A 144,179-nucleotide genomic window follows, 5' to 3' on the forward strand; every position below is an offset into this window, starting at 1 on the left:
GACGCCAAGGCTCTGGAGCTGAAAGGTGGGACAGGGACTGGAATTGTCATTGCATATTGTAAAACTACCAGATTTGGTTAAAGTTGACTTCGCACAATAAGCAAGTGAGCGAACTAATGTTGCATTATTTCCACGGTCCCGGGAATAAATGGGCTGACTCGAAAAAAATTTCAGTCAAACTTATTATTTTTGCTTTAACCCATGCCCCATCTCTAAGGGAGAGGCCAGACACACTACAGACACTTTATTCAAAGCAGTTCAGTTTATTTATGTTGCACCAACTTACAACAAGGCTCTTTACAAGATTAACTGTAGAGATGGCTCAAAAAAGACAGAAAGCAGAGATGGAGGCGTGCTCCAGGCAGCGTAGTTTTCAGATCTTGGTTCAGATCCTTGTTTGGGTTTAGGTCTGGACTTTGACTGGACCATTCTAACATATGAATATATTTTGTTTTAAACCATTCCATTGTATGTCTGGCTTTATGTTTAGGACTGTTGTCCTGCTGGTAGGTATCTCAAGTCTTCTGCAGACTCTAACAGGTTTTTATCCAATATGCCGCTGTATTTGGCTCCATCCACCTTACTCCTGCTGAAGAGGAGCAACCCCAGAGTATGATGCTGCCATCACCATATTCTTCCACATGTTTGCTGTGTCCCCAACATGGCTTCCGGCAAACAGCAAACGGGACTTCTTATGGATTTCTTTCAACAATGGCTTTCTTCTTGCCACTCTTTCATAAAGACCACATTTGTGTAGTGCATGACTAATAGTTGTCCTGTGGAGAGATTTCCCCACCTGAGCTTTGGATCTCTGCTGTTCGTCCAGAGTCACCATGGGCCTCGTGGCTGCCTCTCTGATCAGTACCTGCCTTTTTCAGCCTGTAAGTTTAGGTGGACGACCTTGTCTTGGTAGGTTTATAGTTGTGTCATCTTTTAATTTTTGGATGATGGATTGAACAATGGAACGTGAGATGTTCAAAGCTTGGGAAATATTTTATAGCTTAAGCCAGCCTTAAATTTCACCACAACTTGACCACAACCCTGGTGTGTTCCTTGGACTTCATGATGTTGTTTGCTCCCCAGTATTCTCTTACCAAACCTGTGAGGCCATCACAGAGCAGCTGTATTTGTCCTGAGACTAGATTACACACAGGTGGACTCTACTCAGTCATTAGCAATCGTAAGGCAATTTCTGAAGGCAGTCGGTTGCACTTAGAGAAAATCGGGCTGAATACTTTTGCACACCGAAATTTTCGGGTATTTTTGTTAAAAATGTTTTAAATCATGTAATTTAATTTCAACTTGACAATAGTATATCACTGTCTTGGTCTTTCACATAAAATTCCAATAAAGCATATTTGTTTTTGGTAGTAATGTGGAAGAGTTCAAGGGATAGGGATACTTTTGCAAGCCACTGTACATTTAACATTTAATCAAATCATATTTATAGTAATTGCATTTGGACATTCTCAAGAGCAAGTCTTTGGAATGAAAAGAAGATTTACTGCAAATAAAAGCATTTTAAGCAGTATACTCATTCTTATATGGAGGACCAAGTCTTCCATATCTAAAAATAAATACATAAATAAATAAATGCTCGATAAATAAATAAGCATACAATTAATTGCCACCAAATTAATAAATGTAGGTAGAAATTAAATTATACAGTGAGACATAAATGTATATATCTCTTTTAATTAGCTTATTTATTTATTCGCCTTTGTAATAATTACCTTATTTATTTATTTATTGTCCGTTATAATCTTCAACTTTATTTATTAATTACTTATTTTTTTAAGTATTTATTTATGTGCATGTTATAATATTTTTGTCTGTTTTATTCTTCCTTTGTATTTTTTTACCCTATATATTTCTGTGATGCTATTTATTTCTGCCTGTCGTTTTTACATTTCTGCCTGTCTTTTTTACATTTCTGTATGCATTTCTGCCTCATTATGCAAATGAGGAGGGCTGTGTTTTAAGGGCTCAACTTCTTCCCATTGGTTGGTTAGGATTTTACTGTGTCGGTCAAATCTACATGGCTTTTCCCCGACATGAAGCATTGTTTAGTAATGTCAAACTCAGCAGGCAGACGTTCAGTGGCCGACCTCTTAAGGGAAGCTGCTAATAGACTGGAAGAGTTAGAACGCTGTACATTTGGGATCTGAATGTTTTTCTGTGGTTTCAGATTCGGCTTTTCCAGATCAATAACTCATCGGCGGATGATTTATTATACAAAACAGACACCTCTCTGCAACCACAGCAAGGCAGACAGTGAACTGCAACCTTAGTTTCCTCAAAACGAGTCTCCCACCGCGCTGCGAGAATTACATTGGGCCCTATGCAGAGCTCGCTTGATAAGAAAATATTGTAGTTGATTATAAAAGGCACAATATGAATTATCAGATTCACATCCAGGCAATGAAAAAACACTACAGATTATCGTTAATCTATCCACGTTGGTCTAATTTGTGAATGAGGCGGAGTTTCATCAAGCCGATCCAACATTTTCCCCTCAGCTGCAACACTTTGGGTTCACGCATGATCCAGCACCGCGGTGAAGTTGGTTTGAAGTTGGATATTGGACATTCAAGCTCCGCGGAGTCAGCGGGATCTAGCTCACGGTTGAACCGATTGAGGGACTCCGATTTCAGCCAGCGTCTCTCAGCTGCTCCCTCCTCCCACACACGGTGGTGCAGTTAGGGACCATCAAAAAACTTTTGAACCAAGCACTCTTGAGAAACAAAAATCAATAAATTCCAGTTGAGAGACGCTGGCCGAAATTGGAGTCCCTCAACCGGATCAACCATGAGCTAGATCCCGTTGACTCCGTGGAGCTTGAATGTCCAATATCCAACTTCAAACCAACTTCACCGCGGTCACAAAGATTTGCTCGCCATGTGGCAGCTAGCCCTCTGAAATCCACTCGCCAAACGGGAAATTTACTCGCATTTGCTGTCTGGCGAGTGTTAATTTCGGACCCTGCGTACAGCATTCTAATTCTTCCAGTCTATTAGCAGCTTCCCTTAAGAGGTCGGACACTGAACGTCTGCCTGCTGAGTTTGACATTACTAAACAATGCTTCATGTCGGGGGAAAGCCATGTAGATTTGACCGACACAGTAAAATCCTAACCAACCAATGGGAAGAAGTTGAGCCCTTAAGACACAGCCCTCCTCATTTGCATAATGAGGCAGAAATGCATACAGAAATGTAAAAAGGACAGGCAGAAATGTAAAAACGACAGGCAGAAATGTAAAAACGACAGGCAGAAATAAATAGCATCACAGAAATGTATAGGGTAAAAAAATACAAAGGAAGAATAAAACAGACAAAAATATTATAACATGCACATAAATAAATACTTAAAAAAAAGGTAATTAATAAATAAAGTTGAAGATTATAACGGACAATAAATAAATAAGGTAATTATTACAAAGGCGAATAAATAAATAACTAATTAAAAGAGATATATACATTTATGTCTCACTGTATAATTTAATTTCTACCTACATTTATTAATTTGGTGGCAATTAATTGTATGCCTATTTATTTATCGAGCATTTATTTATTTATGTATTTATTTTTAGATATGGAAGACTTGGTCCTCCATAATTCTTATGAGTAAATAAATGAGTAAATAAATAAATATGTTTGTTCAAGGTCAGTTTTTGTGCATTTGTACAGTGATCAAACAACCATCGGTCTGATTTTGGTTACTGTCTGGTATTACATGTGTACCTGAGAGGTCCTTCGGGAAACAGCCTTACTGACTGGATCCAAACTTAATTAAACCAAGTCTTTATTTGATGGTCATTTATTGAGTTGCCATGGTAATAAAGTCCTCCAACAAAAGCCAAATCCTAGTCCATTTAATTTTTAGGCTTATGTTCATGGGCATCCTTGATGGTTTGCCAATCCGTCACAGGACAGCGCAGAAGCACACTGAACAAGCAACTGTACAGTGTGCTTTTCATGGACACGTCGATGTGGGCCGGGGAAGATAGACTGCAACTTACAAGTTAGCAATTTTGTGACAGCTGAGCCTCAGTCAAAAGTTGCTATGTTAGAGTTCTGTATTGACTGCCTCATGCACTTTCTCAGATTATCACAATTAAATCACAGCCATCTGCACTGTGGTTTAGCCCCATGGTCATGGTAGTGCAGAATATTTTTATATTTGGAGCATTTATTTCATTAAGTACAAACCTAGAATGTAAAAGTGGACCCTAACTGACCCCAGACTGTTTGTGTGGCCTAGGTGAGCAGCCCAAAGAGACCTTCGACACCTCTGATGTTCCTGGAAAACACAGTAAGTTTCTCCTGGGATTGTTCTGCTACTTCTCATATCAGTTCACTAAAAAAGAAAGGAAAAAAAGAACACCTGGCCTCTTCTGGGTAGCTGTGCAATTTCTTAGATTTCTTCTAATAAAAAAGGGGGAATTGTGACCTAGTGGTTAGAGCAGCGTGCTTGTGTTCTGAGAAGGTTGCAAGTACCCGGTTGAAACGCCCCAGACTGCCACTATGGGTCACTGAGTAAGACCCTTAGCCCCAGATTGCTCCCTGGGAGCTGTAAGCTGCCCACTGCTCCCTAATGGATGGGTTAAATGCAGAAGACAAGTTTTGTTGGAATGTAAACAATTGCAATAACAAAGATTTCTTATTCTTTAGTGATTTTTCGTTGTAAAATTGTTAAAAACATGGAAGAATTCTCTGTTTTAGTGTTTAATAAATATGAGCTGTTTTTTTAAATTATTATTTAAGGTTATAAAACCGTAGCTGGTTGGATGAAAAAGTTAAAAGGCCCAAGAACCCTAAAATCCAAATACAGTGTTTTTTTCGCCCCCAACATGGCTGTATCTACTTGTGCACCTTCATGATAAGCCTCCATATTAGAGGATGTTAGTGCGATGGAGTTTCCATCAAGCACAGTACCTGCAAACAGTCTGCAGAGTATTGAAAGCAGCAGAGGAAGTGTGGGGAAGCTGCTTTGTGGCTTCAGCGCTGCTAAGCTATTTTTTCAGCTGTTTGTTTTCTAGCAGGTGCCACGCCACCAGGTGAGGATGATGGACGACAAGGGGCTCTCAAGAGGTTTAGTGTTATGTGGCCCGCCTTTCTCAAGAGCAGAAAGGACAGTGAGTATTATATCAAGTGGATGTTTATCTGGTTTGTTACTTTTCCAAAAGGTGTTTTTTATTTTACCTATATTTAGTTTTATTTCCTCCCTTTGATGCCATTAGTGCAGGAAGTCAGATTTACCCTGTTTCTCTGTGCATGGAGTAGATGGTATTGTAAAAGCAAAGGTTGAATCAGCTCAATGAGCCTAACGTGCATGGAGGTGGGTTAGAGGTACAGCTCCATGGCAGTCTGCAGCAAATACAATGCTCCATTCATGGACAAGAGCCAGAAGTACAAGCAGCATTGTCACTGTGGCAATCACATTCCACAATATGATTTATCACAAAGCAAACTTTCATTAGAAAGCTTAACTTTTCTACAGAGTGGGCAGGAACCAGTATGAGGGTCTCACCATTTGAAAACCTTAAGTACTATGGTTTCATCTCATAACCGTGTTTAAACCCAACAGAAAAATGTGTGGTTCTCGTGGCAACTCTGACCCATGTGTACGCACCTTCTTAAAAACAGGAAATTGCCGAGGCAGGTGGTAATGTTCTGAACTGCAGCCACACTGCGTCCATGATTCCTCTCAGACGTTCAATTTCACTCCATATCAGACTTTTACCATACATCGATCTTATCAAAAGCATCCAAAACTGTGGTGTTAATCATGCTTGCGCTGGTGAGCCATAAATAACTGTGCTCTTTACCATCTAGGGGGGAAACCCTCATCTCTCCAGGCCTCCTCTTGTCTTGAAGGAGGTTGTGTGTGTCCGACTAGCCTCCTACAAGACCAGAGGAATTTCAACATGGAGCACGTGTTGAAATGTTATCTGACGTTTGAGACAGTAATAAGATTCACTTTTACAAGTTATTTTAATGTGAACCACATATGTGCTTTTACCTCTAATCTATACATTTAAAGGAGAAGTCCGGTCAAAATCAGAAATCAAACTGCTGAAAGTATTTTAAATATAAAACTACTACATACTGTGCAATAAATTATACGTTTTTTTTAATTAAGAATAATTTTCATTTAATCATGTTTATGTGGAGGAACCCATCTCGTTCAAGAATAGTACTGTCACCTCCCATTTTGTGACGTCACTCAGCGGACCCGCTGTTGAGCAAGTCCAAACGCTCTGTCACGACGCACTATTTTCCAACATGGTGACGACTGGTGCTCTGTACGAAGCAGAGAGTGATGAAGTACTTGGTGACATTGATGGGAGTTCTGTGGAGCTATCATCTGATAGCGATATGGATTTTTTTAGAAGAGTTTCTTGACAGAAACCAGACTTATTTCCAGTGCAAACTCAGTCGGGCCCCCCAAGATATATATATGCGTGCGTGTGTGTGTGTGTGTGCTGCGGCGGTCGCTCCGCCGCAGCACGGCTTTACCAGCGCCGCAGCGGAGGAGAGATCGCGCTGAAGTGACTTGAGTTATATTTGCCCCCTAGTAAATAGGGCAGGTGGTCATTATTGTATAAATATTAAAATATAAAAGCGTTCCAGCACATGTTGGGGCGGAGGGATACCACATGTGATGTGGTATCCCTCCTCTCTGGTCGGTAACCATCCCCGCAAATTCTAAATTAAAAATTCTAAATCAAAAAATAACTTACCGAAAATCCTCGCTCTCATGTCATGTTCAAAACATTTTTCTTCGAAATGGTTGCTGCATATGACTTGTTTTCTCTCTGGCCAGAAGTTAGATGGCAAATCCGCTCTCTTCAAGTTGGCAATCCAGCAACGAGCCCGGTGGCTCATGAATCGGAAAGTTGAAATAAGCAATGTTTTTCTTTTTTTACCAGTTGTGTTGGAACATCCAATGGCCATGCACGTGAGCATTGTTGCTGTAACAATAGCTCTTGCGAATGTCAGTGGTGAAGTCCTCTGGAAATCCGAAAAAAATTGTTGATGATCGCAGCTGTGTAGAACGCCTCCTATTGACTTTGCAAGGAAAGCGGGGAAAAATGCTGTCGTCGCTCCGCTTTTCACGTCACAGGATGTGATGTCAGATGGCCCTTACTGCCCAAATATAGGCAGTAATGGCCACCCCCATACATAGTGATCCAGATGACAATTTATGTTTTTATTTTCTTATTGATTAAAGATAAGTTCATTAAATAACCACAAACGTATTAGTTTTAGTTATAGCTAATGGTCCCCTGATTTTTCCTTGTTGACCGGACTTCCCCTTTAACAAAGGCCATTCTCAGATTATTATTTTTTCTTCATAGTGTGTTAGTTCTTTTCTCTGTGGTTACCACTGGTAACCATGATATAACAATGATCACCTGGCTCATTTAAATACAAATTGCCATTCACGAGGTGCTTTGCACTGACCACTATGGTTGAATCTGGACAGGTACACAAACGTTCAGTGCAGCTGTGACTTATAAAGCAAAATTGCTTGCTGGTGTGCGTGTGCATGGTTTTATAAATCAGGATTATTATTTATTTTTCTCGGTGTGGCATTTTCGTTTTTTTGGTGTGCACACACTTTCAGCATAGATTCTGTGCAATGTTTTGTAATTGAGGTCCCTGCTCTTTATTGAGCAACACTGTCAACATAACTGTCATGTTGTGGTTGAAGAAGGGCCCAAGCACAGAACGTGGTAGTGGCAAAAAAAAAAGGGGAAAAAAAGGAAGTTTCAATAATAAAGAGGCATGAACTAGAAGTCTAGAGATCCTAACCCATAAACAGGAAAGAAACAGAAACATAAAGAAACCCATAAACTCACACCTGTGAATTGACGACAACAAGCTGATATTAGCTAACCAAATACCGTAGTCAGAGTTGGATTGAGCCTATGGTCGGCTGCCTTACACATATGCTGCTCCAACTGTATATGGCCTGCTGTAAACATTTACTTTAGTTTTCAGAAGAATTTTCAACTTAATTTCTTTTTATAGCACCAATTCACATTTATTTCCACTCAAGACAATACAACATAAAGTCGAGTCAACTCGGTCATACAGACAAATTCCAGGAGCTACATACATTTCAATTTGATCCTAGTTTTCAACCACTGAAGTTTTCTATCAAAGAAAACCCAGGCGAATGCATTGACTTTGCAGCAATCCCTTATGCTGGGCATGCATATAGTGACAGTAGAAAGGAAAACTCCCCTACAACAAGAAAAAACCTCCAGCAGAACCAGGCTCAGTAGTCGCTCCTTTAGTGCCTTCATGAGGTTAGTCAACTGAAATGGTTTTCCAACTGTCTTGAAGGAGTTCCCAGAGGAAGTAATAAAAATAAAGACAAACCCATGAATGAGAAAGTGAGTCCACCTTTTTACTGCTGGTGTACCTTTTGAAGCCTGTGGTACATATCCATTTACTATGGATAGACTAATCATATCTAATGGCGTTCCGCGAGCGAGCTATTTTTAGAACGTGACGTCATATCAAGTGGTACAGGTAGGGCAAATATGCATTGTACTCCACTCTTTCGCTGTACGTTACCCTTGGTTTTACTCGGTAAAACCACTGCTTTTTCTAAGTCTAACACGTCTCCTAACCATGGTTTTTAAACATTGTTGTTATAGAACGTGCAACAGCGACTCGAAGTACGCTGATAGGCCGCATATAAAGGATGTCAAAGCCGCAAGCGGCATCGATCAGCCCTCGCAGCCAAGCGCCGCTCCGGCCTATTGGCCACCACTGCGGTGCCGGCCGGCCGGCGGGGTTCGCGCACCGCCGGCTGCCCGCCACTGCAGATGCTGTCACGCATTTTCCCCGCCTGTCCACTGGGCGATTCCCACAAACGCGTTCGGCAGCGCTCCCGCATGACTCACAAAAAATCTGGTGCAGATCGGTCGATGCAGCGAGGAGATACAGCCGTTGGATAATGATAATGCATTTGGCCACCGGACCGGACTAAATTGTTCGGCGGGCCGGACAATTTATACCGATTCCTGGACGGTGACTAAAAACAGAAAAAAACGGCCGATGACGCCATGAACGCCAAGCAGGAGAAAAACATTGACTTACCGTTCTATCAACTCGGCGCGTTTTCCAGTCTTTCTAAGCCCTCGACACTCAAGCCATCGTTTGAGCTGAACGTTGGTATGTTCTTCGACAGTTCTACCAGTAAACTGGGCGCCTGGACATCCTCTTGTGATAGTTTAACAGCTGAAAAGTCGGTCATATCGTTGTATCTATTGCACGTGTAATGGCTGGTTGCTACTTGCGCTCTCACACCGTTTGTCCTACCTTAGCGGCAAGGGGCATTGCTCATGAGATGGTGACGTCATGTGCGCGGTACGCCATTAGGGGGCAGTGATAAAAGCTAACACCATACCATATACCATATTTATTTATAAAGCACTTTACAAGTGCTGTACACATACAACTGACAATAACTGGAAAATTAAAATAGATCAATAAAAACACAGACAAGTTAAAATAGACAATGATAGTTGAAAACAGTAATAATAGTAATTAGAAATAGAGTCAACCTCTCAGGATGTGCAAAAGGCTTCAGCAAACAGTTGAACTCTGAAAGAGAGGAGGCCTGCCTGACATCAAGTGCCAGATTGTTCCACAGTTTTGGAGCTGCTACAGAGAAGGCACGATCTCCTCTTAGTTTCTGTTTTTATTTAGGGACAGTAAGTTGCTGTTGATTGGCAGACCTAAGGGAGCGGGTAGGTGAATTAGAGTGCAGCAGCTCAGAATGGTGGTTTGGGGGAGGGGTTGGGTAAAGGAACTTTAAAATGGAACCTAAAACGAACAGGCAACCGATGAAGGGAGTTTAAGATGGGGATAATGTGCTCAGACCTTTTTGTTCCACTTCCTTAAATAATTTGGTTGGGATTGGATCTAACATGCAAGTTAAAGGTTTCAAATAAGATGATCATTTTGATAACTCAGAAAGTTAAACTGGATGAAAACAGGCCAAGCACAGATCAGGTTTTAGAGTTACCTCCAAAACTACCTAGTAATCACATTAGGGAGGATACCAGCAATTTTATGTTAATAGAATACATTTTTATTTTTGAAGATTGCCATAATGTTAGTACTGCTGAAGGAACAGGTGGTTTTCACAGAGCTATGACTCATGTGCATGTTTGGCACATTGAATTTTTGTCCTCTATTATGAAAAATGCTCTGTTCTAGCTTGGTGCAGGTTTTTTTTTTTATTAAACAGTGAACTATTTTTCCAGATTAAGTAGGATCATTTTACATGTGTAGAGCACAGTTTTCTCTCCAATTTCCAAGCAATGTGCTTTTAAAGACACATCTCTGATTTAAACCAGGGAGCCAGCCTCATCTGACTAATGACCTTTGTGAAAAGGGTTACGTTGTTTAATGCAACACACAATGATAAAGTTACACACTAACAATTAATTGGTGATTATTTGGCCTCTCATTCAAAACCCTTTAATCCTTAAAAGGATTATAATGTAGAATTCAGTGGTTTTGAAGCTGTAATTTTTAAACTTTGGTATGTTTTAATTACATAATATCTGTAATCATGCTGTTATAACATTCAGAAATAACAAGCAGTTCAATACAATTCACAATAAAGTGTTTTATTTACTCAAATCTTTGGAGTTAAATTAGCATGTCAGTAATGAATATGTAGGAATTAAACTCACTTCAAAGCCTATATAACAGAAATAAGCTATAAATTGCAGGAAAGTGGAATAAACATCTGCTGCCTGGTGTAAGAAGTATGTCAAGTTGTGCATAATTTTCTTGTAGTCGTTGAGGAGTAAATGGTTCATCACTTTCATTGTGACCGCTGGACAGAATGCGGAACAGTGTAATCATCCTGTACAAACCTGAAATGAGATGTCGTCAGATAAGCTGCACAATAAATCACAAATATATCGCCATCGCTATCAGAGTCTGCAATATTCATATTGCAGTCCTACAGCAGCAGGTGCTCATACCGGACACAAAACATTCCCAAACAATGTTAACCTATGACGAGAGATAAACTCACCTTGTTTGTGCCTTCCCAGCTCTTAGTTTCAAAATATGAGCTTTTTGAATTGGAAGGCAATTCACACTGGAGCATAATATCTGAGTTCAGCTGTGCCATCTCACCACATTCTTTATATCTATCAGAGGGTGTTCTGTGCAGCCAAGCCTTCTGGTTCACCCGTCTATAATAGGTGCGCTCTTGTGTTGACCAAATGAGGGGGCACTGTTAGCATTTACTGTAAACAGCAGCTGTCCTGGAACTTGGTTTTTTAGTCTGTGAAACGCTGATCTCCGTTAGTAGCTTTGCAGCCCATTTTACAGTATAGACACTGCTTTGTTTTTAAATAGTTAATTTTTTTCTTCTGTTTCGATTTGTGTGTCATGTGTTGTTAAGGGATCTTAAGTAGTCTTTGAAGATGGAAATTTGAAGTTTACCCTAATAAAGAAAGTGTATTCCTGTTTTGGCAGGCCAAGCTTAGGGTCTGTTTTACATGTTAACATACCTTACCAATTAGGGCAGTCTGCCTGCGCTGCAAAGCATCCTGCTTCACTCTGAATATTAGATGATGCTAATAAGTTGTTTCTTGGTTCTGTTCTGCTCTTCCACAACCCCATTAGCCATGCAGGGGTTGTTGAGGGGCAGACCGCAAAAGGGCATTTTTGAGGTCAGAGACACTATCCTCTCCCCCTGGCATGTTAGAAGACATTTTCTGCAAGTGAAGGGTAGAGATACATTTCTTACTGAATGAAGTGCTAAGCAACATGGATATATATAAGATCAGTGTACAGACGAAAACCTCATACTGAGTTTTTCTATAAAAGATGTTTAACATAAACATTTATTCATGAGTAGACTGACTGAAATGAATATGTCCAGCTTCTTATAATGTAAATATTCAGAATCAGAATATTTATTGCCAAGTAGTATTTTACACACAAAAGGAATTAGCTTTAGTGATAAGGTGCTACACATAGACAACCATACAGTTGACATTAGTAAATGTTATCTCTTCATCTCATGTTTATGTGCCCTAGGTTTTTATATTAAATGTTAATAGTTATGCTCCTTCCTCCATTAATAATCAGTTAGTGTAAGCTCCTCTTCTCTATACTGTCCTCCTGATTTTAGCCATCATTAGCTTAGGGACCAGGTGGTAACATTAGCCTGCCTCCCTATCTGCACACTAACTCATATTTGTGTTTCTGTGTAGAAGTCAAAGACCCTGAGCCTGCAGAGACGGGACAGAACCTGCCAGTTGTTGACGTGTCCATGCAGCCCCGACGTGTCAGTGGGCAGTACTTCTTTGAGTATCTAGTGGTGGTCAGCTTAAAGAAGAACAATGATGGCAGCAGCTATGAGCCTCAAATTACCTACCAGTTTCCTAAGGTTAGTCGTGCAGTTAAACCCAAGTGTTTTCTCAATAATGCATTCCTGTGGTAAGTAATGTGGGACTAGATGTTGAATCAGCGTTAGTTGAACAGGTTGATGGTAAAAGTTATTATACCTTAATAACCTCATGAATGTATTCTGTAATACCAACTGTCCATGATGACAGAGATTTACTTTCAGTTTATTTTAAGGATTTACTGATCAAGCAAATATATGGCTTTGATTATAAAATTTTGTTTAATTCAAATATATTTATTTTATTTAAATGTATTTTTGTCATTGATATTAAGTGTGCAAATATACATTGTAAAAGTATGCTTGTGTTTGACTATGAATCTGTACTTAATAGATGAACTCATTAATCGATAACTTGCATCCCTTGTACTTAATATACTATGCTATCACATTATGCAGATTGGTATCAGGACAAAAAGGTCTTCATAGAGACATTCCCTCTGTATTTGATACCGTTAACCACAATGTCTCATTGCTGATACAAGGTACAGCTCTTGAACTCTGAAAGATAGTAATTTCTGTAATTTCTTTAAGAACTCATTCTTTCTCTGTGTCCGCTTTGTTGTGAGGTACTTCAATGCTTGATTTCAAACACTTGGGTTCAATTTAAATAATAAAAAACATTAATTCTGCCTCTTAGAATTTTTCTGATAACCTTCTGGTTAATTGATACCTATGCTTTTAGTTCACACCCTGATTTAGAAAAAAAAAAAACATGACTAACTCTAAGACTCTAACCTCCTTATTAGGTATTTCAGTTACGTTGGCATAAATACTCCTAATTTTTTGGGCTACAATAACAAAAACATGTTAAAGCTAAGGCATACATTTAGTTTAATGTGTTTAAAGCAGTTGTCCATATCTTTAATTATTCTAAGTTTTTGTTGATCTTAATCAGTTACTTTGTAACTAGCAGATGTTCTACTAATAAAGCATTACATGATGCCATCAAACTTGGATTTGATGGCATCATTGGATTTCTATCGATTTTATGTGCAGTTTAAAGTTGGTGCTTTTTAAAGAGGTTTTAAGGGTATGGCATTAAAGTGCTGAGGAACTTCTAGCCAACTTCCTTCAGGATGTCCCAATTAATAGGATGTGTCAATGACAACATGGTTTATTAATTAGTGAAATCTGAGAGAAGTGGATGATAATTTAAACGATAAAATCCTGCCTGTAAAGCAAAAGTAAGGCGTTTTATCACTTTATTGTAATGTTGATATTCAGATGCTTGGTCTGAAGACGACCTGTTGTATAAAGTGTGAAAAAATTGACAGGGAGTATGGTATCTCTGATAGAACATGTTTCTGACACCATCTGGGTTTCTTCAGAGAGATGTAATGGCCAAATCTCAGAAGGAGGAGGAGGAGAAGACCCTAAAGGCAATCTCTCTATTCTGTTTCCCAGAGGGCATTAACTGGGCTCCTTTAACAGAGTACCACAGGTACAGAATAGAATTCCCCTTCACTTCATGTTTTTTTTTTTCTAGTTGACCAAAGATTACAGTTGTTTTGTCTTATCTTGCAGTGAGACCTTCTCTTTTGTTTTGACTGATATTGATGGCAGTAGAAGAAATGGATACTGCAGGAGGTTACTGGTCAGTCTGAGAATTAAACGACTTAAATAGTTTGAAAATGTTTTCAGTACAGATTTAAATTCATACCATTGAATGTTTCCAACTTTCAGCCAAGAGGAAAAGGAGCTCGGCCTCCAGAGGCTTACTGTATTATCAGTTCACTGGCTTGCTTTGGCCTCTTCTCTAAGGTAAGGTGGAACATGAAATGAAAAAGTCTTCTGCTTGTATCTTAGTGTATACACTTTGTAGAGTCCTGGCAACATGTATGAGAGGAGAAAATGCAAACAGGATCCTAGCAACAGTGTCACAAGTATGTAAACATGGGGTGTAACAACATCTTGTGTGCAGATATTCGATGAGGTGGAGAAGCGGCGGCAGATCTCCATGGCCTTGATCTACCCATTCATGCAGAAGTTGAGAGAGGCTTCGTTCCCTGCTCCCGGACAAACAGTGGAGATTAAGAGCTTCATTCCGGAGTCGGGCACCGAGGTCAGACCCAAAAAAAAAAAACACCCCTCCCCCACTTGCTCTGAACTCAGCTCATCACCTCTGGTGATAAATATCTCAAAAGTCTGTTTCTATCTTGTATTCCTGTCATGACTTGCCAGGATGGTCAGATCAGAACAGCTCACATATTTCACATAATTCCAGTCTGGTTACAAAAAACCAGTAGTTCATGTTTAACAGCTGATTTCCTTTTTGCTTATTCAGTAAGATAAGGCTGTCCTCAGTTATTTTAAAGGAATCTATCTATCTAACTAACTATCAGGTTTAGAGACACCAGGCTCTGAACATGACTTCCCTTATCAGCCTGTTATAACATTGTTCTGTCAAAATTATAGCTGAGATCCGGAAACAAGTCAACATCCATCGGTCACATGAGGCTGAGCTGCCTCATTATCAGGCAGCTTGGAAACCAACTCAAACTCATCTGGAACAGAAACTGAAAGCTAGTCCTAAATCACCACCCCATCTGCTGAGAACACTAATCACAGCTTTGACCCTGAAATCCCCCAGCTCTGCAGTGCACTTTTCTTTTGTCCTAACTTGATTCATTACAGATAAAATCATTGGTATGGATACTTCCTTGCAGAACTATTAAAACCAAATCAGTTTATTTATATAGCGGCAATTTAGAACAGATCAGGGTGCTGTACAGAAACTCAGCAGATTAGATTGAGTCATTGACTTGCAATAGGACACTGCCAAGGAAAACCGTCTGACCAGACTGAATTCTACCCCACTGGACTGGGTCGTACACTCTCCCCTCCTCTACTCTTTCAATGTTGAGGTTAGGAAAGGGAACGTTAACCTTGCCTGTAAGCTGAATTCTTGTGGTATTAGTGCGTTCGCAAACACACAACAATCCATCTTATCGCTCTCCTGTCTCAATCGTTTGATACAATAGCAAAAAGCGTTCTGGCCAATCATGTTACAGTATTGTGGTTTAAGGCGGGACATACAGCTGTGACGAAAGCAAGAGCTGCTGAGCCCACAGCTGAACCAACATAAACATTACAGCTCAGGAGCATACACACGCAGATGCTGCTATCACATCTGTTTGGTCACAATCCACCATTTCATCTTTGAAAGAAAAACAGCAAGAAGCACTTTGTGCATTTTTAGATGGCAAAGATGTTTGTGCCTCCTTATGACATTTTCATTTGATACTGTGATTGGCTAAAACCAACTCTGGTGACTAGGTGTTGCATCGCCCAATCATTTCAGAAAGTTCTGCTGAATGTCCCTCCTTTCCCCAAACTGTTTCAATGGGAGCAGACCCAGATTGATAATGTGCAGAAGGTAGAGGGCTACACATTATAAATCTGGCTGGCCAGGTTAGGGAACACAGAAGTAGTGTAAATAATAACAAAAGCTAGACTTTAAGGTTTGTAGTATTTAGGTTGTAGCTTAAGATTTGAAAGTATTAAAAAAGCTTAAACCCTAGATCTTGCTGTTAAAGGATAAAAATCAAGATATCGTTATGTAAGGTGTGGTACACCTAGAGCAGCATAACTACAGAGATGTCTCAGTAACCTAAGCCATGCTAACTAGAAGCTTTGTCAGAAAGGAAAGTTTTAACCCTGCTCTTAAAAGTAGACACGGTGTCTGCCTCACTGACTAAAACTGGGAGTTGGTTCCACAGAAGATGAGCCTGATAACTAAAAGATCTGCCTCCCATTCTACTTTTAGAGAGTTTAGGTACCACCAGTAGAGCTGCAGTCTGAGAGAGAAGAGCTCTACTAGGGAAGGGAAGCTAAAATAGGAGAAATATGATCTCTCGTTTTAATTTTCATCAAAACTCTTGCTGCAGCGTTTTGGATCAGCTGATGGCTTTGGACTGCATTTTGTGGACTGACTGATAGTAAAGAATTACAATAGTCCAGCCTTGAAGTAACAAATGCTTAGACTAGTTTTTCAGTGTCACTCCTGGAAAGTATATTTCTAATTTTAGCAATATTCTTGAAATGAAAAAAGGAAACCCTAGAAATCCATTTCATATGGGATTTAAAAGTCATGGCCCGGTCAAAAATAACACCACGGTTTTCTATATTGTTGTCAGAGGCCAAGTTAAAGGTAGAATGGACAATTTTTTCCTGGAAATGTAGGTAAGAAAGCCCCTTTCTGAATATCTGCTCTTGATCATACTACCTGCTCTTCAGCTCCTCAGAGGGATTGTGTGAAAAAAATCTCCCACATCAACTCTGATCTTATTTCTTCTCACTGAGGCCTTCCTCTTCTTCTCAAAAAGTTGTACATGGTTTGCTTCTTGTGACTCTCAGCCATGTTCAAAATATACGGTGAGAGCAGCGGAGCTACAATGAACGGATAACACTGAAGTTAATCGCTAAGCTAACCAGATACATAAACACTAGAAGCATGCATGCACAGCCAAGAAGCAGAAACTAATAAGGAGTGAACACGCACATTAGCGTTACGTCATGTGAGCCCGTCACAATGATTACCATGTGGGACAACCAATAGATAAGGTGATACCCCCGGAATTCAAAGCCGAAAAAAGATTGTCCACTATACCTGTAATGCCATCCAGATTAAGTGGCTGACTAAGCAGTTTCTTTTTCAAAGACTTCATTCCAAAGATGAATAACTTCTATCTTGTCTGAATTTATAGCTTATTTCACACTGCAGGTCTTAATGCTCAATTCAGATTTTTTGCTGAAATCAGATTTTTTTAGGTGGCCGTTCATACTATAATTAAATGCGACCGCCATCATTCTGCTGTCTGAACGGTTCGAGACCACAAAGCAACCCGCACTTGCAGACAACAGCAGGAGACGTCACACACCAGAGCTCTGTTTGCGGAAGTAATGGTGAATGTAATTGTTTCTTGAAGGGTTCAATAAAGTTTTGACAATATTAATACCATGTCATAGCAAGACGAAGTAAGGTACGAAGAAAGCAGCACAGCTATTAACAGTGGTCTTTTATGGAGCACTAACTGTTACTACTGTGTGTGGATGTTTAGTGAGAGACAGGAGAGTGACGTGAAAGACTCATAAAATGCAACATGACCGTTCAGACAGCGGATACATGATTAGAATTAGCCCGTTCACACTGTTGTGAAGGAGACAGATATGGGTCGCATATGGTCAAAAAGATCGGGTTGCATTTCCCTGCTGTGTGAACGTAGCCTAACTGTCCACCACCCTTGGCATTTTTCATGTTTTGTTGCCTCACAACCTGGAATTCAAATGGATTGTTTAAGAGTTGGCACCATTTAATTTACAGAACATGAAGATACTACTTTGAAGATTATTGTGAAGCTAACAACAAATTGGACAAAATGACAGAAAACTTCAGTGTGCGTAACTGTTCTTCCTCCCTTAAATCAGTGCTTTGAAGAGCCACCTTTTGCAACAATTACAGCATCAAATGCCTTTGGGTCAGTATCTATGAGCTCGCCTCATCTGGCCTCTGGGATTTTTGTCCATTCCTGAACGCTCAACTGCTCCAACTCCTTCTGGATTGATGGTTTTCACTTGTAAACTGCAATCTTCACATGTAACAACAGATTCTAAACTGGATTGAGGTCTGAACTTTGACTAGGCCAATCTAGCACATTTACTAAGTGGTGTTGCAGTCTCCTAGGCATTTCAGAAAAGGTGTGTTTATACTGACAGATCATGTGACTCTTAGATTACAAACAGGCAGACTTTATTTCATGTGAGTTCTGAAAGTAATTGGTTGCACCAGAACCTTTTATGGGTTTCATAGAAACCAGGGTGGATACATAAGCACATGCTCGTTTTCAGTTTTTTTTTTTTGTTTTTTTTTTATGTCTAATTTTTATTTTTTATTTCATTTCCCAACTTTAAATAATTTGTGCAGATGCATTACAGAAAATCTAAATTGAAATACATTTAAATTACAAGACTGTAACATAATAAGTAAAAAGCAAAGGGGGTGAATACTTTTACAAGGCACTGTATAGGCTTGAAAACATAGTAGGTTTAATGTGTGATAGATGTAAATAATACTGTACATTTATTAGTAATATCATGGTGTACGTTAGTGTTGTGATCGCAGCACTTAACTCACTAACACCACTGTTATCCCTGTCTGTTCTCGACAGGGAAAGCTATTCTTCCTCCTTCTGGAGTTAATGCAGGACTGTTTATGTGCTGCTCCAGCTGTGCCTAAAACACATGGAGCTCAAACTAGATATTAACATACCCTCTATAAAATGACTCCGGCCTATTTCGACATTTTATTAATATAAATAATTTAGGTAGCGGACCTAAAATAGGCAAAGTTGTATTTTTATACAGTATATGTAAGTATCTGGTTTTAACTACAGCCATCTCATTATTTTCTAAGGATACATTTCAACATGTAGCATTTCAAGTATTTCAAAGGGCCTAAAATATTTAGAGCTTGAGGAAACTCCCTCCACAATACCTACTTGTGTTTAACCAGTTCAGAAAGCTTGAAAAAAACCTGACAAGATTTAGTTAGAAATATGGTAAACATTAAGCAAACCAGGCAGGAGATAAAAAGGCTGGGATGGTTTTATGGTGAAATTCTGCAGAACTGTTTTTATCAAACATGATAACAGTAGGATTATGAAATAAGATCCTCTGAGCGGCTGTGTTCATTTAGAGCTTTGTCTGAACCTGTCCTGTTATCCAACCACCACTTCAGCAGAAGCTTAGCCCTTTTCTGCATCAGCTCACATACCATGCTTCAACAGCTCACAGCCATTTCCAGTATTTACTGATGCTGTCCATTATTTGTGTTCCTTTCTGTGACCAGCCCTCACAATGAAAGGAAGACAAGCACATGCTCCTGTGGCTCTGTAGAGACTTGCATCAATTGTGGCTCTAACCAAAGGTCCATATGTCTAAAATCCAAATGTGTTGCCTTTAAGGCATTTTGTTAAACAAATAAGTTCATGGGTTAAATAAATAATATTAAAAACGTTCATATGCTGCCAAAAGTGATTAGAAGTTGATCAGATGTATAATTCATAGTTTATGTACGTTTTTATTACAAAATGTTATCGGTAAAATCTACTTCTGGTTTGCGGTTACGTATTTCCGGTTCCGGGATTGGCTGGTAAACAAAGAGGTCCATGTGCGGAGAACAGTATGGAAACTTGAAATCTGATGCCATCCACGGTGAATTATCAGGCAGGAATGCCGTACGTTGCATTACATTGTTGATTATACTGAAAAGTCTAGATATCAGTGTTTATTTTGCTGAAATGTCACTTTATTCAATTTGATGCACTTTTATTTTGTATGCAATGACTCTATGTATAGAGATTGAGTTTATTTTGTGTTATTACAGTTTTCACCCATTTTGATGAAGACAATTAAAACGCTTGAACTGCACCTGGGTCTTCATTCGCGGTTTAACTCGGTTTCACCAACATCTTCTACGTTGAAAACACTAGACCAAAAGCAATATATACAACCCTTAACCAAACAGTGCAATATTTGTAGTATTTTTTCAGATTTTCATTGATCTTTCTAGATTGGACCCGGTCTAAAAGGGCTCTGAGTCAACCTGTGCGGAGTTCTCATTGACTGCGGCGTTTTCTCCCGCAGATCATCTACCTGACCCGACCATTGGATTCTTGGCTGGAACACGTCAACTTTTGCACTTTGTTTGATTGCCTAACAGACGAGGAGGTGATGCAGGTGTTTGCTGCTGCCGTTCTGGAGAGACGGATCATTTTCATTGCAGAGGAATTAGGGTACACCACGTTCTGTATTTACACATATAAAGTTTAAAATTGGTTCACACAGTAAAATAGTTCAGTGTTTGTTTATGAGGAGAAATTGATCCTGATGCTTCAGTAAATGTTAACTTCTCATTGTTCTTGGAGCTATTCTCGTTCAAATACTACTTGATGTAGACAACTTCTAACATCTGGGAAAGATGCATGAAAGATGCAACTTTGCATAATCTCCGGTTTAAAGCATCAGATCGGATGTTGATTTTTATTTCTTTTTTTCTAGAGTTAAAATAAACAAGAACTATAGTAGTCCTTAGAAATGTCTTTTTTACAAGCCTCCCTGTGAAAACATTTTAAAAGCTTGGTGGAATCATTGACAGCAAATGCAATTGTTTATTTTTACATTAACTAAGTCTTCTTGAAGGGCAGCGTTGAGTGGCCGAGCGTACATTGTCCAGTGTGGAGACTGTGCAGGTCTGATCTCCAGCTCAGTCACTTTCTATGTGAAAAAGAGCACTGAAAACCCTTGTACAGAAGGAACTTTAGAGTATGTAGAAAACTAGAGAGAAGAAGATTAGGAGTGGTCTACAAGTATACTGGGAGTCGGTCAAGGTAGTTCAGGCAACTAATCAGGATTTCTCCTGATTGTCTCTTAAACATGCTGGTAATTAATTTTTTTCTAGTGTTGATTAAGTTTAAATATCAATTATTTTGACAATTCTATTTTGGCCATTCAGGGGCACCAAAAGGTGGTTGTAGCTAGATCTAACAAGTCCAGCAGGGACATTTTGAAGATAGCAGTTCTTGTCAGTGAAAAGCCCAACCCGATGTTATTGTGCACTTCAGCCTTCATCCCTTCAAGACTGTGTGAAAACAATGGTCGCAAACTAGAAAATCAAGTTCTGCTAAATCTGTGTTTGATTTGAACTCTTTTCTGCTTATGTTGATGCATTCATTGTTGAATTTTTTAATTAATGCCATCAGATTTGTTGATTAATATGAGTTCTGATGTCCGTCTGTCTGCAGCACATTATCTCAGGTCCTTCATGCAGTTGCAGCCCTCCTTTATCCTTTCACCTGGCAGCACACTTTCATCTCCATCGTTCCAGAGATCCTGATTGATGTGGTGATGGCACCCACCCCCTACCTACTGGGAGTCCAGAAGCGCCTGCTGGACGTGGTCACCGACCAGAGTGATGTGAGTCCTTATGCAGGTTAAAGCATTATTTACCCTGATGGTGTGCTCAATCCTAACATGCTTCGGATGTAGCTCACTGCATAAAGGATTATTGTCTGATAATATTGCAACAATTAGGATCAGCTCAAACGTTTATTACCTTCATTAAAATTTGGTTTTCATCATTAGTATGAGAATGAAAATTGTTAAAGCAAATTATCCAAACTAATGTACATTTTCCTTTCTCGTTTATAAAAAAGGAAGTAAAAACCATAAAAGTAGATGAATAAGTGAACAATTTGTTTTACACAGTTAATAGAAAACTAAAAAGCATTTTTTTAGGGTTTTGTACTCATGAACACTTGAAAAGAAGCTTGCTCTCAAGGGTAACCTACTCTGTTTTAACGATTTTTATATAAGTTACTTTATTGTGACCTTCACTTTGTGCTAAACAGTTACTGCTGGTTGACTTGTCGAAGGATAAGGAGAAAACTTTCCTAGTGACTGTAAGTGTTGTAATGAATGCAATAATTTGCCTTCAAATATCCATAAAATATAAATTAAAGGCAAAAACTATTTTTCAAACTCAGTTTCAGCATTTTGTGAAATCTTCCTGTGCAGATTGGTGATGAGGATTCAGTTCTTCCCCCAAAGCTTCAGGCAGAAATACTGAATGCGCTGAGTCAGAGGAAAAAAGTTTCAAGTGAGTAAACTCAAGTCAAACAGGTGTGTCAGCTAGAGAGATCTTTGCATCCCCTCTGTTCTTTTCTTTCAGACGTGGAGGGCGTGAAGAAGGTGGAGGAGGTGAACCGGGTGGTGTCTGAGGCCTTCCTCCACTTCTTTGTCAGAACGGTTGGCCATTACGCCTCCTACGTCAAATATGCAAAAGAAAGCCCTGCTGTGTTTGACAAGAGACGCTTCTACAAGGCCATCGAGTCAAAGACGACCCGACACTTTGTCAAGAAGTTCATCCAGACGCAGATGTTTGACCTGTTTATTCAGGAGGTGGAACAACAGCAGCCGTCGGGCCTGCAGCAAGGTGAGAGCAAAGCACCCAGGGGCACCTTAAATCACTACAGGTCCACCTTTACAGAACTACAGTCAAACACTGAACTCTCAAGCCCACACTGTCTCTTTGCTTGTTGCCACTTAAAAAGCTAGTATTTTGTGATTCTGTAGAACCCAACTAAAGAAACGGTGTGTAAAAAAGGCCATCCCTTAATTCAGCAGTGTCTTTTACTCACCATCTCTGCAATGGGACTTTTTTATTCAGGAAATAGTAAATTCAATTGTTTGCCATTTGAGGTGGGATTTCAGTAAATATAGGAGTTGATAAAAGTCAGTTGTTATTTTTTTTAATATGTCATCATCCATTAAACCTTAACATGTGGAGTGGAACAACTTTATATATATATGTCTGCTTTGCCTACACAATACCAACAGGGCAAGGTTAGGGTTTTTGCCATCTCCACCCAAAGGAAACTGATTTTTTTTCTAGTTCTAACATCTAGAACCCTGTGCCTTCCAGCTGTACACTAACCAAAACTCTTCTCTTTTGTGTTTCAGGGATATTTCACAGAAAGATTGCTGAATATCAGAAGAACAAAAATGAGAAAACAAAGAAACACTAGCTGACACTTTGGGCCTCTGGGTGTAAATATATTGTGTGTGTGTGTGTGTATATATATATATATATATATATATATATATATATATATATATATATATATATATATATATATATATATATATATATATATATATATATATATATATAACCGTATATAGGAAAAGATGTGAATATTGCACTGTGTTTTTTAAATGACTTTTAAGTTTGGTTTTAAATGATTCTGTACCAACGTCTGAATTGCTGTATGACTGTGTTGCTGCTACTCACAGTGTCAAACACTGGTGTATGGGAGACTTCTGACCGTGAGGTGATTCTCAGCCTGTGGCCTCCATCATGATGCTGATGAACCGGAAAATCGTTTCTAATAAAGATTAGTTTCTTAAGTCAATGTACCTTCCTGCTATGATTTAAGGCTTGGGGAGTTTATTCTAATGATGCATTTAATGTGTACTTTCTCATTGCAAGCGAGCACAGTGTCAGGTTTGATGTAAACTGACTTCTTTAATGTGTATAAACTGACACGTTTCCAAGATTCCCTCCAATACAAAAGTATTTTTGGCAGTTTGTGTCCCACAAACATCTCCACATGAACCACACGAAGGAATGGAAGCATGTTGTTGGCTTCAGTTTTGGTATAAAATGGTATCATTTCCCCTGCTGATGTAAAAGCAGCCCATGTCTAAGAGGGTAAACTAGTTAACAAAATTAATTAACAGCTAAACCAGAAATACCAGGATTCAAAGGTTATTTATTTTTCAAATGATCAAGGTTGATATTTTTCTTCGAGAAAGTTGTTTGAATATATTTCATACAATTTATACATTTACCACTTTATAAGAAAATACAAGTACATGTTAGGTCATTTAAAACCACTAACAGTGCCACAGCTGCATTAATTAAATAATTTAACTTCAAGACTTGACTTTGACTTTTGTTAGTTGTTGAACAAATGTAAATATGGCTTCCATAAATAAAATGTTCATTTGTTTCACAGTTTATACAGTTACCTGTTTCTAAATAAGAGAAAACATGTTTAAGAACATTTTAAACGCCTAAAGGTATCCCAGTTCTTTAACTGAATAATTAAATCAGAACGTTAGTTTTCTTTTATTAAAGAGAAAAGCGTCAAAGCGTTAAACCTTGACTACAGAAGTGCTCAATCTGTAATACACACGCGCCCTCTAGTGGTATGCAGTAAAATCGACTTCCAATCTTTTTTATTGTTTATTAGAGCTTTAGTTTTATCACATGTTGAAAATGGTTAGGGTTAGGGGTGACAACTTTGGTGTAAAGTGCGAAAAACTGGAAATTTAGGAATACACACACGCAGCAATGCATAGATCCTCAAAGGGTAGAAGACTTCAAGACTGATCCAGAACTATTCAATAACACTCAGACAAAAGCTGCTCACAATGCAACGCGTATCCCAAGCCCTTATAGGGCTTGGGATCCGCGTTGCATTGTGGGACGTGGCGGCCATGTTGATGGCAACGCAACGTTAAAGTACCTCTGACATAACGTTGAACGAAGAGACGTAGAAGTAGAGTTGAGAAAGAATAGATAGAAAAAATTTTAAAATCCCGAAAAGGATCTGAAATTTACCGGGACACATTAAATAGAGAAGCCAGGGACCGGTATGTTGACAAAATCATCATTGTGGAGCGCCGACGACCACTTGTTGCCACTGTTTTGCATATCGGACGTCTTCGGCTACCTTGTTTGTGGTGTGAGTGCCTATACTTCAGAACAGTTCCAAAGCTACAAGTCCTTGGAGTCTCAAGTGCAGTTCACGAATGGATGGGTTCAGGAGCTGCAGCTCATAAAGCCAGCAAACAGTGGGAACACAGTTATTCGCAAAGGTAGGCTGTGCTCAGACGGGCTCTGGCACCTGCTAACCGTTAGTGCTAACAACCACTCACGCATGTAATGTACTTTTAACTAGCTGCTATGTGTTTCAAAGGTGTAGTTAGTAACGTTAACTGCCAACCCTTCCTAAACCCTCCCGGTTTCTCACGTATTTGAGCCTTTTCCCGCTGCCGTTTTAGTATTTATGTGCATGTATGTGGTGTCGCGGTTGAAGGAAAGAAACAATGTAGGCTATAAAATAAAACCGTGCATCTTTAACTTACCAGAATGAAAATGCTGGGAACACACTCTCATTGACATCGGGATACTGTGGAAAGTTATGATCGATCGTCTTAAAGCCGCGATCCAAGCGAGCTGACGACTCTTTTTATCTCTGACACTTGTTCTCCATGGTTGCGCCTCCAGGCTAGCCTCGTGAGACCATCCTGATCTCCCGAGCTTTCAAGGTTTCACTCGCAGATCAGTCTGGCTACTCTCCGTTAAAGAAAATTTGGAGCCGTTCACCAAACGAACGTCCAATCAGCGTTGGCTTTGAGGCGGGTAGAGGTGTGACGCAACAAGAAGCGCGACAGTTCAGTCTAAAGAACATGGCGGCTTCAGCCGATGAAACTAGCGTTAGCGTGGCTATCGAGCAAGTTTTATCGGAATTACAGAGTATTTCTCTGCTGAGTTAACGAGCCTTTACCTGCAGCAGCAAGAGTAGCTTGGCTTGTGGTTGTGTTTTCGTCGTCGCTCTGTTACGAGCGACGACGAAGCATGTTGACGAGTACGTCATATCAGACCTCTCAACTTTTATCAAAAGTTAAGAGTGAGATTATGCTAGGGCTTGTTTGGGGGCGTGGCTAACCTGACCCTGGAAGAGCCGTGGAGTCATCTCCATCTCATTTTTATCCCACCAGACAATGAAGTAGACATGTATTACTTTTGTTAAAAAGAGAAAGAGACGTATTAATACTTTATTGTTCAGTTAATGGATTAAGACATAAAAAAAATACACAATTGTTCAAATAATACTGAATAAAATTAATAAAATACTGAATTATTACACTGTTACACATTCATCTATGGGTTGTTTATCATTGTAAATCTATAACCTGATTGGTGAATCAGGCTGAGTTTCATCAAGCCTTTATGGTCAACAATTTCCCCTCAGCAGCAACACTGAAGCACACAGAGGTTCCCTCTGCGTCTTTACGCACGATCCAGCTGCTGATGTCTCCCTCTTTTCAGCTCAATGCACTTCTAGACTGTTACAGTTTATAACATTCTCATCACCTTTCACAGCAACAGGTTTCTCAGTCAGTCGCCCCGCTGATCAGACGAATTTCTATTGCTCTCGTCAGTACGCTGTGGGCGGTGAGGTGGGGGGATTTTACCCCCGTGCGCTGCGTGCGATGGATAAAGAATGGGGAAATGCATAATTACTGTAAAGGGCTCCTATAAAGGGAACAGGGGTACTGACAGGTCCGAGATGATGCCCCTGATGTTACAAGTTCTTTAAAATGACCCTTAAAAGTGCGCACCCGAATTAAAGCGCGAGGCAGCACGCCCACCGAAGCGCCACTGATTCTATGTTGTTAAAAAAAATAACATGAAATACAGCTACAGCTCTTCTATTGACTTTAACTGGCACACGTTGCTACCGATGTGAGGGAATTAAACGTAGTGATTCACGTTGTGAATGGTTAATGGTGATAAAAGCACCTGCTCCGAGGGAAAGGAGGGGGGAGAGGAGCAAGCGCTGAGGCACAGAAATACGGTGCATGTAGTTAAAAAATGCAGAATTAATAAAAACGAAACTTATAAACAGACTAAGTGGCTTTTTAAACTGCATCTGGTTAGCAGAACTGTTTTATTATCCAGCGTGCAGCCATGGCTGGTTCTGAATGAACTGGTAATCTGGCAGCAGCTCTCCCCCCGCCTGTGTACGCGGTACAGGACCGTACCGGCTCACTTTCACCACTGTTAAGACTAAAATTATTCATAACTCTGATCACTCTTCCTGCTGCTCTGTTAACACGAACTGCAGCCACAATGGCCACAAGCTGTGAAAGAAGCCGAAACAGCTCAGCAGAAGGCGGAGTTTTGTGGTCCGCAGCCCAGATGGGCTTTGTGATTTTTATGCGTGAGAAATTCCATGTTTGCGTGTGAAATGTCATGTGTTGCGTGTGAAGTTAGTGAAATGCGTATGTCACACAGTCAATGCGTGAGAGTTGAGAGCTATGGTCATATGCTTTGTTGATCTGATTGGTTTATTTGGCCCGTCTATCACCAACATAGCCCAATCAGCTAACCAGTATTTTCGCCCCTTCCCAAAATTACTTCAACAGAAGGTTTCCAGATGGATATGCAAAGCAAATCTATCTGGCGGCGTCAGGTTACCTCCAGGCAGGAAAGCGGTGGAAAGTTAACCCATTTTCTATGTTTTTCCCATGGCGATCATGTGTTGCGCTGTTACAGCCCACAATACAGCAACAATTTACCATGGTTGAAATCAAGTTAAGGTGAAATTAATCAAATTAAATCATGGCTGAGCGAGGGAGTACAGTACGCGGTAGTCATAGGCAGTAGTCTGAGTAGCGGCGGCGGAGGCAGTCAACTTGGCGGCCACCGAAAGTAATACGTCATGACGCCCAAGCCCCCAGTTCTAGTCAAATTGTACTGCTAATTGTAGACAGAATATTTACTTAAAGCAACTACATGTTGTGTTTTTTTATATATAAAAGATTCATACATTTTATGTAAATGCATTTCTTTAGATTGATAGTGTAATAAAGATCATCTACTATATGCCCCTGTAAATCAGGTAAACTAGATCTGCAGGTAAAACAGGTTGTGGTTACAGCCATCATTTCAGGAAACCATGGAAACTTTCTCAATTCAACTAATATTTTGCACCTAAAATCCTTAAATAAGTGTTATATCAAGTTAATAAGCAGTGCTTTGATTTCTGAACAGGCCGTATTCGGGTAGAGACAGTGACGGCACCAGAGAATTAGGGGTGGGGGCAAAGGGGGGTCCAGAGTTTTTATAGGAGGGTCCAATGAAATTTGAAGCAGGAAATAATAGTAATACAAATAAAGGATTTACTGGTCTCAGGATATAGCGTGTAAAAAATGTGAAATGCATGTTACTTACTGACTGCTTTTAATGATTCAACAAATATCAAACTAACTCAAGCAAATCACAGAAAACCTTTTTACCAGAGTGGAAAATGTATCATCCTGGACCTAAATTCTTGCTGGGTGAATATAAGAAGAGTTTTCATTGTCACTATGTAACCATATTGAATTTTTAAATAGTTTTTATAAGTGATTAGCGATAACTTACAATCAGTCTATTTTGGGTCAGCATCCAGGTTGTACTGCTAACTTCATCCAGTTATGCCACCTCTTGCTGAGCGCACACACAAACCAGGCTCCCCTCTTGCCTCTGCAGCTGCTCTGAAATGAGCTGTGTCCCTTTATTGTTTGGAGCTGCAGGCCCATGGGAATGCTTTTTTTCTAACAAACATGTGGCACAGATCCAGGGCCAGTTTGATAGACATGAGACCACACAGAGCAGCCATGAAAGCCGTGATTTGATCTATGGATCAGGTGAATAATCAACCACAAAATATCTATAATCATCAATGATGCTGGTTTCGGAGTGGGGGATCAGCCATTTTCAGGAGGATCTTAAGACCCCCTCATGCAACCCCTTTCGCCACCTCTGTGTAGAGCAGGGATCACCAACTTTTAGAAACTGATAATTACTTCATTAGTACAGTCATATGAAGGGCTACCAGTACTGAGTTTTGAACTAAAAAGAATCAGGGTTCACTTTAACTTTATGTAAAATAAACACATTTTTCATGCTTTGTTATATTGTCATTTTTAAATCTATATAAAAGCATAATGGAGAATGAAATAACATTTTAGATGCAACTTACTGGTGGAAAGTGCTGTTCTTTTTTAGAACAGGCTTGTGGGTCAACATGTGGTGACCCCAGGTGTAGAGTAATGATGACTACATACATTTTTGGAAGCTACCATTGCTACGGCAGTAAGACAGTGTTTACACGCTATTTAGTAGCAATGCAGTCTGCTGATTAGATTAATGCACTGATACATCTTCTTTCACAGCTTCATTTGTGATTTTGCTAGGACTTTGTGCAAGTCCACGCTGTAATCGGACATTCCTCAAGGACTATTATATTATTTAAAAATTACGTGACTACAGTCCAAAAACATGATTGTTAGGTTAATTGGCCTCTCTAAATTTCCATTAGGTGTGTGTGTGAATGGTTGTTTGTCCTGTCTGTCTCTGAGTTGCCCTGCGATGGACTGGCGACCTGTCCAGGGTGTACCCCGCCTCTCGGCCATCGACAGCTGGAGATAGGCACCAGCACCCCTCGCGACCCCACAAGGGATAAGAGTGTTAGAAAATGGATGGATGGATTTTCATTATTTACTGAATAACCCAAAATATTGCTGTAAATGTTGGACTGTGTAACTTTACAAACGGCCCATTCCACCGGATGGGTTCCATTTCTTTGTAGTAAGTCTCGAAAATTAATTTCTTTATTTACGGGTTTTTTTTTAATATGAATTTAGTAACTAACATATGTAACTATTCAAAATGAGCATTGGTCAATCTCAGGGCATTTTATTTACGTATTTTATAAAGCTTTTAAGCCAAAGAGGCTTGAATTGTTTTTCAGTCCTGTTACCAAAACTCATGGGACCAAAAAGCTTTTCTCAAAGCTTATCAACTAATTTGATTATCGTCTTGAATGAAAACAAACTTGTGCTGCCTTTTCTAGGTGGCTTGGTTGGTGATCTGCTGCTTGCTCTGATGATAGCTGGGGGGTGAAGGGTAACAAGGTGCTGTCGCAGTTCTTTTCTATCCTTGATGTTATGGTAAATCTCCACGAGGCAAATCTGGGCTGCAGCCTTCCAAAAATGAACTACAAAGTGTACGCTCTCTTCTCTCCGGAGATCTTCGTTGATTTCCGTGAGGGAGCTGCGCTGATACGTCACACAAATGATTGTGGGATGCCTAAAGGCTTCTTAGCGCCGGTAAGAGACGATGATGTTCCGATGACTTTCAGAGGATCAAAGTGATAAAACGTCCTGTTGAGCATGTGACTTCTGGAAATTCTGAACTTTACTGAATGGGCTAATACGTTTAGGTAACAGGACTGAGTGAAAAGCCAAGGACACAACCAAAATGTGTATTTTAACAAAATTATAATAGCTTTCTTTTTAAAGAAAGAAATGCAAATCATAGATATAACCAGTTACACAAAAATGCCAAAAAAAGAAAACCAAATTTCTTTAGGATTTAATTTATTATGTTTTATAGTAAAGTGCAACGCCATAGAGTGATGACAGGTGACAATGCTGTTTTTTTTCCCCCAGCATTTATTTTAGTTTTTATTGCTCCTCTTGATCACATATCCCAAATTTCCCATTAGATCACATACAGGACATTTTTTTTAATAAAGTATATTCTAAAACTAATTGTCATATATATTTATTAATATAATTCCCTGTGGACGGAAATGGCACCCATACGGTGGAATGACCCCCATCCCAGGCCGGGTGGACTTGCATGATGTATGATGACGTGAGAGTAGAGGTTGGGGCCACTACGGGTGCTATTGAGTTCAAAGACAGGGACGATCACCGCCCTCCTGATTAGTAGAACAAGAGAGAAAGAGGCCGTTTCTCAATTCACGAGAACGCGAGTACGGACTCGCGTTCTCGTCAAGTCTGTTCTCGGTAAGAACACAGGAAGATCGGACTTGACGAGAACGCGAGCACGCAGCACGTATTGTGTATTGGAACAGAAGCGTACTCGTGACGTCATCACACCCGCAGCTCTTGAGCATTTCTTTAATGTTCAAAACTATTTATACACTACACCATCATATCTTATTGAAAACGTTTTTTTTTTATTAATTTCTAAATAGTCTAATAAAATGTCAAAAAAAATTACAGAACTGTGGGTATAAAACCAGCAATAGCGGGAATTTCTGGGGAGTTGTAATAGGGCTTGGGCGTCATGACGTATTACTTTGTGTGGCCGCCATATTGAATGCCCCGCCGCCGCTACTCAGACTACTGCCTATGACTACCGCGTACTGTACTCCCTCTCTCACCCGTCTTTTAATTTGATTAATTTTACCTTAACTTGATTTCAACCATGGTAAACCGTTGCTGTGTTGTGGGCTGTAACAGCGCAACACATGATCGCCATGGGAAAAACATAGAAAATGGGTTAACTTTCCACCGCTTTCCTACCTGGAGGCGGAACCATGGAGAACAAGTGTCAGAGATAACAAAGAGTCGTCGGCTCGCTTGGATCGCGGCTTTAAGGCTACCGATCATAACTTTCCACAGTATCCCGATGTCAATGAGAGTGTGTTCCCTCCATGAGGTCCCAAGATGGCGGAGTGAGAGGTGGTGTTTTTGCAGGCTCTAGCATACAGTCGTTTTTTTAGCCAAAATTGAACCTTGTTTTGTGCTTTAGCCCCTGTCTTAGAGCGCCTTGGGGTTTTTGTCCTTAGTTTTTTTTTTTTTTATGCCTTTTTAAAAAAAAAAAAAAAATTTAAATTTTTTTTTATATATTTTTTTTCTTTTATACCATATATACAAAGAACAGAACATTACAGCCCAAAAACAAAACAGTCCGAGCATCTAGTGTAAACAAAGGACACTACATCAGAAAGAAAACTACAGAGTACAGGCCAGTAAAGAACTGAGTAAATGAGAGCGACAAACACATGGTAAGTGTTAAATTACAATATATTCCGTTTTAGATAAAGATCCCATTTTGCCCAGTATTTCTTACACTTCTCGACAGCCAGTCTTAATGAGAAAGTCAGTCTTTCCATAATGCATATTTCCTTGATAATATCCCTCCAGTCCAGGATCGAAGGGGGGTCCGCACATAACCATTTGCGGGTTATGGCTTTTTTCGCACCTGCCAATAATATTAATAGGAGGTATTTGTCTGATTTCCTCAGTCCTTGAGGTAGATTACATAGGTAAGATACAGTCAAATTGTACGTCAAGTTCAGGTCCATGACATTGTTAATTTCTCTTGTGACTTCTGTCCAGTAGGGTGTGATCCTAGTGCAGTCCCAAAAAATATGGAAATGTCCCGCTGACATATTCCCACAGTTCCTCCAGCACTGAGCCCTGTCAGGGTCCTTACATTGTTTGCTCTTAATACTAGGTGTAATGAAAAATCGTACCAAGTTCTTCCATGAAAATTCTCGCCATAAATCTGAGCTGGAAGTAACTGTGACAGTATTGCATATATTTAACCAGTCTTCGTCAGTTATTAATATTTTCGCTTCTTTTTCCCATCTAGCCTTAATATATGTTGTATGAAGATTTCTTCCCATTTGTAAACATAAGTATAGTCTGGATATCTGTTTCTTTGGAGCATTTCCTTTACATGAATCCAAAAGGATATTAACTAGGCCCATGTCTTCCTCTCCTACAAACTTTATATTTCTGTCATAGTGGTGTCTTAACTGGAGGTACCTGAAAAAGTCCTGTTTTTCCAAATTATAAATTCCCACAAGTTGCTGGTAATCTTTCAGTACATTACTGTCTGAAATCTTCCAGTAACCCGTTAGGCCCTTATGTGTCCATTGTGTGAATCTCTTATCTATTTTTGCAGGTAGGAAATTTGTGTCATATGCTGGCCACCTCAAAATGCGGGCGCTTCTTTCGATTTTATCGTCTTTAAGTAATTTATACCATGTGTCTAATGGTACTTTTTGCCACGTAGGGATTTGGTCTGCATCTAAAAGTTTTTTAATTTGAGATAGGTCTCCAAGCAGTGATTGAAGGGGTATCTCACAGTAGGACTGATCTATCTCTTTCCATTTAGCCTCACAAGCAGGATCACACCACCCAATCAGAACCCGCATCTGAGCTGCTCGATAATAATCTTCCAAGCATGGTAGACCCAGTCCACCCTTGTCCTTTCTCAATTGTAATGTCTGAAATTTTACTCTCGGTTTTTGTTTACCCCATATAAACTTCTAAATTATCCTGTTCCAATCATTGAATTGCTTGGGGGGTACATAAACAGGGAGTGCCTGAAATACGTAAAGAAACCTAGGTAAAAGATTAATTTTTATTATATCTATCCAATTGTACATATTCATAGGCAATAATGACCAGCGTTGCAAATCAGCCTTAATTTCTGATGTTAATGAGACATAATTGTATTCGTATAGGGTAGATAAATCTTTGGGTATTTGAACGCCTAAATGGTTTTTGTCCTTAGTTTAACAACTTTTTGAAACAAATTCAGCCTTCCTGTTGCTTTTTTCACCGTCTGTGAATTTGTATACGGAGGCAAGCATGTCTGACCACGACTACAGCCGGTCGGCTCTTCAAGAGGCTTGCGATGATGATGTTATTGAAGAAATGGAGTTGGCCGGGGCCGCGACTGATCCTTCTTGTAAAGATCAAAAGGTAAACCGGGAGCATACACCCATTAAGAACAAAACTAAAAAGAAAATGAAGCTACAGGAGACTGAATGTAAGGAAGACACAGCGAACGCTATTCTTCGAGCGATAGGAGAGCTTAATACAAAGATGGATAATCAGACTGAAATTTTGAGAAGTATTGAAAAACGTATTGAAGCTAATACTGTCGCCATTGATGTAAATAAGAAAGCCATAACAGAGCTTCAAGCTACGGTGAACCTTCTCAAAAAAGAAAACACAGCGCTGAGGATCTCCTGTGAGGACCATGCTCGTTACAAGAGACGCTGGAACCTGAGGGTGACCGGACTGCCTGAGAAAGATGATGAAAACATACGGAATTCCATCATCGGGATCCTCACGAGGATCATTCCTGTCTCCGTGGATCGGCTGCAGGATACGGTCGACACCGTTCACAGATTGGGGAAAAAAGCTGACGCCGCTTCGGCTAACAACCGTCCCAGAGCCGTCATCGTTCAGTTCGGGTTGCGAACCATGCGAGATGAGGTCTGGAAAAAATCCAAAGATGCTAACGTTTGTAAAGAAATGCACATCAGCTTCAGAGAGGACTTTTCCAAGGAGGACAGGATCGCCCGGGCTAAACTGTGGCCCCTGGTTCAGGAAGCCAGGAGCCGTGGCAAACGTGCTTATTTGAAGGAAGGTTTTGCCCTGATCGATAATCGAAGAGTGGACCCTGACTAAGTACTCCACCGTGCCTCTTTATTGCCACTGGTATGGCATAATATGTTCGTATTTGTTTAATGGGCTATTGCACTTTTCGTTATAATTGTTATTGGCTGTTATCTCATTCCTGCTCATCGTTCCTGAGCTTAGTTTTTGCACAACTACTGTGTTTATTTCATGTTGTCTTTACTTTCACTTAATGCTAGGGGGTTGAAAAATAATGTCAAACGTAAGGCTACTTTTCTTTATTGCAAAGAGCAAAAGGCAAATTGTTTTTTTCTGCAGGAAACTCATTCATCCAATGAGGAGGCTAAATTTTGGAAACTTCAATGGGGTGACCATATTTATTTCAGTCATGGTACTTCACATTCTGCTGGGGTTTATGATTATGTTTCGTAAATTCCCAGGTTCTTTGATGGAGCATATCAGTGATACAAATGGCCACTGGGTAACTGTAATAGTGGAGATTGGTGGAAATAAGATAATTCTGGTGTGTGTATATGGATATAATATTAAAGGGACGTATAGTATATTTTTTGCTGACATCGGAGAAATGATAAAACAATGGAAAACAAAATATGCCACTGATCAGGTTGTTTTGGGTGGAGATTTCAACGTAACTCCAGATGGATCGATTGACCGTCTCCCCACTCGGGGGGAGCACCATATATACGACGATATTTTTGTAAACTTGACCTATAATACAAATTTGACAGACTGCTGGAGGATTAGAAATCCTGATACCAGACAATACTCCTGGTTCAATCCTTCTGGAAATGGCCAGAGCTCTAGGCTAGATTACTGGTTAATCCCTCATAATATGTTAAATAATATTTCAAGCTGGGAAATCTCAGCCGCTCCTCTAACAGATCATTGTTCAGTCACCTTGTTTCTCTCCTTAAGTAAATCCAAACCACCTTCAAATTTAACTTGGAAATTTAATAGTAATCTACTGAATAATAAAACGTTTTGTGCAGAAGTTCTGAACCTTCTTCAGGATATCTCAATAATGGATCTGTCGCCCTTAAATAAGTGGGAATGGTTCAAATTTAATGTCAGGTCTACAGCGATAAAGGCAGGCAAACTTGCTTCAAAACTGAGGAGACAGAAACAATCCCAACTTATTGGCAATATTAATTCTCTATGTTCAAAACCAGTTTTATCGTCTGAAGAGCTGAGTCAGCTTGATGTCTTCAAATCTCAACTAGATGATGTTTTGCTAGATAAAGCTAGGGGGGCTTTCATTCACTCCAGGGCTCGGTGGATTGAAGACGGGGAAAAGAACTCTTCATATTTTTTAAATCTTGAGAAGCAGAGACAGTCCAAAAAGAAGATTCAGAAACTAATTATTAATGGTAATATCACTGAAGACCTGGATTTAATACATGCCACAGTTAAACATTTTTATAGCAATCTTTATTGTTCTAAGTATTCGGAATCCAACTGCCAGTCTTTTTTCGATGAAATTCAGGATTCTGTTGAAAAAATGTATCTTGATTTTAAAAATATTATGGAAGATGACTTAAGAATCGAACAGCTTGACGTGGCAATACAAAAAATGGCAAAGGGTAAATCTCCAGGCCTAGACGGGTTAACTACGGAATTTTATACTTTTTTTTGGAAAGATTTACGAAAACTATTATTTGAGGCCCTGCTGGAATGCATTTCAAACAATAATCTTTCTCCCACTATGAAGCGAGGTTTGATTACTCTGATCCCCAAAGCCAACAAAGATCCTTTATCACTGGACAATTGGAGACCGATCACTCTTTTATGTACAGACTACAAAATTTTAGCTCTTGTTTATGCCAATCGCTTAAACAGTGGATTAGGTTTGATTATTAATGAATGCCAGTCAGCCTTTTTAAAGGGAAGAAATATCCATCATCATACTAGACTGATTTTTGATATGATTGATTATCGGAACTTTATTGATAGTGACAGTTTTATTTTATTTCTGGATTTCTTTAAGGCTTTTGACTCACTGGAACATTGCTTTATAATAAAAACCTTAAAATATTTTGGCTTTGGGGAAAACTTTTGTAATATAATTAGATTATTTTACAGTGATATAAGTAGTTCAGTTTCCTTGGGAACAAGTATGACACCTAGTTTCTCTATGTCAAGAGGAATCAGACAGGGTTGCCCAATTTCACCTAAATTATTTATACTAACAACGCAAATGCTTACCTTACTAATTATGAAAAATTCTAATTTACATGGAATCAAAGTTTTTGACAGGTGTGATTTATGTATTATTGGCCTAATCCTGCTTCGCTACTAAAGGCCCATTTTTACCCCGGTTTAAGATTTGACGATAAAATAAGGAATCATTGATCAGAGGTAGAACGGTTTAAATACATATTTAATTTATAGAAATTAAATATGGAGACAGAGTACATACCATTACAAGATGTTGTTCTCACCGCGGTGGATAAGTCTGTCTGTCTGAAGTAAGTTTTACCAAGACATTCCTTTTATCAACTTTAAACTCCTCCTGCATGGCTCAGAGGGAGGATGACTGATCTCCTCTCCTTCTGACCCACCCCTTCAGGGCAATAAAACTCCATGTTTATCTTACGCTGGAGCAGGGAGGGACAGACCCCACTCTGCTTTCCTCAGTAACCCCAACTAACATATATTTTTAATTCTCAACACAGGGAATTCAAAATAAGTCAATTTGCTGATGACACAACAATTTTTCTAAGAGATAAAACTATGGTAGACGTTGCGCTTAAATCCATTTCAAAGTTTTCCAAAGCATCTGGTGTCATGGTGCAGCTTTGTCTGCTGCACCATGCACATATTCAGGGCACTTTTCATCCTCCATACACCCCAGTCTCCTCTCCACCTCAGCAATCATCTACACCTGCCAGCCACTAATCAAGCCAGGACTCAGTCCACCTGTCAGCTTCACTATTTAAACCTCCCTCAGTTTGCCCTTCCCTGTCGGCTCGTCTGTTACCTATGCTCTTGACTGCTCACCTTACCTTTTCATTACAAGCCCGGGTTCCCATCATCTCCGTCCGTCCGCCTGCTGTGGTTCTGGTTCTGCTTCCACTCCGGTCCAGCAAGTATTCATTCAGTCATGCTGCTTAATTCTGCTGGTCTAGTTCTGGTCCCAAGTCTCTACTCTGCCGTGCTGCTGTCAAGTTCTAGTTCCAAGTCTCCACTCTGCTGTGTTGCTGCTCCTGCTGCCTCCATGCTCCGTCTCCATCCAGCTTGCCAGCCTCAGCCACTAACAGCCTCCTGCTTCCATCTGGTCTGAACTCTGGTCTTCATCTTCAATAAAACTCACAAAACAGAACTCTGTGTGTGGTTGTGTTCGGGTTCCTCACAAAAACATGACATCTGGTCTGTCTCTCAATAATTAATAAATGCGAACTTTTGCCGATCCATTCCAGCTCTGAGGCGTCTCTTGCCTCTATTACAGTTAAGTCCGAAGTTAAATACCTGGGAATATTAATTTCGAAAAATGTTATTAGACGAGAGGAGGAAAACATTGGTAGTTGCTTAAATGGCATGAAGAGATCTTTGAGTCATTGGTTAACGAGAGATCTGACTATTTTTGCACGAACTCTTTTATCCAAAGCTGAAGGAGTATCTAAATTATCCATGCCATTCTGCTTTTATTTCTGACAAAAATATTAGAAAAGGTAATTCAATAATCTTTCAATTTATCTGGAGGAATAAAACTCACTATCTACGACGATCACATCTTGTTAAAGATTATGATAAAGGTGGTATTAGAGCTTTAGATTTTGAGGCTTTGGTTGGTTCATTTAGGATAAATTGGCTAAAGACCTTTTTGTCTCATTCCAATTCAATGTGGTTTCATATTCCTAAATCTATATTTAAAAAGCTTGGTGGCTTGGATTTCTTGCTTAAATGTGATTTTGAATTAACCAAAATTACCATTTCGCTGTCTAACTTTCATAAACAAGTTTTACATTTTTGGAAGATGATATTTACTCACAACTTTACCCCTCATGGATCCGTAGTGTGGAATAACAGATCAATATTAATAAAACCGACTGGTATGAAAAAGGTATTTTGTTTGTAACTGATTTAATGGACAGCAATGGTGTTTTGCTAAATCATAGAGATTTTACCAACAAATTTAATCTGTACTGTACTTGTAATGAATATCTAAAGGTATGCAAAGCTATTTCTGTAGCTCTGATCCATCTCATCCAAAACACCTTAACATATTCAAATGTTAATCTATCTTTACCCAAATTGAAAATTGGAGAATATTGTGTGACTGATAAAAAATGTAATAATGTGATGCTTGTGACTCCATTTAAATCCAAATTATTTAATGATTACTGTAACAGTTTTTTGAAAACAACCAATTTGCCTATATTTGAGAAGGCGTTCTCTAAGTATGTTAAATGGTCGGTTTCACCAAAGGTTAAAGAGACTCACTTTAAAATCTCTCACAATATTTACCCAGTGGCAGAGTTTTTGCACAAAATATTTAAATTTGACTTAACATGCTGTGCCTTTTGTGAATCTCCGGATGAATCCCTTAATCGTCTCCTTTTTTCCTGTCCTTTTTCCTTTAAACTATGGAGAGACATTAAAAATTGGTTGTCCCTTAAAATTGAGGACATTCCAGAAATAACCATCACTCACATATTGTATTATGTTGATGACCTTGATGGTAAAATATCAGATATGGTTAATATTGTATTCCTTCTTGTCAAATATCATATACATTGCTGTAAATGGAGAGGTTCTACTCCTTGTTTTGATTTTTTTCTTAACCAATTTAAACTGTATTACACCTCATTGAAACATTTGAAATCTGTATCTGCTAAAAAAGTAACTGCCAGTATTTCTACATTTCTTTTGTTTTGAATCTTGCTCCATAATCTTTCATTGGCCTTATTGTTTATGTATCTGTTCTTATTGTTTAGACCCATTTTTTTGAAAATGTTTTCTACCCATGTTGTAATGTTTGTACCTCAACGAGTCTTTGTACACTATTTGTTTGATATATTAATAAAAAAAAAAAAGAAAAAAGTGTGTTCCCTCCATTTTCATTCTGGTAAGTTAAAGATGCACGGTTTTATTTTATAGCCTACATTGTTTCTTTCCTTCAGCCGCAACACCACATACATGCACATAAATACTAAAAAGGCTCAAATATGTGAGAAACCTGGAGGGTGTAGGGAGGGTTGGCAGTTAATGTTACTAACTACACCTTTGAAACACATAGCAGCTAGTTAAAAGTACATTACATGCGTGAGCGGTTGTTAGCACTAACGGTTAGCAGGTGCCAGAGCCCGTCTGAGCGCAGCTTACCTTTGTACGAAGCCCACTGCTTGCTGGCTTCCGGTCCCTGGATTCTCTATTTAATGTGTTCCGGTAAATTTCAGATCCTTTTCGGGATTTTAACATATTCTTTCTCAACTCTACTTCTACGTTATGATTTATTTGTTTTGTGTTTATCTGACTGACGTGTGTTGCTTTATTAACTCAATACTTGCTGGAATAAATTGTAAATGTCTCCCTAGGACGGCAGCAGCATTTAAAATAAATAAATAAATACATTCTATAAATGTTTTTCCTATCTAAGTGAGTTTCTTCTGAGTCAGGACATGAATAATTGAGAGGAGAAAGAGGGAAAGAAAATAATCGTAATAATAGTATATGAAAAAACAGACATTTATTTTATACAAATGTTTTATCTTTGGAACAGAATGAAGGTGTAATATATTCAACAAATTATTAACAGTTACTAACATGGTTTAAAACAAAGAAATAACTCATTAAGATCTTATACAAACAGACAATGCCTATAAACTTACAATTAAAAATAGTTGGAATGAAAATTAATTTACGCATTATTTTATGTATTTTTCCAGGTGGTGAAAACAAAAGAAATGAAGCAGCATGTGAACAAGACTCCAACTGATCTACATTAGGTCAGGTGTAGTCATGTTCACTTAAACATGCAGCCAGCTGGAGCAGCTCCCTGTCTTCAGCCGCCGGATGGTCATCCTTCTCTGGGTCAACCTCCTCGTCCTCCTCTGGATCAACCTCCTCATCCTCCACGTCTAGCTGGTCCCCTGCCTCTATACTAATATTGTGGAGGATGCAGCAGGCGGCGATTACTTTTGGGGCAAACGTCAGGCGGACCTCCAGCACCCTGAAGAAGATGGAACCGTGTCTTCAGACCACCAAAGGCGCGCTCAGCGATGTTTATCAGCCTTGGCGTGGTGCCTGTTGTAGCGTGCCTCCACTTGACCTGTACCAAATATAAAATTAACTTGTAATTGCTGGCTCTATTTAAGGACAAGAAGGTAAGAGATCTTACTGGCAAGCTGTTTCCCTATAGGATGCACCGCAGGCCAGCCAGCAGAGGGTCACCAGCACCTCTATCTCCTGTGGCCATCCATGGACCTTCTGGATGGGCAGCAGCTGAAGGAGGAGGACGATGGTGGCCTTGTTTAGCCTGAAGGCTGGTTTCAGGTCTCCTTCATTAAAAAATATTTGGAGGATTGGCACAGAAGTGTTTATCCTCACATATTCTGTTTCTGTTTCTTCCTGTAAATAAAAAATGCCAAATGTTAATTGTTTTTTGTCACCTTTTCTATGCATAAAACTATACCTGTTTAACATGCAGATTATTATAGTTCTCAAGAAAGAAAAGATAAAATGTATAGTGTTGTAAAACTAGTCAAGTATAGTAAATGTAACAAATGGCTTCCCTTCTCTGGTATTTTTACCATTTCACTGAAAAAATGGGCTGAACTAACTGCACATAATTTATAGATTAATCACTGTAAAGGTGGACAGACATAAAAATGTTTTTTTTTTTCCTTTCTTAATGATCAATGCTGTGAAGGTCAGGAGGTGCAATAAAGTAGCTTAACCCTACTGTTATTAATGTTAAAACTGGGTCTTCATTTTTATTAATATAGGAAAAATAGTCACAATTTCAACCTGATCACGTTTTTAATATCATCATCAATGGGTTTTTTTTAAAGATAAAAGTAGGAAATAGGCTGTCAATCTTAAAATGCCTACCAGTTGACAATAGATGGGCGAGCAAAGCCTGCCTTCTGAGCCTCCTCTGCTGCATCAATCTTCTCCTTGCTCGGATTTTCCTCCTCAACTGCATCACCTCCTCTTCAGCCTGCTGGTAAAGCTGACCAAAGACCGAAGCAACAGCAATAATGCTCGTATCGCTCATTTTGCTTCTACAAAGTGCTGATTTTTAAGGAAGATTCAATCGCCTCTGCAACTACAACAGTTACAACTCCCCACATACCCACAGTTCTGTAATTATTTTAGATATTTTTTATAGTTTTTAGAAATTAATTTAAATAAAAAACGTTTTCAATAAGATATGATGGTGTAGTGTATAAATAGTTTTGAACGTTAAAGGAATGCTCAAGCGCTGTGGGTGTGATGACGTCACGAGTATACTTCTGCTGCGTGCTCGCGTTCTCGTCAAGTCCGATCTTCCTGTGTTCTTACCGAGAACAGACTTGATGAGAACGTAGACGCGTCATAGGGCGCAGGTTCGCACGTCAACGTCACCGCCATATTGTATGTGGCAGAAAAAAGTTGAGTTCCGTTATTGTGAACGTGGATCAGAGAAGATGCCTAATTCCTGTGCTGCAATAAACACACACACACACACACACACACACATATATATATATATATATATATATATATATATATATATATATATATATATATATATATATATATATATTTTTTGTGTATGTGTTATGAATATAAGGATCAATTTGTTAAATCTAAACATTGTGGTCTTCATTATTTCATAAAACCGCGTCACATGTGAACCTTTAGGAACAGACTTTTTAGGTGAGTATTAAAGAGGTAAAATTAATAATACGAGGAAAAAAAGTCCTAGGTCAATAAAGTAAAAATAAACAAACAAACACAAAAGTGATAATGTTATGATAAAAACATCATATTATGAGAATTAAGGGGGAACATTTCCAGAATAATCATAGTTTGCAGAATTATTTCGCTCCTGGAGTATTAGGGCCAGGTTAGATTATTTTAAATATTTTTATTCTTTAGGAGAATAAATTCAGGAGAATGAAGCTAAAGGGATACGAAAATAAACATTTTAATATTACAAAACAATACTACGAATACAAAGTATATTCAGAGATTAAAGTCCCTCTGATACTGTTTAAGTGACTGAGTAACTGCAGATTTGCCACCTTTAAGATGGCGGACGCTCTGACGCATCGCAGCATAGGCAGAACCCACGTCTACTCTTAGATTATGTCTATGGATATGAAAATATATCAATATAGATAGATCATTATTAAATATTAAGAAAGGAAATATAATAGATATCTGTCAAGAATTTTATAATCAAATACAGATTAAATATAATGATTATTTGCAAATTTATACTGATGGTTCGGAAAATCCAAAAAATGAAGTAATTAGTATAGCTGTAGTGATTCCTGAATTAAAAATTAATATTTCAAAAAGAACATCTAATTATCTTAGTATATATGCGGTAGAATTATGTGCTATATTATTATCTTTAGAATGGGTGGAGGATACAAATATAAATAAAATAATAATTTGTAGTGAATTATTATCTGCATTATTAAGTATAGAAAAGAGATGTACGAAGAATCATCAAAATATATTATATGAGATTATGGTTGTTTATTATAGAATATGTGAACAAAATAAAAATGTAATATTATTTTGGACTCCTGCTCATGTAGGCATTTTGGGAAATGAAAGAGCAGATAGGTTGGCTAAGGAGGCTATTAAAAAAGAAGACATTGATATGCCGGTAAAGTTATCAAAATCTGAAGGCAAAAATATAGTTTGGACAGAAAGCAAGAAGATATGGAAAATTAGATGGGATAATAAAATAAACGGAAGGCAGTTGTATAGTATACAAAAAACAGTTGATGTAACAAGGATTAGAGGAATAAATAGGAGGGAGGAGATAATCATTAATAGAATAAGAACCAGTCACAGTTTATTAAATGGCACTCTTTTTAAGATGGGGAAACATCCTACTGGTTTTTGTAGTTGGTGTGGAAATGTAGAAACAATGGAACACGTTTTTATTAGTTGTTAGTTAGGTGTTAATGGGGAATTGAAATTTGAGAATGTGGCTGAAAAGTTAAATAGTATTGAGGGGAAGAAGAAGATTTTTCGTTTTTAAAAAAAATCTGGGATCATGATGAGGATTTGAAGGATATATATTAGGATCCAATAGATGGCAGTAATGCAACAACAATGGATGCAAGCTGCCGTTAAATCCTAAAGAAGAAGAAGAAGAAGAAGAAGAAGAAGAAGAAGAAGAAGAAGAAGAGCACGTACCGCACCTTCGATCAAGGTAAGCGAACAAAGGCTGACCGTAAGGGGACGGGATGGAGGCACGAAGAGTTAGCATGGACAAGTTCTCTGTCGAATAAACTAATAAAAACCCAGATAGCTTCCAGATGTGAGGTGTCTGGCGCACGGCTCCGTGGCTAACTTTCACTTAGCTGTTTGCTTAAAGAACTTCAAGTCTTCCCGTTAACTCAAGTAGAAGCAGAGGTTCCGCCGAGGGCTGTCAAAATAAAAGTCTGAAACCGTGGAAGTAGTTCGAAGTGTTAAATTAATCTGCAGGTCTGTTTTAAATTGAACCGAGTTTCCGGAGCCATCTTTACTCCTGGTGGGGAACTTGCTGAAGCCAGGAACTTTAAAAGCTAACTAGCGAGCTAAACTGATGTCAGCAGGTAAAGCCGGTAGTTTATTAATCTGGAAGTTGGTGGAAAGACTAATTCCTCGTCTGTGAAGAGGGCGGAAGGCGCTAAATGTTGACTTGAACAGATTTCCGGTGATGAACCAAGTATTCGGAGCGGATCGTCCCGTTTGTACCGAAACTAGTTCGGTGTTGGCAGGCTTAGCAGCCCAGCTTCCTCCTCCTCTCTCCCACCGAGCTCAGCTTTTGTCTTTTAACATAGCCGCCAGCTTGGACTGACTGCATTCAATGGCTTTCACTAATTAGAAAGGGACGAGCACGTTGTTTAGTAAGAAGTAGTTTGTTAATGTTTTTGACATGAAATAATCTTAAACAAGTTGTCTCCTGGTATGGATGCTGGTATTTTAAAAGTTTTAATTCCTGCTTCCCTGAAACCTACTGGCCAAAGAGCCTGTGATCGGCTGGACTTGGTGCCATGATGAGCTGTTGGTGTTGGACTGACATGCTGCCATCTTTGGGATGGAGCTAGAAGCAGATGTTGCCCCAACAGATTTCCTCATTTCTCTGTTATTGTTCCATGGCTTGACTCTGTGGCCCTCTGCTTTGCTTCCTGTTTTTTTTTTTTTATCAGCAGCTATCTCAGATTAAGGCATCTGTAGCTCAGCACGTTTGTTGGCCTATTCCACTTCTTAACTTTTTGTTCTTACCTTTAACATTTTTCCCAAAGCTGTTAACCACATTTGGGAGAAATGAAACGTCACAGAAGACGATGCAGTTGGATGATGAGCATCATTTTTCAGGTCATCTGAAACCAAACCAGTCAGCTGATTCTTGGAGTAAACTTCTCTTGTTTTAAGTCCTATTTTATCAGATTATTTAATTAATTCAAACGTTTTAATTACCTGTGTTGTTGCTGTGCTTGTAAAAGCATGTTTTTTTTTTTATTAGTATCAAAACAGGACTCCTGAAAATGGGATCTTGGATCTCAAGGAGAATAGCTGTATAAAGTAAAAAAAAAACAACTAAAATAAACTTTACAGATAGTTTCTTGCTGTGATGCTGAAAGCGTTCGTCCACAGCTGTGGCATAAAGCCACGTAACTGAAGGGGAAAAAAACTCCCACCTTCTTCTGTCTTCATCTGTAACTAAAAGCAGAGAAATTCAACATCTTCACTCACATTAAAGCCCATGAAAATTCATGAAAAGTTTTTTGTTTTTTTCTGAAACAGTTAAATTTAGATCCTAAAATATGTAATCCAGAAAAGCAAACAATGGCCATACATTTGGGAATTGACACAATGTATCACATGAAATGATCCCATGAAATGCATATAATTGCTGTGTATTGACTGATTAAATGCAAAAAAATTGTTTCTTATGCTGTATAACCATGAAATAAAAGCCATCTGCAGTGGATCTCTGGTCTATGTTGGGTTCCGCTCACTTTAATGTTTGTGTTTTCCCAGAGACAGTATGGCGATGACTGGCCAGAGCTCGTTTGCCTCGATGAGTAACCACACCAAGGAACGGGTCACCATGGCTAAAGTGACCTTGGAGAATTTCTACAGTAATCTCATTGCTCAGCATGAGGAGAGAGAGATGAGGTAATATTAAGATATTTTAGCTCCGCATATGATGCAAATTCGTCCAACAGAGCCCTTCTTCATTTGTTTTACATTCAGGACAAAACATTACATTAAAACAATTTATGCAAAAACTAGAAGTCAACCAATATATCGCCCAGTCGATGTGATCGGCCTATGTTTGCGTTTTTTTGTCTTGTGTCGGTATCGGCCGATACGTGCGTTGACCGATCCAAATAGCGCATTCAGACGCGCACACGTTGCCGCTGTTTCCCTGGCAGAGAGCGGCTGGTAATGTTGTGAGACTGATTGCCAACAAGAACAAGAGTACGTTTTCAACTTTAATTACATTTTAACCGTTTAGTTGTATTTGGGCTTTGAATGTCTGCCACTGTCACTGTGAGTGGGAGTGGACTGCTCTGTTTCTCTCTGAGAACGGAGCAGCTCAGCGGTGCGGGGTTTATACTAGTGTTGTACCGATACCAGTATCGGACAGGGCCCCGATCCAGCACTAAAATGGTGGTATCGGAGAGTACCAACATGTCACCTGAACGCAGCCTTCTCTCTCCCGACTAGTATTATACATGTTATATAAGTTCATGAAAGTTGCACTATTTTGGCATTTGAGAGCCAAAACTCAGGGTTTAAAAGAGATTATTCATTTATTAATGTAATTTTACTGTCTTACTGTTGTACTACTATTATACATGTTATAATATCACGAATGTTGGACTATTTTGGCCTTTGAGAGCCAAAAGTTTATTCAACTATTGTCACCCATTCCAGGTAGGCAATAAAAAGTTCTACTACCCTAAGTAGTATGCAGTTCTTCATATATACACACACACGCACATCAATTTCAAACAGATGGTATCGGTCAATACTGCACAGCCAGGTATTGGGGCCAAAAAATGGCATCGGCGCGACGCTAGTTTTTACTTTCACTTTCTGAAACTCGTGTCAACGTCGGTTTTTAAATGGTGGTTGAGCCGCTTAAAGTCAGCATAAAACTAATTTCCCACTGTCTAAAAAACCACGCCTGATCTGGCACCTCTGTGAGTGTGCATGAAAACTAATGATGCTTACAGCATCTAACTTTGCAGAAAGTAGAAAGTAATGATGGTCAGTCTTTTCTCTCCTCATCTCCACGACAAGAATCTTTTCTTGCTGTGAGACGTTATTTGTTTAGTTTAAGAGTCGCAACGCTATTTGAAGCAAGGCGGTGTCAGAGCGAGATAGATGTAACATATTCTATGCCTGACATGTAAAATGAGTTTTCCTCTGTTTACTGCAGTTGCCTCTACAGCAGGGGTGTCCAAACTTTGAGGCCAAAAAATTAACACAATTGTTTTTTTAAACCAAAACAAGTATGTTCATTTTTGACCTGTTCTACAAAATATAATTTTAAATAAATGGATTATGTATCACCTGTTTACTTTGTTGAGTCTTTGTCAATGCATTAGCATATATAGAGCTGTTTTATCTCAGAAGGCATGACACCTCTAAACAAAAGAGCTGTGCAGTCGCATCAGCAGATGCTTTTCCTCTTCTCCTGAGCACAACACTGGTGTGATTTCAACACCTGGACAGAGGGGGGCAACATTTGCAAAAACTCTGGAACTATGCTCCTTTTAGTGTTTTTTTTTTTTTTTGTTGTTGCTTTTTTTTTTGTTTAAATTGACACTTAACATTTGTAACATTTGTCATCATTGTGTCATTTTTCTCAAGTAAATGGAAGGAAAAAAAAGCAATATCAGCTTCAAGATTCGGCCTAAAAAGTTGGCTCAATACATCAGGTATAGGTTTACCTGATGTCAAAATAATTGGTATCAGCCTTTAAAAACCGTGTATCGGTTGATCTCCAGTAAAAGCCTGTCTTCTAGGTTAAAAACTTTCAGTTTTTCTCCTCTGAGCTGAAACCAGGAACATGTTTCACCAGGATGTGGGCTCTGTTATGATGAAGTCAGGGCAGGGCTGTTTCCTGTTGTGTCAGGTTGCATCACAGCACACTTGGCTCCATCCCTTTTGGCTTTTGTTTCTTTACTAGATGCAAGGCGGTTTTTCATTGGCTAATTTTAGATAACTGGTGCCCTAAATATTGAAGCTGCATTAAGGGTTATGTTGAAATGTCAAATGGAAAATGACCCTTTGCAGCAGCGTCCCACTGAGAACTGACTCACTTCTCTGCATGCTGAGCTGAGTTTGACCTACGGGGAAGTTTTAATAGCTGATAGTTTAGACGGGTTTTAGGAATATCTGCAGCCAAAGAGAAGGGAACCAGATTAATTGTTGCAGAGCTGTGCATTTGACTGACATTTTTTACTTGGTTAAAAAGTAAACGCACCTTGTTGTTAGTTGTGAGATCATGAGGGGGAAAATCCTCCGGGTCTTAAAATGGCATAAACGGCTTGTAAAAAACGTTGCTCTTTTTTTTTTTTTTTTTTATTCATTTCATTTTAAAATATATATTTTTTTATCATTTAACTTTTAACCATTGGCAGATACCAGGTCCTCAGTTACCCAGTTTCCTGCTCATGTAAAGCCTCTTTTCCACTGGCCTGCTCGATTTCACCCTCCCTACTCCGCTCCGCTCCACTTAGCCGCTCACATTTTTCAGCCAAACATTCTTCAGAGACAAAACTTTAAAACTTTCAGTGTGTGGAAAATGAGCAAAAGCGTCAAATCTGCGGATCTGATACAGCGCGTCTGTGCATAGAAAGCTGTAGTCTCCTTTTTCCTTCAGGTGTGGTTCTGAAGAAAAATTTTGCCGTGTTGACAAATAAAATATTGTGATTCTGATCTTTATAATGTTTTAATGGTCCTTTTTGTCGATTAAAAATAACCCCCAGCACCGGGCGCAGTTTTCTTTCCACTGGATCTTGGACCTTCATTGTTTCGCCTGGAGATGCTAATAGCTGTTAGCTGCTTCCTGAAGTACGACACTGCACATGCGCAGTGTCGTACTTCTGTTAAAATTGTAAATAAACACGAAAGGCTTTGTTTACCAACAAATTGAACAAAAACAAAGCATAAAATACCAAAATAACAATCAATACGCCAGCAGGATGTGATATTTTTTCATAAAAACTTTGTATGCAGCCAGAGTGAGCTACTGACGTATAAATAAAAAAAAAACCATGCGGTTTCGTCGTACAGTTTAAACTGTATGAGTACCACGACTGAAACTATCGCACAGTGTATGCCCGGCTTAAGAATATTGACGTTTGTCCCGTTACTATAATTAACTTTATCGATTACGTTGACTAGCCATAAATATGTGAATGATCCCAAACACAGCAGCGAATCTGAAAAAGGAGCTGACTCAAAGCATAAGAGAACTAAGCCACTGCTTAGGGCTCCTACACTATCAGGGGACATCCATAAACACATGAATTTTAACACAGACCATAGATCTAATATTTTTAGATTGATTTACTGAGAATGAAAATACTATTAAATGTGATTTGAGGGTTTTAACTTAGATAAATGAAAACATGAACTGTTTAAATGTGAAATTTAAAGGAATTGGAAAACATTAATAATTTTCTCAACAGACAGCAAAAGTTGGAGAAGGTGATGGATCAGGAGGGCTTGGCTGATGAAGAGGTGAGGCCTGCAGCACCTGAAGTGTTTGCACATCTTACTTTGATGCACTGTTAGATTGATTATTTAGGCTGATAGTACATTCACTCCAACATCATGTGAAGTGGAGACAAGTTTTTATCAATGTAAAATTACAATGACAGGAATGTTGTGTGGTTATTGTCTAGTTTAATTTATGAAGCACTTTTCTGTGCAATTAAACTCAAAACTAGACATTAACCAGTAAGATAAACGTTTGGTCATCCGAGAAATCCACAGTGGCTGTAAATGAGGCATGTCAGTAACTGTGAGAACACATACGTTGGACCATCCCTCCAGCCAGGACTTGTACAGGTGTAGGGTCAGGAAAAGTCAGCTAACATCTCTGCAGACCCACACATCCTAGACACAAACTGTTCAGACTTTTACAATTAGTTGGGACTGCCACAGAGACGGTGTCTTCCTCCAGGCTGTCTCTCTGAACGCTGGACCGTCAGCACTCAGACTGATGCCATGCTTATTCAATCCAACCATGTCTTCCTCTTTTGTTAATATGTATATATTCACATTTATTAGAAGAATATTTCTATTTACATTTTTTGTATATCAGGACTTTACAGTCATGGCCAAAAGTAGTAGGAATGATTCAAATGTTAATATTTACAAAGTCTACTGTTTCAGTTTTTATAACGGCAATTTGCAAATACTCCAGAATGTTATAAAAAGTGATCAGTGTAACAGCAATTAATTGCAAAGTCAATATTTGCCTAGAAAATGAACTTTTTGGGCTGCACAGTGGCGCAGTGGGTAGCGCTGTTGCCTTGCAGCAAGAAGGTCCTGGATTCGAGTACACCCCTGGGTCTTTCTGCATGGAGTTTGCATGTTCTCCCTGTGCATGCGTGGGTTCTCTCCGGGTACTCCGGCTTCCTCCCACAGTCCAAAAACATGACTGTTAGGTTAATTGGCTTCTCCAAATTGTCCTTTGGTGTGAATGGTTGTTTGTCCTGTTTGTCTCTCTGTGTTGCCCTGCGACAGACTGGCGACCTGTCCAGGGTGTACCCCGCCTCTCGCCCGGTGAACGCTGGAGATAGGCACCAGCAACCCCCGCGACCCCATGAGGGATTAAGCGGTTTGGAAAATGGATGGATGGATGGATGGATGGAAAATGAACTTTATCCTCCAAAACACATTTCAATGTCATTCAATGTCATTGCATGTTAGCTGGCCCTTAAAAGGGACAGACTGATATTTTGCAAAAGGTACAGGGAGTGGACTGGTGAGGACTGGGCTAAAGTCATTTTCTCTGACGAATCCCCTTTCTGATTGTTTGGGACATCTGGAAAACAGCTTGTTCGGAGAAGACGAGGTGAGCGCTACCACCAGTCTTATCTCATGCCAACTGTAAAGCATCCTGAAAGCATTCATGTGTGGGGCTGTTTGTTGGTGACGGTAGCGTTCGCGCCCCCTCTCCCAAGGGAACAAGCCAAGGGAGTCGACTCTCTCACAGTCTTACCTAAAAACACAGCCATGAATAAAGAATGGTACCACAATGTCCCCTGAGAGCAACTTCTCCCAACCGTCAGTTTGGTGATGAACAATGCCTTTTCCAGCATGATGGAGCACCTTGCCATAAAGCAAAGGTGATATCTAACTGGCTCAGGGAACAAAACATAGAGATTTTGGGGCCATGGCCTGGAAAATCCCCTGATCTTAATCCCATTGAAAACTTGTGGTCAACCATCAAGAGATGGGTGGAAAAACGAAAACCTAGGAATTCTGACAAAATGCAAGTATTGATTGTGCAAGAATGGACTGCTATCAGTCAGGATTTGGTCCAGAAGTTGATTGAAAGCATGCCAGAAGTTGATTGAGAGCATGCCAGGGAGAATTGCATTAACTGATTCTGTCATTAAAAGCTTTTGTTACTTATAATGATTGCAATTGTTTTTCTGTACGTATGTGATGACAACATCTGACATACACACATGAAAACCAGAGGGCAGCAGATCATGTGAAAATATAATATTTGTGTCATTCTCAATACTTTTGGCCATTACTGTAGAGTGTGACCAGTTTGGTTGCACATGTGCACCAAAAAAAAAAAATAAAAATCTGAGGTCGTACCAGTGCAACCAGCTGTAACATAAGAAAAAATCAATAAATCCCTCCACAAACCAGATTTATACATAGTCCTTTCATAAAACAAACTAAATGATCTTATTTATGTTATTCCCCAACCCCATATTGTTTTTTTACTTCTACATGGACGTGCCTTGCAGCGTAGTTGTGCCCAGTATCCAAAAATTAACTTCCTGATTCACCAGCCAGGCATATTTTTTTTTTTTTTAACCAGCCAAAATATTAATCCTGACCAGACCTCAATTTTTATCAAAAATTAAGAGCAACATTATGTTTATTTTTGTGGGGCGTGGTTGGGGGAGTGGCTGACTGGATCCTGGAAGAGAAATCTTTGTTTCCTGACTTTGGTAAGAAAATATTGTAGTTGAATATAAATGGCACAATATGAATTCACATCCAGGCAATAAAAACACTACAGATTATCATTTTTCTATCCATGTTGGTCTTATCTGTGAATGATGCAGAGTTTCATCAAGCCTATACGGTCCAACATTTTTCCCTCAGCTGCCACACTTAAAGCACGCAGAGTTCTATTTCATCCCTCCTGACCGCCAGAGGCGGTGCTGAAAGCACTGAATGTTCCCTTCGGGCATGCGCAGTTCGAGTAATTATACCAACAGAGTCACACCTGTGACGCCGGATGACCACTCGGAGGCTATATAGCCTGCTGTCATCCTTGGCTCTGTTCCTTTTTTCTTCTCGCAAGCGGTTCGCTAACTTCCCCGTTGTGTGACGCCCCATCGCGCGGAGTTGCGGTTTTTTCCTCCGCCCTTTTTTGGAAGGTAAGTAAGCTGTTTGTTGGTGACGGTAGCGTTCGCGCCCCCTCTCCCAGCTCATGGCTTTTTGTTACCCTGTTACCTACAGCTGGGGCTGTTGATTGTGTACGGCTAATGTTGTTAGCCCATTTCGGTTTACCAGTTTATACCTGGTGACGGCAGCGTGTTCGCCCCCTCTCCCAGTGTGACTAATAAGTTAATTTACCGAGGTCTAAAAACGACTAACGTTGTTAGTTCTTTGGTTTATCAGTTAATACCGGTGACGGTAGCGTGTTCGCTCCCTCTCCCAGTGCGACCAACCTCATTTACCGAAGTTGTGTACGGCTAATGTTGTTAGCCCATTTCGGTTTACCAGTTTATACCTGGTGACGGCAGCGTGTTCGCCCCCTCTCCCAGTGTGACTAATAAGTTGATTTATTCAAGTGTGAAGTACGGCTAACGTTGTTAGCTTCTTTTGGTTTACCAGTTTATACCTGGTGACGGCAGCGTGTTCGCCCCCTCTCCCAGTGTGACCAACTTCATTTACTGGAGTGTGAAATAGGGCTAACGTCATTAGCGCCTTTTGATTTATTGGTTTTATACCTGGTGACGGTAGCGTGTTCGCCCCCTCTCCCAATATCAGCCTCCTTGTGTTTGCAGCCTATTTCTTGGCTCTGCCATAATTGGTGACGGCTGCGTTCGCGCCCCCTCTCCCGATTTTAGCGCATTTTCATTTAATTGGGTTGAGCCTTGCCGACCTTAGACATGGATGGCTTCCATAGCTGCAGGGATTGTGGGGCTGCCCTCCAGGCAGAGGATGGCCACGACCTGTGCCCTACCTGCCTTGGACATGAGCACCTTGTGGAGGCATTGTCCGAGAACCCCTGCATGAATTGCAGTTTTATGCCACATGCAGTGAGGGTGGACCGGTTGGCACAGTTGTGCCCCCAGGAGGGTTCTGACCTTCCGCCCTCTGGACAGGTGGATCCCCCCAGGCGTTCTAAGCGCCGTGGTGGGACCGCGGTCTCAGCACCCCCTCCTCGGAGGAGACGGGCCAAACTTGACCAGGGCCTGGCCACAAGGGTGGAACAGTTGTCAGCGGAGTTGGCAGAGATGAAGTCCTTGCTGCAGACACATCGGTCTGATACCTCTCTTCCAGTGGCTGGGCTCTCCTCCCCACCCATGCCTGAACTACTTGCGGAGGAGGACGTCATATCTCTGGCTGCCTCTGCTTCTCATTTCAGAGATGAGGAGGAGGCAGGGTCCTCTCAAGCCTCTGACAATGGGTCGTTTTCATCCCGGAGTGCAGTTGGGGAGGCCAGTGACAGTTCCATGCGGGATGTCATGTCCATGGCCCTGAAGCAGCTGCAGCTAGAACTCCCGCAAGGAGAGGTGTCCGACTCCAGGAGTGCCTTTTTCAGGCGCGGACGAGCCCCTACTCCATTTTCTGTACCTCCATCAGAGGAGTACCTTAAGGAGTTGCACGCTTGTTGGCGGGACCCGAGAGCGTTATCACGGCTCTCCTCAAACGGTCGGGTGTTGGCTGCCATGCACGAGTTGGTGAAAGCCGGCCTGGACCGTATGCCAGCAGTTGAACCAGCTGTTGCTTCACTGATTGTGTCACCAGACGAGGCCCTGCGTCCTGAGGTCAGGTGCCCACGGACTCAATGTCGGGTTACAGATGACCTCCTGTGTAAGGCATACAATGCAGGAGCGCGTGTGGGACGTCTTGGCAACTCCCTGGCGCACCTCATGTTCGCCCTCTCTACATCCGTTCAGGACGCTGGTGGTGCAGCTGCAGCGGTTGGCTTTAGTTTTGCAGCGTTGCAGGCCTTTGCGCTGATGACCAGAGAGCTCGGTCGTGTCATGTCATTCCTTGTCCAAGCTCGTAGACAGGTCTGGCTTGCACAGTCTCCTCTCACAGAGGCTTGCCGTAGGACCCTCAGGGGTGTCCCGGTAGTGCCAGGGGAGTTGTTTGGGTCAGCTGCCCTGGAGGCACTGGAGCGGACTTTTCAGGCGCGTCAGACCAGCCAGCAGCTTTCTGGCCTTCGCAGGAGCGTACCCCCCTTTCCTCAGCGTTCAGGGCGCCCTGCTACTACCCCCAGCGTTCGACCACGGCCTCAGACTGGTGATGGATCTGGTGGTTCCTATCCCCGTAATGTGCGGCAGAGACCCGGCAGGGACTTTCGTAGGCCAGTTGGCCGCCCAGCTAGACCGACCCGGGCCTCAGATCCTGGACGTCCTCCCCCCAGGGCTCCCAGAGGCCGAGGGGATAGAAGATGACGCCACCGGGCCAGCCGTTGGACATTTTTCCCATCAGCAGCTACGTTTCTGGGCTGCTCACTCTGTGGATCCATGAGTCGTTGCCACCCTAACCCATGCCTACAGACTCCAGTTCCGACAGCGGCCCCCTCTCTCACGCCGGGTCAAGATGACCATTATCACCGACCCGGTGAAATCCTTGGCAGTAGACCAGGAGCTTTCCGCCCTCCTAGCCAAGGGAGCAATCGAGGCTGTGGATCCTCTGCGGCAACCCAGAGGCTACTATTCCACGTACTTCCTCGTGGCAAAAAAGACTGACGGTTTTCGCCCCGTTCTAGATTTAAGGGGACTCAATCAGTACATGAAAGTCCTTCCATTCCACATGCTCACCACAGCAGAGGTCCTTCAGACTGTCGTGGCAGGGGATTGGTTTACGTCAGTAGTTCTGACAGATGCCTACTTCCATGTACCTATTGCGGCAGAACATCGCCGCTTACTCAGGTTTGCTTATCAGGGTCGCCATTGGCAATTCCGGGTGCTCCCATTCGGGCTCTCCCTTTCCCCGAGGGTGTTTACTCGTTGCGTGAAAGCGGCCCTCTCTCCTCTGCAGGCCTCCGGAGTCAGGATTCTGCCATACCTGGACGACTGGCTTCTCTGTGCTCCCACTCAGGTAGCTGCCTCTCGGGATACGTCCCGGCTTCTTCTCCAGGTGTCACGGTTGGGCCTCAAAGTCAACCTTGCAAAGAGTTGTCTTTTTCCATCTCAGACAACCACTCCACTACCATGAAGGCCCGTCCGTCTGTTCACAGGGTGGACGACATACTCCAGTTTGTCGGTCGATTCAGGCTGGGCAGGCAGTTTCCTTACAGCATCTTCCTGCGAATGCTGGGCAAATTGACATCGGTCACTCGTGTCGTGCCCTTGGGTTTGCTCCTTCTGCGTCCTTTGCAGCGGTGGCTCAACAGCTTTCACCTAGATGCCAGGCTGCACAGACGTCACAGGCTCATGGTGACGAGGCTGTGCCTTCGTGCCCTAGCTCATTGGCAGGACAGGACCCTTTTGTCCTGTGGCGTTCCAATGGGGTTAGTGATGTCTCGAAGGGAAGTGGTCACCACGGATGCCAGCCCCAAGGGCTGGGGCGCCGTGTGGCAACACAGAGCGGTTCGGGGTCTCTGGGGTTCAAGGGAGCGCACCGAGCACATAAACGTGCTGGAGCTGCGGGCTGTGCTCATGGCCCTCAGGTGCCTTTTGCCTCACCTGGAATGAAGGCATGTGTTTGTTCGAACGGACAACACCTCTGTTGTTTACCGTATCAACCACCAGGGAGGCACCAGGTCAGCACGTCTCCTGGAGGTGTCCACGGATCTCCTGGAATGGGCGTTTCCCCGTCTGTCCACCCTGCGCGCAGCATATCTACCAGGGCGGCAGAACCAGGTTGCAGACTCTCTATCCCGCCAGGCACCTGCTCCGGGAGAGTGGTCTCTTCACCGCGACGTAGTGCGCAAGATCTGGAACCTCTTTGGCCAGGCAGAGGTAGATCTGTTTGCCACAGAGGAGTCAACCCAGTGCCCCCTATGGTATTTCCTGACAGGGGTCGGGGGCACACTGGGCCAGGATGCGCTGGCTCATCCATGGCCACAGGTTCTCCTGTATGCCTTTCCACCCCTCTCGCTGATTTGGCCTACTCTACGGAGGGTTCTCGAGGGAGGCCACAGGGTGTTGCTGATAGCTCCGTTCTGGCCAGCACGCCCGTGGTTCCCGCTGCTTCGGAGTCTGTGTCTCAGTACTCCATGGCGTCTTCCAACAAGGAGGGACCTGCTGTCTCAGTTGGGGGGACAGATATGGCACCCCAACCCTCAACGTCTCGAGCTGTGGGCCTGGCCCATGGGAGGCTGACTGGGTGTTCAGAACCTGTCAGACACACCATTTTGAGTGCTAGGGCGCCCTCCACTAAGCTGCAGTATGACAACAGATGGCGTCTTTTTTCTCAGTGGTGCTCTGCCCACAATGAGAATCCGGTTACCTGCTCGGTGCCCACTATTCTGGAGTTCCTCCAGTCTCTCCATGATAAGGGCCGCTCTCCTTCGACCCTTAAGGTGTATGTTGTGGCAATTTCATGTCGTCACCTACCTGTCAACGACCGTACAGTAGGGCGCCATGATCTGGTCTCTCTTTTTCTGCGCGGTGCTCGTAGGTTACGCCCGCTGCCAGCTTCACGAGTGCCCGATTGGGACCTACCATTGGTTCTTGCGGCCCTGTGCCATCCTCCATTCGAGCCTTTGGCACAAGCGGACCTCAAGTGGCTTTCTTGCAAGACCGCCTTTCTGTTGGCTATCGTGTCGGCTAAGAGGGTCAGTGAGTTACATGCTCTCTCTGTCAGCCCTACATGTATCAGGTGGGCTCCAGATGACTCCGGTTTTACCCTGTGGCCTAATACTGCATTTGTGCCTAAGGTGTTGTCTCCTTTTCACCGTAACGGGCCATTGCAGTTGGCTCGGTTTCCCAGTCAGGTGCAACCGAGGGGTCTGAGTTATTGTGCCCAGCAAGGGCATTGGAAGCATATATTTCGACCACCGCAAGTCTAAGACGCTCAGACCAGCTTTTCCTGTGTTATGGGGGTCCGAGGTTAGGCTACCCTCTTTCCAAGCAGCGTCTGTCCCATTGGATAGTGAGCGCCATCTGCCACGCCTACGCTGTAGGTCGCCGCTCCCTGCCAGTCAGGGTGAGGGCACATTCCACCAGGAGCGTCTCTGCTTCCTGGGCGGCTTTGAGAGGGGTCCCTCTGGAAGCAATATGTGCTGCTGCATCATGGGCTTCCCCGACCACCTTCACGAGGTTCTACAATGTCAATGTGACTGTCCCTCATCCACTGGGTCAGGTCCTTTTACAAGGTTCTGCTGGGCCCTCTCAGTGAGGTATGTGCTCAGGATTCCTTGGGACATAGTTGGCATTAGTCATTCAGTGCTTTCAGCACCGCCTCTGGCGGTCAGGAGGGATGAAATAGAACAAAAGTTACGTATGTAACTATGGTTCTATGAATCCCGGATGACCGCCAGAGCTTCTCTGTCACTCAGAATCCTTGCTTCTGCGAGAAGATTCTGTAGGAACAGAGCCAAGGATGACAGCAGGCTATATAGCCTCCGAGTGGTCATCCGGCGTCACAGGTGTGACTCTGTTAGTATAATTACTCGAACTGCGCATGCCCGAAGGGAACATTCAGTGCTTTCAGCACCGCCTCTGGCGGTCATCCGGGATTCATAGAACCGTAGTTACATACGTAACTTTCGTTCACGCTGCATCTTTACGCATTATCCAGTTGCCGGAGTTTACCCTTGTGCGTTGCACGCAAGGGATAAACAGTGGGAAAAATGCATAAATGAAGACTGTAAAGGGCTCCTTTAGAGGGGAGAGAAGGAACAATGGGTCTAAACTGAAGCCCCTGATGTTACAAGTTCCTTAAAATGACCCTTAAAGGTGCGCACCTATATTACCTGTAATGTAATTTTGCGCACCTGAATTCAAGCGCAAGGCAGCAGCCCACCGAGGCACCGCTGGTTCTGTGTCGTTAAAAACAAAAGAGCATGAAACACAGCTACTGACTCTCCTATTGATTTTAATTGGGCCATTTTGGTACAAGTGGAAGGTCATTAAACGCAGGATAAGATCGTTGATTTTATCCTTTTATTTTGTTCAAGTTTAAATTTCAGCTCACCAAAAAGCAATATTTTTTAACCAAATTCTTGTAGAATTGTTTCAAATGAAGACCTTTATGTTGACCAGATTGTTAATCGTTTACAAGTCATTAGTGTCTATATGGACATCGAAATTTAAAAAAACAAAAACAAAAGTGAACCTGTTTAACTGCAGTCTTAAATATGATCTGGATGCATCTAACCTTTGTGCGCCCGGAGCAAAAGGTTAGGCTAGAGCCTTGTATTTTGTATTGAAAATGGCTTCATTGAGAGTGAAATGGAACAAAAGTCAAATTCCTTGTTGTATGAAGCAACTCAGCAATCAAGCCTGATTCTGATTTAAAAAGTGCCTCTCTTGGTTTTCAGAAACGGATTCGTCGCTCTGAGCATGCACGGAAGGAAACAGAGTTTCTGCGTTTAAAACGCACACGGCTTGGACTGGAGGACTTTGAGTCGTTGAAGGTGATTGGCAGAGGAGCTTTCGGAGAGGTAAAATACTAAGTAAATGGAGTTCATGACAAAGATTCAAGGACGATATATGTTAGTTAAAAGACCAGCAAAAACTTGATTAACAATGGCATACAAAAGGCAAGGCAATTTTATTTGTATAGCACAGTTCAGTACAAAGACGATGCAAAGTGCTTTACATGATTAAAATATAGGAAAATAAAACAGAATATAAGCAAGCAGGAATAAAATGCAGAAGCAAAATAGAACATGGAAGAATAGAAACTAAAAGCAAACATTAAAAACTGTTGGACTACAAAGTTGAACTAATGATGTTTCAGTAGAACAGTTTAACTAGAACAGTGGAAGGCAATCCTAAACAAATGTTTTTAATCTTGATTTAAAGCAGGGGTTCTCAACCTTTTGCAAGCTGGGCCCCCCCAAAGCTGGTTCGTTGCAGTTGGGGCCCCAGTGCCCCCCGCCCAGATCCCCATCCCCCCGCCCCGCCTCGCTCTACCTTGCATAGATAGATAGATAGATAGATAGATAGATAGCCCTAGGCTATTATTTTTAGGCCCACATTATTATTAATACTATCATCAGTAGCGGTAGGTAGGCCTATTATCATTTCTAGGCTATTGTTATAATTGGCAGTAGCACCAGACTTCTAATGTGAGCTTGCAGGCATTATTATTATTATTATTATTATGAGTAGTATAGGCCTATCACCATTACTAGGCTATTGCTATATAATTGTGAGGTTACATGCTTTTTTTTTTTGTTATTATTATTATTATTATCATCAGTAGGCCTATCACCATTACTAGGCTATTGCTATATAATTGTGAGGTTACATGCTTTTTTTTTTGGTTATTATTATTATTATCATCATCAGTAGGCCTATCATCATTACTAGGCTATTGCTATAATTGGCAGTAGCACCAGACTTCTAATGTGAGCTTGCAGGCATTATTATTATTATTATTATTATTATTATTATTATTATTATTATTATTATTATTATTATTATTATTATTATGAGTAGTATATGCCTATCATTATTACAAGGCTATTGCTATATAATTATGAGGTTACATGCTTTATTGTTGTTGTTATTATTATTATTATCATTATTATTATCATCAGTTGGCCTATTATCATTACTAGTCTAACTCTTGGACTGAACGTATTTTTTGCCAGATGCATTCAAATAGTCACCAGAGTAAAGAAATGTATATTATATGTGAATTATGTGCGCCGTTTGGAAGTAATTTTGATAAAACTTGCTGTATAAGCGAAAGAGCACGAACGTTCTGCATTCGGGTTGTTCCGGAATGCGACGTCACAAACAGAACTAGTACCGTGCATCAGCCTGCAAATACTACGTCTTTTGCTACCGATTTGTTCAATTTTATTAATAACTCTTACTCTACGTACAAAAAAATAAATAAAAAAATGTCTGATACATCTTCAAACTCCCCCTCAAGCATCGGCGACTCAGATAAGGAATATATATACGAAGAAACGGAGTTTGAACAAGGTGAACCTGAGGAGACTATAGCTAACGTTGCTAAGACATAGAGCCCATGCTCCATTGTAAGTACCCCTCACAATCCTCGCTCGTGAAGTGTGAATTGCATAAAACACTTTTGTCACTGCTGGCAATTCAGTCCTTTCACGTTTCTTTTATGAATTTATCCCATTTCTTTCGGACCTTTTAATCATTCGGCTAAGTATGTAGCGCTACTTTCTGGCCGGCACTAGACTGCGGTGAAGTTGGCTTGACATTGGACATTCAAGCTCCGCGGACTCAGCGGAGCGTCTTGAGAAACAAAAATCAAATCAGATTTATTGACGGTCCCACCGCGTATGGGAGAACGGAGCAGCTGAGACACGCTAGCCGAAATCGGAGTCCTTCAACCGGATCAACCGTGAGCTAGATCCCGCTGACTCCGCGGAGGTTGAATGTCCAATGTCAAGCTAACTTCACTGCGGTCTGCACTACAGCTGCTAACTACGGCGATTTTTTTTAATATACATACATGTACAATGTATGCAAACCCTCTGGCATGAGTCTGTGAAAAGGATTAATAGGACAAAAACACCGAAATAATCCTTAGTGAACAATGTCTGTTTAAACCTACCGGGCGGCTCGTCCTCTTTGCTGAAGCGCTGTGTGTCTGCTGTGTGTCCGCTTTCTGATGTTAAACATGTCTGAACGTCCATCCATCCATTTTCTGACCCGCTTAATCCCTCATGGGGTCGCGGGGGTTGCTGGTGTCTATGTCCCGATATAAAATAATTCTTAGCCGTCCAGTGGGTTCATGGTTCCATGCTCTCTCATGTGTATTGCCTGCCGTGTTTATAAGGCAGCTAAGCTACTAGCTATGTCGCCGTACAAGCCTTGGCCAGCATTTCACAGACTCCCTCTGTCCCTTCAGGCTTTTGCTGTATAAATCTGGCAATATGATACCATCAACCATCAACTTACTCTTAAAACGATCTTGTGATACGTTATCTAAAGAAGAAAAATATGCCGAGAACTCGTCAGCTTCCTTCCAGTCCGGCGCGCATGCGCGAAAAACCCGGATGAAAACCGCTTATCACCTGCATTTGCGCTCACTATCGACAAAACAATCAAATTTGTTCAAAACTTTTTTTTTAAAATCAGTCCAAACACATTTTATTTTTTATTCAGGAGTTATGTATATACAAAACTTTAACTTTTTATGAAAGTAGTTTAGTGATAAAAAAAAAAGTGCACATTTTTTTTTTCCATTTTTTTTCCACTCCCATCCTGTAGCCTACTCGCGCCCCCCCGGGAGGGTGTCGGCGCCCCCCCGGGGGGGCGCGCCCCACCGGTTGAGAACCACTGATTTAAAGGAACTCGGGCTTCGAGCACTTTTACAGTTTTCTGGAAGTTTGTTGCAGATAAGTGGAGCATAGGAACTACATGCTGCTTCTCCTTGTTTGGTTTTGGTTCTAGGTATGTGGAGTAGGCTGGAGCCAGAAGACCTGATTGGTCTGGAAGGTTGATACACTGCTAACAAGTCTGTGATGTATTTAGGTGCTAAGCCATTCAGGGATTTATAGACTAACAGGGGGATTTTAAAGTCTATTCTTTAAGATACAGGGAGCCAGTGTAAGGACTTTAGAACTGGAGTGATGTGCTCTACTTTCTTAGTCTTAGTGAGGATGCAGGCAGCAGCGTTCTGGATCAGCTGCAGCTGTCTGATCCATTTTCTAGGCAGGCCTGTGAAAACACCGTTGCAGTAATCAATTCTACTAAATATAAACGCATGGATTAGTCTTTCCAGATTCTGCTGAGACATTAGTCCTTTAATCCTGGAAATGTTCCTCAGGTGATAGAAAGCCGACCTTGTAATTTTCTTTAGATGCTTTTGGAGGTTCAGGTCTGAGTCCATCATTACACCCAGATTTCGAACCTGATCAGTGGTTTCTAGCTGAAGCGACTGAAGCTGTGTGCTAACTTTTTTTTTTTTTTAAATTTTCAATGTTTATTAAATCCTTCAACAATTAAACATACAGTACAACTGATAAAAAATATCAGTAATACATCAGTGATACGACCTTAAGTAGTTATGTGCTAACTTTTGATCTCTCTTCAGTTTTGTTTTTATCCAGTTGAAGAAAATTTTGGCACATCCAGGCATTGATTTCTTCTAAACATTTCCTCAGTGCTTGAACTGGTTCATAGTCACCTAGTGACATGGTGATGTAGAGCTGTGTCTCGTCTGCATAGTTATGGTAGCTGATGTGGTTTTTTATTTTTCACCTGAGCAATATGCGTAAGATAGGTGGAGGCTTTCTCCATTTCTGATGTAGATCTAGTCGCTGACCTCATGCAGGCAGTTCAAATACCTTCACTGCTGTAGATACAAGCAAAGTTGCATTTCTCCATCCTTAGCATGTTTTCTGCACCTGAACAGTGGATTGCTGAGTAGAGAGACACTACCATACCAATTTTATTTATAAAGCACTTTAAACACCCACAGGACCAAAGTGCTATACACAATCATAAAAAAACAAATGATCAATCATAAAACAATAAGCAAAATGGTATTTAAAATTTGTAATAAAATTAAAGAAAGTAAAATGCAGTAAAACAAAGTCAACATCTCAGATTGTCAAAAGCCATCGATAAGAGATGAGTTTTCTGAAGGGATTCAAAATCAGAAAGGGAAGAGGCCTGTCTAATGCCCAAAGGAAGGTCATTCCACAGTTTGGAAATGCTGCTACAGAAAAAGCACGCTACAGAAAAAGCATGGTCCCACTGAGCTTGCACTTCGTCTTCGGCACCCTCAATGACAACTGGTCAGCTGATCTAAGGGAATGGAAGGGTGTATAGGGATGTAGCAGCTCAGACAGGTAAGGGGGGGCAAGACCATTAAGAGCTTTAAAAGCAAATAAAAGGATTTTAAAATAAATCCTAAAATGTACTGTCAGGCAATGTAGTGAGGGGAAATATGATAAAATTTTCTTGTACCTGTTATGACATGTGTAGCAGCATTTTGTACCCTCTGAAGGTACTACAACTACTGCAGCTGTATATTTACTTTGTATGTTTGCAACACTTTTTATGCAGTCCTTATATACCCTGTACAGCAAATGGTGGTTATGGGTCTGTTCCAGCCTTCTACGGTGGATTACATGATTTTCCTATCATGTAATCCATGTAGTCCTGTGTATAGACTACAGAGTTTGTTACCTGGATCAGCATGCTTCTTATAATGGATAAAAGAAAATGTCGATGAAATAAAAGATTTTATACAAAATATATAATGCAGTCCATTTGGATTTAAATGCTCTGCAATTAATTAAATTTGGTAAAGTTTATCCAAGGTTAGTGCATTCTTAAAACAAGCAAAAACTAGAACTGCAAGCAGTTATTAACGGGTTCCAAGCCCACGCACCGCCCCCCTTTGAGCATGTTCCTGGACTTCAGCGTTCAATCCCACAGCATCTGGTGGAAAAACTGGAACATCTGGGCTTCAGCACACCCCTTCACCACTTCCTCACCTCCTGAGCACTGTCGGTCCGGGTCTGACAGACCAGCTCTGATGTCATCACCCTCAGCACGGGCTCCCCTCAGGGCTGCATCCGGAGCCCCTTGCTGTTTACTCTGATGACACACAACTGCACCCCCAGGTTCACCCCCAATCACATCATGAAGTTCGCAGATGACATAAACTCATCAACAGCTCAGCTGTGGAGGTGGTTAGCAGCACCAAGTTCCTGGGGGTGCACATCACGGTCAACCTCACCTGGTCTGTGAACACCACGTCACTGGTAAAGAGGGCACAGAAGCGCTTGTACTTCCTGCAGAGGATGAGGAGAGCCCACCTGTCCCCGCACATTCTCACAACCTTCTACAGAAGTACCATAGAGAGCATTCTGACCAGCTGTCTCTCTGTGTGGTGTGGAGGCTGCAGCACCTCCGACTGGTGGAAAATGAGGAGAGTGGTGGGGACAGCAGAAGGGATCATAGGGGCTCCTCTTTCCTCCATTAAAGACATTTCATCCCAGCGCTGCATGTCCCCAGCCCATAGCATCAACAGAGACCCTCAAACCCCCACCATGAACTGTTCCCCATATATATATATATATATATATATATATATATATATATACACTGCGGTAGGGTTCATAGCTGGTGAAGCACTGACATCATCAGTCAGATTTACAAATATATACACTCTACAGAGTAGACTCATTGCAAAGTGCTGATGGAGACTGGTTGAGCCAAATCAATTAACCAAGAGACATGGAAAAAATATTGATTATTTGTTAAATAAATAAATAAAACTAAATTATTTGTCATTTGATTGGTAGCAGTTTATGAGGTATGATGGATTTCTACATTTGTAACACATTCAAAAACTAACCTACATTACGCACATTTCATTACAAAAACAAAACATGAATAATTATCGCTGTCTTACCTCTACTTAGAAATGAAGTCCAGCTGCGCTCTTTCTGAACAAAAATATCGGTCACTTTCCGGTAAAAGTTCTTTTTATCTTCTTCAGTTTTAAAAGTTTCTCAGTCTCAGTGGAGCTCACTGCCAGGGAGGAAAGCCTTCCTTCATCAGTCCTGTTCCAGCTGTATGTTTAGAGTCTTTTTAGTGCTTTACTTGTTTAGCAAAACTCGCTAATAACACATCCATAACTTGCTTTGACTCTACTATTTGGGGATCAGAGCGGTGCCCCTTGAGCGCCCCCTGCCTAGAGGCCAAGGAACTGCCGGCCTCACTTACAACCAGCTCTTTGGCTTTTATGATCGCCCAGCAGCACACGAAAACACATAGTTTAATGACCAAAACACAATTCGTAATCCACATATATTAAATTGTGGAAAATCAGTTCATCAGTGTTTGAACAATTGAATTTATGATCTAGAGACAGGAAGATGCATTCACGGAATGGAAGTCAGCGCAGTTAACATGGGATTGCGCAATCCCAGGGGAGGCCAAGATCGCTGGCTTGGTGGCGCTTCACTATCAAGCACCACCAAGGATTTAAGTTAAAAATAGCCAAAAGTCTTCGATTTTAAAGAGAATATGATAAAAAAATAAGGGAATTAGATTAAAAAAACAATTATTATTACAAATGACTGAGTGAATCACAATATATATTGTTATCATTATTCTATATTTTCTATCTTTCCATGATTGCATCCCCTGAATGCATGTCACTGCTATCTATAACTATAACCCATAACCTTTGCACAACATTCGCATATTTGCTCATTTTGCATCATTGCATCTCCAACTAGCATTACAAATGCTGTCGAACTCTCAGTTTCTAAATGCATTCTCGCACAAATGCCCTTTGCACAATCAATTCAGTACATACAAATGGTTTTAAAAATACTTACCTGTACACTGTGACTTTCTCATGCATTGTTTACACTTCAATTGTTTACTTTTAAATCACTGCTGCACCTTATATTGTAATTTAAATTGACTGTAATTTACAAGCTGTATTCTTGCACAAATTGCCCTCTGCACAATCAATTCTGCATATACAAACGTTTTTTAAAAAATACACACCTGTACACTGTGACTTCTCCTGATTTGTTTGCATTTCAATTGTTTACTTCAAATCACTGCTGCACCTTATACTGTAATTTATTTTACTGCAATTTACAAGCTGTATGCAACAGAATTTCGTTCTGTACGCACTCTGTGCATACAAAATGACAAATAAAGTTTTCTAATTCTCTCTAAGTCTATCTATCTATCTATCTATCTATCTATCTATCTATCTATCTATCTATCTATCTATCTATCTATCTATCTATCTATCTATCTATCTATCTATCTATCTATCTATCTATCTATCTATCTATCTATCTATTATAGCGTTACTTTTCGAATAAGTCTGATCCATATCTGAACTATGGATCTTTGCAAATGTTCTTGCCATTACTTCTACTTTTTCTTAATTTGTTAATGCTGTTCCTTCTTCATGTTTTAGAACTGGATATGTTCTCTCTGATCTATTTCCCTTCATTTTCTTAATCATTCCCCATACCTCAGCTATAGAAGTTGTTCTGCCTATTGAATCACAAAAATCTCTCCATTTTGTCTTCTTTGCCTTCTAAATAACTTTCCTTGCTTCTGCTTGATCTTTTTTATATTTAATTCATTTTTTTAAATTATGTGTTCTTTAGAAAACCTTAAAAGCTATCCTCCCTCTTCAAGTCTCTGCTCCGCTTAGAGAAAAACACAGGATGTGACGTCACTTCCGGTGATGTGCCCAAATATGGGCATAATGGCCGTCCTGTTCACAGATCTGGATGGAGAGCTCTGGTTGATGAGAGATGTGAACTGATCACAAACTTCATAAATTTGTTAAAATTCAACGGTTTGCTCTAAAATTCTGAAAATATTCATGGATCTCAAAGAGTGCTTTATCTAACTATGTGATTTTTTTAAACGCCCATTGAAAAAGCGTTTCAGAGAAAAAAAATATTAGCCTTTATGTCTTGCACGTGTGAATTTCAAAGTCTTTGAAATAGTTCAAAATCAGCTGGATTTTTACCAAACTGAAGTAAACATTTAGTCTGAATGTGCTTTACAAATAGTGGCCATTTGTATTGGGATTGACCAATATTTGTGGAAAATACATTGATTTCTCCATTTTACAAACTTTTAAAAAATCAGAGTGTGCAACTTTGAAAAACCTTGATACATGCAGTGAGAGAATTGTTACACCTTATTCAAGGAATACATCCTGAAAATCTGAGATCGTTGCACCACAAAATTGATTTTTAGTAATTTTTTGAAGTTTTAAAAGTTTTTTTCACACTTTTGGAAATAGGCCCCGCCCACTTGTTTCAATCATTACCATATTTAAGACTTTAGTTAAGGGCTATTACTGGAAGGGGATGAAAGAGGTTTTGTAAAAATCGGATAAGCCATTCTTGCGTAGTAGATTTCTTGACATCACAGCGCCCCCTATTGATGGATGATTCTCAAACGCGGGTCACATGTGCAAAATCTTATTTGGACTATGTGTTATGAAGGACATGTCAAAATCTGTTATGGTTTTAGAATAATCAGCAATTACATTTAGAGCTAGCTAGCTAACAATCAGTTTTTTTAGCGTTACTTTTCGAAAAAGTCAAAATTCAAAAATCTGCCACGTTAACTTTTTTTATTTGTCCATTACATGGTTATATATGGAGTTTTGCGCGGATTGCACAAAATATGTAGGAGGAGTTTAACTAGAAAGGTTTAAGCTTTGTAGCCATGTAGCGCGAAAACTAGCTGGGAAACGAAGGGTGTGCCAATTCACTTTATTTTGCAGAATCATCCAATAAACAAAGTGCCATCAAGTTTTTGAGTGTGGGACCAGTAGTTTGGTGGTTACAGGCGTAAACGCATTGTCCTTTGTTATAGCGCCCCCTAGTTGTTGAGGGGTCTGAATTTCTGGGTTTGAGTAGCGGTGCACATTCTGTACTTGGATACCTGATCCAATTGATTCGTTACAAATCCGCATGGGCCGCCCAACGCGTTTTAGCGGAGAATAATAATTACCCGTAATAATAAATCATTTAAAAACACACGAAAAACAATAGGGTTCTCTGCTCACAGAGCAGACGAACGGCATAGCCGTTCGCCTGCGCTGCGGGCTTGGAACCCTAATAATAATAAATAATTTAAAAACACACGAAAAACAATAGGGTTCTCTGCTCACAGAGCAGACGAACGGCATAGCCGTTCGCCTGCGCTGCGGGCTTGGAACCCTAATAATTTAAAAACACTAGAAAAACAATAGGGTTCTCTGCTCACAGAGCAGACGAACGGCATAGCCGTTCGCCTGCGCTGCGGGCTTGGAACCCTAAATAATTTAAAAACACTAGAAAAACAATAGGGTTCTCTGCTCACAGAGCAGACGAACGGCATAGCCGTTCGCCTGCGCTGCGGGCTTGGAACCCTAATTATCAGAAAACCCAAATATTTGCAAACTTATAAAATATGAATATTACTTAATTAATCACTGTTGCTATGAGATATCCCGTAAACGTGACTACTTCCCACTTCATAGCAGGAAGGTATAAATATTTGCTTTGTCAAAAGGTGGATGTGATTTATTTATTTTTTTCTTCATAAAATTATAATCTGTCAGTGGTCGTCCCTATAAGCTTTTTTACTAAACGCTCATTTTTATTTAATCATCCTTTTGTTCTTTTTTTCCTCAATAAGTGTTGCTCTGTCTGCAGGTCCGTCTGGTGCAGAAAAAAGACACCGGGCATGTATATGCCATGAAAATACTCCGTAAAGCTGACATGTTGGAGAAAGAACAGGTAGAGACACACACAGACACACTTACGCTCCTTTGCATATGTTGGATTAACTTAACGCCTTCCCTGTCTGCAGGTGGGTCATATCCGTGCTGAGCGAGACATCCTGGTGGAAGCAGACAGCCTCTGGGTTGTCAAAATGTTCTACAGCTTCCAGGATAAGATGAACCTCTACCTCATCATGGAATTTCTCCCAGGAGGTACAACCTTGTTAAGGTTCTTGGAAAACAGGAATTCTGACTGTAATACTTAGTGAATGGTGACAAAGGTTGATTCAAATACAGTTAAAGACACAGTCCTCCTTATAACCAGTTAGAATAACATAACAATATTTGGCAAAACTATCATCAGTTTTACATTCAATCTAAATTAAAGCATAATAAAGCAGTAATTGATGATGAATAAAAACTGCAATCAAATCAGCTGTTCTCTAAGACATGACTGGCAAGTGTACAGCTCTTTATTGGCTCCTGTGTGTTTAATGGCTCCTGTGTGGCTTTTTTTATTTTTTAACTGCTGTTAAAAAGTAGATTCTGGAAAATTACGGAAATTTCCCACACCTCTTGAAGGTAGCGCTGGCTAAACCACCGTAACATGCATAATGCTCAGGTGGAATTATGTTACGTAAGCGCTACTGACCGGATAACTTGAATTTGTAAGGTATGGAAGTGATGGATGTTGATCCATGGAATGGAGAGTAGAGGACCAGGTAGGAGGTTTTTCGTGGTGGGGGAGGAGTAATCGGATTTGACCTTGGTTACTAAACATGCTTAGCGTATCTAGTCTAAGGTAAAATTAAAATAATTTATGTTTAGGAACCTAAAACAGGCCTTACTACATTAGGTGAACCCTAAATTGTAGATAAATGCAGAGACTGTGGTCCTAAGTTATAAATGCTGAATTATGAAATATTCATGCTGATTGGTGATAAATGTTAACATTTATGTTGGTCCAGCCCATTTTTGGAACTGCTTTTGTTGTGCTGTGCCTTTGGGGCACACGAACAGGGGGACTCGTTAGAGATTGTGGGATTACAGAGACTTGACTGCAAAATCGGTTACCATGGAAATTACAGATGGAAGATAATGGTCTCTGGTGGCACATAGTCTGACATACTTAGATTGGACAGAATGACTGATTAGGGCAAGATGTGTCAGCTGGGACACATCTGCATTATATTATGATCTTCTCCACCAATACGATGAACAGAACACTGATATCATACTGTGCACGCCCCTGAATGGGTGTACACAATTGGTCCTGCCTAATGTCTGTGTGACGAATGAACGGGACTCTTTGGTGTCCAGAAATGTAGCTGTTGCGTTGTTGTGTATGAGAGCCCATTACTGAAGCTGTAAACATCCTTTGGCCTTTTAGATTAAATCAGTTAAAATATAGTTTTGGTTCCAAGTCTTTTTGTTACTACAGAAGTCTACAATCAAATTTACAAATTACAATTATTCAGCAAAAGAACCTGGGGTGACCACAGCAGATCAATATTTTAACACCATGGCCATGAGTTAGGAAAACAAAAAGCAAAGCTTAAATATGAAGAGGAGAACAGGACAGCCTTACAAGAATGGGAGGAGTTATATTTTTATGGAAGAAAATGGGAGACCGTTTTGCTTACTTTGCCAGACTTTAATGTCTCACTTCAAAGCATCAAACTTGGAGCGTCATTTCACCTCTATCCATCCGAACACAGCCAAAGAGTACCACAAAGGTTCGACAGTACTTAAGCATCAGGTTAATCACTTGACAAATTGGTTAGAGAAGCAGACAATGTTCTTTATGAAACATTCTGAGGCTGTCATATTGGTATAATATCAGGTGGTGTGGAACATTGCTGGCTCTAAGAAGCCACACTAAGAAGGGGAATTTGTGAAGACATGCCTTACAGATGTTGTTGCTTTGAAGCATTCCCTTTCAGGTCTGCAGCTTTCACAACATACTGTGGGACAGAAGATATCGGACATTAACACGTCATTAGAGTCACAGTTGTTTTGGGATCTTGAAAAATGCAGATATTTTAGCATGGCTTTAGATGAATCTACTGACATTCAGGACAAGCCAGTTAGGAGTATTTGTAAGTTCTGTTTCAGAGGACTGCACAATTAAAGAAGGCCTGCTTGTGTAAAAGCTACTACCACCGGTTGGCGGTTAGACACCTCTGCAACTTTTCCTATTATTTTCACACAGCGTGTGCGGTCCCTGAATGCTGGTTACATCAGTTTTTTTTATAGAAACTAAGCACCACCCCACAATGGGTTGCACTCCTTCTCTCGTAAGGAGAAAACATGTCACCACTCTGGTATTATCTGCTAGATTGTATAATAGCATAGTCTCCAAGACTGTCTAAATGCATGCTGCCCCAGACATAACTGAACGTTCCCTTTATCAACCCCTTTGTCCTTATCTATGTATGTCATATCTGTGAGTAGATAGTGTCTGTATAAATCATCTGGTATTTTCCCAGTAACTGCTTTTAACAGCTCTAACAACCTAATGTGTAACACTTGACATTGTGCTATTAAAAGAAAGGACCCAGGGCATTGACTTGAGACCCTCATGACTGTTGGTAATGCTAATTTTCAGTTACCAAAATTAACTGCAATACCTATAGATGGTGCACCAGCTGTGTTGGGATCTTCAAATGGCCTTGTAGGACTGTGTAAAGCTGATGAGGGATTTCCGGATTTTTGTACATTCCACTGAATCTGAATTTAATTTTATTTGCACTGATCCTCTGAAGCACAGTTCCAGGACTTAGTTTCTGGTCTTGATGAAAACCTTCCCAGTGATCTGTATCTTCACTGCTCTGTCAGATGACTATCAAAAGGTAAAATGGTTTCTCGTTCTTTTGAGTTCCTTGAGAGAAAGTGAAAGGACTTTGCTAAGCTTTGTGACCTCCAGTAGAATTCAGGTTTTGGGTTTTTGGTTGACGTGTTGAATCAATTGAACAAGCTAAACTTAGATCTCCAAGGAAAGCTTAAAATGCTGCCTGACTTAGTGTAAAGTGTTTTCACCTTTTATCAACAAACTCAAGCCCTTCTCTACCCATCTTTAAAAGGGAGAGCTGACACATTTTCCATCCTTGTTAAAGGGTAACTTGCCGACAGATGGTTGTCTTACAGTGCTCTATGTATATCCTTTTGATTATTTTGACAGTTTACTGCATATTTGTTGAAATCTTGCTTTTGTGTCTAAAACCGTCAGTGTGATACCCTCCTAAGGTTCAATTGGTGTCTTGCATTGAATTTCGAATCGGTATAGCCATTGGTTTAAATGTTTGTGTTATGTCACTTGGAGAAACTGACGGATCCACAGCTCTGCCGCTGTGGGTTATAAAAGCAGCCTTGTCATTTGTCTCTATAGTGAGTTGGAGTTTGAATAGTGACTTTTGTGGTCCGTCTATCGATTTTTCACGTTAGCGATTTATTAGCTTAGCATTCAGTTAGTTTATTTAGCATTTATTTAGCTTTTAGTAGTAGCTGCAGTTGCAGCCCTCATCCATTGGTTCATCTCTCGTTCCGTCCTGCCATCCCTAGTAAACAAGACACCAAGATATTTAAACTCCTCCATTTGAGGCAAAGACTGTACCCTAACCCACAGGGGGTAATCCACCTTTTTCCGGCCCAGGAACTTGGCCTCAGATTCAGAGGAGCTGACTTTCATCCCAATCATTTCACACTGAACAGCGAACTGTTCAAGTGCACACTGGAGGTCATGGCTGGAAGAAGCCAAACAGAACCACATCATCTGCAAAAAGCAAGGATGAAGTTCTGAGGTTCATTCCGGTTCCATGTCCCCAACTTCCCTTGGGAGATGAGAGAAATTTTCCCAGAGGTGTGACTTGGACATCACTCGGACAAGTCCTTAGGCCAGACGTTCCCAGTTCACCCTCACTGCTGATTTGGGTTTACCAGATCTGTTTGGCAGCCTCCTGTGCCACCGGATCAAACTCACTACCAAGTGGTGATTGGCTGACTGCTCTGTCCCTCTCTTCCAAGACATAACGTTGCATGTCTGATGATACAATTACAAAATCAACCATCAACCTTTGGTCCAAGGTGGCTTGGTACCAAGTACACTTGTGAACCACATTGTGCCCGAAGTGGTGTTTGTTACAGATATTCTGTGCCTTGCACAGAAGTCTTACGACAAAACACCACTTGGGTTTAGATCAGGGAGGATATTCCTCCTGATCACACCCCTCCAGGTAACACCTTTGTTGCCCACATGGGCATTGAAGTCCTCCAGGAGCACCACTGAATCTCCAGATAACCCCCCCTGCTTAACAGCTTTTTGATGCATTGGCACAGACAACAGTCAGAACCTTCCTTCTGCTTGCAACTTGAAGTTGTAAAAAGGCACTCTGCAAAAACAGAACAAAAATAAGTATTTTTTTTTCCCTCAAATGAGTGTATTTGTACTTTATTTGAGCAGGTAAATAAGATCATTTGCCAATGGAATAAGCTTTTTGCGCTTAAAATAGGAACAACTCATATCCATCAACTTATTTCAAGTGCATTATATCTAATTATCTTATTTTAGGGGTAAACATACTCTTTCCATTGGCTGATAATCTTATTTACCTGCTCAAATCAGGGACAAATGCATTCATTTCAAGAAAATTGTACTTATTTTTAGTTCCGTTTTTGCAGTGCAAGCCTCTCACTTAATGGGGAAAACTCCAATAACAATCGCTCAGCCAGGGGCTTGTGGGTGCTGTGCTATTACACACTGTTTAAAGTTATTTAATGGTTAATAAGTAACTCTGTCTGTTAGGTATTGTCCGGTAAATATAAGACCAAGAGCTGATATTAGGACAATAGTTGAAAGGAATGATTCGAGTACTGGCATTCCTTTAACATAAAACTCTGCACACATATGGAATAAAGGAGTGACGACATCTCTTCAAGTTCAGAATTTATTAACAGAAATAAAATGAACATCCAGAGAGCATCACTATAGAATGCAGTTTATCTGAATTAACACTATATTTCATCAACAAATCCTCTCTACGAGGCTAGTGAAACTTAATTAAAACTACTAAGCAAAAGATAAAAGAAGCTAAGGAACTATGTACACAAAAAAGAAACAGACATCATCAGAATAATTCAATGAATCCTGGTTCACTGCAGATTTAAGTTAAAGAACCAAAGTTCATCTTAAAGAAGGTGGAACAAGGTTAAATTAGCTTAACTAATTAAGAACAACATTTGGTCTGTGTTTCAACCCATTCACAATGCAAAACCTGAGTTAAACAAACAGTATTTCATAAAGTGACATTTTAAAGAATGATTTGCTCAGTAAAAATCAGTAACTTTAGAACGCTTGATTTTTATTAATGAGATTATACCCCCAGAAAGCTAGGGTTCGCTGTAGCGATCGGTCCCTAAAATTGGTTAATCCTAGAGTTATACAAAAACACCATTAAATCAACATTAATACTCCATATTAATGCGGTGATAATTCTTATAGCACTATCAAACAATGGTTGGCCGAAAAGAAAAAAACCTTATGTTTGAAATAGTGCTGTCAGTTAAACGCGTTATTAACGGCGTTAACGTAAACCTATTTTAACGTCGACAATTTTTTTGTCGCCGTTAATCGCGCGTCAAAACACACACACCGTTCCCTAATGTTTTTCCCCCCGCCGCGCTCTCCGGACTGTATCTCTTTTACCCTCGGCGCTTTCCGTAGTTTCAAGAGTGCTAGAAAACTGTAGCAAAACAGACCCGCGCTGCGTGAGCGTGAAGTTTCTTTTACCCTCGGACACATGCGACTTTGGGCTTCTTTTTTGTAAAAGCGCTTGTAAATTTCATGAGTCACGGGTTGCGGTTTTTGTGGCAGGTTTCTGAAAGTGAAATCACTAATTTGGGCTCTAAAATAAGTGACGAAATAGGGGTTATTAAGAGACCTGCCTGCACTACATTTGAGTGTATCCAGCTTAAATATCCCTCCGCCATAGGAGCCGTCGGTAGTAAAGGCAGACCGAGCAACTCTGCACGTATTTTCTGCAGTTTATGGTGCAATAACCGGTGATAACTGCTGAAAGTAGATTACTTGGTGCAGATCACCATTTTGAGCAGACATTGGTTCTGAACATGAGCTTTTAACATGCTGAGAACATTGCAGAAACCCAACCCATAAACCGTACTTTAAAGGCATACTATGCAACATTTTTCAGTTAATTAATGTGTTCCATACCGTTTTGGATGATTAAATGAGTCGTTTCAGGTCGAACAAAGGTTTTCTCGGCCGCACTGGGGGTCTGTGGGGGAAATACCGCACTTGCAATTGCAAGAGCTCACGGCCCGCACACAGAGAAGTCTCGCTTTATGGCGAGAACTCCGTGTGTTTTTGCCCTGCTATTCTATATGCACGCGCGAAAGCAACAACAAAGAACCGCGTGTTAACGTCAAATAAACATGCAAGCATATCGAGTTTTATTATTATTATTATTATTTTTTTTTTTGTTGGCGAGACGCTACCGCGGCGGCCGCGGCGAGGCGCCGGCCGTGGCTTGGCGAGGCCGCGGCTTGGCGAGGCGGTGGCGGTAGCATCTCGCCTACATAAAAAAAAATAAAAAAAAATAATTAATAATAGTAATAATAATAATAATAATAATAATAATAATAATAATAATAATAATAATAATAATAATAATAATACTAAAACAGGCAAGGCGGCCGCGGCTTGGCGAGGCGGCGAAGGTGGCCGCCTCGCCAAGATAGCGCTGCGGGAAGCTTGATGTTCATACCTTCACTGTGTTAGTCATTGTTTGTACTGCCGTTTTTTCCACTTTTCGTTGCGTTCGCCTGTCTGCTAAGCTCAAAACAACCGCGCCTGGCTTCACGGAGAAATCAGAACAGCTGAGCATCATCGATGTATAAAACCCTTGTGGAAATAAAGTTTGTTTTAAACATAAAAACACACTTGAATGACATCAGCATGGCATGGTTTCGAAGAAGCTAGCGAGAGCTAGCCTGTAAGCTCCACACGTTTAAAAACACCATGAAAACGCATTAAAGTAAACCATTTGTTGCGCAATTGTACACTGTTTAAAGTTATTTAATGTTTATTAAATAACCCTCTGTCTGTTAAGTATTGTCTGGTGATGATCAGCTCTTAAGCCGATATCAAGACAATGGTTGAAAGGGATGAATTTGAGCACTAGCGATCTTTTAAAAGCAAACCCTGCACACACATAGAATAAAGGAGTGACAACTTCTTTTCAAGTTCAAGAATTTAATAACAGAAATAAAATGAACATCCAGAGAACATCACTATGTAATGCTGTTTATCTGAATTAACACAATATCTCGATTAACAAATCCTCTCTACTAAGCTAGTGAAACTTAACTAAACTACTAAGCAAAATGAAGATAAAAGAAGTAAAGCTAAGGAACTATTTACATGCAAAAACAAACAAAAGTGGTTGATCATAACCAGAATAATTCAGTGAATCCTTGACCTGATTCCAAAAAGCATGGAATAGAGTTAAAAAAAAACATTTGGTATGTGTTTCAATCCATTTACAATGCAAATCCTGAGATAAACAAAACATTATTTGATGAAATAAAAGTTTGTTTCTCTGCGTGAATGTAACAGTGTCATGTTTCATTTTGTTCACAAATCAGTCCTGATTTTTCCTCATGGCTTGATGGCACAACATGAGTATCCCCACATCGGCCCGACACCTCTCACCCTGAGCAACTCTGGAGTAGGAGAGAGTCCAGACCCTTTCCAGCAGCTGGGTTCCAGAGCTCAAGCTGTGTGTTCGAATGAGTCCAAATAACAGCTCCGGCACCTTACTTATCAGTCAGGTGACATTCCACGTCCCGAAAGCCAGTTTATGCAGATATGCACCCAATGTCTATGATCCTCTCTGCAAGGGGTGGGCCCACATAGAGGGGGCCTCCTGTAGCTTCTTCGGCTGAGCCTGGTCGAGCCCTAGAGCCAAGGCTTGACCACCAGGTGTTCACTGGCGTGGTTCTGATGCCGACAAATTCTGCATGTCTTTCTGTTTATTTGGACTTGTATTAAATTTATTTAACCATGTTTACCAAAAGAGGTTAACACCAATATTAAAGCCTGTCATCAAAGATCTCTTTTACCTGTTCCTTTAGATCATTTGTTACATAAATGTTTCTTTTCCAAGTAGCTTCTTTCATTGATATGATATAATAACTTTTGCATTTTCAGTTCAAAGTTTGTATTTTCAACTTATGAACAAGAAAGGCCTAACTGAAATCTTTTGTAGTTCTTTAAGGGCTATTTCAATCGTGTTGTTCTGCCCGATCTGCTGCAGGAGACATGATGACCCTGTTGATGAAGATGGACACTCTGTCTGAAGAAGCCACTCAGTTCTACATTGCAGAGACGGTGCTGGCCATCGACTCCATCCACAAGCTGGGTTTCATCCACAGAGACATCAAACCTGACAATCTGCTGCTGGATGCTAGAGTGAGTCAGGCTTACAACCTGCTTTCATCATTGAACATTGATTATCTCTGAGGGTGTTGTCTCCAAACTGCGTTATGAAGTAAAGTAGTTTGAAATTAAACTGAATCGTATCTTTATTGGTATATCCTCTCCTCACACGACCCCATCCGGTTGAGATTTCCTGTACTTTATTTTAAGCGAATTCACTCTTTGTGTCTGTAAGGAGCCTAACTGGTTGTGTTTTGACTATGGCTTTGCGATATTAGGAAAACATGCTATGACAGGTTTGAATGTTCCAATAACGATAGGACTTGGGATACATGGTTTCCCCCAGAAAATTTTGTATAATCCTGGTGTTAGTTGTCTTGGTGGGTTGCGGGAGGTGCGCGCAGAACCCGAGGAATGGATGAGGGGTGAGGGAAGAGCCTTGCCTGACGCAACTCGAAGGAGGGCGCAGCCCATTAACCGTGTAACTTGGTGTGTGTCAAGCTAATAACAGCAGGCGCATTAGCTTATGTTGACTGGGAGGTTTTCTCCCAGACAGGACCATTACTAACCATTTTATGTTTCTCTCAAACATCGAGAATATCGAGCATTTCAAGTAAAAAAACGCTTAGTCTGGCAGGGGGTCGAGTAAAGCATGGCGGCCCATCAAGCTTATAGACCAATTCATTGTTATTGTTTTGATCCGGGTTTTTCGCGCATGTGCGCTTGACTGGTAGGCAAAAGGCGAACACAATGGCGGACGCAAATAAAGAAACTGACAAGTTCTCAACGTATTTTTGTTCTTTAGATAACGTATCACAAGATCGTTATAAGACTTAGTTGATGGTTGATGGTATCTTATGGCCAGTTCCATAAAGCAAAAGCCTGAAGGGATGGAGAGAGTCTGTGAAATGCTGGCCAAGTCTTCCGTACGGTGACATATACAGCTACCTTATCAACACGGCAGGCCACGAGAGAGCATGAAAGCCATGAAATCACTAGACTGCTACAATTATTTCATATCGGGACATGTTCAGACATGTTTGTGTAAGAAAGCGGAGTTGGACACAGTCAGCGCCTCAGCAAAGAGGAAGACCCGCCACCGGTAGGTTAAAAAAAAAAAAAAAAAACATTGTTCACAAAGGATTATTTTGGTGTTTTTTGTCTTATTAATCCTTTTCACAGACTCATGCCATAGGGTTTGCATACATTGTACATGTACGTATATTATTACGAAATGTTTTTGTCTTGACTTAAGTATATATCCCAATTTTTTATTTATATAATTATTTAAGCGGAACAAGGACTAGTGCAAAATTAAGTTGTATTTACCGGAGATGAAGTGTAGACTGCAAATTCTGTTGTGATATGGGTCCGTGTACCTTCAGGCAATTCGATTTTTTTCCGGAAAACCAAAAACGGAAAACGGAAACTACTTCCGTTTTCTCGTTTTTCCATTTAAAATAAAAAATGGGAAAACGGAAAACAAAGCCGTTTTTCCGTTTTTGTCAACACAATTTAGAAAGGAAAAACCAGAAAAACTAAATGAAAAAAACGGCCCATTTTTCGATTTTGCCCATTCGTTATTCTATTTTCTTCTTCAGATTGAAAGACGAAGACGGTTTTCACGGCTGGCCCGGAAGTGCAGAAAAATATTTCAAAATAAAAGCCTAGATGTACGGTCCGCGTAACATAATGCAAGCCTAAAAAAAAAATGAAGCGGAGAGATGTCTTTCGAATAAAAAGAGAACCTTTTTACGTTGCAACATGATAGTTTATCGTAAAATACGTGAGCTTTATTACATTATTGTGTGTTTTATTGGTGGAACATGAAACACAAAGGCTGATCAGATGCTGTAAACCAAAAATATAGAAGCAAAGTTTATTTGATGAAGATTTTTCTCATCAAGCAAAACCCACCTTCACATAGGATTACTGTCTATATGTGTCTTGTTTTTAGTGAACAGTACATATTGTTGAAGCTAACAGAGAAACAAAGATTTTTTTGATTTAATTGATTTATCTTCACCCACAACAAAAACAAATAGGGGAGACCGGGGCACTTTTTACACTCATACATAAATATTGGAATCAAAACACCATGTATAAAAAACATATGTACCAGATAAAAGAGCAAAGTCTCAGGTATATATTTTGTAGTTGTGTATTTTTTATATCTTATTTCTGTGCAGAGTTATAAGCGGTCTAATGGAGATTGTCACCATGTGACAAGTTGCCCCTCCAAAGGGTAAGTTGTCACACTATATTGGGTAAGATGTCACACGGGGTTTTGCGACCAATAAAAAAAGGGCAAAATTAATTTTGTTGTTATTTTTTTATGTTAAGTGAATAAATGACAATAACTCACTTTTACTATTAATGAAATACATATGCAACATGCATTACGAAACTGACACTTAAACTTTGAATACAAACTAAAGAAAATCTCAGAGTCAGACTCCTCATCTGAGTTGCAGTTTTGGCATAGCTTATGTAGATTGAATTGCCAGGAGTACATGCATCATATGAAATAAATTGAAATATTATGAAACATTGATTGATAGCTGTCTGACCCTGAGTTTCCACTGGTGTGAATGTTTTACAGTATCACCCCAAAGTACGGACATTAAAGTCCTTCGCTGTACTCCTGTTCGACTTGTGACCTAGGGTCACCTGCCTGACTGCCATCAGCATCACGTCAGGTGCTGCACGGCCATGCTCTGTTTTTCTTTTATAACTCCTGACCATCTTCTCACTTTGTCCTCTCTTTTAAATCACTCTTTTTTCTGTAAAAAAATGTAAAATATTTAGTAGGATGTATGGATTTAAATTATTTTTAAAAATGATCATTTTGGGGTAAGTTGTTACATGTGACAACTTGCCCCAAAATGATCATGTTTGCTAATGCTAGCTTTTTTTTGCTAATGCTATTTTAAATTTAAATTTGACTTTTTAAAGTGTCTTGAGATGACATGTTTCATGAATTGGCGCTATATAAATAAAATTGAATTGAATAGCTCTATCTTAATGTTAGGCTTAATCAAAACAATGACTGAGGTATGACCGGATGCCTTAATATCTACTTTAACAAGTTCATATGTATAACTGCTAGAATTTTTATCTGAATGAAAGTAATTTTAAAAAATATAGAGGTAATATTTTTTAATTTTTTTTACTTAGGGTAGTGGAAAATTGTCAATTGGTGCTCATTTACACTTACAATGTCCTGTCCTCTTCTCACTCAGTCCGTGAGACCTGACCATGCAAAGGAAGAAAACTAGTATTCCACTTTTTGGTTGCACCCTCTGATGGAGAAGATAATTGCAATGTAACAACTAGCCTCGGTCTCCCCTACTGCCACGGGGATAGAGTGCCTCATATATTTCCTATTTGTCATACAAAAGATGCTAATTAAAAAGTGAAACTGTTCCCTGTCTGGGCTAGGAAAGCATCTATAGCGGCTTTCACGGGAGTTCCTCAGTGCTTCCTCTCTCCTTGATGGAAATTTTTGATTACATTTTTACTAAACAAGTGTTACAATCTCCCTTATTGAATAGCCTATAGATGGAGATTCTTATTCATAAGGACACTGAGATCCAATCTAACCAATAGCTAGATAAGCTGCATTGCCTAGCTTTTCTAAGTCTGTTTTAGAAAGTGCAATTATTTACTCATTTGCTGAAAGAACCAATCCAGAAAGCTGGTCCTGTGCTGAGGATCCACTACCGGAACCGCTGAGCTGATTGTCCAGAAAAAAATGCTGCATAAGCTGCCGAAGATGATGGATAACTTCCTTCTCTCCAAAACACAGTAAAGAATCAACAGAGCAAGGGACTTCTTCATATTCTTTTAGATGATAGCTCCTCAAGATCCTTCCTGCCAGCAGCTCACATTCTTCTACTATATTTTTGATTGATTTTTTTTAATATATTTAAATTTCCCTTAAGGTACTAAGAATTTTTAATATTTATTTTGGCTTGAAATACTGAAGATTTGTGGTTATTTCACACATTTATACAAGACCAAGTGGTTACTATTTTATTGAAGTGTTACACTATTTACTTAAACAACTGCTTATACCAAATCCCCACAAGGTGACGCTATACTACTGGTAGGGATGTTGCTGCTTCAAAAAACAAATTTTAATCATTCAACTGATTAAAAATAAGTTCATTCTGCTGAGTTTTCCCCATACTCATGCTATTTTAGATTTTTACATTACTTAATCTTTGTTGTCACATTTAACAGCAACAGGTTTTAATCTCAACCTTCATCCTGCCCAGACATTACCCCCCCCCCCCCCCCAAACAATAAAACACACAATAACGTATTAAAGCTCACGTTTTTTACGATAAACTATCATGTTGCAACGTAAAAAGGTTCTCTTTTTATTCAAAAGACATCTCTCCGCTTCATTATTTTTTTTTCAGGCTTGCATTATGTTACGCGTACATCTAGGCTTTTATTTTGAAATATTTTTCTACACTTCCGGGCCAGCCGTGAAGACTGTCTTCGTCTTTCAATCTTAAAAAGAAAATGGAAAAATGAATGGGCAAAATCGAAAAACCGGCCGTTTTTTTCATTAAGTTTTTCTGGTTTTCCGTTTCTAAATTGTGTTGACAAAAACGGAAAAACGGCTTTGTTATCCATTTTCCCGTTTTTTATTTTAAATGGAAAAACGAGAAAACGGAAGTAGTTTCCGTTTTCCGTTTTGGTTTTCCGGAAAAAAATCGAATTGCCTGAAGGTACACGGACCGATATGATGGCTCCCACAGTTGATTGGGATTGTCTGCCTGCATCCTTTTCATTGAACTTATCCATTTCTTTCTTCTTTCTTCGTCCTTCGGTAAACAAAAGAAACGTACATCCGACGATTTGGAATGCCTGTGTTTGCAACCGGGAGCACAAGTTGTAGGCATTGTTTACATTCAAAGAATAAACTAACAGTACGCTCTAATTCACCCGTTTTGTCACGCTAGTAGGCAAAAACAGTACTGTTTTTGCCTACCAGCGTGACCCGGATGTAGCGCGGATATAGCTGGTCTATAATAACGTGGGGGAAACCCTGGGATAAATTAACAAAAAATTAAAACGTTTTTTTATGTATTTCTGATTTGGGTTGATTGTAAAAACATCGATCCCAGATATTGAGTAATCTATCCAGCCACTGGAAAATTAAAGAAAATTGTTAATATTCATCTGAAAAACAAGGTTTGAATGGAAAAAAATGCTTTTGACCTACGTCTGCTGTTTTGGCAAGGAAACAACTTTGCTGTGGTTTGTTCATGACTTCGCCACCATAGACCATTTTACCTTCTAAAATGTTTTCTACAGGCTTAAAACAGGCTCACCATAAAGAGTCTGCATGTATGGTACTAAAAGCAGCAACATGTAAGTTTTGACCCAAGTATTAGCTTAATTTGAGATAAATTAAATTATTTTTCAGGTCAGTATGTAACTTGAGAGGGTCAGATCTGTCGCTGAATAGGTCATGGGAGCTAGATTGCAGTTCTGGGTCACATGACCCATTCTAGGTTATAGCAGTCTGAGCTCTTGCTGCTGTAACAAGAAAACAACTCAGATATGACCCATAACTGATCAGACATATTTTTGGTTCTCTGATGTTGGATTTAATCTAGAAGGGTGAATTTGGCTTTGTCTTTGCTAGTAACTCCATGACTTCTCAATCTGCTGGTCCAAAGTGGTCTGCTATCTGATTCCAAAACACAGAAGGAGACTGTTTAATTTTGCAACCATGCAGTGTTACCAGCGGCCTTCAGTGGCACTAAACCTGGAAGCTATATGTCTAGCACCCCGGTGGCTAAACGTTTCTCGGTGCTGCTTTAAATAATTAGCAAAAACTTATTGCAGTCAATTCAGCTCATCACAGAATGAGTGCTGCTTACAGAGATACTGTGTTGGAGATAATTTTGCCATTTAATGCGACTACTGGCTCCTAACTAATCTTTGTGCTTTGATTTAAACTATTCTAATGGAAAGTTTTTCTTTTGGACCCAGGGGCACGTGAAGCTCTCGGACTTCGGTCTGTGCACAGGACTGAAGAAGGCTCACCGCACAGACTTCTACAAAAATCTAAACCACAGCCTGCCCAGTGACCTCAGTAAGCAAAGTCAGGCAACATCTTTAATTTATTTCAGCCGCCATCGCCGTCGTCTGCATGCATCTCCAGCTGTTTGCGCTTACGCATGCTGTTTTATTTTTTAATCTGGTGTGTGGGTGGGGGATCAATGCCTGCTCTTGGTCTTACTCCAACACACCTGAATGAGAAGGCTGACCTATCTCCTGCTAATGACCCGAGTAAAGTCTGTTTAATCAGGGAAAAATTAAAAATATGCAGGACAACCAGTCCTTAAAGGACCAGGGCAACCCACCCCTGTTTTTGTGTTACCTTAATCCCCTATATAACTTTCTTTTAGCTTTAATTATGTCATGCTTTAACACATTACATCCACTCATATCTGATTGTGTTTACCTTCCCATGATTTTTTATCATTTTATGGCTAAACACATGTGACATGCTCCCAACTACCCAAAATGAACATTGCTATAGCTCAACATCCTCTTTGATTATGATGAAGAGTTCATCTTCCTGCTTACTTGTTCAGAATAAAAAGGGTCAACTCAAACTCTGACTTTAGTCTTAAACCAGAGGAACTTTTTTCCTCTGAAATAATTATCCAATATCAGCAGTCTTGTCATTGTGAGAAATGGACCCATTTGGATGAGCCAATCAAAACAATAACTATAAAGCAACTTTTCTGATTGGTTCCTGGAGTTCTGTGTCTCACGGTGGTCTTTGTTCGTGTGCTTCCTGCGCTTCCTCTGGATTGTTTATATTGGATATTTTGAAACTATTGCTTTTCTGCTTCTAAGTCAAAAATGTGAACTTCTCAATATCGGGCTCACCTAAGCTGGCAACTGTAGAAGAGCCAGTGGTAATAATCACTTGCAAAGAATCTGTGAACAACAAGTCATCAGAAGCGAGGCTGTCACATTTTGTTTTTCTGTTGCTTTAAAGATTTTTCTACTTGCTACTTTATAAGCTAAACATTCTGATGTCCGCAAATACTGATGAGTCGTGTTTGTGCAGCTTTTCAGAATATGAACTCTAAGAGGAAAGCAGAGACCTGGAAGAGGAACAGGAGGCAGCTGGTAGGTCTGAACTCTGATCTTCTTAGCCTTCATTTGCATTTTGGTTTCGTGTTAAAGGAAACCTGTGTTCCTAACTATCGTAACAGCTGCATACCTCTTCATTAAAGCAAGAGTGAGTCATTGTATATTTAGTTTTAAACCAAAAGATGTTTTAAAGACAACACACAAAAATTGTGTGTTGTCTTTAAAATTAGATATCACTGTCTCACTAGAAGGTTGATTACTGCTCTAAACTGCCAACTTTACAAACTGTACATTTTCACCAAATAAAACTTGGACATGGATTGTTTTCCACGTTATGTTAGAGATAAAACTCCTCATGTCTGCCATGCTAGTAAACCAGCCCAGAATTGTGGACCACTGTGTAATGATGCCGTTATGGTGGTCTTAGGTGAATCAGATTTTTCTGTGTTTACTGAACAGAATGTGCTGCTATTGCAACCTGCTGCTAAAGCATGAATGAAACCTAATTTCTTCTTCTTTCATATACCATCTAAAGCTTCTTTTTTGCTTTCAATGAGTGATGTAGTCTGTTAGGATGTCTGTGTTTATGCTCAGTTATACTAAGTCCTAATGGCTACTCAAGGATCTGAGGGGAAAGTTTGGATTTCCTTGATGCACACACAGCAAACTGGAACATAAAGCCTCTTTAGTCAGAGAACCAATTTATTACGACAAGCAGTGTAAGAAATCAGTAAAATAGTGGCTAGTTGAACCACAAAAACCTTTAATCGAGATGCATCAGCCAGCATCTATTAAATGCTATGTAGAAGCTTCTCCACTTCACCAGAGAGACTGCGTGGTGAAAAGCAGAGAAGCTTCTCTCTCCCTGAAGCCGTTAGATCCAGCCGAAGCAACATGTCCACCAGATCAGCTGGGCTTGGCACGCCGCTCTGAAGGAGCAATGATGGCGTCACACAGACTCTGGCTCATTACTTTCCAAGTTATTGCTGAATTTTTCCATTTCTAGTCTAAACTGCTTAAAGGTCCCATGACATCGCTGTATAAACCATTTCATGTAGTTGATATTGCTGCATATATAAATTCTACAAAGAATTTCATACAAAAGAAAACATGTTATTTTGTCAGGCTAAATGTCTCTCCTCAGCAAAAGGGTTGGTTGCGGTAATGATATGCAACTCTAACAAGTTCACTGCAAAAGGGGAACTAAAATGAAGTACATTTTTCTTGAAATGAGTGAATTTTTTTCTTGATTTGAGCAGGTAAATATGACTATTTGCCAATGGAATAAGAATTTTGCACTTAAAGTAGGAACAATTCATCTCCATCATTTTTCAAGTGCCGGATATCTAATTATCTAATTTTAGGGGTAGAACTACTAATCCCATTGGCAAATAGTCTTATTTACCTGCTCAACTCAATGAAAAATACTCATTTCTAGAAAATTACTTACTTTTAGTTCCCTTTATTGCTGTGTTGACTTCACTTTGGCTACAACCATATTTGGAAAACCGCTCACACCACCACCACCAACACTTTCCTCTCCATCCACACCTCCCTTCTCGCAGCAACACTCTGTTACAAATCCATTATGGTTGTATGACTGGTTGTGTTTGTGTTGCAGGATGTTGGACGGTTTAAAGCCTTTGGCCCAAAGGCTTTAAACTGTCCAACATCCTTTAAACTGGCAGCGCGATTCAACACAGAGGGGCTGAAATACAAAGCCACGTAGTCCACGGCGGGGGAGTTGGCAGCAGCTGTCAGCCAGAACCACTGTGGTACCGTAGCGAGATCCCTGCCGCACCACGACACTGGAATATACAGCTGAGATCTACTTATTCACAGCGGTGCCTAGCGGAGAACTCGCTGCCAGCATACCCGCAGCACGGTTAGGTTATGCAGCAGTCTGCCAGCGCTTCTCCACAGTGACTGACGGTGGGCGTCAGTCAGCCGGATCTTTTACTTAAGCCGGGCGTACACTGTACGAGTTTTTCCCCTTTTCGGGCCGATTCTTCAGTCGTGCGAGCATTTTTTGAATCGGGCCGAATTTCAGCTTGATCGTAGAGGGGGGGAGGAGGGGGGACTGGCTTCTCACGACTACCTCCCGATCAGGAATCGGACGATCGGTGAAAATCAAACATGTTTGAAATTCAATCGGCTGTCGTGAGGTTTTGGTGAGCGCATTCTGCTGTTCAAGCAGAGCTACGAGGGGGCGCCCTCCCCTCCTCTCCGTCCCCGCCAGCGGAGGGAGGGAAGCGGGCGTCCCTGAATCAACCTCCGGCCGGTGTTGGAGAGGGCGAGCCGTCAGGGCCGCGCAACGCGCTGGCCGCCTGTTTCGGCACTCGTCCGCGCAACGCGCTGGCCGCCTGTTTCGGCACTCGTCCGCGCAACGCGCTGGCCGCCTGTTTCGGCACTCCTCCGCGGTCCGCGCAACGCGCTGGCCGCCTGTTTCGGCACTCCTCCGCGGTCCGCGCGTTTCGGCACTCCTCAGCGGTCCGCGCAACGCGCTGGCCACTTGTTTCGGCACTCCTCCGCTTGCTGGGGTGGGGTGGGGGGTGGTTGCGGGCCAGGCGACCTGCCGTGCCGCGCGGCCGCCGATGCGTCTCGTCTCTCCTCTCTCTCCCCTCCGTTCCCCCGACGCCCGGTGCCTCCTGCGGGCCTCGCCAGAGCTGGGCTCGAACCCCTGCTCTGGGTCCCTGTCACCCACCGTCGCTCGCCTGCTTCTGCCACCACAGCGAGCGGTCCCAGAGGGGACACGACGTACAGTGTGAGCAGTCCGGTCTCGTCCGAGCGTCGCGCCGCACAGATCGTGAGCGGTGAACTTTTTAAACCCCGCGGTTCCGTCGCACAGTTTGAGATGTATATAATTACCACGACTGAAAAACTCGTACAGTGTACGCCCGGCTTTACAAACACACCTTCCTTACATTTGACAGCATTTAGAAATGAAATAAACTTACGGGTCATGACAGCGTTGTGGTTGCCACCTTCTGTGTTGGTACAGAAGTTGTTGTTTTTTTTTTATCCGTTTGTTGGAAAACCCAGACTTGAATTCCTCCAAGAGAAACAGTCTTCAGTAAAGTCACCATAAAACTCTTCTGTGAATTTCTCGTCCTTTGGGAGCAAAGGCGTCGCCAGCCGATTTTGCCGGGGCTTCAGCCCCGAATGTTTTGAGTCAAACCCCGAATGTAATGACTGTCACTGAGCAAATATGAAACTGGACAATACTAGAGGTGGGCGGATCGATCCTAGGATAGATACTGTCAATACCAACGCGGGTATTGATATTGAACAATATTCTTTTAACAGGATCAATGCTGTTTACTCTCTCCCGCGTGCGCTGACTGCAGCAGCGATTCACCAGTCTCCCTTCTGTGTCGGCACTCCCCCTCCCCTCTCGTACATGGCTCAGCTGCGCCAGCCAATCAGCACGCAGGCTCAGCCTGGCCCGCCCACTCTGCTCTTTCCACTCAACACACACAAACAACCGCCGCGCGCGGCTCCTGTTCAGACACGGAGAGAGAGAGAGACTGCCAGAGAGGAAAAACATGAGAGAAATAAGCGCCGTTTGGCTGTATTTTAATACCGTAAACGAAATCAAGCTGTAGGTTTTGTAAAAAGCCGTTTAAATTCAGTGGAAACACAACATATGTATCTAAGCACGTGAAAAACCATGAGCAAGAAAACGTCGAGTGACAGGAAACTTCTCTCATTGCCCCGACAGACCAGACCCACAGACTGACGTCACTGACTGACAGGGGCGTGCATACATAGACACTAGGTGGTGCTAAAGCACTAGGAAGTTTGCCCTTTATCAACGAAAATGCCCTTTTGAAACTTGTTTTTTTTTAAATTATTATTAATATTCAGGGCAGTCAAAAGTAGCCAGTCAACCACGGCAAATCGCCGTCTATAGCAGCTCTTGCCGCCGCCTAAATTTCCCCGATTATATAATGGAGCAATATTTGTGCCTTCTGGTTGAGAGCGAAGCAGACCCTGGACTGGAAGCCACCTCCTTTTTTTTACCTCGGAGTGGCCATCATCCTTTTAGTATCTTTGATGTGTCAATCATACAATTTAACCAATCAAATCAACGACTGAAGGCAACATGCTAGCCAATCACAGCTGGAGAGGGGCGGGAACCCGAGTCATAGCCTTCAGTCGCCACCGCAGTTCGGCTGTGGTCACCGTTGGTGTCGGTAGAGCGGGATGGAAATTTGGTCTGATTACCAAACAATTACAAGAAGTGACAACAAAGCAGAGAGCGAGCTGGAAGGAGTGCTATTAATTTCTGTTTGAAATGTCAGCACTGAAGTCTAAACTGGAGTAAACATTCACGCTAGGACGGTTAGCTAGGACAGCTAGCAGGGTTAGCTAGGACAGCTAGCAGGGTGAGCTAGGACAGCTAGCAGCACAAGGAGCAGAATCAAGCACTAAAACTGCCAAACTGAAGAGACTTGAGTTACTTGCAAGTAGAAGGGAACTCTGCTTTGTTCTGCTCCTGATTCTCATAGCTGCTGTAATTACAGAACCTGTTCTAGTCAGAAATGTTACTTGAGTCAGTGTTCAGCCTTACACCAGCGCTCATGTTTATTAGCGTGTAGGTTATGCTGAACTTTTGAGTTAAGACACAGTGCTACAGGTTATCCTATGTCACTGTTAGTTTCCAGTAACCCAAACCAGCATAAAACCTGCCCAACTTAAAAGAAAAAACAAGGCCAAATCTCAAACTCTCTCATGTTAAAAGCACAGAACTATTAAACATATAAGAACATGCCATTAGCACACAACTGAGCTGAAGCAAAGAAAAAAAACTGCGCATATGGGCTCCAAACAAAATATACAATCAGACAACCAAATAACACACAAGATCTCTTTAACAATCAGGATATTTCACCCAGAAAAAATAAATTATAAATAGCTTCCCAACATGAGTTGCAAATCTACCTTAATATGAACTTAATTTCTCTCAGTATAGCTCAATTAAACATTTCTCTTACACGCGGTCATGAAATATTTTTAAGTTGATAAGTAGAACGCAACCCCTCTTGGGCGTTTACATTGACCAAACAGTTGATTAACCATTATTCTTTTCTTGTTTTATTATAACAATCAATATTATTCATTATTCATTGATATTGTCAGATCGACAGATTCAACTTATTTAAAAAATAAATTACTATTTTGATATATTTTGTTAGTATTTTTTCCTAAAAGCCCAACAAATGTTATCAAAAGCTTCTGAATTTTTTTACAATCTGCCCATAATCTATTTTTTTTTTCAGCTCAATGTGTTCAAAAGCCTAATTGGTTGGAATCCTGCCTATTTGGCAACACCGACACACTATGCCTATTTGTTTGTCGTTACAGTAGTAACAGAGCCACCAATGTTTCAGTCTAAGGTGATGCTATGAGTATATACTACACACACTTATGTATTGTATTTGTTATATATATATATATATATAGATATATGATATAGAGGATATATAATAGAGAGATATATATAGATATAGAAGTATATATATATATATATATATATATAATAATATAATATAGATATATATAGATAATATATATATATATATATATATATATATATATATTATATAATAATATATATATATATTATATAATAATATATATATATATTATATAATAATATATAATATAATATACTATATATCATATAATATCCGTCCGTCCGTCTTCTTCCGCTTATCCAGGGTCGGGTCGCGGGGCAGCAGCTTCAGTAGGGAGGCCCAGACGTCCCTCTCCCCAGCCACTTGGGCCAGCTCCTCAGGAGGAATCCCAAGGCGTTCCCAGGCCAGCCGGGAGACATAGTCCCTCCAGCGTGTCCTGGGTCTTCCCCTGGGCCTCCTCCCGGTGGGACGTGCCCGGAACACCTCACCAGGGAGGCCCCCAGGAGGCATCCTGACCAGATGCCCGAGCCACCTCAACTGGCTCCTCTCGACGTGGAGGAGCAGCGGCTCTACTCTTAGTCCTCCCCGGATTACTGAGCTCCTCACCCTATCTCTAAGGGAGAGCCCAGACACACTACGGAGAAAACTCATTTCAGCCGCTTGTATCCGGGATCTCGTTCTTTCGGTCACGACCCAAAGCTCGTGACCATAGATGAGGGTAGGAACATAGATCGACCGGTAAATGGAGAGCTTCGCCTTTTGGCTCAGCTCTCTCTTCACCACAACGGATCGGTACAGCGCCCGCTTCACAGCAGACGCTGCACCAATCTGCCTGTCGATCTCCCGCTCCATCTTGCCCTCATTCGTGAACAAGACCCCAAGATACTCGAACTCCTCCACTAGGGGCAGCACATTCTCCCCAACCCGGAGAAGGCACTCTACCCTTTTCCGGTTCAAGACCATAGTCTCGGATTTGGAGGCACTGATTTTCATCCCGGCCGCTTCGCACTCGGCTGCGAACCGCTCCAGTGAGAGCTGTAGATCACGCCCTGATGAAGCCAATAGGACCACGTCATCCGCGAATAGCAGAGACGCAATCCTAAGGCCACCAAAACGGATCCCCTCAACACCTTGGCTGCGCCTAGAAATTCTGTCCATAAAAGTTATGAACAGAATCGGTGACAAAGGGCAACCTTGGCGGAGTCCAACTCTCACCGGAAACGAGTCCGACTTACTGCCGGCAATGCGGACCAGACTCTGACACCGGTCGTACAGAGACCTGACAGCCCTTATTAAAGGGTCCGGTACTCCATACTCCCGGAGTACCCCCCACAGGATCCCCCGGGGGACACGGTCGAATGCCTTCTCCAGATCCACAAAGCACATGTAGACTGGTTGGGCAAACTCCCATGCCCCCTCAAGAATCCTGCTGAGGGTATAGAGCTGGTCCAGTGTTCCACGGCCAGGACGAAAACCACACTGCTCTTCCTGAATCCGAGATTCGACTATCCGACGGACCCTCCTTTCCAGAACCCCTGAATAGACCTTACCAGGGAGGCTTAAGAGTGTGATTCCTCTGTAGTTGGAACACACCCTCCGGTCCCCCTTTTTAAATAGGGGGACCACCACCCCAGTCTGCCAATCCAGGGGAACTGCCCCCGATGTCCACGCAATGTTGCAGAGCCGCGTTAACCAACACAGCCCCACAACATCCAGAGCCTTAAGGTACTCAGGGCGAATCTCATCCACCCCCGGGGCCTTGCCACCGAGGAGCTTTTTAACAACCTCGGCAACCTCAGCCCCAGAGATGGGAGAACCCAACCCAGAGTCCTCAGGCTCTGCTTCCTCAATGGAAGACGTGTTGGTGGGATTAAGGAGGTCTTCGAAGTATTCCGCCCACCGACGCACGACGTCCCGAGTCGAGGTCAGCAGCACACCACCCCCACTGTAAACAGTGTTGGTACTGCACTGCTTCCCCCTCCTGAGACGCCGGATAGTGGACCAGAATCGCTTCGAAGCCGTACGGAAGTCTTTCTCCATGGCCTCTCCGAACTCTTCCCACGCCCGAGTTTTTGCCTCGGCGACCAGCCGAGCCGCCTGCCGCTTCGACTGCCGGTACACATCAGCTGCTTCCGGAGTCCCACAGGCCAAAAAAGCCCGGTAGGACTCCTTCTTCAGCTTTGACGGCTTCCCTCACCGCTGGTGTCCACCAGCGGGTTCGAGGGTTGCCGCCGCGACATGCACCGACAACCTTGCGGCCACAGCTCCGACTAGCCGCCTCAACAATAGAGACGTGGAACATGGTCCATTCAGACTCAATGTCCCCCGCCTCCCTTGGGACGTGTTTAAAGTTCTCCCGGAGGTGGGAGTTAAAGCTCCGTCTCACAGGGGACTCTGCCAGACGTTCCCAGCAAACCCTCACAGTGCGTTTGGGCCTGCCCGGTCGGACCGGCTTCCTCCCCCGCCATCGGAGCCAACTCACCACCAGGTAGTGGTCGGTGGAGAGCTCCGCCCCTCTCTTCACCCGAGTGTCCAAGACATACGGCCGCAGATCAGATGAAACGACAACAAAGTCGATCATTGAACTGCGACCTAGGGTGTCCTGGTGCCAAGAGCACATATGGACACCCTTATGCTTGAACATGGTGTTTGTGATGGACAATCCATGACGAGCACAGAAGTCCAACAACAAAACACCACTCGAGTTCAGATCAGGTGGGCCATTCCTCCCAACCACGCCCCTCCAGGTCCCACTGTCATTGCCCACGTGAGCGTTGAAGTCCCCCAGCAAAACGAGGGAGTCCCCAGGAGGGGCACTCTCCAGTACCCCTTCCAAGGACTCCAAAAAGGGTGGGTAATCCGAACTGCTGTTTGGCGCATAAGCGCAAACAACAGTCAGAACCCGTCCCCCCACACGAATGCGGAGGGAGGCCACCCTCTCGTTCACCGGGGAAAACCCCAACGTGCAGGCACCGAGATGGGGGGCAACAAGTATGCCAACCCCAGCTCGGCGCCTCTCACCATGGGCAACTCCAGAGTGGAAGAATGTCCAGCCCCTCTCAAGGAGACTGGTTCCGGAGCCAGAGCGGTGCGTCGAGGTGAGTCCGACTATCTCTAGTCGGAACCTCTCAACCTCGCGCACAAGCTCAGGCTCCTTCCCCACCAGAGAGGTGACATTCCACGTCCCAAGAGCCAGCTTCTGAAGCCGAGGATCGGAACGCCAAGGTCCCCGCCCTCTACTGCTACCCGTTGCACAATGCACCCGACCCCTTTGGCCCCTCCGACAGGTGGTGAGCCCATCGGAAGGGGGACCCATGTTACCTCTTCGGGCTGAGCCCGGCCGGGCTCCATGGGCAAAAGCCCGGCCACCAGACGCTCGCCAACGTGCCCCACCTCCAGGCCTGGCTCCAGAGAGGGGCCCCGGTGACCCGCGTCCGGGCGAGGGAACACGAGGTCCAATAATCGTACTCATCATAAGGGGAGTTTTGGGCTGCGCTTTGTCTGGTCCCTCACCTAGGACCTGTCTGCCTTGGGTGACCCTACTAGGGGCTTAAAGCCCCTGACAGCATAGCTCCTAGGATCATTGGGACACTCAAACCCCTCCACCACGGTAAGGTGGCAGCCCAGGGAGGGTGTGTATATATGTATATATATGTGTATATATATGTGTGTATATATATATATATATGTGTATATATATATATGTATGAGATAGAGAGATGTATGTGTAATAGAAGATAAGAATAGAGAGATATATAGAGAGATATGAGTGGTAGGACGATAGAGGGATCTGGATACTATGTATATGGATAGGAGAGGGGTATGATAGAGGTAGAGGTGGGTATGACGTAGAGAGATAGATAGGAGAGAGATAGGAGAGAGATAACTAGAGAGGAGTATAGAGATAGATAAGAGAGAGATATATAGATAGAGGAATAGAAGGGATAATAACGAGTATATATATATATATATTATATCTATATCTATATTAGTGTATTGTTATATATATAATGTGTGTATATATATATATATATGTTATATATATATATATACTCTTGTGTATATATATAGTATATATATATATATGTGTATATGTGTATATATGTATATATATATATATGTATATATATATATATATATATATATATGTGTATATATATATATATATGTATATATATGTATATATATATATGTATATATGTATATATATGTATATATATATATATATATATATGTATATATATGTATATATATGTATATATATATATATATATATATATATGTATATATATATATATATATATATATATATATGTATATTTATGATATATTAGGTATATAATATATATGTATATAATGTATATATATATGTATAATATGTATATATCTATGTTATATAATGTTATATATTATATGTATATATGTATATACTGTATATATGTATATATGATGCATATATGTATGATATATGTATGATTATATTGTGCTATATATGTATGTATATATGTGTAGTATATGTATATATGTATATATGTGTATTATATTTATATATGTGTATATATATGTATATATGTGTATATATGTATATATGTGTATATATGTATATATGTGTATATATATGTATATATGTATATATATGTATATGTGTATATATGTGTATATATGTGTATATATGTGTATATATGTATATATGTGTATATATGTATATATGTGTATATATGTATATATGTATATATATATGTGTGTATATATGTATATATGTGTATGTATATATATATGTATATATATATATGTGTGTATATATGTATATATATATATGTGTGTATATATGTATATATATGTATATGTGTGTATATATGTATATATATATATGTATATATATATATGTATATATATATGTATATATGTGTATATATATGTATATGTATATATGTGTATATATATATGTATGTGTATATATATGTATATATATATGTATGTGTATATATATGTATATATATGCATATGTGTGTATATGTATATATGTGTATTAGGGCTGTCAATCGATTAAAAAAATGTATCTAATTAATTACATACTCTGTAATTAATTAAACTAAATTAATCGCATATAATTTTTGCTGTGAAAGTATTTTAAATATTTAAATTCAAATGATTCAATGAATAATCAGCATTCTTTTAACAAAGTAAAAAAAAATCATAAAAAAGGCCTATTCATAAAATATACATCCAAATATTTCCATCTTACATGCTACTTTTACTGAAACATCACAGAGAGAGGGCTTAGTTTTTAAATTGAGCTGTCATTAAATTAAATTCATAAACAATTGTTTTCAACAGCAGACAAACTGAACTAAACAGATGCCAATGTCAAACTGAACTCACGTCAACAGGAGACATTAACTGAAATAATAATAAAAAAGATAACCTGAATTTAACAAACGTCAACATATTCCATATTCCAATCTACTTTTTAGGCTAATTATACACAATTTAGACCTAGTGCTATTTTAACAAATAAGCATTTTATTAGTTATCTCTTATCTGGTGTATTTCTGATGTTTGGCACTTTGTTTTACCTCGTGTTAAAGTGCTCTTTAAATAATGACATTCATGATGATTATGATCAGAATAAACTTTTCCATCACCTCCCAGAAGCTGGAAAGAAAGGAGACAAAAACATTTTGTGTCCTTTTCACACCTCACTTAATAACTCTAATATTTTTGTCTAAATACTATAGCCTAAATATTTTAGGCTAAAATATTACACTTTTTATTAGTTTTTCTTCAATTCCTCGATGATGTTTAGTAATTTCTGCCAAAGGCTGCAGCATTTTGATTTAATTCATCTGAATGCAGTATTTGCAAGCCATACTCTATTTGGATGAAAAAAAAATTGTTTGTGATTTGCTTTAACAGCCGAGCGAGCGCACAGCTGGTGTAGTGCGCGAGCAGAGATGAAACTCACCGCGAGGACAGCGGCTTGAGAAGAGTTTTTTCAGACCGTGCCAGACCGGTTTTAAGCGTTGAGGGTTGTTTCACTGCGCGCTTGGATTGGTTCCTGCGCACTCAAACAGAAGGCACGAATATCGCTACACTGTTTCACAGAGTTGAGCGGCAGCGCTGTCTTCTTCTCTGTCTTCTTGCGCCTCCCCTGTGACTCTTTGTCACCCCCCCAGGGGAGGCGCGCCTCACCGATTAATCTGCGTTATTTTTTTAATGCATTATTATTTTTTTTATTAATTAATCGAAATTAATGCGTTATTTTGACAGCCCTAATATGTATATATGTATGTGTGCACCCTCCTACCTGATAGTGTGTAGCCTGCTACTGTAAAAAAGTTTGACTGCCCTGAATATTAAGATTTTACTGAGGTCGGTTTTGAAATGATCTTTTGAAAACCTGAGCCATTAAAAACGACTGAAACAATGCCCCGAAATGAGCCACCTCCTTGCGCACACCCGACCAGCCTATCTCTCTTCCTTTGTCACGTGAACTCGCGCGGTCGCTCGCATCTTCTATGGAGAAGATGAGGAGCAGCTTAAGACAGAACTAAAGGTCTTCCACTCCAGCTTTACTTCAAAGAACCTATAAGAAATATGTTCAATACCGAGGGAAAACAATGGCCAGCTGATCTTTCCTGCCTTTTTCAAAATGATCCAAATATATGCAACATTACCAGTGACAAAGCTTCAGTTGAAAGATTATTTTCCAAGCTGAAAATCATCAAAACTAAACTAAGAAGCCTGTGTGGAGAAGAAAGGCTCTCTGACCTTCTGCTTGCCATTGAAAAAGACATTGAGGTAAACCACAGCGAGGTCATCAACATCTTTAAAGACATGGCACCAAGGAGGATGCTGCTTTAAAGTAGTACGCTTTAGTCTGTTCTGTTGGTGGTGTCCATTGAAAACTCATGTTTAGATATGTTACAAATAACAGTCTAATTTCATTCAACATGCGTGTGTATTTTTTTTTTTTATAATTAAGTGTTCCACGTGCGCTAAAAAGTCTATCATATGTTACTGGAGCACACACAGAAAATGTGATTAAGACCTTGAAAGAACCCAGTACATATATCCTATTAAAAAGTGTTATTTAAGATAACATTAGGTAATCCATTATTTGTCCCACGACGGGGAAAATTATAACAGGCAGGTGCACACAACACAGACAAAATTACATAAGGATTGAAAGATGTAAGAGGTGGATTATGAAAAAAACACTGAACATAACATTATTATTATTATTATTATTATTATTTAATGGTAATAATAAAATAAAAATCACAAAACCCGGAAGGTCAACAGTTTCATGATACATCAAGCTTAAATGTTAAAAGTATCAGTATCGGATCGATATCGGCGATACTGCCCCTGTATTTACTTGGTATCGGATCGATTAAAAATTCCCGATATCGCACACCTCTAGACAATAGCCTATGTAAACCCCAGAAATTATAAGTTGCTTTATTTCATTGCGCTTTGGCTTTGCATATACTGCATACAGCCTGTAAAAATAGACCTTAAAAATAATCTAGCCTAAAGAATACATTTATTTGCTGTTGGTAGCCTATGGGATACTCTGTTTCTTCCACTCTGTTAAATATGCAGCAGCAGCAGGTAGAGGAGGAGGTAGCACAGTCAAGCGCTACAGTGCGAGCTGCTGCTACAGCTTTAATAGATTGTGAAGCTGTGAAGAATGTGAAGCTTTGTTGTCACGCAAGTCATAAGCAGTGTGCCGCATTTTAATTTTGTCTGCATCATTTTTTTTAATCGTCCTTTAAATTACAATTCTAAAAAAATGTAATAAGAAAACACTGAACATGCGCAGCAGACGTCCATTAAGAGGGGAATTGTGGGTGTCACAGACCATAATAGTGTCATGAACCGATTTGCAATGCTCAAACCAAGAAAATGCCCTTTAATGATACCCAGCAAGTGATGAGAGAGACACAACAGCAAGTGATGAGAGTAATAAAACAAATATAGGACACACCAGATAGACAGCAAGAGGTGAATAGTGCATGTTGACTTGTGTGTGTGTGTGTGTGTGTGTGTGTGTGTGTGTGTGTGTGTGTGTGTGTGTGTATTGAGAGAGAGAGAGAGAGAGAGAATGTGTTTGTGCATAATGTTAAAGATGTATTTTGTCTGAAAGTAAATCGTTTAATAATAATAAAAAAAAAACACTTCGAGTGATCCTGTATTTACATAAAATGGTTTGGGCTAAGCCCCGTATGTCCTTCAAAGCTGGAAATGCACCTGTTCGGGAGTGAGTGGGACCTTCATGCATTTCGGACCACCCCCGGACATATCGGCTATTTTTTTTTTAGTAACCACTGTGAAGTTAGTTTGAGGTTGAAACTGGGATATTTTCTCTCCGCGGCTTCAGTGGTGGTCGCCTCCTGTTTGAACTGATACAGGGAGAGGCTGATCTGGGGCTGCTGTCTGCTCCGTCTTCCTCCTCTCAGGCAGCCGCTGAATCACCGGGAGGGGGAAAGCTGTTTGTGTGCTTTGACTGGACATTTAAAAATTGCGTAGAAAGATTACCTATATTGAAAGACAACCTGTTTTCTAATCTAAGCGTTTTTGAGCAAAGCAACAAAGCTGACCGCCCCTGAGTGAGCAGGTCCTTTGGTATTCACTTTTGACATTATCACTGCCTCATCAGTGCACAACAGACCATATTACACCCTCAAAACCTAAGAAAATGTTTATTTGTGTCATGGCCCCTTTAATGCTTTCCAGTAAATTGTGTCCTTGTAGTTTTTGCTCAACTTTGCTCTCTCCATCAGGCCTTTTCCACTGTGGGAACCCCAGATTACATCGCACCAGAGGTCTTTATGCAGAACGGATACAACAAGTTGTGCGACTGGTGGAGCTTAGGTGTAATTATGTATGAGATGCTGATAGGTAACGATGGAACAGTCTCTGCTTATTCCCATTCCTGTCCTTTGGGTCAGATGGGATCTATGAATCATTTGCTGACCTCCCTCTGCTGCAGGTTACCCTCCATTCTGCTCAGAGACGCCTCAGGAGACCTACAGGAAGGTGATGAACTGGAGAGAGACGCTAACCTTTCCTCCAGAAGTGCCAATATCAGAGAAGGCTAAAGACCTCATTCTCAGGCAGGAGAACAGACTCCCTTGTAGCAGAACTGAATGTTACTTTGAATCCCCTCTGCTTGGCAGTAACTTTATATTGTGCGAAACGGCTCTAAACTTTACTTCTTTTGTGCAGGTTCTGTTGTGAGGAGGAGCACAGGATTGGTGCAGCAGGTGTGGAGGAGATAAAATCCAACCCTTTCTTTGAGGGGGTAGACTACGACCATATCAGGTGAGAACATTTTGGCTCCTAAACAGGGAGACAGGAGCTCTCTTAAAAGAAATGTTTCTTATCTCTTTCATAATTTCAGTCAGCAGCTCAGGACTTCTGTATAGTTTGTCTTCATAGAAAATGTTGCCGTTTTATACATGCTTATTTTTTACTTGAGCTGTGCCCGATCATCTAGGACTAGTTAGCCGTCTCCAAGATCCGTTACAGAACAGCTGAACTGGTTTCAGAGCTCAACTGTCTTGTCTGCTAGGTACATGTAGGTGTAAATACAAATGGGTCAGTGAGAAATTGACTTTTTATGCCCATGCATAGATATTTGTTTCTATGACACTGCATGTTAGATGACTGTGGCTTCTGTCAGCACTGAGAAATATTTAAGAAATTCTTCACGATCTTGTGGTGGATGTTTTGGGACGATCTGGAAAATTTATTCGGACCCACTTGACGTTTATTACAGAAATAAAGTTTTATGCTTACATAGCAGAAAACTTTGACAAAGATGCATTAAATTATTAACCAACAGATTAGAACTGTGATTTTCTCTAGTATTTTCATTATTTGAGGTGTAGATGTGCTTAGGTGCTTTTTTATGTTTTAATGTGATTGTACTGGATTGGGTTTACAGGATGAGAATTCTCTAGAACTTTTATGGGGAGCGGACCTAATTTGAGTTTAATAACCAGCTGTTTTTGTTATAAATAACTTGTAGATAATTAGCCTGTAAACTTGAGAAAATTTGAATAATGGAAATGATACTCTATGCCGATATTTTTAATGGTCTGCTCTTATTACAGTAGAATAAGATGATATCCAGGATGGGTAATACTAGAAATGCACCAGTATTCTATTTTTAAACTCTGACCTGCTAATACTGAGTTAGCTAAGTCTGATTTCTCTCTAACTTATAGAATAGCATATGTGAGAAAATATTTTTTTCTCATCTTCTTCACACTAGCATACATGTTTAAATTAAAATTAATGACTGGTGACAAACGAGAAGAGAAGGATGGAGCGATTGTTGATGGTGACATGGGTGATACCAGCTTGTTTAGTTTGATGGGGGGGCTGATGAGGATGGCCTCGGTCTTACTGCCATTTAACTGGAGAAAGTTTTGGTTCATCCAATGGCGTATGTCCAGTGTCCGAAATTAACTTTGTTATTCACCGGCCAAGTTGGCCGGTAGATGTAAAAATCAACCGGCCAGGCATATTTTTTACCGGCCAAAATATTAATCCTGACCAGACCTCAACTTTTATAAAAATTAAGAGTGAGATTATGTTAATTATGGGGGGTGTGGTTGGGGGCGTGGCTGACTGGACCCTGGAAGAGAAACCTTTGTTTCCTGACTTAAAAAAAAGAAAATATTGTAGTTGATTATAAAAGACACAATATGAATTATCAGATTCACATCCAGGCGATTAAAAAACACTACAGATTATCATTATTCTATCCATGTTGGTCTTATTTGTGAATGAGGCAGAGTTTCATCAAGCCTGTACGGTCAGTGGGGGTTCTAGGCCAAATTTAGCAGGGGGGGTCAGGGTGGGGCCAGTATTTTTCACAGGGGCACAGAACAAAAGATTGGGGGGGGGGGGGGAACTTAACAGGTCAACATTTCATTGTTTAAAATATTAAGTAAGCCAAAGAGCCAATTGTGGCTCTGGAACTGCAGGTTGCAGACCCCTGATCTTTTCTAAATACAGCGGGATCTTAACGTGAAACAGCTTAATTTTAATTGTTATTTTTTTATATTTTTTAATTATTTTGTTATTTTATTATTGGGTGAAAACATAAACAAAAAAAATACAACTGATCCAAATGACCAGTCAGTCACGTTATCTTTGTCAGCATTTTATCATCCTAAGAAATTTAACATCATGTTTTTAGTACAGGGGCCATAACAGGGGCCAGGAACAGTTCTACATGGGCATAGGCCCCTGTTGGCCCCTGTTCAGAACCGCCCCTGTGTATGGTTCAAAATTTTCCCTCAGCTGCAACACTTAAAGCACTCAGGGTTCACGCTGCGTCTTTACGCTGATCTCGCTGCTGGATTTTACCCTCGTGCGCTGCGCCCCCGATGTTACAGGTTACATGTAACGTAATTTTGCGCACCTGAATTCAAGCGCAACGCACCACGCCCACCGAAGCACCGCTGGTTCTGTGTCGTTAAAAACAAAAGAGCATGAAAAACAGTTACCGACTCTCCTACTGACTTTAATTGGGACATTTTGGTACGAGTGGAAGGACATTAAACGTAGCTATTCACGTTTTGAAGGCTGGCCGCTGATAAAAGCACCTTGCTCCGAGAGGGGGCGGGGGAGGCGCAGTAAGAGCGGTGAAGCACAGAACCGCAGCGCAGGTAGTTAAAAAAAAAAACAGAATAAATAAGAACGAAACTTATAAACAGACTAATTGGCGTTTTAGACTGTATCTGGTTAGCAGATCTGTTTTCTGATCCAGCGTTCAGCCATGACTGGTTCTGAATGTGAAAGAAGCTGAACCAGCACCGCAGAAGGCGGGTCTAGACTGAGCTCTGGATGGACAGAGCTGTGAACGGATCATATGGGTTTCGTTATTTTTATGTTATTTTTATTTTATTTGGTACAAACATTTACTCGCCATGTGGCAGCTAGCCCTCTGAAATTCACTCGCCAAACGGGAAATTTACTCGCATTTGGCGACTGGCGAGTGTTAATTTCGGACCCTGCGTATGTCGCTGAGACATTTGGTGGCTCGGGAGAGAGATGAGTGTCGGGAGGGTTGGAGGTAAATTTGTATGTTATGAGCGTATGAGTGGAAGCTGATGCCATGGGTTCGGAGGATATTACCAAGGGGGAGCATGTAGATTAAAAATAACTGGGGGCCCAGAACCGACCCCTGGGGGGGACAGGAGGTTGCTAAGCTGGCAGTAGAGGTAAGATTTTCCATGTTAACACATTCCCACCTCCCTGAGAGATGGGAGTGAAAAAAGCTGAGGGGCGTCTCACTAACTCCTACACACGGAGGCGCTGACACAGTATGAGTCAAAGGCAGGATCAGTAGTTTGGGGGAACCGGTGTCAGCTGCTGTCAGCAGATCATTCAGAACCCTGACCAGGGCAGTCTCTATGCTGTGGAAGGGTCTAAAGCCAGACTGGAACTTCTCATAGAGAACACCATCACCATCAGTTGCACTAAGGTGCAACTGATGTTGGAACTGGTGGGCAACAACCTTTTCCAAAACCTTTGCCAGAAAAGGCAGGTTTGAGATGGGAAGGTAATTGGAGAGGTTGGATAGAGAGTGATTAATTCAGGTCATGAAGTGGACAATGGCTGGAAGACACCTCTTTAGAAGTGACGTTGGAAGGGGGTAAAGGGAGCTGGAGGAGTTCATCTTCTGAACAATGGAGAGGAGCTTGAATTGAGCAACCTCAGCAAAAGCTCCCAGGGTTGGAAGAACAGGGAAATGTTCTGGGTGGGGGTCTGATTGGGCCAAAACAGTGTTTTGTCTGATGGTACCAACCTTGGTTCTGAAGAAGTCCATGAAGTGGTTGCAATCGTCGATGGAGGGATCAGTAGCAGTGGAGATCGAGCATCTGATTGATGGTAGATGTTACAGGTCCCAAATATGGGACTGTAATAGCAAATTTAAATATCCTGAAAGACAGGTGAAATAAAAGGAGATTTAGACACAGCAGCTTTCCATGTTTTCTCCCAAATTGGATCTGAGTTATTTATTCAGAATAAACCACAAAACACCTGTGCATCAACTGTCTCGCTCAAGCTCCAGTGTGGTGCACAACACACAAAGCACACAATACACAAATATACAATAGTGGATAGCAATGCATACATAACAATTCATACAAAACATTGCCATATTGTAATCTCCCAATATAACAGAATATCACATATCCTATGCTCTATATTCATCTTCCAACATATCAGTTATCCAAGGCCACTGTGGCTTCATAGAGTGCTTTAACATGGCTACATTATGATTAAAGTTGTAGCTGCATATAGCTGCCTAGCGAATACTGGGCTAAAACTTTCAAACTGCATTTGATTACTGACAAAGGCTACAAGATATAAGAATCACTTTAAATCACTTAAACTAAATAGCAATGACCATTTACAAAACCCTTTGTAAACCCTGTTTGTGCGGACTAATTCCTACTTGTTCAAGTTGGCAAAATAACCGTTTCTAAAAACAGTGTGTACTTATTCATCTTCACCCGTGTGTATTTGCTAAATCATAGTCATTAAACTTGTCAACATAACCGCTTCTAACAAGCAGAGTGTCGAAGCTCAACATGATATGTTACCTGAAAATGAACCAAGAGACGGCAGCTAACCGTTTGCAGTACCGTTATTCCAGTTAAACCGTTATTCTACTGGCTAACGGTTTACAGTAGCCTACCTCAGCTAGCTGCCTTGATCAACGGCAAACTTTCTATTTATACTTTTATTGTTAGATTATAAACAACACTACAATCGGTTATCAAACAGACATGTAAAGATGGACAGTTTACCCATTACTGAAAGACAGGTGAAATAAAAAGAGATTTAGACACAGCAGCTTTCCATGTTTTCTCCCAAATTGGATCTGAGAGCGAGCGAGCGGAGGTCCGTTCCCATAGCAACCGGAACGCAACTGCTTGTGCCATTCCTTAAAGCGACAGTGTAAATATATATGTACATAGAGATCATATTAATTTACTAATAAACATATGACCAATGTGGTCACCTGTTTTGGGTGCACCACATAGAGAACAAATGTTTTGGCTGTGAGTGGCCAGATTCGATAAGAGCAGAGTAGTAGGAGGCCTTGGCAGCTGTCAGTGCTGTTTAGTAAACGGTCTGTTGATGTTTGAACGCCAGCTAACGGACAGTTAGTCCTGTCTGTCTGAATCTGCGTTTAATAGGGAAGCAAACCTATCCAAAGTGGCCTGCAGAGCGCTTTTGTAATGACGGACATGTTCTTCCAGTGGGAATGCAGGATTAAGATCACAGAGAGTAGAAGAGAGGGTTGATGAGCACATCACAGTCAATGTCCTTGATGTTATGGAAGCAACTCCATATTGAAACGTGGACTTTATTTGGCTGAACAAAAAGGCATTTTATCTTATTATGGTGGAAAGCTTTTCAATTTTCATTGTTAAATGGCTAAAGTCAGCAGATGCAGAGGTGTACCTGTGACCAGCTGATTCCTCCGCTGCTCCAAAGAGTTACTTACTACTGATGATAACTTTACAGAACCTCACTTGAAAACAATCTGTGGAGACTGTTGCCTCAGTCTGTTTAACCTATTTGCCATCTCAGATAATCTGTTGCTCCCAGGTATGAGACTAGTTCCCTAACTTCTCTCATGGTTCCTGCAGAGAAAGACCTGCTGCCATTCCCATAAACATCAAAAGTATCGACGACACGTCCAATTTTGATGAGTTCCCTGAATCTGATATCCTCACGCCAACAAGTAAGCCTCCTGGTCTCTGGTTACTACTTCTGACTTTTTGAAATGTGAAATAATTTGACCATGTTTCTGTTCTTTCGTCTCTCCAGCCACCCAAGTGTCCAATCACACCGAGGCTGATCTGAAGAACAAGGACTGGGTCTTCATCAACTACACCTACAAACGCTTTGAGGGCTTGACGGCTCGAGGAGCCATCCCGTCCTACATGAAATCAGGAAAAAGATGAGCTCCTTCTGACTGGCTGTCACTGAACCCTGGATTAGGCGTCTGAGCTGCTGCTGTGTGGAGACAGATGTCTGCTGAGTTATCAGAGTAGCGCTGAGCACATAAACAACACAGCTCATCCTCATTCGTGGTTCTCCATAGGAACCTTCATTAAAACTTGCTGCCTTCGCTTTGTTCAAAGCCTTTGAGGGTAACTCTTCACTTCCTGTTCATACAGACTGAACTGGGATTAGCAAGATTTTCTCACTTTCTGCCCTAACGGATGTTATCATTGTCTCCAAATAACCAGCATCATTTACATTCCCTCTCTGTACCAGCCTCAGTCTGATGGATCTACCAAGGGCTCTTCTTCCCAACCAGAGCGTTCTCATTAACTCTTCTGGGGACGTCGCATTAAGTTGTCACTTTGAAGTGAATCTGGTGCTCTTCAGGGATTCTGTCCACATTGCGTGTTTCTTTTCTTTCCAGCATCACCTAACCAAAGACTGAATGATGTTTCTGCTTGATCTTCCTTTTGGAACTTTTTCCAACTCCAAGTTTGTATTTTTTCTAGAGTCCAGATTTGAACCATTTGCTCTTTAACAAATGTAGTTGAATTATGCATTTTGTGGAACGAACACAAGGCTTGTTACATTTTTGTGATGAAGCATGTTACCTTCAGCACCTTAGGTGATGTGGATGAAACCTCTGCACAGTTAGGCCTCAAGCTCTTAGATTCTGTTTTGGCTCAAGATTTGGGGTCTATAGCTCAAAGTTGCAGTTTCAGAAATATTTCATTTAAGCAATTAAGTAGATTTCATTGTATTTTTTTTTTTTAATCAAGCAGCCATTGAAATCTTTTAGTGTAAAGCGCTTCTTTAAAACGAGCAAGACTTTAACTTGCAGTTATTTTTATTTCATATTCCAATAGTTCATAGTCATTGTTTCGCAAGTTTAAGACAAAGACAGTCTAAAATATCCAAGAATACTTTTCTCTAAGATTACATTTTTTTTCAAAGACAACAAGTCCCAGACTAACTTATCCAGAACTGAATTACTTACAGTTGCTAGGTGTAAGAGCAGAAACCTGCACTTCATGTCGGAAAGGTTGTGGCCGCCTCCCAGCTGAGGAAGGTGGTACAGCAGGAGTTCTTATAGCAGGTATAAAATAATCCTAACTACGTTCAGACACAGACCTCTAAACTCGCTGCACCCTGTCTAAGAATCTGATGGAGTCATTTAATTTAAAATGCTTAATTGACTGGTTGATATATGGCTAAATGGAATTAACACATCTAGACTCAAAACATGAACTGCTGTTTTCTAACTAAAAGGGTCAAACTCCCAGCAGCCTCCAAATTAACCCGTAGACTCTGAACTCCTACCTTATCCATCCTACCTACCCTGGCAGATTCTCCTTCAAAGTAATTTTCATTTTACTTCCATATTTCTGACTGGTGGTCATATTAGTGGCCCTGCCAGAATCCAGATATGAATTGGAGTGTGCTAATGATTAGGGTGATGACAAAGGGGACATCCAGTCTCAAAGACTAGATGCTCACCCTAAAATATTAAAGACAAAAGCTGGTCATCAGGTCTGAAAAGGGCTTGATTGCTATGATGCAAGTAAAGGCTTGTCCACTCATTACTGGGCTGACATTTTGGTTAAAATGTAAATAAAAGCAAGCATTTTATCTCCAAATTGATGGCCCTATTATGGTAGATGCCGGTTTTAATTTCCGATCAGAAGCAAACTTCCTGGTTGAATAAATATAAAATTGGATATGTAAAGAGAAACGCCTAAACCATGAGAACCGAATATAGTTGAAGAACGTTTCTCCCCGTCCCTTTCTGTAAGGGTAACCCTTCATCCCCTTCTGTTCCCAGAGCCTCTTTCATTCAGAAAACAGGAATTCACTTTGGGTTCGCTCGAACCATTTGCTGCCGGTCTAATTGTGTCGAACTGTCAGGGAAACTCTTCCACTACGGCTTGTCAGGTTTCCTCTCTGAGAATGTGTGAGTGTACTGGTTTGTTTCAGGTAAACCCTCCTGAAAGCTAACGAAAAACTGCACCAGCAGAGCCAGCGTGGCTGGTTTAGTAGCACAGGGCTGAAAACGTTCCAGTGAACACAATATCCAAGATGCTGTCCTTTTTCCAAATGAATGTAAATGAACTTTTTGCAGTTTTTTTTTATATCCACAGGAGTTTAAATATGTTGCTGTAAATGAAGCCTGGACCACATTTGTTTTCCTTTTATTTGGAGCTTGACACTTTAAGGTGTGGTGTAAATAGTTCTGGAAGCCCATTTCTGCTGGCTGACACCAGCAGACTGAGGGAGTATGAAAAGTAATTATTGAAGTCAAACGTTTGGCTTTTCCCCCCTAAAAAGTGACAAAGAAACCAAAATGAAAAATGTTAAGAAGGTGACAATCTGACATCCCTCGTTCTGGAAAGACAGAAGTTTTAGGTGACCTACAACAAAAATGTGGATCTTTTATTCTGATTTTCAACAGATTAGTTTTTAAATCTCTCATTCAGCAGGAATGGTCTTCCATATGAGCTGTGTTTGTGATATAGTGTGTTCAGGTAGTGTGTACATGGGAAGCAGCACATTATGTTTTTAGATAGGCATGTGGTGGAGCTTTTTATTTAATTCTATATATATTATTTTAAACTGCTTGTGCTATTGATGAGCTCACGCTTTTCAGGCTTAAACCAAACGGCGACATGTACGCTGAAAGCAATACAACACAGTGATTTCTGGAAATGTGTGGGTGAGATTTTAGTTTGTGGGACAAGACGGAATGTGGATCTGTCTGGGGTTTTGGCAAAAGTTGCTCGTGTGTGCATGTTGCGTCTGAGCGTGACGGATGGGACCTGGGAAGCTGAGTGTACAATATTTAAACTGCTTGGTATGTATTGTGTGACTGGTGTATTGTTTTCTGCTGTTTGACAATGAATTACTCTGCACTTAAGCTTGCCCCATCTCTTCATTCACATGCTTTCTGTCTTGATTTTAATTAGAAGTTGCTGAGATTCCAGGGCTGTGTTTATTTTACCTGCGGTTGAGGCTAAACAGCCGTCCGTCCAGCTAATCTGACGGAGAGTCGAATACACATGTTTACTGACGAGTTGAACCGTTCAATCAGATTAGCCTCTTTAACAGTTTGTGTATGTAATTTGAGCTCAGTCCTCTTTCTCCTTTGTCCAGGTAAAAAGCTACAGCAGTGGCCTAACAAAAGGAATGAAGTTGTAGTCCCTGTCCTGAATACCTGTGTCATAGCTGTGTGAATTCCTGAGGCTCTCACTGCAGCTTTGGTCCATGCCTTAAGAAGCTCCCTCAAACACTTGGCTCTCAGACCCACCTCAGAACAGGGGTACAAAGGGAGAAGACTAACGAGAAATCCAGACCAAGGCATTGCAGTTTCATTTTATATAGACCACAACTGAATGATTTCAATGTGAAGACAGAGCTGAAAAGCACAAGTCTCTATTTGATAATACATTATCTTATATGTACAAGTTAAAAATATGAGGTGGCACTTGTGGCACAGTAGTTCCCATATATTTATTAACATTTACATGGCTGGATTGATTCAATCCAAATCTGATCTTTAAATTCCACTCTCTTTAGGAAAAGATGGTAAAACACAGCAGGCTGCGAGATTTAGTTACAAAGTTCAGAAGGATTTTTCTTTTTTCTTGAGACTGAAAATGTACAATAGGATGTGCTACAGTCCATCTGTCCTTGTTCTAGCTGTAGTTCCTCAAGAAGACAAGTCTGTAAGGCTGGATCTTCTCCCGACACAACGGACACTCAGCCTGGAAAGACAGAACACACACATTAGAAATCCTGGTTCTGTCAGACCATTTCTTTAGTTATAGGTGTGTATATAAATTGCTCTGCAGTTCTGGATCAACAGAAACAAGCCTGTTGACTTGAAGAAAAAGGCCAGAATTGATAGGAGCTGGTCTGAAAAAAAATCATCTTCATACATTCAGGTGATTTCTTCTGTTTGGCTGTAAATAAAAAAACAAGCGAAGTTTGATTCGAAAGCAAAGTCCACTCAGCTGCTGTAGGGTGGAGAATTACCCAGTGCAGCTAGAACTGTCAGCATACTGAACTTGAACACAGCCATCCACAACGAAAACAGAATAAGAGATGATGCTGAGCAGGAAGTTACTGTCTGCGATCATACAGGCACACGTATAAAGGCAGAAGGAAAAATGGTTAAATCTAAGGATCCATCTGGTTCCTTCAGTGAAATCCAAGCATCAGAGGGAGAAGCAGGAGCGTTTCTGCAGATCTATATCCTTCTGCAGTTTTTCTGTCATGCTGAACTTCCTTGAGTTTGATAGAGTGAGAGCGGCTGTGAGCCTGACCTTGGTGCGGCACCACTCTGTGATGCACTCCCAGCAGAACAGATGCCCACAGGGGGTGGAGGTGGAATGCCTCCGGGCTTCAAGGCAGAGGATGCAGAGGGCAGCCAGGGGGTTCGAGCTCGCTGCGTGCTGAGGACTGACATCACACACAGTTCAGCATTAAGGAACAATTTTTATTGAACTTCTATGATAATGCTTTGGTTTAAATGAAAAGTCATATCAACAACTTGACTAAAATACATCCCCCAAAAGGCTGAGCAAGAAAGAATAGGGGGAATATGAATCATCTGTTTCTACATGTGATTTTGATCTGAACTAAAGATCAGGCAGCGATAGCGCCTGAGTAGATTCTTCTGGAGCTCCACCTGAGGTTCCTGTAGAGTTTCCACTCCTGCCTGGCTCTCTGTCGCTGTTTGAAGTTGTTGAGCTGCATGCACACAGTGATGAGCAGCTGGAGGAAGGATATGGTCCCCAGCAATCTGTAGCTGCTCCTGATGGTGGGGTCATCCCTGTCTGGCCCCGTCACACACAGCTGAATACAAAAACCACAAAGTGCTTCAACTCAAACAACTCAAGCTGAATACTAAAGATGATCGGCATATATGTGGAAAACATGCTCTCCTGTACATACTGCCTCTAACCTTGTCTCTGATTGATGTCTTTTCTGTTATAGATTGTAGAGGCTGTCCTGCTGGCTGTTACTTTTCTGCCTGTTTGTTACACAATGCAAGCGCTGGAATCCAAGGTCAAATTCCTTGTTTGCACCAACACATTTGGCGAATGAAGTCAAAGTCAATTCTGATTAAATCGTTTAACTGATAATAAAACCTTAAATTTAGGTTAAATAGGTTATTGCACTGAACTGTTATGAAGTAAATCAGTGGGATAGACTTAGACCTATTTGTTTTCTTTAAAGGAACAATAAGTAATAATGGCGACCTGTCCAGGGTGTACACCGCATCTCGCCCATTGGCCGCTGGAGATAGGCACCAGCGACCCTCACGACCCCAACAGGGATAGAAAATGGATGGATGGAATAATGACACCTAGTGGTTAAAATCGGAACAACATTCACAATGCCTTCAAGGAGACCCACCATTTACGCAACTGTCCATTGCTGTACAGAACTTTTACTTCCACAGGATAGGTATATAATATTGTATTCTGTTCTGTTTCTGCTCCGTTTCTTTTACTGGCTTCAATGATTACAGACCTCTGCCCTGTTGCCAACATAAAATACCAAATGCTGCACTGTTTTGGGAACCCTCATATGATTGGTTGGGGAACCAGGAAGTAAACACGGGCTACACTATACCGAAGTAGTTCCGGAACGTGCCTCCAGGTTTGAAAGAAGAAAAACTTGACTACGACACTGTTGATGGAGAGGACTGTTTATAGGGAATATTACTTCCATCCCAGGTGACAAATGAGAATGATTTAGGTAAATTTTACAGTAAATATCTTAATTATTGCTCCTTTAAAGTAAGAGATGTATTTTATATTGGGTTGGTGTCATCTTGTTAAACAGAACATTCCATCCAGCTGCCTGACTTACGTAGCTGACTCCAGCTGCTCTCTTGGACATGTGATAAAAAGAGCTGCTGGTGTAAAACAGAGCCACGTGGAGTCGGTGCAGCAGGGCGATGCTCTGCTGAATCACAAAGACAGCCGGCTGGCACGCTCTCCTCTGCTGCTCCGTCAGCTGCCCCGCCGCTCTTTGCACTCCTCTCCTGAGCCACCGCTCCAAGCTCCACCACCCCGAGGCCACCTGGTGTCTTCTGGCACCGCCGCTGCGCACCTCCTGCACGCCCTCCAGCTCGTTCTCCAGACACACCAGAGCTTTCTCAAGGAAGTACGGAACGAAGGCATGGCAGAGAACAAACAGGCAGCGTCTACCCCAAGAGGGGACCTGCCGTTCGGTGGGGTCCACCTGCACGATGCCGACGTACTCCTCTCCCAGAGTCTGATAACCTGCACAGAGAGAAAATCCACCAATAAAACAACTTAATCCATTTAAGAAGTTAAAGCTAAACTTTTAGACTCAATAAGAACCTGAGAGGGTTGTTAAACCATAGTAAGCTAAATCTGAAAGCAGCTCTATCTCCCTCCTCCAGTCCAGCCAGTGTTTGGATCCTGCAGGAAAAAAGAAAAACACACAGCTCACTTATTTCATCATTGCAGTTATGAAGCTCTTTGTTTGGAAAAGAACAGCAGTGATATGCAGTCATCAGAAGAACCAGTGGAAAGCAGACTTTAAGGAAACAATACATTTTCATCCAGTCAGACACTAACTATAATCATCTAGGATGAGCCGATTCCATACGATTCTTGATACAGTCAGCTTGATTTAATTTGATTTAGTTTAATATTGATATTTATTATTTTCAAATGAATGCTGTCATTCAATCAACAAAACCAGCAAAATATCTATGTTGGCCTATCTCAAGTACTCAAGGTAGGTCAGTCTAAGTGAATAAGTTTAGATGTTCAAAGAGCAGTGCCTAAGCATGCAGGAACCAAGGACATTCTTCAACATGCAGCACAGAATAACTTTAGGCCCAGAAGATTCCAGGCCTCAGAGCAGGTGGCATCAACATCTATCCAGTGAACCCCTGTCCTCTGAAGGACCTGCATGAGGTGGAGCAGATCTGCTAGCGTTCCATGATGGCTCTTAATGGAAGCGCTTTATTAAACCATCCCCAAGTAAAAAACTTGCAACCAACAGGTGAAATGTCTGAAATGTCTCCAGCACATCTGCTGGTGAAGATTCTCAGTCATCCAGGTCATGATCAATAAAAAAAAAAAAAAAACTGGACTTCTATTCTGAAGCTGAAGACGTTTCGCTTCCCATCCAGGAAGCTTTCTCAATTCAAAAAGACTGGAGTAATGTGGAGTTCCAAGCTTTATAGACCACTGGCAAGGCCTCGTTAGAGCTTGGAGTCACACGCAGATTCATCTGGAACCGATCGCCCCTCACAATGGAGAGTCGTTAGGCTCATCGTTTGCCTGGGTCACAGGAGGAATGCTGTGGTCACATGTGTGGAGGTGTGTGGGGGTGAAACTTGGCAGGAATCAAACCTATTGCTGTGTTGTAAGTTGGAACCTGAGCCTTCCTCCACTGTTTAAAGTTGTTTTTTCTCGCTTTACATAAATGGCTTCCTTCACCCCTCTCTCAGACCATGTGTCTTCTCTGTCCAAAATGTGAACACTTTGGTCCTCGAGAGTGTCCTTTGCCCTTAAGGTGTAGGTGGACAGCAGAGTCTTGTCCTGAGGAGGTAGCTCTCTTGTGTTGAGCCATGCGTCTGTGGAGAGGTTGTTTGGTTTCTCCAATATAAAGATCAGAACATTCCTCACTGCACTGAACTGCATACACCCGTCCGCTCATCTTAGGTTTGGAGGTTTTGTCCTTAAGATGGACTAGCCTCTGTTTGAGAGTCCTGTGGGGTTTGAAATGGGGCTGAACGATTTTGGAAAATAATCAAATTGCGATTATTTTATCTTACTATTGTGATTAAATGCGATTATTTTTTCCCAGTTTAATTTATCAGATCTTTTTTTTTTATCATAATTAACTAAAACCAAATTCAGATAAGCCTTGTTGTGCCCCATGTGTTTTCTAACTAAAGTAGCAGTTTTCCGACAAGCTCCGTCTATGAATCTTTGTAAAATGACAACTGGAGCCGTTCCTCCTTTCCCTGGACATTTCAGTTGGACTCGGCTTCCGGTCTAAATGTAGGCGCGCGACAAAAGAACAACTTTAGCAGAAAGTTTCCCAGCTAGACAAGCCGCTCTGAGGTCGGTGCTTTACCTGCGACTGTCTGACAGGCTTCGTTAGCGCTGTTCCTCAGGACACTCCGGTAGTATTCATCCTTCTGACTGGACCGGATCAGCTGGGCCTGGTTTGCAGGAACCAAGGGCATTTCCCTCAAACCTCAGACTCAAAGGTTCACCACGGCCCAGTCCGTCCTGCTGCTCCAGTGGAACAGTGACAACTCACTGACGTTCACTCCAGGTAGAATCCAGACAGCACAGTGGTAGAGCTACTTCCGACATTCTTCTTCTTCTTCTTCTTGTGGAGTTTTATGGCGGTTGGCAACAAACTTTAAGTAGCATTACCGCCACTTACTGGTATGGAGTGTGGTTCTTAATGGTCTATTTTATCTATATATACCTATATATACATATACATATATATATATATATATATATATCAATCTATATCTATCTATCTATCTATCTATCTATCTATCTATCTATCTATCTATCTATCTATCTATCTATCTATCTATCTGTACCTTAATATTCTACTCATTTATATAATTCACTCCTTCTATAATCAAATTCTATGATATAATTTAGTTTTCTTTAAATATTGAATAACTATTTGTATATGTTTACTCCCCAAATGCTTCCTCAAAATATCTAACAAATTAATCTTTTCCTTAATACATTTAAACTTTTTCTTCATATAAGTTCTCTCTCTTTCATATTTATTACATTCTAATATAACATGTTCTACTGTTTCATATTTTCCACAATAATCACATTATTATGCTTTTGAATTTTATAAAGTGTATAATTAAGTCCTGTATGCCCAAATCTTAATCTTGTTATCACCCTCTCCTCTTTTCTATTTCGTCTTCCATTTCTTTTTTCTCTTACTGTTTTTTGAATTTTATAAAACCATCTACCTGTTTTTTCTTCGTCCCACCTTTTTTGCCATTTTTCCATAAGTTTTTCTTTAATCTTACTCTTTCCCTCAGATTTACTTATTTTAATGGTAAAACTTATAAGATTTTGAGTCGCCCTCTTTGCCAATTTATCTGCCCTCTCATATCCTTCTACCCCAATATGCGCTGGAACCCACACAAATATAGCTATTAAACCCATGTTTTGTATTCTGAATAATGTATGAAATATTTCTAATAAAATGTCCATCCTACTATCTGATTTATTATATTTTAAACTTAATAATGCAGAACTTGAATCTGAACAAATGACTGTTTTTAATGGTTTTATGTCTTCTTCCTATTGTAAAGCTAATAATATTGCCAACATTTCTCCTGTGTATACTTATAATCCGTCTGTAATTCGTTTTCCCATTCTTATATTGAATTCTGGTACTACAAATGCTATTCCTATTTTTTCATTTATTTTTGATGCATAACCTATTTTGATGTTTTGTGGCAATTCTTTTTCTTCAAATTCAATGAGAATTGATAAGCTTCCTACTCTTTCTCCATTTATTGTTCTGGACAATCTCTTCAAGTTATTCACTTTTGCACCCACAATACTTCTCATAAGTTTCTCAAGATCTTCATCTAGAGGGATCCCATAAATCACTCCTCTAATCTTTTTATTTTTTCCCAGCACTTTTTTCTCCAACACAGTTTTTTTTACAGATATTATCCACATTTAAAGCCTTATTCATTTGTTCTTCGTTTTTACAAACTACCAATAAGTTTCCATCCCGCAAAATCTTTACCATTTCAACATCTCCAATTTTCTTTTTTATTTCTCTTGACACCACAATGGGGCTGATGTTATCCTGTTCCTGCTCATTTTTAAGATTTAATATTATTTTAAATTCCTCCCTCACAAGTTTCCTCCTAACTATCATTTCTTCATCTGAACTACTTCCTTCCAGTTCTCGTTTACTGCCTTGACTTCCCTTACCTTCATCTGTTTTATTTCTACCACGTCCTCTCCGTCTTCCTCTCCCCACTGGCGTCCACCCTTCAAAATCCATACCTTCCTCAATTTCTACCTCCATTTCCACCAGAACCATTCACATACCAGTTTATGCCAAATCTACCTTTTCCAAATCCGATTTAGTTTATATTTTGTGTTTCCCTCGCCGCTCCAATCCACACCTTCTCACTCCACCAGCTCTCCTTTCTCTCCCTGTCACTACCCGATCCGTACCGGTCACTGAGCTATATTATACACTGGAGTGCTGATTTTGCCGCAAAACTGAAGTCACTGGCCGCCATCTTGCTACTCCCTACTCTCACAGAATCCCATAGGATTTGGTTGCAACAACAAGCAGTTTTCTGGCTGAGTGAAAACGTTTTACAGGTAATTCTACAGTCAGTCAGCCACCTTCCAGAATGGAGTATGGATCAGACAATCTATTATAGTCTCTCTAAAACACCCATTCTTCTTAGAAAACTAAAAATACTCCCAAAAACTACATCCCCAGATGACCTCTGAAACAATTCTCTTATATCTAATTTATTTTTATTCCTGCCTAATTCTCTACACAACATCTCTCTCTCTTGAGTATATTTATTACATTCTAAAAAAATATGTTGGACTGTTTCTAATTTCCCACAATTACAACACCCTGTATTATGCTTATTAATTATTTTAAGAGTACTATTTAATCCTGTATGTCCAAATCTTATCCTAGATATAATATCTTCTTCTTTTTTAATTCTATTACATTTCCTTAATTCTCCAACCTTTTTTTTTGAATACTATAATAAAATCTAGCATTCCCTCCTTTATCCCACTGTTCTTGCCATTTCTTCTTGAAATACATATTAATCATATTCTTTACCTCATTTTTACTTATTTTACTGTTTAAATCAACAAGATCCTTTTTTACAGCACTCTTTGCAAAACTATCAGCTAACTCATCTCTTTTAAAAGTTAAAATGATTGATCACCGATAAACCTCAGACTGGTAGATTTCCGCTTTGCAAAGACCCGCCCTACTCTCCTTCTGATTGGCTAATGTCCTAGCTCTGCTAGATTTCATTGGTTAAGCGCAGCTTCTGTTTAAAATCTTGAATAAAAAGTCTACACGGAACATTTTGCGCTCATTTTCCAAATGACGAAAGTCCCTCACAGCGACGGAGAACATTAAACCCCTGATAATATTACTTATTCAGATCAGAAGGAGGAGGAATGTACCCCCCCCCACCCCCCAGGGATAAAACACGAATGACCAGAGGGGGGGACGTCACAACCAGAGAGGGGGGGGGGGGGGGGGGGGGGTGTATATACAGGGTGCGATACAGCAAATCGCACCCTGTATATACACACACACACACACACACATACATATATATATTGTAGGAGCCATTTCTCTATTTTTGTTTTAGAACTCAGATTATTTAGTTCATTTGTATTTATTTGGTTATTTGTTACATTTAGAATACAGTTGTTTAGAATACAATTATTTCTTAGTAAATTGTTTAATTAGTTAATTGATTTTGTTTGGGTTTTGGGTGTGTCTGGTGTATAAATACATGGACTCCGGGTAGCTCAGGATGGAAAGTGGGTGGGCTTATGGTTTTTTACCAGTCTTCCAGTGCTGCAGTCTGGCAGTCTACCAGTCCTTTCAGGAAGCAAGTCACTCAGCCTGGTTAGTCAGTGAGTAGCAGGTGAAGCGAGCACAAAGGCTGAAACCAGGACAGCCAAGGCAGCAAGTAGTTTTTCAGTTTGTATCATGTTTATTTTTTCCCTGAAGAGGCCTGGAATAAACTCTCAGAACTGCATTTTTTGACGTATTTTGAGAATTTTTTGTACTGCGTAAACCCGGAAACCCACTATTCATCAAGTAACTATTTGATTTACATTTAATTTTTGTTCGTTTACTTTTAAGTTTTTCCATAGACAAGTAGTCACTACATATATATATATATATATATATATATATATATATATATATATATATATATATATATATATATATATATATATATATATATATTTTTTTTTTTCCTTGAGTGGGTATTTATGACTACATTTTTTTGTGACTTTTCCCATCTAAATGGTTATTATTGGGTAATTTCTGTAAATAATATAACATTTCATCTGCATTATATTCTTTGTACATTTCTCCAACTTTCATTCACGGTTATTCAATATTTTTCCTATTTATTTATCTACTGCCATTGACACTAATTAATTTTCCTCTGTGACGTTGATAAAGTTTTTCTCATCTACATATTAATAGTTGCATAATTGTTAAAGAAGTTTATGTGGTCATTTCCTCCAGAGTTTAGTTTTAGTCCGAGGATGCCAAAAAGCTTAAAATGTCGTACACCAAAAAAATCTGGATTTATTAAACCATGTGCACTCATACCAGCAAGCAATTTCCCTTTATAAATCACAGAGGCACCTGAATGTTTATGTGCCATGTTCCGCCTGATGTTCTGCCCTCGACATACCCAGATTCAGCCATAAATGGTCAATGCAAAGTACTCAATGAATGGCAATGTGTATTTAAACGAGTCAGCTGATCGTTATTTCATGGTTAACAAAGGCAACCACGGAAACAAGAGCAAAGAAACCGTGAAAAAATTTACAGAAAGACATTTATTAAATATATGTCAGAGGTAAATGTATATATGTTATCAAAATTAAACAACTTGTTAAAAAGTGAATCTTAATGTTGTCTTTAATGTCGCATGACACATCAAGTACTGGTACCGGCACTCTAGGAAGCTGATGGCACACTCCACAGGTGTGAGCTGTATTAAAGTGCGCCTCCTCTGCGCTCTGCTCTGGGGTTTGGAGAGCAGATTGAGACCCTACACATAAAGTGAAGCTACTGTCCCCGTTAGGTTATACAAGAAAGCAATGCTCTAGGGAGCCTTAATCAGCATATTAACCAGTCATTATCATTGGCCAGTAATGCTTTGATCCCTGAAACCATGATCCCTCCTAATTCTCCAATTTGCAAGGTGTTCCAACAGTGCTGCACAGCATTATGCAAAAGTCTCACCACGGTAGTCAAATGTTTGTAGTAATCACTGTGACTGACTCACACCTTGTCACAATGTAAGCAGTAATCTGTGATACACACTGCCCTAGAAGTCATCGGGAAGATGAATCTGATGGTAGAAAACTCAGATTTAATGTGCAGATTTCGATTTAAGATTTAAATTGGCTAATAGGTCTTTTCATGGAAAGGTCCTCTTGTTGTAGTTGTGGCTCACCAGTGCAACCATGCATAACACTGCAATTTTGAATGTTTATTGTTAAGGAAAATATTATGCAAGGTGTTAATATTTCATGTTGCATGCAACAAAGTATGCAGCAGTCAGTAAGATCTGAAGAAAAATTTAGAAAAGAAAAGCTTGTGTGTGCAGTGCTTGTATGGTTAGCACTGCAAACGTTGTGGGTGAGGGGTTATGAGTCAGAATTGAGGAATGTTGTTGCACTACCAGAATAGACTGGAACTATACCTTTACCTGTCCTTTTGGTCAGGTGTTTACTTGATTGAACTACATCTGCTAAGGGTAAGAGTGAAATAAATCATTGGATGAAGAAGGAACAACAGAGCGTCACTAAAAAGCATTGTAAGTGAAATTCATGAGGGAGATAATGTGTTGTGGGATTCATAATGGATGATAGGCTTTTTATTGAAAAACTAAGTGGACCAGAGAACTGTGCAACATGGAAGTTTCAGATAGGTAGTGATGAAGATCGGGTTTACCGGCCTGCTGTTACATGTCTATTGAAAACCCATCTTTCCCCAGTTACGGATTTGGCCGCAAGTGAGAAGACATTAATCGAGAGGTAGAACAGTTTAAATGCATATTTAATTCATAGAAATTAAATATGGAGACAGAGTATACATTTACCAATCAAGATGTTTTCCCCGCGCGGTCGAGAAGTCTGTCTGAATTAAGCTCTGAACAAAGACTCTTTTTATCAACTTTAAAACTCCTCCTGCTCGCTCACGGGGAGGATGACCCTCTCCTTCCGACCACCCCCTCGGGGCAATAAAACCGCCCTGTTATTCTTCCCAGCAACAGAGAGGGGAGACAACCCTACTAAGATATATTTTTTAATTCTTAACAACTCCCTCTGTTTTGATCATTAGATCAAACCAATAACTAGGCTAAACTAAGGTTATGTCTTGAAACCAAATGTAAAGGTAATATGTAATATTGTAACCCACTGACCCCTCTGTTGGCGACTTATGAAATCAAATTAAGTTCAAATGTTCCCCTTAAATGTAAAGTAATGCATTCAATTGTTGTCATATTGTCTTGCGTCTCAGAGATGTCTTCTCCTCGCCCTTAAAGAAGATGGGTTAAAGAGTCAGTGTTCCAACCGCGGTCTCCACACAACTGTATGTGAATCGTTTTATTAAAAATAAAAAACGAAAACAAAATAAAAATCCAGCAGCCTCATCAGCGAGTGGCAATCGGCGTGTCGAGCTGTTCCGGTGATCTTTCCTCGAACCCTCTGTCGGCTGGTACACACGGCTCTGGAATCAGATGGGCCCCTGACCTCTGGCCCACCACATCTGTCTGTTGATGACCTTAGCGCGCATCCTTCGAGGTCGGGGGTTGGTGGACTCCCTTCACATTCCTGGACTCTCCTAATTTTATGTCTCCAATACAACCTGAAACTTACACAACAATCTTTTAGATATCAAATGTTGTGTGCTACCTTTAATTCCGGAGGTTGACTTTCGGTCCCGAAAAGCTCCTTTCAGTCATATGGAATAATATCCTGTAATGAAATTAACTGAACACTCCCACAAGAAACAGACATCAAGGCTTTTGTCACCCCATTTCCAATTTAGTCTGTGCACAGAATTTTAGCCAATTGTGTTTAGAATTATGGTAAGAATTAAAGCCTTACCACCTTTCCATTTTTCCATCTCCAGCCTATGGGAAACCTATTTTATACATGTAATAGTTAATGAGACATTTTATCGCAATTTCACTTTCCCCGTTCTTACGCTGTCCTGTAAGAAAATGCAGCAACCATACAAATACGTTAGTCTCTGGTGAGGATCGCCTTGTCTGTAAAATAAAAAATGAGTTAATGCAGTTTTGAAATCAAAGTATATTAACGAGACGCATGTGGGGCCCGTTCACCTAACGGCCCGTCTCATTTCACCCGGTCGAGGATTTGGCACAAAGAGAAGAGGCAGTGAATTCAAAGGCAAAAACAACAGTTAAAGATATATTTATTACAACTTGGAACTCCAAAGTGGGAGACACAAGTTTTATCACAGCATCGGATACCTTAAGTTCTCTGCCTGTGTCTGAAGCACGTCCCAAAATGTACACATTGTTCCTTCCTTTTTAAACCTACATAGTCCAAGCGGGGGCTGGACCAACCTTCTTTTTTCCTTGAGACAGTGAGTCTACTGCCTGACCTTTGACAGTTAAATGTAATCCACTTCCCTAGCTTGGTTCCTGGGAGTCAACCAAAACAACCGTAAAGCCTCATGCAAGCATTTTAACAGCGTTATCTGCTCACAAGACTGTCATATGGCCTCGGTGCATCCTGTTCCCGGTACATGGTTTACTGAAGTTTGAATGCACCCTTTGTTTCACGAACATCCCCATCCATCCAGGCCACTGGGCCAAAGTCAACATCTGTATTACCCCAAACTTATCCTTTCTTCTTTCCAACAAAGTAAAATCTACCCTAGCATCTGTAATTATCCATGGTTGTATAACTGATAATGGAACGGTTTGGTTAATCTGATCTATTTTGAATTCTGTTATTTTTTCCTGTACAATCCAACCAAAACTTCTAATATCTTTTACTTCTTTTTCCCAACAGGGTTTTATTACTTGTAGAGTTGGATGATCCTTTCTATGACCTTTTAAATTAGCCCAATAATTTAATGTTAATTGCTCTCTTCTAAATGCAAGTGGCATTTCTCCCATTTCTACTAATAATGCTGCTGTTGGAGTAGTTTTAATTGCTCCTGTACATAATCTCAATGCTTGATATTGAATCCGATCCAGTTTTTGTAAATTTGTCTCTGCTGCTGAATTATACAAAATACTTCCATAGTCTATCACTGATCTAATTAATCCTGTATATATATTATTTAATGCTATTCTATCTGCTCCCCACTCCCTACCAATTAAACATCTCATAATATTTATTACTTTCTTGCATTTGTCTAAAACTCTTTGAATATGTATATTCCATGTGATTCTTTCATCAAACCAAACCCCTAAAAATTTAAATTACTTCACTCTTTCTATTTCTTGATTATATAATTTTAATTTACCATCATTTTTTTTCTTCCTTGAAAAGAACATTGTTTTAGTCTTATCGACTGAAAATTTTAATCCCCGTTTTAATTACCATTCTTCAACTTTAACAATAGCTTGTTGCATCTTTTTAGTAATAAATTCCAAATTTCACTCTCTATTCCACATAGCTCCATCGTCAGCAAAAAGAAAAAAACCCATTCCATTATTTTGAAACACATCATCTATCATTATCGAAAATAATAAAGGACTTATTATACTTCCCTGTGGAGTACCATTTTCAGCAATATATTTTTCAGAATGATATTTACCTATTTGAACTTGTATTTGTCTTTTAGTTAGAAAATCTTTGATCCACCAATTCATCCTGCCTGTAATACCCATTTTCATAATTTTAATTAATAATCCTTCTTTCCATAACATATCATATGCCTTTTCAATATCAAAAAACACTGCTATAATACATTCTTTACTAATTTGAGCTTTTCTGATTTCAAATTCTAAACTCATAACTGCATCCATAGTATTTCTACCCCTCCTTAAAAACAACTTTGGTATTTTGATAAATATCCATTTGATTCTATATAATAAATCATTCTTTCATTAATCATTTTCTCCATTATTTTACAAATATTTGATGTTAACGCAATTGGTCTATAATTTTGAGGTTTTGTATCATCTTTTCCTGGTTTACGTATTGGTATTATTACAGCCTCTTTCCAACTTTCTGGTAATTTTCCATTTTCCCAAACTTTGTTATAAAGTTCCAATAAAATTTCTTTAGATGTTTCACTAAGATGCTTTAACATTAAATAACAAATCTGATCTTTTCCTAGTGTCGTTAATTTAACTGTCTGTAGTGCTTGATTTAATTCCGATTTTGTGAAAGGAACATTCAATAAATCATTCACATTCTCTGTCTTCTCTAATATCTGTCTGCTTTCTAATATTGTCATTTCTCTTCCCCTTTTTCCTTCCAGAGTAATATTATCTGAGCTATTTATTTTACTAAAAGTCTTTGCCAACATTTCTACCTTTTCTTCATCCTTAACTGCTATTACTTCACCATCACTCAGGACTGGATAACCATACTCTCTTTTAATACCATTCATTCTTCTTATCATTGACCATACTTTATTAATCTCTGTTTCTCTACCCACCGCATTACAAAAATTCCTGCAACAATCCTTTTTTGCATTCTTTATAGTTCTTCTCACAAGAGCCTGACATCTTTTATATTCTATAAGATTCTGTACACTGTGATTCCTTTTCAACCTTTTAAAAGTTTTATTTCGATTTTTGATTACTGTATTGCATTCTTTTGTCCACCAAGGAACAATCTGCTTATGTATCCTCCCTTCTCTTTTCTTTATGGATTCATTAGCAGCTTGTAAAATATCATCACAAACATAGAAGTTTAAATGATCAATTTCCATATTCAAATTAATTTTTCCCAGTTCCTGCTCACTTATAAATCTAAATCTTTCCCAATTGGCACTACTGAAACACCATTTCTTTATACCCCCCACATCATACTTTTCATTATCCAATTTTATTTCTGTCACTATAGGATAATGATCGCTTCCTATTGTTACTTCTTTAAGTATTTGTCATGAACTTACACCTGCCAATGAATTTGAAATTATTGTTAAATCTATTGTCGATTCTCTACCTGTTTTTATATCAACCCTTGTACCCCTTCCATCATTCAAACATACAAGATTTTTATTCTCCATTAATTCTTCAATAACTATTCCATTTAAATAATTTTTAATACCCATGACGAACTATGTGCATTAAAATCACCACACCAAACAACCTTTCCATTTAAATAATTATCAATTTCATTCAATGTTTCATATTGGATCCTTTTCCCAGGATTATAAAAAATTATTACTTTAATACTTTCCTTCTTATACCAAACTTCTACAACTATATACTCTAACTGAACTTCTTTTGCTACCAATCTAAACTGAATTCCTGTTTTTAGAAATCTCATACAACCCCCTCCTTGAATCTCATTTCTATCTCTACATACACCAATATATCCTTTAATAACAAAATCTAAATTAGGTTTAAGCCAGGTTTCCTGTATACATATGATATCTGTTTTTTTAAGATTTTTAATAAATCCTTTAAATTCTTGTCCATTAGCTATTAAACTCCGTGCGTTCCACTGTAATATTATCAAAGTGTTCTTTCTCCTGATGTCCCTGACTTCCCATCTCCTCCCAGTCCTTTATTTATATGCTCCCATGAAATATCTTTAATTCCAAAGTGTCAGGATGCAGCTTATTGGCTGCATGCTGAACCTCTCTCCCTCTCTCTCGTTCCTGCGCAGCCTGATCGGTTTCACCTGGCAGGCTGCAATTAACCCACAACTGCTTCCACCTGTTTCCACCGCTTTATAAGACTCACCTCTTTCTGTTCCCGTCGCCGGTCCATAGCGTTCACTCCCTGCCAGTATTCTTGTCAGCTCCGTTTGTTACCGTCAGCCTGAAGACTCCTTTCACCTGGTCTTGTTACAGTCAGCCCAAAGACTTTCCGACAGTTTGTTTTCTCCAGAACTCGGCTCAGACGTTTAGCCCTCCACTGCACGGCTCAGACGTTCAGCCCTCCACTGCATGGATCAGACGTTCAGCCCTCCACTGCACGGCTCAGACGTTCAGCCCTCCACTGCTCGGCTCAGACGTTCAGCCCTCCACTGCACGGCTCAGACGTTCAGCCCTCCACTGCTCGGCTCAGACGTTCAGCCCTCCACTGCTCGGCTCAGACGTTCAGCCCTCCACTGCTCGGCTCAGACGTTCAGCCCTCCACTGCTCGGCTCAGACGTTCAGCCCTCCACTGCTCGGCTCAGACGTTCAGCCCTCCACTGCTCGGCTCAGACGTTCAGCCCTCCACTGCTCGGCTCAGACGTTCAGCCCTCCACTGCTCGGCTTTGAAGTTCAGCCCTCCACTGCTCGGCTCTGACGTTCTGCTCTCCACTGCTCGGCTCTGACGTTCTGCTCTCCACTGCTCGGCTCTGACGTTCTGCTCTCCACTGCTCGGCTCTGACGTTCTGCTCTCCACTGCTCGGCTCTGACGTTCTGCTCTCCAGCGCTCGGCTCTGACGTTCTGCTCTCCAGCGCTCGGCTCTGACGTTCTGCTCTCCAGCGCTCGGCTCTGACGTTCTGCTCTCCAGCGCTCGGCTCTGACGTTCTGCTCTCCACTGCTCGGCTGTGACGTTCTGCTCTCCAGCGCTCGGCTCTGACGTTCTGCTCTCCAGCCCTCGGCTCAGATGTTCTGCTCTCCATTGTTCGGCTCCAGAGTTCCTCCCGGTCAGTCTCTCCACACTCCTCCTGCCGGCCAGCTTCTACACCCTTCACCTCCGTCCGTTGAAAGACTCTGGTCTCATCCTCCATCTTCCACACTATTCAATAAAACTCACTCATAAGAACTGACTCTGTGTGTGCGTGCTGTGTCCGGGTTCATCCCAGAAAAATATATCATAACACAAAGAACTATTATTTTAATTTTCTCTGTTTTGTAATTGACTTGATCTGCACAATTAATCACATATGCAATAAATAACATAATCTTTTCTGCTGTTATCATAGGTTCAGTTTTCTCTGTTGATGTTATCTGAGGATTGGGTTGTTGTTGAACATTTATCTGCCTCCTTTCACTCTATCCTTTCACCCTTTTTACAGCTTCAGCATAACTGATATTGTTGCTCGTCTTAATTTTTTTCCACTTCAATGGCTTTCTTTCTGACTTCACCCCCCCCCCCCCCCCCCCAAAACTCACTCTATGTTGTCCCCCACAAGTGGGGGACAACACTTGTGGGGGACAAGTGGTGGAGGAATGTAAGGCCTAACTGGAAAACTAATAAATCCTATCTTAATCCTCTCCGGAAGTATATTTTCTTGAAATTCTATCTTTACTGATAAACTTTCAACTCTTTCACCATTTATCGTTTTCAACAATCTTTTTATCTGATTTACCTCCACATCCTGAATGCCCTTTTTAAGTTTTTCTAAATCTTCATTTACAGGTATTCCTGTTATCACTCCCCTCATTACTTTCTTTTCTCCAGTAATCCTTTTTTCTGTCACATTTTTTCTACAAATGCTTTCTATGTTCAACGCTCTGTTTTTCTGTTCTTCTGTTTTACATATAATCATTACACTACCGTCTCTTAGTGTTTTCGCAAAGGAAATGTCTCCAATCTTTTTCTTAAGCTCTCTGGATAAAGCTATCGGTCCAATCTGAATGTTTTCTTCTTCTTCTTTTAATTTAAGAATTATTTTGAATTCCTCTCTAACAATCTTTTTCCTAACTACAGGAATTCCTTCATCCGAACTGTTTTCTTCCAAAGTTCTTTTACTCATTTGTGTCCCGAACAAACTTTCATTTTCTCGCCGGTTTCTACCTCTCCCTCTTCCACAAACAACGTTAGACCAACCACACAAATCCATATTATCATCGTCGTCGTCTTCTACCTGAGTCGCCATTAGTGCACTCATCTATATTTTCTTTTAATGTCACAAAATGACTAGTTTGCTCACATACTGTTCTAAACATTTGCCATTTTGCTTTACTAAAGCACCATCTTGTTATTTTAATTTCATCTTGTCTAAATAAATTATTTTTAATAATTGTGCTAACAGGAAAGTGATCACTTCCTATTGTAGACTCTCCCCTCACACCCCATTCACAAGAACTTACTATGGAACTGGATACTAATGTTAGGTCAAGACATGCCATAGTTCCTTTATATATATATATATCAATTCTTGTTCCCTGTCCATTATTAAGACACACCAATGACCTTTCATCCATCATTTCTTCCACTATTTTACCATTATTGTCTTTTAATTTAAGAATTATTTTGAATTCCTCTCTAACAATCTTTTTCCTAACTACAGGAATTCCTTCATCCGAACTGTTTTCTTCCAAAGTTCTTTTACTCATTTGTGTCCCGAACAAACTTTCATTTTCTCGCCGGTTTCTACCTCTCCCTCTTCCACAAACAACGTTAGACCAACCACTCAAATCCATATTATCATCGTCGTCGTCTTCTACCTGAGTCGCCATTCCAGTCCAGTCACAAACCAGTTTATGCCCACACCGCTTTTCTTTCAAATTTTCCGCCGATTTTCTCGTTTGATTTCTCCCACTTCCACTCTGCCGTCAAAGCTCAGAGCCCTTCTTCTTCTTTTCCTTTTGTTGGCGGATTGCAAACAACTTATAGGTGCATACCGCCACCTACTGTACATGAGTGTGTAGCTCTATGGTTCAACCTACTATATTCTATTTTTTAATTTTGTGTTATGTAAAAATAAAAACAATGCTTTATTAATTACCATATTTTCCTCTATATCTCCAGGAAGAGCAGTGTGGTTTTCGTCCTGGCCGTGGAACACTGGACCAGCTCTACACCCTCAGCAGGATTCTTGAGGGGGCATGGGAGTTTGCCCAACCAGTCTACATGTGCTTTGTGGATCTGGAGAAGGCATTCGACCGTGTCCCCCGGGGGATCCTGGGGGGGGTACTCCGGGAGTATGGAGTACCGGACCCTTTAATAAGGGCTGTCAGGTCTCTGTACGACTGGTGTCAGAGTCTGGTCCGCATTGCCGGCAGTAAGTCGGACTCGTTTCCGGTGAGAGTTGGACTCCGCCAAGGTTGCCCTTTGTCACCGATTCTGTTCATAACTTTTATGGACAGAATTTCTAGGCGCAGCCAAGGTGTTGAGGGGATCTGTTTTGGTGGCCTTAGGATTGCGTCTCTGCTATTCGCGGATGACGTGGTCCTATTGGCTTCATCAGGGCGTGATCTACAGCTCTCACTGGAGCGGTTCGCAGCCGAGTGCGAAGCGGCCGGGATGAAAATCAGTGCCTCCAAATCCGAGACCATGGTCTTGAACCGGAAAAGGGTAGAGTGCCTTCTCCGGGTTGGGGAGAATGTGCTGCCCCTAGTGGAGGACTTCAAGTATCTTGGGGTCTTGTTCACGAATGAGGGCAAGATGGAGCGGGAGATCGACAGGCGGATTGGTGCAGCGTCTGCTGTGAAGCGGGCGCTGTAACGATCCGTTGTGGTGAAGAGAGAGCTGAGCCAAAAGGCGAAGCTCTCGATTTACCGGTCGATCTACGTTCCTACCCTCATCTATGGTCACGAGCTTTGGGTCGTGACTGAAAGAACGAGATCCCGGATACAAGCGGCTGAAATGAGTTTTCTCCGTAGTGTGTCTGGGCTCTCCCTTAGAGATAGGGTGAGGAGCTCAGTCATCCGGGGAGGACTCAGAGTAGAGCCGCTGCTCCTCCACGTCGAGAGGAGCCAGTTGAGGTGGCTCGGGCATCTGGTCAGGATGCCTCCTGGACGCCTCCCTGGTGAGGTGTTCCGGGCATGTCCCACCGGGAGGAGGCCCAGGGGAAGACCCAGGACACGCTAGAGGGACTATGTCTCCCAGCTGGCCTGGGAACGCCTTGGGATTCCTCCTGAGGAGCTGGCCCAAGTGGCTGAGGAGAGGGACGTCTGGGCCTCCCTACTGAAGCTGCTGCCCCCGCGACCCGACCCCGGATAAGCGGAAGAAGACGGACGGACGGACGGATCTCCATCTCGCCCTAATATTCCTTTAATACTCCATTCTCTCCCATTTTCCATAATTACTTTCCTCATCCTCTCTCTTTCCGTTGCATATTTAATGCATTTCATCAGAACATGATCTACATTTTCTTTTGCTCCACAACCCTCACATATATCATCATTTCTCTTCCCTAGTATATACAAAAACTCATTCAGATATGTGTGTCCAGTTCTTAATCTAGTAAAAATGATCTCTTCCCTTCTGCTTCTTTCTCCATAATTTTTAATTATTACAGATTTTTGAATCCTATATAATCTTCTTCCTTTCTCATCTTCATCCCATATTTTTGCCACATTTCTGTATCTTTCTTTTTAATTATTGATTTCCCTTCCCCTTTCCCAAATGTAATCTCAACTACATTCTGCTTTCCTAAAGCCTTTTTAGCTAGCTTATCTGCTTTTTCATTTCCTTTCACCCCTTCATGTGCCGGTACCCAACAGAACTGAACATCTATTTCATATCTAACTAACCTAAATAAATTCTGATAAATTTCTAAAACAAGGTCTTTCCTATTATTTTCTCCTGAGTGAATACTTTCTATTGCAGCTTTTGAATCTGTACAGATTACCACTCTATCCGGTCTAACCTCCTCCACCCACTGTAAACTAAAAATAATTGCAACCATTTCTGCTGTGTATATCGATAACAGGTCTGTTAATCTTTCACATTTACATATATTAAACTCTGGAATGTATATCCCTATTCCCACATTTCCCTTTGAATTTTTTGAACCATCTGTGTATATTTTTAAATAACTATAATACCATTGTCTAATATATATGCTAGTTTTAACCCCGACTTCATTATGTTTCCATTCTCTTTTCATTTCATGTATTTTAAGGTCAACTTTGGTTTCTGGAAACAACCATGGTGGCACAGCACTAATTGGATTATTTTTTGAAAATGTCTTATTATCTAACTCATATATTTTTGCCCATTTATTCACATTCCAGCCAAAACCCTTTCTTGTAAATTTGGAATATTCCCAACAGTTCTTTATAATGCTTGTTGCTAAGTTTTCTTGACTACTACTTTTAATTCTGATCCAGTATGAAAGTGATATTTTGATCCATCTCATTTCCAAAGGAGTTTCTCCAGCCTCTACCAAAAGAGCATTAATAGGGGTAGTCTTAGTTCCTCCAGTAACTATTCGTAATGCCCTATATTGTAATTTGTCTACTATTTGTAATGATGATTTAGCTGCTGCTCCATATACCATACATCCATAATCTATTGCTGATCTCATAAGTGCCCTGTAAATATTCAATAGTGACTGCTTATCAGCCCCCCAATCATTCCCAGCCACGGCTTTCATGAGATGTATTACTTTCTTACATTTTGTTTCTAATTGCTTAATATGTATTTTCCAAATATATGAACTATCTAACCATAATCCTAAATATTTGAATGCTGCTACTCTTTTTATAGGTTGATCATATAATTTTATTTCTCCTATAAATATAATATTTCTTTTATTACTGAAAATCATATAACAAGATTTACTTACTGACAATTTAAATCCCCATTCATATGACCATTTTTCTATTTTATTTACAACTCTCTTTATATTTTTTACTACGTGCGAAACATTCCTTCCCCTCATCCATATGGCTCCATCATCTGCATATAGTGCTGATTTAATGCATTTATCTATATTTAAGAATATATCATTAATCATAATATTAAAAAGAACAGGACTAATTACACTCCCTTGAGGAGTGCCGTTTTCTACTTTAAAATCTCTTGAATAACTATCCCCAACTTTAACTCTAATTTTCCTATCTTGCTATCCAATTATACATTCTTCCACCTATTCCCATATTTCCCAACTTAATCAGTAAACCTTCCCTCCACATTGAATCATATGCTTTTCTATATCAAAGAATACTGCTATTATCAATTCCTTCATTTTTAATCCTTTTTCTATATCATTAGTAATTCTCACTAGTGCATCCATTGTAGACCTTCCTGTTCTAAATCCACATTGATAATTACTGAATATCTGCCTCTGCTCTAAAATAAACCCTAATCTCTTTACTAATATTTTCTCCATCCATTTACATAAGTGAGATGTCAATGCTATTGGTCTGTAATTATTTGGGTCTGAAGAATCTTTTCCTGGTTTATTAAATGGGAGCATTATTGCAATTTTCCATTTCTTTGGAACTTCACCTTCTCTCCAAATTTTATTAAAAAGTCGTAGAATTAATTTTAACATTGCTTCCGGTAATCTTCTAAACATTGCATAACAAAGATTATCATCTCCTGGAGCTGAATATTCAGTATCTTTAATAACTGTTTTTATTTCATTCATACTTATATCTTCATCTAATGCTGATACAGATCTATCTTTCTTTTTGTATATATCATTAAATTCTTTGAGTTTTTGTTCTTTTTGATTCCTATGTATATTTCCTAGGTGCTCCCCACTATGCACTGCTGCAAATGCCTCACACAAAACGTCTGCCTTATCTTTATTTAACACCACTACTTCTTGACCGCTAACCAATGCTGGAATTCTAACTTGATTTCTTTTCCCACCTATCTTCTTGAACATTGACCAAACATTTTGTAGTTTAACTTCTGCTCCTATAGATGAACAATAATTTCTCCATGTTTCCTTCTTAGCCTCTTTAATTATTTTACGAGCCTCTGCCCTTTTCTTCTTATATTTAATAAGATTTTCTCCTGTCAAATTTTTCTGAAGAGTTTTAAAAGCTTTATTTCGTTCTTTAATCACTCTGCTACAATCCTTATTCCACCATGGCACAATTTTTGTTTTTCCTTTAATAATTGCTTTTGGGATACTTTTTTCTGCAGCATTTAGTATATGATCCGTTACCTGTTTAGTGCACTCATCTATATTTCCTTTTAATGTCACTAAATGACTAGTTTGCTCACATACTGTTCTAAACATTTGCCATTTTGCTTTACTAAAGCACCATCTTGTTATTTTAATTTCATCTTGTCTAAATAAATTATTTTTAATAATTGTGCTAACAGGAAAGTGATCACTTCCTATTGTAGACTCCCCCCTCACACCCCATTCACAAGAACTTACTATGGAACTGGATACTAATGTTAGGTCAAGACATGCCATAGTTCCTTTATATATATATCAATTCTTGTTCCCTGTCCATTATTAAGACACACCAATGACCTTTCATCCATCATTTCTTCCACTATTTTACCATTATTGTCCGTCTGTCTGCTTCCCCATAGGCTATTATGTGCATTGAAATCCCCACACCAAACTTCTCTTCTTGTTATTGATCCTAAAATGTTATTAAACACCTCACTTTCTAACCTTTTACATGGATTATAATAGTTGAGAATCCTAATATTACCAATTTTTTCTAAATTATATAATTCTACACTTACACATTCATACTGACCAGGTACTTGATATTCTTTATATGCCAATCCATCTTTAATGAAAGTTGCACAACCTCCTCCATTACTATTGTTATTCCTATCTCTTCTGACTGAACTGTACCCTGGGAATTTTTCCTTAGCTTCCAAGAGCTCACTGTTTTATAATCAAGTGGGAACACACCTGCACTTGAATAGACCAAACCACAATTAAACAGGGAAAAAGGAAAACACATGAAAACTAAACAGAAAAACAAAAAATCTAATTATTAATCTGATTTACAAACTCGTCTATATAATAAAATGGTCTGCAAAATAAACCATGTAATACAAGAGAAGTCAAAAAGTTACTTTAAAGAAAAACAAAGCAATACTCCTAAAGAAACCCTCTAATTGGTAGAACCTAGCCTAGCCAGACAATCAGTGACATCATTCAGACATTTAAGCAGGAAGTACTGGGCCAGCCCCTCCCATACTCCTGCCCTGCTGCAGAGCTACAAGGGACAATCAATGGTGAGTAAAAAGGAAAACAAATAAACAAGTTCAACCAATAATCCAGTAGTAGCTTTAACCTAAACATATAGATGGAAACTGCAACCTAATGCTCACAAACAAACCCGGGATAGTAAGTGGAGCAGAACTGAAAACTAATGTTTAAATTTAAGCAATATGGCCAGCTACAGAAAGTAAATGAATCAGAAATAAGAATAAGGGACAAATGGTGAACACAAACTGAACCACTTTGTCACATTCCCCCCTTTTGTCACTCAGTCTTCATAGGAACGGGAGAGGAAATCCGCCACAACATTCCTCCTTCCAACCTTATACTGAATCTTGAAGCGATAAGGCTGCAATGATAGATACCATCTGGTGATTCTTGCGTTGGTCTCTCTCATTTTGTTCATCCACTGCAACCTTATACTGAATCTTGAAGCGATAAGGCTGCAATGATAGATACCATTTGGTGATTCTTGCGTTTGTCTCTCTCATTTTGTTCATCCACTGTAAAGCTCGATGGTCTGTCTCAAGCACAAATTCACCACCCAACAGATAATACCTTAAAGTGTCAAGAGCCCACTTTATTGCCAAAGCTTCCTTCTCTATTATAGAGTATCTCATTTCTCTGGGGAAGAGCTTTCGACTTATATATTGCACTGGTATTTGGTCACCTCCCTCACCTTGCAGCAACACAGCTCCTAGCTCCACTCCTGAAGCATCAGTCTGCACTGTAAATAGGCGTGAAAAGTCTGGACACTGCAACACATGGGCTCCCCCAGCTGGCTGCTGGGGGAGCCCATGTGCTCATCCCCACGGCTCCTGGGAGCTTCGGCATTGTGGCTGTTGGGAGGGTTTCTTGGGGGCCATCTCTCCTCTTACCCCGGGCGGGGGAAGCAGCTTTCCCCGTGTTTGCCCCTCTTGGGCACCTTTGCTCTGGGGGTCCCTTTGGGCATCTAGGGTTTTGGTTCCCCTGGTGTCTGCCTTGGTGCTCTGGGGGGCTTGGCTCCTCACAACCACTATTGAACATTTTTCTTATGGATAAACCTTACATACACAAGTGCACTCTCAAACACCTACAGGTGCTTGGATCCAGGTACTTACAGATTCACCTCTATAGAGAAAACCCCTATAATTATCTTCAGCTGTCACTTTATACATTTCGTATTAAATAATACTGTATATTCTTCAGTGATTGTCAAGGTGTTGCTTGTTTGTACCTGTAATACTTTATTGGCTGGTTTTGCTGTTCTTTTTATATCTCTTTTTAGGTGAAGAAGCAGACTCGCATGTTGTATTGTTCTCTCCCTTTTCTCTCCTCTTTCTCTTTCACCATTTCTCCCTTTTGGCATTTTGTCCCATCTGTTTCTCTCCGTTTTTTTACTCTTCTACCTTCCTGTTTCAGTGTCCATTTAACATGAAATAGTCCCAAAATTCTAGTAAAGCTTCTCGTATGTATAATCAAGCAGAGCACTATGGTGAAAGCAGTAAGGCTCTGCTTGTGAAAATAAAATCTGTTGGGCTCTTTTTGTCATTAGGACAACAATTCTTATTGCCACATTGCCAGACAGGACAACCCCCCCCCCCCCCCCCCAAAAAAAAAAAAAACCCAAAAAAACACTGCCACCCGCGGATGTTGCATGTGCGCTGTGCTAATTTGGTCACCATAACAACATAAACAAAGAAAGGTTCCTTTCAGGCTGGCTTTAAGACCTATTACGCACACTAAAAAACACATCTATTTTCATATCAGCTTAACTACAACAAACTGTTTTTCCTTCGTAATTTCAACATGGATGCAACTGTAACCATTTTTGTGGCACAGCAAACTGGGGAGCACTTTCTCAGTAAAACAATCTTAGCAAACCTTTGACTTACTGTCATTACCCTATATACATCCACAAATGTCAGAAGCATAATAAACAACTCATATACCTTGTGCCTGCTGTCAGCCAGAATATTCAAATGAGTTTAAAACCAGCACATATACTGTTTGCCATTTTCCTTTTTCATCTTTTCCCCTGTTTCCCTACCAAGCTAATCTACTTGCACTAGTAACAAATTAAAGCCCGGTTTTACAAATCAAACACCATTCACTTCATGCTTTACAATTAAATAAACCAGCATTGAACAGCTACAAAAATACTATTGTTCATTTATGGAGAGTAATTTTTATATTGTTAAAAATGTATGAAATAAAAAGAAAACTTGGTCGTCAGCAGAATGTGTACTTTTCTCATCCTAGGCAAAAAGACAAAAAGTGCTTGAGCACCACTAGGGGTCAATCTGCACATGTGGCTGGCTAAACCAGATTGGGTTTGACCCCAGAGATACTTTTGGAACCTGTGACTTTCCAAGCTCAAACTCGTATTTCAAAGTTTCAGTTAATTATTCCCAATCAACAACATGAATGGAACATGCTATTAGATCAAAGAGCATCCCATCTTCCAGGACTGTACAAAGAATCTTTCCTCCGCAGGAAATTATCATGTTTTTTTTCTCTACCTGAACTTTTCGTTGCTTGTATCTAGCTCAAGTGAATAGTTAAGAGCCAGAGAGCAGTTAAACCTTTGTTAACGTAAGTTACTGTATGTTCAAAGGTTCTTGAAATGAAGCAGGGGATTAAGTGAGAGTGAAAAGCAAACTAGGAAAAGGTAAAGGAAACCGCTCTGCGAAATCCAAACAAAGCTTTTTGAGCTAGTTGCTAGAAGGTGGTCTTTCACCTCTGTAAGTGGGTTAAGTGCATTGGTTCATATGTTAATTCTGAGCCAATACAGATAAGCTGTGATCTGCTTGGAAAGTTGCAGAACCAGTTTCTTTGTCTAGTCTGAGCAACTCTCTGAGCCAGCGATAATGGGATGGAGTATTATAACCTCCCTCCCATTATAAACCCACTCCTATCCTGTTGCAGACACTGTTCTCAGCACTTGAATAAACCCTTGGATCACAGCCCGTCCATCCCACTTACCAGCAAGGTGAACTTTGTTCTTGGAGTCGGGGGAGGAGTCAATGGCTTTCCCCCCCTTCTTCTTGCAACTTGACATGTAATTGTAAGCTGTTGCAGAGAGACGGTCGAAGGAGTGGGAAGTGTGTCAGTGTTTGGAATAAACCACCCACGAGTATCATGGAATTTTATAGGTGAGGCTCTCTGCATGCTCTTTGTCTTCATGTATACTTGACACAGTTAACATGGAAATATGAAATGCTTTAAAGCTTGAGTGTTTAGAATGCTTTAATTATCCCAACAACTATAACTGCAGAGTACCTGAAGTCATTTGGCCAAACGATCCTCTGCAGTGATGTGTAGAGGAAAAGTAAACCAGTCACTTCAGCTTCTATAATGGTAATGGCTCAGTACTTCGGTGTTTAATATGCCCTCTTTCAGCTGACCTACATGTTGACAAGGACGAATAACAGTTATCAGAATTCTAAACATACAAACCATTAAATACCAGTGGTGCAAATGTATTTGCTTGCTGCTCAAAAAATAAAGGGAACACTAAAATAACACATCCTAGATATGAATAAATAAAATATACTTATTAAATATGTTGTTCTTTACATAGTTGAATATGCTGACAACAAAATGTGTGTATATATATATATATATATATATATATATATATATATATATATATATGGGCTGCACAGTGGCGCAGTGGGTAGCACTGTTGTCTTGCAGCAAGAAGGTCCTGGGTTCGAGTCCACCTCTGGGTCTTTCTGCATGGAGTTTGCATGTTCTCCCTGTGCATGCGTGGGTTCTCTCCGGGTACTCCGGCTTCCTCCCACTGACCAAAAACATGACTGTTAAGTTAATTGGCCTCTCCAAATTGTCCTTAGGTGTGAGTGTGTGCGTGAATGGTTGTTTGTCCTGTTTGTCTCTCTGTGTTGCCCTGCGACAGACTGGCGACCTGTACCCCACAGAACGCTGGAGATAGGCACCAGCACCCCCGCGACCCCATGAGGGATAAATGACTGTTAAGTTAATTGTTATGTGAGTGTGTGGTGAATGGTTGTTTGTCCTGTTTGTATCTCTGTGTTGTGCGATATATGGCGATATGTCCAGGGTGTATATATACGTATATATATGTATATATATATATATATGTATATATATATATATATGTATATATATGTATATATATATATATATGTATGTATATATATATGTATATATATATATGTGTATATATATATATGTGTATATATATATATGTGTATATATATATATGTGTATATATATATATATGTATATATATATGTGTATATATATATGTGTATATATATATGTGTATATATATATGTGTATATATATATGTGTATATATATGTGTATCTATATATATGTGTATGTATCTCTCTGTGTGTCTGTGTCTGTCTCATGTCTCTTCTTTCTGTCTTTCCCTCGTCATGTCTCTTCTGCTCTCTGTCTGTCGTCTCTGTCTGTCTACCATCTCTGTGTCTCTGTCTGATCTATATATATGTATATATATATGTATATATATGTATATATATATATATATATATGTATATATGTATATATATATATGTGTGTATATATATGTATATATATGTATGTATGTATGTATGTATATATATATATGTATGTATATATATGTTGGGCTTTTTGGAGTAAGATGAGCTAAATTTAGACAGTCACATGTGGTTGAGATGCTGACCTGTAATCACCATTCATCTGCATTGGGTGAACTATGAAATCAAACAACGAAAGAAAGTTGCTCTGTGATAAATCCTGTGTATGAGCATCATATATCTATACAGGGGTGGTAAAGAGATGCAATACTTGAGGAACAGCCACCAGAAGAGGAGCATGACAGTTACATTTGCTGATGGCTTGACTTGTGTAACATAATTCTACTGTACTATTGATGAATAATAGTTCACAAATAGCGGAATGTGGTAAAGAGTCCCAGATTTGTGGGAGCTATGAATATGTGAATATTCTATGAATATTGTGAGCTATGAAAAGATCTAAATGCAGCATGTACTGCAATTGTAACAACATTTTGGTATGTGGCCAGCCTCCGCCATGCTTGTTTTTAAGGCAAAAACAGCAGCTGTTAAATGTGAAAATGCCACGTCTAAAGCAATGACTCATACTGTATCTTCTTGTCTTGTGTATCAGGAGGAAGTGCTGTCCTTTAAGTACAATTAGCTGGTTATTTTCTGTTCCTTCAACCTGTTCTACAGTAACAACATAATCCCTGTAGGAATATTTCCCCTTTGCCAATTGATCATTTCAGCTGTTGCTCATCGTGACTTTAAAAACTCACTTAGATGAGCTAAGTAACTCACTTAGCTCATCTAAGTGAGTTACCTGCTCATCTTAGATGAGCAAGTAACTCACTTAGATTACTTAGAGCTAAATAACTCACTTAGATGAGCTGAGTAGTGTGAACGGCTAATAGCCGTTCACACTACTGAGCCAGGTTCTGGTTCTGCTGGAAGTTTCTTCGTGTTAAAGGGGAGTTTTCTTTTCCACTGTCTCTACATGACCTCATCCAAGAGAAGTGTTCCAATCTTCTGGGTTTCCTCAGACAGAAAACTTTGAATAGTGAACTGAACTTGACTACATTGTTTCAGTATGAGGATCAATTGGAATGTGTATGCTTGATTTGGAATCTGTACGTAGGATTGGACTGAAGAGCTATTTTTGTTTGTGAAGAGTCTTCAGTTCACAGTCGTGTAATGCGCCATAGAAATGAACTGAATTGTACCAAATTGAAAACTGAATTGTGGTGGCCATTTGAAGCTGGAATGTTACAGCAGTAATTTTCTTTTGGTCATCTGACACAGTATCAAAGGTTTGTTGCTACATATGTTTTTAAAGCTTCTATTGCAACTTTCACAACTTCATAGTCCTTTTGAAGTATTTTTTTAGTGCATTGAGAATACTTTAATTCAATCTTAAACTTTGGAAAAACTACATATTTTCACTGACTAGAACATGCCACGTTTAATGAGATGATGTTAGGTTTACAGAAGGTGTTGTAGACTGTGTGAAAGTGACCTGTTGTTTGCAACGGGACATAAAGGAAATCCTAGACAAACCCTCCAAACACATGCACATAAGAAACAATTTATGCACCTGGAAAAATAGCCACACGGAAGAAGCATAACACCTGACAGTGGAAAGCTTTCTTAATGACCTCAGAAATTATTTGCTCTACGTGGAGCATCAGAGGCTCCTCATATCTGGTGCTCAAGTTTGTGATTTGTCCTGAACTTTGGCAGGCTTTTCAAAAATATGTTCAAGTTTTTATTGTAAGGTGACCTCAACTAGACCTGTTGTTTTTGCTAAACCAGAGAAGTCCCACTCTGTACTATTCTTTTTACAAAGAGTTAGTCATTGTAGGAAATAACTGATTTTTTTGTATCTAAAATCTACAGTAATTAACAAGAATCTCATGTTAATACAGTGATATAAAAAAAAACATATAAGAGGCATAGCCATAGTTGGTCGGACCATCTTCACAACCTCATAGTCACAATGACCATCTTTGTGAAAAGGAAACACTAACTAAGCCCCCAATATTTCACTCTCACCACAAAGGGAACAAGTTATTAAGAGGTTTAAGCTCAAAGTTAATAACCATTTGAGCCTTTCCTGAAAGCTTCCCATATTTTGACTTTCCTGTTGGGAAGTTCCAGTAGGCTCGGAAACAAGTCACGCTGTTAACTGTTAATTCATTTCAGGGACTACTAACATTCTCAAGCTGCCTCAAATGGAATAAAAGTTTGAATATAACCAAGATGCCAAGATGCTTTTCACCACCCTTTACACCAAATCATATCAGAGCAATGTGACAATGGTCAGAGGTTTGAAATGACATCAGAACAGACACTTAATGATGTAGTCTGAAAGCTATTCAAGTGCATCTTTCACATTCTGAGTAAGCATATTCTGTTAGTTGACCAACTTCTTCTCTTGCAGCACCTGGCAGCCAGAAAGTCATTCATCACAACATGCACACAGTACCTGCATTCACAGCAAATCTAATGTAGCCCTTGGCTTAACTTAAGAAGTCTATTTCAGTGTCTTGGAGGCAAGAACAGACCTGTTCTACATTTCCCATGCACACTGTTTGAGGTCAGCTCATAGGTATTGCATCACCTGACTTTTATGAAGCCATGAGGTAAAGCAAACAAGTGTTGTGTGCACTGATAGGACTTACATTGTAGAACACTGCTTCAGACATGACAGTAGTTAAGGGTTATGTTTGTAGATTTTCTCCAAATGTGTTGTGTCAGCAGGGATGCTCATGGACTGTCAGTAAGGACATTCATGTAGATATGATTTTTACTTCAGCTGTCTTTTTCTGCAGTCCAAACCTGCAACATCTCCTGCTCTTGATGTACCAACAGATGACTAGTATGACTCACACAGTTTCACACCCACTATTCAACTTTCAGAAAAAAGAAACAACTCTTGGTAGGTTTCTTAAGGCTGCTACATATGCCACGAGAAGAGACGTTGTTCTTGCTCCCGCAGCAAATGGTGTCACTTTGTTCTCTCAGCCCTGTCTTGGAGCATCTGCCTAACCTGACGCCGCCAGATAGATTTGCTCCGCATATCCATCTGGAAACCTTCCGTTGAAGTAATTTTGGGAAGGGGTGAAAATACTGGTTAGCTGATTGGCCTATGTTGGTGATAGACAAGCCAAATAAACCAATCGGATCAACGAAGCATATGACGTACTCGTCAACATGCTTCGTTGTCGCTCTGTTACGAGCGACGACGAAAACACAACCACAAGCCAAGCTACTCTTGCTGCTGTAGGTAAAGGCTCGTTAGCTCAGCAAAGAAATACTCTGTAATTCCAATAAAACTTGCTTGATAGCCACGCTAACGCTAGTTTCATCGGCTGAAGCTGCCATGTTCTTTAGACTGAACTGTCGATCTTCTCATTGCGTCACACCTCAACCCGCCTCAAAGCCAACGCTGATTGGACGTTCGTTTGGTGAACGGCTCCAAATTTTCTTTTAACGGAGAGTATCCAGACTGATCTGCGAGTGAAACCTTGAAAGCTCGCGAGATCAGGATGGTCTCACGAGGCTAGCGTCTGCCTGCTTGTTGTACTGTGATTAGACAGGATTTAGATGGGCGTGTTTTAGGATGGAAAACCAGAAATGTTATACACATCTGTCGAACTTTTAACAGCAAACTCTGTACACATATAGAATAAATGAGTGACAACTCTTCAAGTTCAAAAATGTATTAATAGAAATAAAATTACCATCCAGAGAACATCACTATGTAATGCAAACAACTTTTGGTATGTGTTTCAACCCATTCACAATGCAAAACCTGAGTTAAACAAACATTATTTGATAAAATAACATTTTAAAGAATGATTTGTATAGTGGGGCTGCACAGTGGCGCAGTGGGTAGCACTGGTGCCTTGCAGCAACAAGGTTCTGGGTTCAAATCCAAGTCTTTCTGCATGTTCTCCCTGTGCATGCATGGGTTCTCTCCGCGTACTCTGGCTTCCTCCCACAGTCCAAAAAACATGACTGTTAGGTTAATTGGCTTCTCTAAATTGTCCTTAGGTGTGAGTGTGTGCATGAATGGTTGTTTGTCCTGTTTCTCTCTGTGTTGCCCTGCGACAGACTGGCGACCTGTCCAGGGTGTACCCCGCCTCTTGCCCAGTGAATGCTGGAGATAGGCACCAGCAACCCCCGCGACCCCATGAGGGATTAAGGAGGTCAGAAAATGGATGGATGGATTTGTATTGCAACCTTTGGGAGCCCTTGATTTCATTAATACAATTATAATTATATTATTTAATTATTATCCTGGTATAATTACCTGGCTAAATCCGGTACAGGCACAGTGATCAGGCTGGCTCAGATGACTAGAGGCAATCCGGTCGGCATCAACAGGCAATCAGAAAAGAACGCTGGATAAGACTCAGCAAAAGGCTTGAAATAATCTGGCAATGAACAAAGGAGGAATAAATAGGAGTGGAATGGAATAGAAATTAATTACAGAAAACAGGTGGAACTAATCAAACGAAGGAAAGTGACTGACAAATGAATAGCTTTGATAGCCTGGTGACTACTGAAAGCGGAGTGACACAAACTGATTGGGTGAAGACAGATAAGTGAGCTGGCAGGTAAACAGAACTGAACTAAAAGCTTGCAGAACCCTGACTAATAAGCAAGTAAAAAAAAGAAAAGTGCAAAACTGAACTAACACAAAACCCAAATCGTGGCACTTTCTTCGCTTCACAAAGGAACAGTGGGCTGGGAAATCCCAGATTTGCAAATTAGCCAGAGTAAGATTAATTTGCAAGGTCTGCAAAATGTATTTGTGTTGACAGTACCAAAGGTAGCTGTGCAAAGCAGGTTTCACAATTCATACTGACACCCCTATGCATAAGGAGGACACTATTTGGTCTGGATTCTGGTTCAACTCTCAACTTGGCTGCTTTGAGTACTTTTCAATCTTAATCAGTACCTAATCAGTCTTCATAAAGTCTTACACGTGATTTTTAAACATAAAATCCACATCCACAGACTTTTCCAAAGGTTCCTGTATACTTTGCCGAGACACATTGTCATTGTTGTTTTGTTATGCGTTTTTCATTCAGATCTTCGAAGGGCTTAGTTTGGCAGTTTTACTATTTCTAAATTTTAAACCGTATGTTAAGTAAAAATGTTACCACAGCAACATAGTAAAAAAAAAAGAAAAAGATTTTCCCTGCTGATCACATGTAATACTGGTATCCAAAGGAATAGTTCCTGTTTACAGTCAACAGTAAGTAAGTAACAAGTAAGGTAATAAACAAAACATGATTTTAAAAATACTAGTAAGTAGTTTCTTTCTGATCTAAATTGACAGGTTGGATTAAAATTTTTCACCCAAATAAAGAATCAAGAAATTGATAATTATTGTCCAGTAAAATAGCAAGCATTTATAAAATCAAATAAGATAAATAAATAAATAAAGCAATAAATAATTATTTATTGCAATTAAGAATACAATTGTTCATCGGGTCTTCTACTCTACTCTAATGACACTAACAGCAGCTGCAATGGCTATGGTATGTAAACAATTTTGATACATTCCATGTTACTTTGGTCACTTGTGTAATTTAACTGATTTGATTATGAATATCACTAATAATTATAAATGGATATTCTAATTAATAATATGTTATTCTAGTTAAAGGTAAGCAACAATAAAACATGTTTCCAAATGGTTGTGATTAAGGGCTACCACTGCCACTACTAGCTGCTACTACCGTAAATTGAGCTCGGCCCTGCTGCGGAAAACTCCTCCAAGCAACATTAGAGTTACTGCTGACAAAAACCAGCAACAACTCAAACTGGAGATGTGACCGTGTCTAGAGGCATGGAGAGGCAGTTGAAAAGAGCCTCCCTTCCTTTATACTGACAGCCAGGGTGCGATTTGCCAGGGGGGATGGGGGGGATTTCCCCCCCCTCTGGTTGTGACGTCCCCCCCCTCTGGTCATTCGTGTTTTATCCCTGGGGGTGGGGGGGGGGATACATTCCTCCTCCTTCTGATCTGAATAAGTAATATTATCAGGGGTTTAATGTTCTCCGTTGCTGTGAGGAACTTTCGTCATTTGGAAAATGAGCGCAAAATGTTCTGTGTAGACTTTTTATTCAAGATTTTAAACAGAAGCTGCGCTTAACCAATGAAATCTGGCAGAGCTAGGACATTAGCCAATCAGAAGGAGAGTAGGGCGGGTCTTTGCAAAGCGGAAATCTACCAGTCTGAGGTTTATCGGTGTTCAATCATTTTAACTTTTAAAATAAAATCTCAAACTGACCACAGATGCATGAATGAAAGTAGCGGTAGTCAAAGGTTTTCTTTGGATTTATGTAAACCAGCAGGTCAGAAAGTTCAGTGCATAAAACAGCTGACAACAACTTCCCTCGGTAAGTGTGTCTGTTGCTGTTATGTTTTATTTAAAACTGAAAGAGTAACGCTGTGGCTCGGCTAATTTAGCATGACGCGCTTTTTTTTTTTTAAGAAGGAGGAGGGTCGGAATGTGGAACGATGTCCCGGTTTGACTGGGTCTGATTCGGAAAAAGAGGGCTGTCCTTGATGGTGCAAAGGCTCTGAAGCTGGAAGGTGGGAGAGATACAGGAATTGTCAACGGAAATGTCAGATTTGGTTAAAGTGGACTTGTTACAATAAGCAAATGAGGTTACTAAGGTGGCATGACGTCCATGGCCCCGGGAATATATGGGCTGACTAGAAAATGTTTTCAGTCAAATTGATTGTTTTTGCTTTAACCCCAAAATATGTTGGATTTTTCAAAATTGATATTAATACATGTCTTGTGTCCTTCACATTTGTAAATTAATTTAAGAGTATTATTACATTTTCTGCTCAAAGCGGTTAAAGTAAATTAATACCTACTCCTGAGTCCCGACAGTAGATGGCGCAAGTTTAAAAACAAAGTCTAACCTACTGGATCTAGCTAGCTACCTGAAAGAGCACCTGCTAGCTAACCGTTATTAATAAAACTTTGATTCATTAATACAACTTTTGAAACTACCCCCCCCCCCCCCCTCTGTTTTTATTTTTGCAAATCGCACACTGCCGACAGCACACCTGCTGGCAGTTAATTGAATGCAAGAGGTGTATTCAATCATGGAGAGCAGGGTTTATTCATTCTGCAACATAAACATTCAACAAACATATCCAACAAACTCCTTTTGGAGTAAAACATCAGCATTGACCTACTTCTAAATAAACCTCTGCTAAGGGAAGTATCAATTTGTATGTAAGAAATTAAAGGATTGCTTCCCTTGTGATGCTCCTGGCTGGGAGATTTGGTCACGTCGTTACCGCATCTCGTCGACTTCCGCGGTGGCTGGAGATGTGGTGGCCCGGCGTGAGGTCACGGCACCTTCAGCGGCGTTGGGGTGCGTGGCTTGCCTGGGTTGTGTTTTGGGGTTGTGTGCTTCACCCTATCTAACTACTAGTTAGAGTTCCGGGACCTCCCTGTTATCCCAACAACAGGGTCCAGCCAAGTTGCTCGATCACATGCCCACACCTGTTCCAACACAGGGCTGAGATGATGGGTTCTGTTCGACATAGTGTACGCTGCCAGAAGAAGCCGTGTCATCTGTGCTGGTTTTATCACCTCAGAGTTGGGATCACAGGCACGCTGAGGTTTGGTCTCAAGTAGTGTTGCATGCAGGGAGCCGTAGTCCGAGCGGCCATATAATTGCTTAACAACTCTTACTCCCAAAACTATATGTTTATTTTCATGTTTTACATAGTTTATTTGTTGTATCTGTAGTTCAATTAGACACCGTTTAACGTTATTTAATGTTTCATAAATAACTCTCTGTCTGTAAAGTATTGTCTGGTAATAATCAAGACTATGGTTGAAAGGGATGAATTTGAGCACTAGCGATCTTTTAACAGCAAACTCTGCACACACATAGAATAAAGGACTGACAACTTCTTTTCAAGTTTAAGAATTTAATAACAGAAATAAAATGAACATCCAGAGAACATCACTATATAATACTGTTTATCTGAATGAACACAATATTAACAAATCCTCTCTACTAGGCTAGTGAAACTTAACTAAACTTCTAAGCAAAACAAAGATAAAAAGGAACCAAGCTAAGGAACTATTTACATGCAAAACAAACAAAAGACAAAACAAAAGTGGTTGATCATAATCAGAATAATTCAGTGAATCCTTGTTCACTGCAGATCTGATTCAAAAAGCATGGAATGGAGTTAAATTAGCTTAACTAATTTAGAAAAAAAATTGGCATGTGTTTCACCCCATTCACAATGCAAATCCCGAGTTAAACAAAACATTATTTGATGAAATAATATTTTGTTTAAGTTAAAAAAACAAAGTTCTTTAACTTAAACTTTCTTTAAGTTCTTAACATTCTTTAAGTTCAACTTAAAGAATGTGAATTGAGGTTAAATTAGCTTGACTAATTCAAAACAACATTTGACATGTATTTCAACCCATTCACAATGCAAATCCTGAGTTACACAAAACATTATTTGAGGAAATAACATTTTGAGGAATGATTTGCTCAGTAAAATGATTACCTTAGGAGCGCTCCGGAAGCTAGGGGGCGCTGCGGCGATCAATCGCTAAAATCGGTTACTTTAAAGTTACCAAATTTGCCTTTAAAATTGACATTATTATTCAATATTAATGCGGGAATAAGGCTCATAGCACTATTGAATGATGGCAGG

The 144,179-nt window shown here is 40.4% G+C and overlaps 4 protein-coding genes across 11 annotated transcripts in view; 3 read left to right on the forward strand and 1 right to left on the reverse strand.

The window, feature by feature from the left end:
* The window catches only part of LOC105920932 (DENN domain-containing protein 2D), a 37,161-nt gene extending 13,575 nt beyond the window's left edge, over positions 1-23,586 (forward strand). For 3 of the 6 annotated variants that reach the window (XM_036139628.1, XM_036139679.1, XM_036139460.1), the window contains 13 exons: positions 4,261-4,311; positions 5,039-5,134; positions 12,266-12,441; positions 13,791-13,903; positions 13,987-14,056; positions 14,146-14,223; positions 14,384-14,524; positions 20,107-20,255; positions 21,264-21,435; positions 21,870-21,920; positions 22,036-22,117; positions 22,190-22,453; positions 22,981-23,586. In XM_036139628.1, the coding sequence (XP_035995521.1) occupies positions 5,101-5,134; positions 12,266-12,441; positions 13,791-13,903; positions 13,987-14,056; positions 14,146-14,223; positions 14,384-14,524; positions 20,107-20,255; positions 21,264-21,435; positions 21,870-21,920; positions 22,036-22,117; positions 22,190-22,453; positions 22,981-23,045 (1,395 nt within the window). In that variant the 5' untranslated portion in view covers positions 4,261-4,311; positions 5,039-5,100 and the 3' untranslated portion in view covers positions 23,046-23,586. The remainder of the gene's footprint in view (positions 1-4,260; positions 4,312-5,038; positions 5,135-12,265; positions 12,442-13,790; positions 13,904-13,986; positions 14,057-14,145; positions 14,224-14,383; positions 14,525-20,106; positions 20,256-21,263; positions 21,436-21,869; positions 21,921-22,035; positions 22,118-22,189; positions 22,454-22,980) is intronic. The other 3 variants (XM_036139545.1, XM_036139589.1, XM_036139509.1) reach the window with 3 other exon arrangements.
* Positions 23,587-31,396: 7,810 nt separating this feature from the next.
* LOC118563811 lies at positions 31,397-34,358 on the forward strand. Its single transcript, XM_036139758.1, has 2 exons — positions 31,397-31,449; positions 33,189-34,358. Exon 2 carries the CDS (start codon positions 33,280-33,282, stop codon positions 34,105-34,107), a length of 828 nt encoding a protein of 275 aa, XP_035995651.1. The 5' UTR covers positions 31,397-31,449; positions 33,189-33,279; the 3' UTR covers positions 34,108-34,358.
* A 9,044-nt stretch (positions 34,359-43,402) lies between these two features.
* Positions 43,403-107,053, forward strand: stk38a (serine/threonine kinase 38a). 3 transcript variants are annotated; one of them, XM_036139811.1, is made up of 14 exons: positions 43,403-43,456; positions 45,274-45,411; positions 48,945-48,996; positions 58,187-58,309; positions 68,018-68,101; positions 68,175-68,298; positions 76,416-76,570; positions 82,553-82,664; positions 83,646-83,707; positions 97,881-97,998; positions 98,090-98,213; positions 98,326-98,421; positions 103,782-103,876; positions 103,963-107,053. In XM_036139811.1, the coding sequence occupies exons 2-14, from the start codon at positions 45,281-45,283 to the stop codon at positions 104,097-104,099; spliced, it is 1,413 nt and encodes a 470-aa protein (XP_035995704.1). In that variant the 5' UTR covers positions 43,403-43,456; positions 45,274-45,280; the 3' UTR covers positions 104,100-107,053. The 3 variants fall into 3 exon arrangements, with proteins under 3 accessions (XP_035995704.1, XP_035995811.1, XP_035995763.1); XM_036139918.1 differs by having other exon boundaries at positions 82,553-82,655; XM_036139870.1 differs by lacking the exon at positions 43,403-43,456 and adding an exon at positions 43,731-43,841.
* A 440-nt stretch (positions 107,054-107,493) lies between these two features.
* Positions 107,494-112,523, reverse strand: pex10 (peroxisomal biogenesis factor 10). The gene is made up of 6 exons (XM_012856592.3): positions 112,270-112,523; positions 110,514-110,594; positions 110,017-110,432; positions 108,827-108,993; positions 108,462-108,597; positions 107,494-107,900 (listed from the first exon to the last, which is right to left on the reverse strand). Exons 1-6 carry the CDS (start codon positions 112,379-112,381, stop codon positions 107,832-107,834), a joined length of 981 nt encoding a protein of 326 aa, XP_012712046.2. The 5' UTR covers positions 112,382-112,523; the 3' UTR covers positions 107,494-107,831.
* Positions 112,524-144,179: the final 31,656 nt, after the last annotated feature.

This window comes from Fundulus heteroclitus, chromosome 1 (assembly GCF_011125445.2).
Source record: "Fundulus heteroclitus isolate FHET01 chromosome 1, MU-UCD_Fhet_4.1, whole genome shotgun sequence".
Classification (NCBI taxonomy): Eukaryota; Metazoa; Chordata; class Actinopteri; order Cyprinodontiformes; family Fundulidae; genus Fundulus; species Fundulus heteroclitus.

Coding starts and splice junctions, on each gene's coding strand:
- LOC118563811 (XM_036139758.1), top strand. CDS start 33,280: ATGTCTGACCACGACTACAGCCGGTCGGCTCTTCAAGAGGCTTGCGAT.
- stk38a (XM_036139811.1), top strand. CDS start 45,281: ATGGCGATGACTGGCCAGAGCTCGTTTGCCTCGATGAGTAACCACACC. Junction 97,999..98,089: donor TATGTATGAGATGCTGATAG/GTAACGATGGAA, acceptor CCTCTGCTGCAG/GTTACCCTCCATTCTGCTCA. Junction 103,877..103,962: donor TGATATCCTCACGCCAACAA/GTAAGCCTCCTG, acceptor TCGTCTCTCCAG/CCACCCAAGTGTCCAATCAC.
- pex10 (XM_012856592.3), bottom strand. CDS start 112,381: ATGCCCTTGGTTCCTGCAAACCAGGCCCAGCTGATCCGGTCCAGTCAG. Junction 110,595..112,269: donor AGCCTGTCAGACAGTCGCAG/GTAAAGCACCGA, acceptor TTTTTCCTGCAG/GATCCAAACACTGGCTGGAC. Junction 108,994..110,016: donor GAGCAGCTGGAGTCAGCTAC/GTAAGTCAGGCA, acceptor TTTTGTATTCAG/CTGTGTGTGACGGGGCCAGA.